Here is a 123911-nt window from a genome sequence, read left to right as displayed (position 1 = left end):
ATGCCATGCTAAAGGAGGTTCAAATGAGGAGGCAGTATACAATGTTTAATTCAGAAAGTTGCTTCTGCACCTTTGTCATCATATGACCTATAAACTTGTAAAATACTGTTAGAATTAAGATTTCTGTTCAACATGGCTTTGCAAATCTTTGCTTACACGTTATCAAACTAGCCTGATTTCTTTAAAAAGAGCACATTCTTGAACTGAAGCCACAGCGAGATAAAATTTCAATATGTTCATCCTCTTGACTGAAGAGGACTCCGCCGAAGGCAGCGGTGCCGGTGGAGGCGGCGGTAACCGGGGCTGCAGCTCCCTCCAGCGCCGGCACGGCGGCGTTTCCAGCCGCGGCGCCGGGAAGGGAAGGGAAGGGAAGGGAAGGGAAGGGAAGGGAAGGGAAGGGAAGGGAAGGGAAGGGAAGGGAAGGGAAGGGAAGGGAAGGGAAGGGAAGGGAAGGGAAGGGAAGGGAAGGGAAGGGAAGGGAAGGGAAGGGAAGGGAAGGGAAGGGAAGGGAAGGGAAGGGAAGGGAAGGGAAGGGAAGGGAAGGGAAGGGAAGGGAAGGGAAGGGAAGGGAAGGGAAGGGAAGGGAAGGGAAGGGAAGGGAAGGGAAGGGAAGGGAAGGGAAGGGAAGGGAAGGGAAGGGAAGGGAAGGGAAGGGAAGGGAAGGGAAGGGAAGGGAAGGGAAGGGAAGGGAAGGGAAGGGAAGGGAAGGGAAGGGAAGGGAAGGGAAGGGAAGGGAAGGGAAGGGAAGGGAAGGGAAGGGAAGGGAAGGGAAGGGAAGGGAAGGGAAGGGAAGGGAAGGGAAGGGAAGGGAAGGGAAGGGAAGGGAAGGGAAGGGAAGGGAAGGGAAGGGAAGGGAAGGGAAGGGAAGGGAAGGGAAGGGAAGGGAAGGGAAGGGAAGGGAAGGGAAGGGAAGGGAAGGGAAGGGAAGGGAAGGGAAGGGAAGGGAAGGGAAGGGAAGGGAAGGGAAGGGAAGGGAAGGGAAGGGAAGGGAAGGGAAGGGAAGGGAAGGGAAGGGAAGGGAAGGGAAGGGAAGGGAAGGGAAGGGAAGGGAAGGGAAGGGAAGGGAAGGGAAGGGAAGGGAAGGGAAGGGAAGGGAAGGGAAGGGAAGGGAAGGGAAGGGAAGGGAAGGGAAGGGAAGGGAAGGGAAGGGAAGGGAAGGGAAGGGAAGGGAAGGGAAGGGAAGGGAAGGGAAGGGAAGGGAAGGGAAGGGAAGGGAAGGGAAGGGAAGGGAAGGGAAGGGAAGGGAAGGGAAGGGAAGGGAAGGGAAGGGAAGGGAAGGGAAGGGAAGGGAAGGGAAGGGAAGGGAAGGGAAGGGAAGGGAAGGGAAGGGAAGGGAAGGGAAGGGAAGGGAAGGGAAGGGAAGGGAAGGGAAGGGAAGGGAAGGGAAGGGAAGGGAAGGGAAGGGAAGGGAAGGGAAGGGAAGGGAAGGGAAGGGAAGGGAAGGGAAGGGAAGGGAGCCGGCCTCGGCTCAAACAGCATGGCACACCGCTGCCCTCCGGGATCCTAGCGGCTGGAAATCTCTTATTAGCTCACAGACATGTTTGACATCCTAGAAATGCCTAGATTTTGAGCTTTAAAGATAGTAAACGTGGGATCAGGTCATGTATACTCATAATTTGCATGAGTATCCTGGAAACTGATAGGGCAAATGGCATAGACAAAATTAATCTCCTGTGTTAGTTTGGGCAGGATTAAGAGCTAGATGCTTGAAGACTATTGAGAGTTTCACATCTTTAATGCAGTATGTGGTATTCCCTTTGTAATGTCTAAATGAGATGGGTACAGTGCCTGCTCCTTCCAGTACCTTGGTTAGCTAAATAAATAGGAGAGATGTCTGAACAATGTACAGAGGTCTTGAATCTTGAAAGGAGGAAAGACCTCTGGCAGATGTACAACGGTAACTAAAATCAGAGGCCTGGGGCAGTTACTGCCCCCACACAATGAATGGTGCGCTGCTTGCCAATGAATCTCCTTTCCTGCCATGCTTTTCAGGCTGGTCTGTAAGATAAACCAGCTCTGCTTTTAATCTGTTGCTACAAGCCTATGGGAACCCAGAGTGGAGGAGGAGCCTCCCCCACAGTACTAGTGGGGGTGTTCCTGCAGCAGAGCAAGCCCTGAAGACAACTCTCCAGAAATTCTGTTCCTCACATGCAGCTGGAGCCAGGTGTGGATCCACCTGTGGATCTGTAGCATGGGCAGTGATGTGCCCCAGCTCAGCACCTGGCCAGGTGGTAGCTGTTGGGTGCTGCATCAAACAGGGGAGTAGCTGACTTTTCCTAGGCCTTCTCTCTTCTAGGGCTGCTTTATTTTCCTTTCTTCCCTGCTCAGGGTAAGTTGTTTGAGAAAGTCAGTTATTTCATAATGTGTCCCAGGTCTTTCTTCCTTACCTCCTATAAACACCATCAGTTCCAAACCCAGCTCTTCCCCTTTCACAAGATTTTCTTAACTTTCTCACACTGCTATCAGTTGTGAATTCCCCCTTGGACACTGCTACAGACCCACTGGCTGCCTTTCAACAGCTTGCCTGGAGTAGCTGTGAGAGGGAGCAGAGATGAGGAACACTGTGCTGTGCTATCCAGACACAGACCAAAACCACAGAAGAGAGAGAAAAACTCCCAACAAGACCCCAAACTATGCTATAGTGTCAGTATAGGCCCATCACACACACATACTGAAATGTTCACCACACCTCTGAGAAGCACACCTGAGGTTTCACAGCAGCTTTGGGGGAAGACAGCAACTTCAGGATATATCCTCGGTCAGCATGGACTCTGACACCAGAAGCTCCCTGCGTGCCAGCAAGAGGCAGCAAGGGACATGACTCATAATGTTCCAGGAGCACCAGAAGCGCTTATGGATCGGATGGGTGCCGAGGGCATCCCTGTACTGTGCAGCGTGGCTGCCATTCGAACACCCTGAATGGCTGGCACGTGGCTGCAGACAGGGCACTCCAGTGCAGGTCACGCTAGCATACTCCCCAAGGGCCTTGTAAAACAAATGCACAAATATAAGTAAATAAGATCTAGATGTGTTTTATGGGTACTGACTAGCTTCTTTTACATAAATACTCATACTCACTCAAAACTTGTTCCTTCCTAAACAGTATCTATTCTAGTAAAAACTCCTTGTCTCCAATATAAAGCATAAAAACCTCCCCTTGGTGTGTGTGGAACAAAAGGAGTGATGCAAACACAACTAATGCAATGGTGACTGAATTTACTTAATAAATGAACAAATAATGCTGTTTTGCTTCTGTTGTCTTCAGAGGAAAGGTTCACCAAGTGATTAATAACCACATATTCTGCCCTTGCCCCACACAGAATCCCTGTATTAAAAAAACCCCACCACAGTGTTTGACTCCAGTGGTAGAAACTTTATAAAAGCAAAGCATTGGTCTAGATAATAGGATTGAGATATCTAACTTCTTCCTGAATAATTCTCCTTTAATAAATGTTTTCCCTTTGTACTTTTCCTGCACTTATTCACCTTAAAAAATAAATATTCTGACATTTTTCACAAAGATCTTCACCTCTATGTAATCTCTAATAGGGCCACATTCACTGGAGTCCCTGAGACACATAGTAAGGCAGTAGAGAATCCTGTAGTTACAAACCACTTTTCATATACAAATAAGAGATATTAAAACAAACAGCTGTACCAGGTCCCTTTATAAATTATTACAATTCTTTAAACTGAAAACTCTGTCTACTGAAAATAAATCTGAAAGTGTTTTTCTTGAGACTGGTTTCAGCTCCTGGCTTTGTTGACCAGTGCTGGTGGCGTGAGCAGGACATCACTTTCCTTTTCATTCTGAGCGATGAAATAGGCTCATCCCAGTCTTCCACCCCACACTGCTCTACCTGACCTCTCTGCAAAAAGAAAAGAGACAGAGCAAAGCTCTTGCTGAGTTTTCTGTGAATGCCCTGTTCAGCAGAAGAGGCAATAAGGAGATATGTGTAGATTCTCCCTATGTTGCAAAGCCTGGATGGGGGCGAGCAGGATGCCCACTCTGGCAGGGTGCAGAGGGGAAGCTGGGCGAGGATGACTCTGCTCCCTCCAAGGGGCTGAGCTGGCAGCACAAGAACAAGAAAACCGGCTGTGCTTATAGCACAGTCTCCCACATTTTCAGCTGATAGTGCAAAATTTACTGTTACTGAGTATAGAGGTGTCTGATTTGCTGGAGAGCATTGCAGGAGTACAGGCTCCTTCCCAAGATAGCGGTGCCAATTTATAATGTCATTTGTATTCAGCCAAGTAGTTCTATTTATAATAACACTTCAGGTGACCCAATCATATACTTGGTAAAGCACTTCTAAAGAAGGAGATTACTTTCTGTCTTTCCAGGGTATGAAGTAGTGTACTATATAAATACTGCAGCTTAACTACTGTCTGTTTTGAGTGTCAGTTAGGATCAGGTAGTGTTTATATGCTCCTGAGTTTTAGCACTTTTTATTCAGGACTTTTCAAATTTGCATCAAGCTGAAACTTGGCATGTAACCTGTCAGCACAGATGCTAGTTTTATTCCAAAAATAGAGTATGTTAAAACAGCTTATTTATGCACTAGTTGCAGATGCTTTAGTTTTCTGGCTCTTTCAACTATACAAAAGCTTACTGTATCACCTCTCTCCCTCCTCCATTCTCCAACATTATAGTTCTGAACAGTGAGGAATAAGAAGACAAGCAATCACACTGCAGTAATAATCTAAGGACGGTGTGCCCTGGAAACAGGCATAAGTAAGAGTCATTTCTGGTGAAACAGAACGATCCTCACGGAGTCACCATAAAGAAAAAAAATTGAGAAGACACCTGAAGTGAAAACGTTACCTAAAATGATAACCTATTGCTTGACAGCACAGTGAAAAGGAAGACAAAATTCTCAGCACTGTGGAGGTTCCCTAACACTCCCATTTAGACAAGGAAGAACTTCCTCCCAGGGATTATTGTGATCTCCTTCTCCTCCTCTGCAGTATTTACTGCAGAGGACAGGTCTACATCCACCATGGTATTTATTGAGTATGTGTGTTAAAGTCTAAGGCATCACAATTCAGAAAACTTATAATAGTGTTGATCACTTATGTTCAGTGATCTACAACACTGTCTGAATCGTAAAAGCTGCCCCTCATAGGATAAACCAACCCAAATATATATCCAAAGGTGAACCCATTTACTCCATTTTGTACAGGTGAAGAAATGTCCTCTTTCATATCCTGAAGTGAATAAACCTGAGTTCTGGTAGAGTAGAAAATAAAACCAGGAGATTATAAAACACAGGATCTTTCTTGCAGAATGTTCTGCCAACAGCTGCAGAAAAGGGCAGATCAATGTAAACATGACATACACCCCGTTCTTTCTTTTGTAAGTGCCCTGAAAGACAGGACGGGAGAGATAACAAAGCTAGGGAGGTCCTGCCTAGTCAGAGATCTGTCTCCAGCACAAGTTTCCATTTGTAACAAATGGAGGCAAAATACACATAATTATTTGCAAGCATGTTTAAATATAAGTAGAAAGTGTCTTGTATTATCATATGTAGGTTTTTGTTAATTTTCTAAGTTTTAAGACTACTTAGAGGATGCAAAGGCTGTGATCAGGTTTCAACTGAACTTGCTCATTTAACATGACCTTCAAATTCATAGATATATTTTTTCAGTGAGCAATTTACTCTTGGTAGAAGCACTTGTGCCAATACAAGTTAATGTGCATGACTACTTCTTTATTCTACCCCTTTTGGGGAGGCATGCTCCATCTGTTAATAAAGCAAAAAGAATTTGCCACAATGGTTACAGACAAATATTTTAAGTTTAGATCCTTTGATTCCACTGAATCCAACTAGACCCAAACATGAATAAAGACCAGTCACAAGATTATAAGCTTGAAGCATTTGCTAGTACATAATACATATCCAGCGCTCAAACTTTTTCTCTGAGGGATGGTAGAATTTCAACACTGGTTGGCTATACTTCTTTTTAGAGGTTTTCATTAGTAATTTTTCCTCTAAAATTTGCTCCATATAATGTTCAGCTGTATCAAAATAATAGATAATGATACCATATCAAGCTCTATTTTAGTAGCCAAGATTTAACAACATACACCTAGAGTACTCATGACATGCAAAGATTTTAGTCCTTCCTGTCAGAATGAAACAATGTGAAGAATCTGAGCTAATTTCCTTGGGTTTCAGACAGCTGTGGATGAGAGCTAATTTATGGTCAGGTTTTGAAATCATGCCAGCAGGAGCTTGCTCTTCAAACAGATGCTCCAGTATGCTATTCGGAAGGTCACATATCTCACGTCATCATTTGATGGGAACCTGGTCCGAAGTCCCTTCCCCTCCTGCTACAGCTGTCCTTGCAAAATAGCAAACATGTTTTCTGGTCATTGTGTGCTCTGTGAATTATTTCTCTGAAAGCTTACTTACAGAAAACTCAGGGATCCATTTTCTTACCTCCACAAACTTGGAGGTTGAACCAAATCATGTTTGTTAAAAAACCAAACCCTCGGTGTGGTACAAATCTGAATCTTTTTTAATAATTTCAAAATGTTAAATTAATTTTACAGATGAAAAAATTAAAAAACCCAAACCCATAAGGGATTCTTCTTAAACAATCCCTTGTTTTTGAAAAGATCTATGAAAATTTAGAGGTTGCATTTTTTCCTAATGTGCAGAAAAATGAGACAGCCCAGAAAGATACAGGCAGAAGAATCCGTGTTTGTGTCAGTATCTGCCTAGACCACCTCTTGGAACTGCATGAATGTGGGGATCTTCACACCATGCATCATCTGCTGCTGCTGTGTGGGCATAAACGGGTGTTTCTTGAGGACTGTGCCCTCCTTTGAAGGAGGTTTCAGGAAGCCTAGGCACAGGTTAGGGAGGAGCACAGAATGGCCATGCTGCCCAGCACTCACACTCTCAGAGGTCGGTGTGACTCTTCGGAACACTCGGTTCAGTCCAGTGCTCTGAGTGTGTCATTGGTGCTTGCTGCAAGTGCTCCAGGTGGTGTGCAGCAGCAGCAGCTCCATGCCTCTCCTGGAGCTGAGCTGTTGGAGGGAATGGGCTGGAGGAGCACACCTTGGCCAGAAGCTTTTTGTGTCTCCTCCACCTCCATGAACCCCAGGTTGCATTGTAACATTTCCCTTCAGGAAACATCATGGTTGATGCCACAGCTTTCCAGCTCCCAAGAGTTTCTTCTTTATCTGTCTCCAAGTGAGACAAATAGAAGCTGGATTGTTTTCATAGGTTACTCATGCTGTTGATAGTCAGCAGTGGCTGTAGTTTCATTAATGCTTTCAGGTAGCATAAACCAGTTCTGGTGTTGAAAGAAGCTGTCCACCCTTCCCCACCCTCTAGCTACTTGCTGTCATCCTACCACGCCCCTGCCCTGGTGTTTTGCAGGAGCATTTTGTGTGGTCACATGGAGAGCTGGTTGTACTTAAACCAGGATAAAACCAAGAAAGGTTGGTATATCAGGCAGGCCCTGGGTTCAGCAGTGGCTCAGTGCAGTGCCTGAAGGTCAGGCACCAGCTCCAAGGCTGGAACAAACTACACTGATGCAGGTGATGGACAGGAAAGGGCAACTAAATCAACCCCTGGGGGAGACTCAAACAGGGCACCCCTGGGATTCAGAGTCCAAATTCACTTCTGGTGCCTGGCTGCCTATGGCACAGAAGGGGAATGTGCATATTTTGCAAGAACTGCCCAAAAAAGGTACAGAGAGTATTTTTTGCTTGTAGTGTGATTTGACACATGACATACCACAGCAACCTTCCACGGCAAAGAATGCGATCCTAGTATGTATCTGATATAATTAAGGATGTATGACTTAAGTACCAGCTCATGGCAGCGGTCTGACGTGATACCATTGGACTGAGATACAACATTGTGGTTTTGCTTCCCATCTAGGGAATTGCAATATGTGCTAAAAATACTGTTGGGCACATGGAAATGCAGAGTGTTATCGCACGCAGAGGGGGAGATGGAATGTCAGTCCCAGTAGAACTCACCACACAAGAGGGAAAATGTAGCATTGAACATTTTAAGGTAAGCCTTTTTGTGTTGCCAGCAAGATAAGCTGTGACTGGGTTGACATTCTTTATCCCTCTCTCCCCTCTGTCCCTTGCAGGATGAGAAATGATCTGTTTAGAAGTGAGTCATATGTAAATAAAACATATATAGGTAAGCATTTGCACCATATTAAGTATCAGTTTTCTGCCACACATCGTATTTGTGTAGCTACGGAAGATGTCGTTTTCCTCCCTGTGTTTTGTCATGGGAAGACGCATTTATTTTTCAGCTGTATTTAAAGTCACTTGTCTCTAGGGAAACATGGGAGGGGATGTTTGACATGCAAGGACTGTGGTGACTCATCCTCCCCTCCAAACCCACTCTGTGTCCTGGCTCTGAGGCTTCTATCCCAACTCTGGGTGGCACACAATGACAGTGATTTAAGAGAGCAGCCGGAAGAGAAGAGTTGTTCTGACAACCTTTTTAGAAAAAGTGCCCATGACCCTGTTTGAAATTGTGGTTACAGACAGTGGCATCTGCTAAATTATTTAAATTGATACATTCAGTTTCTACAATCATATAATCAGAAGAGAGGGACCAGAGAAATTTATACACAGCGTTACTTGTGAAGGACAATAAGGTAATAAACAAAATGCTCTGGATAAATAACAAATTAACCAAAGTGATTAGATTTCAGCCTTAGAGAGCTGTAGAGCCAACTTCTGCCCATTTTACCCATATGAGTAGTTTCATTAACAACAATCTACTTCTTAGTAAATTGCCAGTTATAATAAAAACAATTAAACTTGTTCTTTTGCTTCTCTATTGTTATGCATTTTAATAATTCTAGTCATAACCATTAAAACTTGTGCTTTTATACTCCCATGTTGCAAAATACTCTTCACATTACTGTTCAACCACTCAATCTCCCTTTTCTGTCTGAGTGTCAATATAGCATGCACAGAAGAGGTAGAGGAAAAGTAAATACATGCAGAACAGGTGCACAAGCGGGATGATGCAACCGTCTGCTCCCTCTGCCCACAGGAGCCATGCGGCACCTCGGGGCCACGAGCATGGATCCAGAAAGCAGGACTGAGTGAATTCCATGCCAAAACGTTGACAACATCTGATATGCGCAAGGGGGATGCTGAGCACACAGAACTGCATGTCTTGCTGAACATAATACCGCACAAACACCAGCGGGGTTAGATTTGCACACAGTAATCATTTATTTGCTATAAAACCAGATGTGCCTTATAATTGCATCTAAAAGGTGTGCTCCCAAAATTAACAATCCAAAACCTGTACGAAGATAAAGGTTTTGTAACTTTAATAATTAATTTGGAAAATTTACTCTCCATTTTCTTATGCTGTAACTAGCAATTTTAGTAAAGTATTAAGTGACATCTATGACTTTTTTCAGAATATTTTTTATTTTGTCACATTTTTATGTTTATAATCACTCTATGCTACAAGGATAAAGGGGTGGTTATGCATGTATTGGCTTAGAGCAGCAAGTTTTCTTTAAAAGAGTTGTTTGTGTATTTTCTTTTATACTCTTCATGAAGTATTTCAGGCTATTTAGGAGAACAGCTAGCTAAAAAGTCATGATCTTTAATATGCTTGTGTACAGTACTTAATCTGTGAAAATGAGTTGGCAGAATTTTGTATGAAGTTGTGGGTAACGTCTCTTTCCTGAGCAATGGTACGTTTAGGAAGTGGCTGGTAGTTTTTTATACTGCCCATGAGAAGTGACACTCCAGAAGACTCCCTTTTTGCCCATTCTTCTCAGGAGCATTACTGAGAGGGAGACTGGCACAGTGGTGCAACAGCTCTGGAGGGAGAGATTTCACTTTTCTGCCCTTATGAAGGAGGAAAAGTGAGGTAAAATGATATTAATTTGAATTTGTACCCACACTTCTGAGAATCACACTTGAGAAGCTAGCAGAGTTGTGTACAGGATTATTCATCCCTGTTTCTGGAACCCCTAAATCTGTTGTGCTGAATGTTGTACAGAACTGGAATGAAAAGGCAGGCCTAAAGAAAACTGGCAATCTGTGTGTCATACAACAGATGATAAATGAGTGCTAATGGATGGAAATAAGGAAATAAGTCTTTTATAGACTACTCAGTGATCTGAAGAATTGGTATGCAGGGAAAGTAAGAGGGGGTAAAACTTCCTGTTTTCTAGCAAAAAGTCTGTTTCCAAATAGAAGAACTTTGCTCAGAATCTTTTTACAGTCTAGCTGGAAATTCTGCTTGACACTGATGGGTATTTAGTGAGTTTGAAGTATTTCATCTTATACTTTGTGCATGCCTGATGAACTGTTGTGGAACCCTCTTGGATGGCCACAAAGTTGTGATCTCTAGATTAAGGAGGGACCCCTAAACCTTAGGGGTCTCTCCCAAGGCTGAATCTGGTCCCACCAGAGTTCATCATTGTACACTGTGGTGGTGCTCTGCAGCGAGAAATACAGCACCTCTGGCTCTGGTGTAGATTTATCAAGAGAATAAGCCAGAGATCAGGCTGCTGCCAGTGTCTATGGGTCTTGGCAAATACATCTGTAGGTACACTGGAGCTTCTATAGGTATGTTGGTAATAAAAGGAAGACTAGGGAAAATGTGGGCCCTCTCTGGAAGGAAATGGGAGACCTGATTACCTGGGATGTGGAGAAAGCTGAGGTACTCAATGACGTTTTTCCCTCAGTCTTCACTGGCAAGTGCTCCAGCCACACCACCCAAGTCACAGAAGACAAAGGCAAGGACTGTGAGAATGAAGAACCACCCACTGTAGGAGAAGATCAGGTTTGAGACCTTCTAAGAAACCTGAAGGTGCACAAGTCCATGGGACCACCTGATGAGATGCATCAGCGGGTCCTGAGGGAACTGGCAGATGAAGTGTCTAAGCCACTACCTATCATATTTGAGAAGTCATGGCAGTGTCATGAAGTTCCTGCTGACTGGAAAAGGGGAAATATAACCCCCAATTTTTAAAAAGGGAAAAAAGGAAGACCCAGGGAACTACAGGACAGTCAGTCTCACCTCTGTGCCTGGCAAGATCATGGAGCAGATGCTCCTGGAAACTATGTTAAGGTACATGGAAAATAAGGGGGTGATTGGTGACAGCCAACATAGCTTCACTACGGGCAAATCATGCCTGACAAATTTGGTGGCCTTCTACGACAGGGTTACAGCATTGGTGGAATAAGGGAAGAGCAACTGATGTCACCTACTGGACTTGTGCAAAGCATCTGACACTGTCCCACATGACATCCTTGTCTATAAATTGGAGAGACATGGATTTGATGTATTGACTGCTTGGTGGGTAAGGAATTGGCTGGACAGTCACATTCCAAGTGTTGCGGTCAACAGCTCGATGTCCACGTGGAGAGCAGTGATGAGTGGTGTTCCTCAGAGATCGGTGTTGGGGCCAGTGATGATTAATATCTTTGTTGGAGACATGAACAGTGGGATTGAGTGCACCCTCAGCAAGTTTGCCAATGACACCAAGCTGTGTGGTGCAGTCGACATGCTGGAGGGAAGGGATGTGCCATCTAGAGGGACCTGGATAGGCTTGAGAGGTGGGCTGTGCAAACCTCATGAAGTTCAACAAGGCCAAGTGCAAGGTCCTGCACATGGGTTGGGGCAATCCCAAACACAAATACAGGTGGGCAATGTGTGAATTGAGACCAGCCCTGCAGAGAAGTGCTTGGGGGTATTACTGACTATGAGCCAGCAATGTGCACTCGCAGCCCAGAAAGCCAACCATCTCCTGGGCTGCATCAAGAGAAGTGTGGCCAGCAGGTCAAGGGAGGGGATTCTTGCCCTCTACTCTGCTCTTGTGAGACCCCAGCTGGAGTACTGCGTCCAGCTCTGGGGCCCCCAACATAAGAAGGACATGGACCTGTTGGAGCAAGTCCAGAGGAGACCACAAAGATGATCAGGGGCTGGAGCACCTCCCCTATGAGGACAGGTTGAGAGAATTGGGGTTGTTCAGCCTGCAGAAGAGAAGGCTCCAGGGAGACCTTATAGCAGCCTTCCAGTACTTAAAGGGGGCCTTATGGGAAAGATGGGGAGGTGCTCTTTATCAGGGAGTGCAGGGATAGGATGAGGGGTAGCAGTTTTAAACTGAAAGAGGGTAGATTTAGATTAGACATAAAGCAGAAATTCTTTACTGTGAGGGTGGTGACACTGGAACAGTTTTCCCAGAGAAGTTGTGGATACCTCTTCCCTGGAAGTGTTCAAGGCCAGGTTGGACGGGGCTTTGAGCAACCTGATCTAGTGGAAGGTGCCTCTGCCTATGGCAGGGGGGTTGGAACTAGATGATCTTTAAGGTCCCTTCCAACTCAAACCATTCTATGATGTTGTAATTCCAAACAGAAAAAAAGTCTCTTGGGTCTTTGTATTGCACCAAGGATAACACAGTCCCAATCCAAACTGGAGCTCCATAATACAAATAAGAATTATTAATGGCAACAGACTGCTGTACAACTGAAAACACGGGTCAAGGACACAAGAAGTCCTTGCCTCAGTAGTTTTCCATTTGCTCACAATGCAAATGTCTCCAATGACTATCTGACTGTTTTCTTGGCTTATTCTAGTCTTGCGGGCAAAGCATTAACTGTGATGAACTCGGGGTTCATGTAAGTCAGGCTCCAGACTCCCAGTCTGTGGGAGTAACACCACTCATGGTGTTTCCTTAAGTAGAGTTGTAGCACTGTGTCTTTTATTCTCTGCTGTATAAACTTGGGACCATTTAAACTAAGGAATTCTGCTTAAAATTAGTTGGCATAATGGAGTCTTTGCTGAAAGATGATTGAAAAAGGAGGGAAGAAGTGAGCGATAGGAAGTGAAGCCAAACCATAAGTGGTGTGAACCTTGTTTTCCTTTTCAAAGTAAAACTAAATGTATGTGATCTAATTTAAAATTACAGGATGCTTTTGAAATATATATGAAATATTTCATTTTAGTAAGAAGAAATGCTGAAAATTTTTTTTGCTACCAAGCAGACATGTGGATGACATTGGCTGGCAGCCTGTTACAACATAGTAGTACAAAGGGAATTTTTTCAAACATTGCCATAGTACATGTTTTTTTTTTTTCAGTTGAGATCTTACTACTGTAAAGTCAGTCAACTGAGAAAAATTTCTCATGTTTTGGGTGGTAATAAATCTTCCAGAACCAACACCTCGGGCAGTTTTGCTGGTTCATATTACTCTATATCCCACAGTACAAATTGTTGAAATGGGAGAAGGGGCTTAGGTACACATTTCAAACATTTCCTTCCTAGTTTTGGCCAGCATCATATGACTACATGAGAGAAATAACAAGGGATTCATCAATAATATAAGTGGTAAGCTACACGTCAGGTTTTAAGTTAAAAAAGAAACCAAAACCAAAACAACACTTCCCTGCTCCCCTTCCTTATTCCCATCTTAACTGTTCAACAGGCTTTGTGAGAAGTGTTGGAATAATTTCCCTTTTCAACACTTCTAATTTAAATGACTTACTAGAAATGAATATTTCATGGCATATCAGGACTCTGTTCTTCAAAGCTTCATCTCTTTAGTGCTAATTATTTCAACAAGACCTATACTAAAGGCAAATCCTGTCACTTCTCTATATTGTCTGCATTAACACTATAAAACTAGCTTCATATGACAGTTAAAGTTCTCGTTTCTGGTATTTCCTCATTTTCACTTTTTAGTGTCTCCCATGTAAAGAAGTGACGCAGTTTGAAGAGGTGCAGGGTTTGGAAAACGTGCAGTTAACCAGCTATGGCCTCATTAGTAAAAAAAAAGCAAGACTGCTGAAATTTCATCCTTACTTCCCTTCCTCTTCAAGCCAAAGCCACCTTCAATTTCTATACCGGAACAGCAGTATTCACAAACAAAGTAATGTTTAACCCTCCAGGTCAGTTTGAAGTGGTACATATTGCCTGAGCAAGGAAGCAAGGTCTGCTTAGACACCTACATTTTTGGAGTTAAGAAACTTAGTTTCCACTAGATCTCACTTCTTTTGTCAAGGTAAAAAAAAAGAACAACCCAAAACAATCAACCCTTCACCTGTATTCCTTTCACAATCTGATGGGCCCCCCAAACCCAACACTTATGTCATTTGATCAAGTGGAAAGACATGCAATACCAAGCTGGAAATCTTTTCCATATACCTTGGCCAAGGTCAAGACAAACCTGTGCACAACCTGTCGCCTGGGGTGTCAGTGTTTCAGACACACTTTAAGAGGCTCTTGCCACAGTTCCTTCACGCACTATGCACACCGAGGAAAACACATTGTAAGGCAAAGTCCAGGCTCTTCATCTCCTTTGAAGTTCCCTCTTCTCCCTTTACTCATACTCAACCTTCAGCAGCCCATCTCTCATTAGCTGCAATTAGGAAAGAGAGTCTTCCTTTGTCGTGGCTTCTACCTGACTCTTAAAGTCTCTGAGCATCCAGGTCAACTCTCACACAGAGAACTCGAATAACAAAAGACGCTGAGAATGGCCTACAAGGGAACAGCACAGCATCTCACAGTGGTGTTCTCCCTGCCACTTGCTGGTATAATCCTCCAGGTGAGAGCATTTAGGGCAGATGGCTGCTCTGTGTTGCCAGAGCAGCATAAAGTAAGACCAGTGCAGCCAAAGAGCAGTGAACAGTATGAGCAACAGTGGCAATAATTTCTCTCTTTGTGTCACTGAGCAGCCTGAAGCTGGGGAAACATATCAAGAGAAGAAAGAGCCAGAGTTTCAGACTTCCACTGTTCATCCTCCAACCTCTGAGTTGAATGGCCTAGATCAATTTTGACTTTCTAAAATTGATATTCACAGGAACCACACTTCACTGCTTCAAACACACTAGGCAGCTTCTCCCTCAATACCTACATATGGCCTTTACTCATCCACAATAATTTTTCTGATGGAGAACTAGAAGGCTTTGCATGCCCTTACCCGTTCCCACAGCCAGTCTCCCAGGTGCCTAGCATCCTTCTTCACAGTACTCAGACTTATGAAACTAACAGTTCAATTCCAGTTTTATGAAGTGCAGATTTCTGTAATGATGGAGTTATCATCACAAACCAACCTGCTGTTTATTATCAGATCCTATAGGCTCTGACAAGTTTATTAGTTTTAGATGTGGATCTTAGCTAACTCCCATTCCTTGACTATTACAAGAGTGACTTTGACCTCTTAAACACTTAATAAATATGATGAAACAATGAACTAGCTGAAATGAAATGTGGGATTAGCTCTGCTTTTAACCTGAACTCTTATTGAGTTATTTAGCAAAAACAATAATAAATGCTTGTAAGGTGGTTCTTTTGAAATAGCAAAACAAGTAGGATGATTTAGGGAGACATGGTGTGAGTAGGATTAAATCTTATAAAGAAAAATCCCTCATGACATTGTAGCTAAAAAACCCAAGGCATAATATTTTCCATTTATCCATACAAGCTATTGCAACAATCGCTGCAACAGAGCTGAAATGGTATCTGCAGATAGCCATTGGGGTGCAAACTTGACGTTTGTACGTATGAAGAATCCTGGCATGCACAGATGATCTTCAAATGCAAAAGACTGCTTCTCTATTTTGCATCACAAAACATTTGCAGTAGTCCTACAGCACTCAGCAGCACTGTTTATGATCGATGGCCAGATTGTAATATCTGTTCACAGCTATTTAGCTTTTATCCTAGCCCTTCCAAAATTTTCCTCTGTTTTATCCTGCTTCTGTTGGGCTTGTGACCATATAAACCATCTGAACAATTGTACTTCTGTCAGGCTAGTCACCCTGTTGGAGCTGCCAGAATCTCACTGGACTGATACAACGCAGTTTGATAGCTGCTGCCAGACCTAACAGGGACATCCACTGATGTCAGTAAGGCTATTTGTGAAGCAAGGTGCCACTCAAAGGGAATAAGGGTATCCCACAGTTGATCTGCTTGCTAGGAATGTGGAATTTAGGGGAGCAACAACAGGCAGAAATATTAGAAAATCTTTTTGTATGGTTAAATACTTATTTTGGGATTGCAAAATACAGGAAAATAAGGAACATAAATATATTAATTCAATAAATAAAGACTAGATTAATGAAAATGATTCTTCACATGAAAGCTGAGGCACAACAATGAAAAGGTATATGTTCCAGCAGAAAATCCATTACTATTTACCTCCTTCTGTTAATACAATCATAGTTTAGGCTAAGCCCATCGTAAAACTTAAATGAACTGAAAAAGAGAACATTCTGTTTTGCAACTGTTAAAAACAATTGAATATGATGTTAAGTTTGCTGTTGGTTTTGGCAGCAAGTCCTTGCTCCTTTAAACTCCTATGTACACACTTTCTACTCTTTTGTAATATAGACTTCAAAAAGTCATTAATTTGGCTTAGTTTGCATGGGAATGATGCAATCTGGACAATGTGGAGAGCAGCATTTGAAAGACATTGTTTACAAGGTTGTGCTGGGTGACAGCAGCACTTCAATCTGTCAAATGTCTGAAACATGATCTCACTCTGGGAAAGACTGGAATAAATGAAGAAAATAAGGTGATATTGGTCACTCAGCTGTAGCTACAGTTTTATATGGCAAGTGGCCAAGTTTTTGGTCAGGCAAAGAGTATACCAGTGTGGTACTTCAACAGAAACCCCAGGACAGATCTATTACTGGACAGAAATAATGCTCACCTCATCTGCAGTGCTTAGCAAACAAATTAGTTTCACTATTTTTTCTTTAATCAGATTCTGAACTAAAATAATTCTTGCTTCAGTGAAACTGAAATAAGGAATATTCTAAAAGCATAAACAGCTGATAAGATATGAATAAAATGAATTCCATGTGTGTGTGATTATTATAAATGTGACTTCTCTTTTAAACAAAGAGTACTGTAAACAAATACACAATCCAGTTTATTAACTGAAATTGGCTGGATTACAGTTTGAAAATAAGATACACATGTTGGCAATTACTACACTTCACTATAGTTAGGCCTTTAAAGAGCATACTTCATGTGCTATTTCCAGTATAAATTGTAGCCTTTTTAGCTTGCCTTACTAGAAAATTTTGAGAAGTATCTTTTCAAAATGTATATACAAGCCTGACTTCTGAATCCATATTCAGACATGAGAGGGCAGATCCAGACTCCATCAGTTACATGGGAGGGGGTAGCAGATAGAAAGATCTTCCAGCCAGATGGGGTATATCACAGAGGGCGACTAGGTGTAAAAGTTTCAGTGGTTAGCATGCTTGCCTATAGCCTGTGTTGCTCAGGATGTGAGACCAAGAGGTGCATGACTTGGTTCAGCTAGGAGAAGAGCTGTGTCAGTGTTGTTTTATTTGGGCTATTTTATCCTGCAGCATGGTTGTTCTCATCTCCCGGTCTGTAAAATGGTGGTGAGACAGACTTCCCTACTTCCCACAGATGTTATTAGGAGAACTTAAACGGCCAGGCTCTTAGGCACTAGTCGTCAAAGTAAGGTAGATTTTTTTTATTTTTTTTTTTAGAGTAGCTTTGAGAGAAAAAGCTTCTCTGCTTGGTATAAATGAAGAGAGAAACCTTCGGAACAATAGCAGCCTGGCATTCAAGGCACCTGTGGGATGACCAAGCTAAGTTCTTGTTCCCTGTCAGGCAGAGCCCTTGCTTCACCCTGGGTGTGCTGCCTTGCTGGTGCATAAGCCTTAAACACTAGGCTGCTGGCCATTCTGGAGCAAGTCTCTCTCAGAGTGAGAGCCTTCTCTTTCTGACACACAACAAAAACGTGACTTAAGCACTTCATAGAGAGCGCTCTGTGCTGGGTTGTGCTGGTTAGAGTGGAGGGAGCAAGTTAGATCCCATGGAAAGGAGCGGTGATACAGATCTGAACCAGAGCACCATATTCAGTCTAAACAAATGATGGTTGTTGCATGGTTTGGGCAGATGGCTGGCAAAACCAGCCAGAGGCAATTCAAAGATAATAGTCATGTGATGTCCCACTTACCCATATTAAAGAAATGCATGTTAATCCTGGCACTAATCCAATACAGGGCTATGGCTTTAGAAGGACATAGGCAGCATGTAGCAACATGTCTGCAGATATCATTAGGGATGATTATTCACTCTCACAATAAGAGGACTTTGTATAGCAGATGTAGAAAAAAAGAAGAGGAAACGCAGGCCCTGAATCTCTGCTTCAAGTCCATGATAATTTCCAACATATCCAAGCAATGATGACAAAGTGTTTTGCAGACCTTATTGGAGCAATAATTTTGAGTGCTGTTAGTTCCATCTTGGCATAGTTAACATGCAGGCAGGAGAAAGACAGACCTTACCTCTCCCTTCCTGTCGTGCAGACTAGAAGACCACTGAAGTATCACAACAGATATGAACAAGAGCACAAATTAACCTCCTTACCTAGTTGACTCCCGTACTGGTGGCTCACAGTTAAATAAGTTAGAAAGACGTGAAGTTAAAATGTCAAGTTTAAAAGCTAAAGGAACTAACTCTGGCCTCAGCTAAGACTCTCACGCAGCAGCTCCACAGGTAGAGGAGTGCCACAGTTCAAGTATTATTTACTTCAACCAAAATTTACCACATTTACAGTATGAAGTATTCTCCCAGTGAAGGAGCTATGTCAGTCCTGTCTCTCCTTCCAGCACAGCAGAGACAAAGATAGCCACGTGATGGCTTAGCTTAGTGTACTGCACTTCAGGCTTCACCAGGGGTGTAGCAAGACATCACTTTCCAAGCAAAGCCTGGGATAAAATTACATCAGATGCCATACCAGTCTTCAGCTGCCCTGAGCAGGCTAGTAACATAGGAAAACTGTTCCCTGACTTATGTTACAGCTTTCCCCCAGAAAACCTCAGATTATTTTTGGAATTGGTGCTGATTCTAATGTCACTTTTTAGCAACATGAAATAATTTGTCATTTGCAAAACGAATAAAGTTAAAGTTAAGAACGTCATAAATCTTACTAGAAAAAAATCTGTTCAAATTATGTGAGATGAAAGTATGCTCTGAAAACTTTCTAAAGGGTCTTAAAAATGCCACAGGGGAAGAGAGATGCCATCCCCTTAGTCCTCTAGTCCTACTCACTATCATGACTACACTAAATAGTGAAATAATCAGTTTAGGAGGGGTCAGAAATCATGGAGGGGAAAATTGAGCACAGGACCCAGCAAATCCAGCATTCCCACCTGTCTCTGTGTTTCATTTCATTCTACAAAGCCAAAGATTGCTTTCTTGTCTTTATAAAATGAAAGCAAGCCCTGCCCTGTTTTGTTAGAAAGTGCTCATCTTTTTATACCAGCTATCTGCTCAGACAAGCAGAAAATTTCAGATAAATCCTCATAACATGCTCTTCTTTACTGTAAGGCCAAATAAATGGTTGAGGTATTTATTTCTTGGAATAATAATAGATGAGTTTCTGCTCTGCCTCTGCATTTGTAGCTGTTAATGGGTGACAGCAATTAAAAATTATTGCCTTGTAAATTGTTTCCATTACCAGCCTAGTTCAAGTGTTGGAGGGAGGCAAAGGTGAGCAGGCCATGGCATTCAGTGGATTTCTCAGGTTGGCAGCCAACGCTAGCACTATTGCTGTCATGTCTTTCTTCCTGTGATGGATGTGCACTGGAGCAGAGCTCCATCAGCCTTTGCAGCATAAGCAGTGTCATGCATCTCATATCACAGCAGCTCCAAAAGACTGACATGATTACTCTACTTTCATGTGTTCTCATTTTTGCTGCATGTTAGGCTAAGACACAACCTGCAGAGGATTAGATGGACATCACTTCACTAAGGTTTCAGAGCAAGCCCAGGCAGCTCATGGTGGCAGTGGGTCTGGCATGTGGGGAGCTGAACTGCAGGGTCCCATGGCCCTGGCAAAGATCAGACTGTGTGCACCCAGGCTTTACAAAACAGTCATCGGTCACTGTGCAGACACAGGGGACTTAGATGGGTTCTGGCAGGTGGATCCAGTCCCCATATGCATTACAGTCTGGATGGGACCAGACTGTAACCAAACTGATACAAGTCAGTGATGGAGACCTGGGGAACTGCTTCTGAGAAAGAGATGCTCCATCACAGCAAACCCCATGCCAAGAACTGCAACGATGCAAGGAGAGAAACATTCATCTTACTACCTCGAAGGCTTTAATTCTGTGGTTCATACAGTGGGAAGTGTATTATTAATAGCAAATTTGGACCTTGCTCTCAGACATAAAATTTGCAAAGCTATGAAGTCAGGTGCCTGATACTCTCGAAATTGCATCAGAGATGAACACCACCAAAACTGGTTTTAGCTGGCCATTCTGGAGGTGTTTCCAAATTTAAAAGCTGTTGTTTAGGGAAATTGCTAAGTGGCCAGGTGACAATAAGGTTACCTAAAATAGAATTTACAGAATTTGGATGTTTAGTACAAAATCACAAATCTATCTTATGACTTTATTATTCAGGGAATCCTAGATTTTCGTTTTTATATTTTCTAATGCTTCACTTCCATTATGGTAGGAATGATACTACTGTCATTTGGTCAACTCTAGCAGCCATTACTTTCATTATAACCAATGGAAGCAAGATTAGACGCAAACCTATTTACAGCAAAGCCAACCAACCAAAAAAACCAAACAAATCCCAAACCCTGTAATTTATAAAATACTTTCTCTGATACCGCTCATGCACAGCTCCATGAGAACCATGGGGGAGTATATTAAATCCTTTGCAAGGCTGAAGAAGGCAAGTACCAGATGGAAGACACTTTATAGTGGATCTACTCTGACTTTTTCCAAGTCATTCAAACTTCAGCAACTGTTTGAGATGTCTTCAGATTCTTTGACTATAATCTATTCTTTTCAGACCAAACATGAACGTTCTCAAACTGAAACAGTTTTCCAACAAACATTGCAGAGGATTAAAAAAGAAAAATGTCCTTTCTCCCTTACACAGTTAAGTGAAAACCCACAATGAGGAACTGAAAAGCAATACTCTGCTTTTATACAGAAATTCCAAGAAAAGAGGATCAGGGGAACAAATATAATGAACGGCCAAGGAATGGTCTTTAAGAAGGATGAGTTAGACAGTTTTCAAGCTTATCTTAAGCAGATATCATTGTAAAAACAGCTATAAGGAGTTTTTGTTAGTGTTACAAATTTAACTGGAAGCAGAATTCTGTCACAGTAATGAAGCTGCTACTGCAAGTATTTGACAATGGAGAAATAAGTTTTTAGTAGCTAATAAAAACATACATAATTAAAGAAACGGTGCATTACCCAGATCAGCAATATGTTTCACCTCTGATTTTCTTTTTTTCACACCCTCTGCACATTTCTTTCTTGTTGAAGGCTATAATCCTTGAGAGAGAAGTAGTGAGGCTCTGCACAACTGTAATAGTCTAAACCTTTTTTCTGCAGATCAAGAATTAAGAATTTAATGATTTACAACACTGAAGACAACACCTCTGCTTGAGGCCTTCTTTCAGTTTTTATTAATTAAAAGTACATGCCTTTGATACAAAGTGGAATCTCTGTGAGGTGATAGGCATTGCATTCTCAAGTATATTTAACAGAGAGCAACATAATAGATGTAATTTAGGGCTCTTCTATACTGCTCATCTCTTTGGTGGCATAAATTTAGAAAGCATTAAAAGGTCTAATGCCTAGAGAATTTAAACATGTTACAGCAAGACAAAAAAAAGAAGGGGGGTGGGGGGGGAGAGATTATGCATTCTCTCAGGAATCTGTCTAAGGAAGTTACGGGTGTAACTGCAGCACTCTTTGGCTTTGGTGAAAGTCCAGAGCAGGAAGTATTTGGGATGTCCCTGGGGAAACTTACAGAAACAAAAGCTATAAAGTAAGGGGAAAATCTAGGTAAGAGAACTGATATAAATCCTTAGGAGAAATGAATCTCCTATTGGACTGAGAGTCTAGAAGAGGAATATCTTCCTTCTAGAATTAACTGTTTATTGCAGAAAAAGAAATGAAATGCTACAGCAATGATGGGTTCCCCCAGGGTGGTTACTGGGACCTCTCACTCGGAGAAGAAGCAAGAGAAATTTTCTATTTTTTATTCTGCTATTTTGTTAGTTATAATTGAAAGAGCAATTTAAGCAACAAACCAATTGGGGAAGTTGTCAGCATTTTGTGATTGACTGTTATTTTGTGATTTATACAAAATGAGTGTGACTCCGAATCTTGCCCTCCTCACCACTGAGCCCAGACCTGCTCCTAAGGTGGTGCTGTGAAAGCCTACACTTACTACTGGGAAGAGCCATTACTGACAAACATGGTTTCAGAAAATGTTCATAGTAGTCTTGTGGCCTCATGTCTGACTTCTTTTTCTAAAAGCAGAAGCCACCTGGTTAAGTCTATTCTGGAACAATATTGTCAGTTGTTTTATGAGTATGCAGAAAGCTGTGCTTTGTTTGCAAATTTAGACCAGAGAACAAACAAAAGTAATTTGTCGGCTTCAGCAAACCTATGTATTTGAAGGTGGAGGCAAATATGAGGATACCTTCTTATCTGAACTCTTTGGACCAGACTACATCAAATGGTGGAAATAAGAGTAAAGTTCAACAATGTTATTTTTCCAGTTTCTAGTAACTGATCATCTGACACTGAGCTGAGCTGCCCCGTGGTCAGACTTCACTGCTTGCACACAGGCAAGGTTTCTGGTCCACAGACCTGCAGAAGGGTGTGAGTGAGCAGCTGCCCTACAGATACGTATTTTAAGTGTAACTTCAGCATCTGCAAGTGGAGACCAATGCCTTCACTTGCAGGAAGCACTAGGCTCTGCTCAATTTTGCAAAAAGTGATGTTTATCATGTTGAGCTACTTTTTATGAGCTGACTAGGGAGGAGGGAGACTAGAATTAGTCTCCTTGAAGCTGTTTCTTCTGCTGCTGCAGCTTTTTAAAGTATAGAATTTATTGGTGTAAAAAAGCAGACATGTGCCTAATTCCAAAATTCCAGTGCCCAATGTTTTATACCCGTGTTTACTTCTCAGCGTCATTCAAGTCCCAGAGCTGACTTGTCCAAGTAGCCTTAATAATAATTTCTTAATAATATTACAGCAGCTCCTCAGGAAGTTCCAACATGAAAAATCTACTGCTGGCAGATTGAGGAGGGAAGAGGTTCAAGGCAAAAATTCTCCCTCTTGCATACACATCTTTAGGATTTTCTGTGGACCTAAACTTATGAAGAATATAGCTTTCACCCACAGATGGCGATGAACACAATCTATGCCTTCCCAAAGACAGAAAATTACATATTTAGACTCAAAGAAATGCCAACATATAGCTTAAGGAAAGGGGCTCTAGTTTATGTCGAAACATTACAATCAATTTGGCATGAAAAAAGCGAGAGTCAGTTTGGTATCCACCATCAGGCTCCTGAGCAACCCAGGAAAGCGCAGACTCTGAGAAGAAAACTGCCTCATCCTAATAAGGCAGAGCTGTCTGCTAGCAACATAGTCTGGATGCCTTCTATATGAACTAATGCAAACCGTCGGGAGAGCTGCTTCTGTGTGGCTGAGGAGCCGTATCATCTTTCCATCAATAACAAAGTATGATCATCTTTGCAGGATTATTCATGCTGAGTTGCACACAAATGCTTTGCCTGTATGCGTGCTGCATGAAAATCTCATGTTACAAGAAAAGTCACTTACCGATGTCCTGGGTTACCCTCTGCATCTCCTTCAACATGAAAGTGCAGTGAAAAAAAAAATCAGTCATCATGACTGAATAATAAGCATTTTTTCTGCACAGGGAATATAAAATTATAGCAAATATTTATTTTTTACTCTGTAATAAAACAATATTGGCTCTTAGTTTGACTTGTCAGGACCTTCCTTTGTTTAGATTTAACTTGATATGACTGAATCCTTTAGAAATAATAGATGTGCTTTGGAACAGAAGACAACAGCTCAGAAGAAGGGCATCTATCCAAACAGCCATGCTTCTGCCTGTTGCTGAATGGAGGTGGCAGGGTGTCTGCTGAGGTAGGAGCTGCTGCTCACTTATTTTGAAGAAATGTCTTTATTTCTTGGTATATTTATAACATTCAAATCCACTACTTTAATGTGTTTCAGGGAGAGCCAGATCTCCCTACTGACGTCAAGAGAAGCAGCTGAAAACAGGCCAATAACAAATTTTGGGTTTTAAAGCAGGCTCTGTGGCTGTGCAGGAAGGAGGAGATTGTTACAAGCACAAATAAGAAAAAAGTCATTTACAAAGAAGAAAGTAAGTAAATCATGTCAAAGTTATTCATGTTTTGCTGTAGCTCTTGTATTTTGTTGCTAAAAAATGATCCTTCCTGCAGAAAGATTTCCATCTGAATTATTAGGAGATTTGCTTGATTAAGGACTGCAAGATGTGGCTTTTGCACCAAAACTTCATTTTGGTCTATCAGCATTGTGGGCTTTTCTCGTTCAATCAGAAATACCCAACATATTAAAATGAAAATGAACACTCAGCTACCTCTACTACATCTTACTGTTTTCTCTCAGTAATTATAAACATCTATCCAAATCACAGCGACATTTCATACTTCTGCAAAGGAGCTAAGTTAAAGCAAACGGTGACCTTTTCCTACTGCCTGCAGTAATCAAGTATGGCTCTACTGGCCTCCTAATCCCCCTCATGCCCTCCTTTCAGATTTCTTCCTGGAATGGGGTATTAGTGGTTTGAAAGAGAACAAGGAATTGTGGTGAGGGTAGGATAACATGCTATGGTGCTTGTGGGTTAATAAACTGCAATTGAAAAGACTTTGTTTAAATGGAGATGTTTATCTCTGAGCAGAAGAAATCATGGGCTTATTCAGATTTTTATGAGGTGGTTTGTTTTTGTTTATCATCATTGGGACTCCCTAAAATTTGGTTATGATTAATTTTCAGTTTGGAAGAGATGCTTTCATTTGCTCATCAATTATTCAGGAAATGATGGTAGCCCCGACACTCACATGTAGAAAGGAGCCTCCACCACAAACCTGCCAGTTACTGTGTGCAGCTCCTTTAATAGCAAACTTCTACAAAAACACAAGATACACAAGAGGTGCATCAGACCAAGCATAAATACACCTCTATAGCTAATAAAGCAGAAAAGAAGTTGAAGTTTTGAAATGTATTTTTAAAGTGAATGTATATACAGAGAGCCAAGGAAAATTATGATGGATCTCTTTGATGTGCCATGTCCTACAGATATGCCTTTTCTCTACCAACGAAGTACACATATCAAACTCTACCTGCGACAGGAGAGAAGCTAGGTCTGACTATGGATATATAATTCACTTACAAGGCCTCCTATTTCACTTGTAATTATTTAATAGTTTCAAGTTGCTAGACATACAATTTCAACAGTGGGCAACTTCCCTGCATGACTTATGGTTTCCAGTTCAAATTTCCACATTTGAGCAGACAGACAGATCCACTTATTTGAACTTACAGATCTTGGAACAGTCCATCTCCTTTGGAGCAACAGAGAGGAGGATTGTTGTACACTCAGCAAAGAGACCAAATGGTGAAAAAGCGTAGGCCACTGGTGTGGCAGAGTGCCACTGAAACATCATCAAGGTGCCCTGCCAAGTCCTTGTAGGTGTAGTCAGTATAGAAAACCATCTGAAATTTTCCAGAAAACCGTTTCCACATGACTGACATTTTCCACAGTGTCACATCAAAAAAAAAGTTCATTATTTCACTTCTCTGTCCCAAGCAGACAGGACAAGAACGAATGCTGACACATCAGCATTTCACACAGGACAGAAATTGTCATTTACAGCCACCTCTGCATTTTTCTCCTTTGGATAAAGGATTTCATTCCTCTGAATCAGAATCTGTCAGCACACACCAAACAATAATGACGTATCTAAGTGTAGTTACTCAGCACTTCGTACCTGAGTACCTACAGCTGAGCAAGCTATTCATTTAGTAAGCCAAATTTGGAGCCTTGTTCTGCTTACCCTGAAAAAATGCTCCATCATCATTCTACTGCTTAGGCTCTTGTTCTGCCATCCACAGAAAGCCTGGTGACTCAGAATTGCCCACTCTTGGGCAAAAGAAAATGGAAGACACTGTAAAACAGAAGTAAAAGAAAAGAAACCTCCCTAAAACCAGGAAAAGTCTTTTTTTAAAAAAATTTAGTTTCAAGTGGGCTGGCCATAAGCATGCTCTGAGTCCAGATTGTGCTTGTGAGGAAGCTCACTCAACTTTAACATCAGCTGTAATGCAGGTTTACTAGACTGAACTTCGTTCTGGTTGAGAAATAGTTCTCTCATTTCACTGCTTTCTTTACTCCCCTAAGTTTCTCTCTGCTCTCTCCATGTCACTATGATGAGAGAATGATGAGTCCAGTCCCAAGCAATCATTCTGAGTATGTATTTCATCATTGTTGTGGTTAATTAACTTGTCAGATAGCAATCCAGGAGCAGTTGGATATATAGGTCCCTCAAGGCATGTAGCATATTTTATCTTTGCTGTATCACTAATTATAACCATAGTTGTGATTAGAATGCTGAGATTCACGTTTTTACACCTCACTCTTTCCTTGCCAATCCTAACTTTCATTTCAGCTTCCTCTCTCTGGCTCCAGCAGCAAAGAAAACAGACACCAGTGACTGCCTGCCAATGCAGCAGGAATGAGCCAGTGTTGATCCCTCTTCCAGTAACATGTCCTGGCTGAGCATGTCCAGACTTAAAAGACATTACAGCCAAACTTACACATCCTCAAAAGCAGCTAGTATCACTAAGTACTAAAATGAACAGCACTGTCATCAGAAGCCCTTTGAACAGACAACCTTTAAATTAATGGAGAAATCTGAAGGAGGTTTAAAACTAGCTTTTCCTTATACTGGAGGGCATTTCTGATGCTTAATTGCACTAATAATACCTAATCCCTTGAAATGCTCACCTTTTCAGAGACCTGTTAGGGTCCTTGCAGTGAGGGAATTCAGACCAACAGACTTGAAATAAAAAACAAAAAAAAAAGAAAAAAAAAGAGAGAGAATAAAAAGAATTACAAGGCAACATCAAAAAGGACTTATGCAGGACTCAGGTGCCTGATCCCAGACTCTCTTTGCCTGGTTGCCTCCTAGCACTGGAGGAAAGTCAATTTGACAGATACCCACTTTTTCTACTTCATAATGCCCAGGTGCCCTGAGCTGCACCATTTTATACATCCAGAACTGTCTCAGCTTAGAGCAGAGGAGCTCAGCATCCAGCTCTGCTTCAACCTGCTCTACACCCAGAAGCAGGGCTTTGGCTCAGCCAGGTGGCAGGAATCACTAAGTCATGGTGCAGTCAGTTTCCAGGTCTCAGAGATGCAGACAGATACCACGGTGGCTCCTGTCTTCTTGTAGAACAGAGGATGAGGTGGGGTCCTCTTAATTCATTATCAGTCTGATGCTTAGCAGCTTCTGCCTGTGGGCAAGAAAGCTGTGATTCTGAGCAGGATGTCTTTGTCACTAGGTGATAGCTTCATCCTCCATGAGGCAACACTCCCCATCCCACCAGCTGAAGCTGCCTACACTGTTCCAAGAAGCACTCACCATGCTCAGGGCACTCCAGTGCAAACAGGGAGTTCTGGCTACCCTGTCTGCTGCCAGAAATGCTTGCATATATTACTGTTCAAGTGCCAAACACAACTCATCTTGGGGGCAGGAACCACAGCTCACAACTCCCCTCTTCCTCATGAGTGCCCTAAGCATTAGCCTACAGTCCTGCAGCTTTTTGTTCCTTTGTATTTATGTTTTCTCTCCTTTTAATTAATTTTTGGTTTGTGGCACACATTCAAAAGGAGAGAGGAAGGGTGTTCTTCTAGGATAAGTGGTTGCCATGAAAATAGGACACATGGATTTGAATTCTCTCAGGTTGAGAAGGGAACCAAACGTAAATCCCCTGCTTTCTCTGCAAGGGCTGTAACCACCCATTGCTATGGAACAGGTGCACATCTGACACACCCAGCAAGCCAAACCCCGCTCCTTGAAGGAACAGACCTTGCAAGCATCCCCAGGGCAGAGCCAGGACCAGGCTCCTGCAGAAAGCCTTCTCCCTGAAGTTTGAAGCCTGTAGTAGGACATTTCACTCAGGTAATTATCCAGGCAACTTATTGCTGAGCGTATAGACTTTGCATGATCCTTTCCTCAGACTTTCTGACTGCTAATCTAAAATGTTAGGGCAGGAAAAAAAAAAAAAAATCAGTGATTTTGTCTAAAAATTGGTGTGGTAATAATGACGCTTTCTGGATTAAGCCAATACGTACAAGCACTACACTAACCTTACAGTTTGGGTGAAATGGTCTTATATCCAATTTAGTTACTTTTTTGGCTGAAAAGTGCTTTTCCCCCATAACTTCTTTTCAAGCAATGTTAGTATTAGGTCTGCGTTACTAAGAGCTAGTCAAACTGAAAGAATGTTGTCTCAGGGCATGATCTTTCTGAAAAAATGCCAACAAATATTCACAAGCTGGGCTTAGATCACATGCCGAGTTTTGTAGGCTACTGTGAAGGTGTCAGATGATAACTACTTTGGGCATCCATAGCAAAGGCCTAGAAGCTGCAGAGGCTGTGACTCTGCTAGTCCTTTAAGCCCTACTGTCTTGTATTGAAAAGATCAAAAGCAAATGAAATAACAGTTATCATGTTACATCACATTGATTCAATACACAAATATACATATTTTCACTTTAGCTTTTCCTGTGCTTTGAGAAAAGTGCAATTTAAAAAAAAAAAATCTGTGAAATTGAATTGTGTATGTCCAAACGCCAAGCCTGTTAAGTTTTTCTACTTTTCAGTTAATTTACACTAACAGGATTTTTAGACGTTCAACATACCACTGCTGTCCTGTAATAATACTTCACAGTACGGTAAGATATGCTGCCTTATTTTTCTTCTTGGCCCAGAGTAAATAATTCAGCATTGCATGTTTCATAGTCCGAGTCATAAATATTGAAATTGATTACACAGAGGGATTGGAGTAGTGTCTCATTTTGCTTGTTTAAAGATCCACTGAAATTCATTGAGACATTTATAATTCCCATGAAACTCAGGCTTTTAACTTGAAGCTTTTTATTTTTCCCACTCATTGTCAGGACAGCAACTACAAAGATGCAATAGATGTTCAGAAATCACAAGAATGCTGAAAACCCCAGATATTGTCTGAGAAGGGAGTATGTGATGATCATTTCTTAAGCTGGTTTTCTTCTAGCAGTGAACAGGTATTACCAGTACATAGGCATATGCTAATTCTCAAGTACTGTGTAACCTCAGTGGGAGTCCCTATTCCTCTGCCTACAAAGAATTTTAGTATTTAATGAAGTTTCTGTTTACTGAAATTACCTCCTTTAACACCCCTTCTGGTAGCAGAAGAACGCAGTTAGATCCTCCCAACCCTTTCTGTTCCAGGATAAACAAACCCACCCCCCTTTAGTTCTCTCCTCCTCCATCATATGCTCAGCCTCCTCCTCAAGCCCCCATTTTAATGGCTTACCACTGAATTAATCTCTTTTTTAATAATTGCTCTTGTTTAAAAAAAAATAAATTAAAATTGCTGGTCTTCCTACTGGAAGTAAGTCCAAATACACCAGAGACCAGGCTGAAAGACATTAAAGTGTTTTGGGGTTGTTTTTTTTTTTAAAGGTGGGATTTTGCTTCTTGCCTGTAGAACCAGTTGTGGTCAACTCGACAAGTCATTTGTGCCCCTATTGAAGTCCATACAGAGCTAGAGTAAATCCACTACAGGAAATGCAGTGAGTCCAGCATTTGACATTGTTCTTCATACAGGTGTAACTGGCTTGATCCTCTACACCAAATCCAATACCAAAGCAGATTAATGTTTGCTAATTTGAAACAGAGATTGGAACTGATAGTTGTCTGACTTTCCTAAGACAACCCCAGTGCAGGAGCTAGCTAATATATAGAAGGGTGCAGCTCAAGGTAATGTGGCTAGCATAAAAAAAAAAGGCATTAGCAACACCTACTTCAAATTCTGAATATGCTGCCTGGGGAAAAAAGTCAGTGGAAGACTTTAGGAATTTCTAAACATGCTGGACATTTAAATTATTGTGTTACATTACATAAAATAGTGCAGATCTTCACCCATCTGTAAGTACTGTGCAAACTTTTTATGCAATGCTTAGTCATTTTCTCTTCTGCAAGCTGATGGGTACTGAAATGGGGGCTCCAGGGCAGATCAAGGGCACTGATGGAACAACCTCAGCAGCCTGCTCGTTAGACCTCCTACACGACCAGGACTGGGCAGGATTTTCTGCACAGCATGTTCCTCTTCCCCAACCTCACAAGGCAAATTAGAATACATCCAATTAAGACATAGAGAAAGCTTCAGCTAGAAGGAAATAACCTAATTCATATTTCACTGGGACATGAGGGTGATACATCCATCTTTATTAAAGCAAACAGAACAGGATAACAATGCTCTGCAGTCGAGGGTCAGAACACAACCCTTACTGTAAATAAAGGGTTTGAACGTTATTCTTAGAAGGATCCTCTTTTAAAGAGTTGCCAAAACCCTCACTAGCCAGAGCTAATGCCCTCTGACATATAAGGAGTAATATTTTTTAAAATATTTTGTCTTTATGACAACCCCATCCCCTAATGAAGGGCCATCCCACACACACTCCATTATAGTTTGCTGTGTCGCAGCTTGCTTTGTCTATGTATCACACATTGCAGTCCTCCCTTTGTTGCTTGTATTTGCAGCACTGTATTTCAATACCACTCTGATCAACTGGTTTATATAACCTTTGGAACTTACATCTTTGAAAAATTATACAGCAAAACCACTCCAGAGATGGGCGTTTTCAGGTGGGCTGGAAAACACTCCTTGTCACAGATGAGACTCAGGAGTTTTTAATTTGCTTTAATGCAGTATGTGTTTTCTCTGACATCAGTGGGGAAAGAAAATAATGTTGATATCAGACAAATCAAAGTATTTTTAAGAGACTGTTCCACTGTCTCCTGATTGCACAATAGTTTCATGGAGAGGAGCACAGACATAAGGCAAAGCAGTGCCCACCAAGAGGGAAGTGGAGGACGTGTGTTGATGCCAGGGCACAGCCAGATCACCTGGTCCCTCCTAGTGCTGTGTATTTGCTCTGTAAAGCCCCAGATATGCAGAGGGCTTGCTTGGCTTGCTGCATGCTTTTTAAAAAGAGGAGTATTACTAATGTTAGAGATGTCTATACTGCACAGTAAGGTGGGGAGGAATTTGCAGTGAAAATGAGTAATACTGTTGTAAGCCTTCTATACCTTCCAGCCCAAGGCCTCAAAGCAATTCCCAACTGCTAGTGTAGCCTCAGGGGCTGTCCAGGATGCAGCAGTCCTGAGCACAGTGGTCCCCACAGCACTCCTAGAGTGGCTGCTTGACGCCACTACATCTTAGTGCAAACCCCTCTCTGGTGCTGTGCTGTTTTGGTTTTATCTCTGGCAGGGAATGTTTCTGTTGCATCAGTGCAGAGCTATTCTGTTCCACAGGCAGCCTCCCAGACTAATGCATGAGTTTTAAAAGCTTACTTAGTAAATATCAGATTTCATATTGTTTCGCCTACCATTTCCCACCCCAGTCCCAAGGCTAAGGACAAAAGCAATGATGTAACTTTGCATTTCTGATCAGATTACTGCTGGTTTCCTGTCCATTTTCATCTGTCCCCTCTCCCAATTTTTCCAAATAATAAGAATTACCACTTCCCTAGCAGTCACTCCAAGCCCACATCAACATAAAGCCAAGCGAGGTCATGGCATCTCTTCAGGAACACATGGCAAAATAAGACCCAAGACACCCACGAACTAGTAGAAGTTAGAAACTATTTCAGTCTGCTCTTGGGTTTAAAGAGCCACCTGCCAGGACAAAAGACTATGGAAAAATGTCCTCTACAAAGACTCACAGCAAATGAGGAAGGTCAGCAGTGACAAAGCTGCTAAAGAGACAGTAACTGTAGATAATTAGATGGGCTGTTGCTTAGCTGTCTGAAATGCAAGGGGGTTTTTTTTGTCTGTGAGATATTTTAATTTTTTGGGGCCTCCACCAGTCTTACATATTATGCCAATGTAGGTCATACAACACAAAGATATTTCTTTTCCCTTTCTTTTATTATTCATACCTTAAATGCATCATTGTGTTCTCCTTTAGGTCTTTTTTCTAGACAAAGTAGATGAAGGTAGGTATAGAGCTGCAGAATCTTACATATCCAGCATTAATGGACATTTGTGAACTTAAACATATTTTGCAGGTGGAAAATTATGTCAGTGCAAATTTTTTCATTAGGAAAAAGTTTTAGCATTTGAAATGGCCAGTTACAACATTTTCCTAATTGATTTTTCAGTTCAAAATTAAACAAAATTCCTGTTAGGGTCATTTTAGCTTAGCATCTCTCCCCTTTCTTAGCACATCTCTGTTCTTTCCCTGCTGGAGATAAGCTGGGGGATTTGCATGCTATTTTCTCACTGACTCATTTTCCAAATATGGCCACTTAACAAATATTATTTCTGCAGGCAGCCATCCCCTTCAGATCCTTCATAAAGGAAATTACTCAATCAATAAAAGTTAATTTTCACTCCCCCCTGAAGCAGCCACCCACCCCAGCAGATGTTCAGAAACAGTCTAAAACAAAGCCGGAAACCTACTCAGATCCAAACATCTCTTGCCAAAGTCCTCCTGCAGCTAAGGTTGAAATTAATACTTTATCTATACTAGGAAGCAATGCAGAGAGCAAGACCATGTTCTGCTGCTTTAATTAGCTAACTGAAAGAATAATAAACAGCAGTTATGAGCTCTGGTCCATTCTCACTATGTTTACAGTCAACCCACTTCTACTATAAATATTGTTTTCGTGTTGAAACAAATTCAAAGGTGACATTACCCCTAACTAGGCCTCCCCTGTGTACAGCACAAATGACTGCATTTCTGAAATTGGCCCAGTGGGACAGATGAACTAGTCTCACTGCCTTGTTTCATCCCAGGAGGGGGTCCACACTGAAAAGGGAGCAAAGACTTACCTGGAGGTCCTGAGGAAATCCTGCAGCTGCATTACTTCAGTTTGTGTATGGATGCCACTGAGCAGACCCTCAAACTTCTTCAGGGCTTGGTTTTGCACACCTGCAACCTGTGGCAATTCATGCACAATAGTGTTAATCACAGGAGAAAAATATGCAACACTCTTTTTACATCTCTTTTGTTTGTAATAAGAAAAATTAGATTCAATATTGCATATATAATAAAAAAAAGGATCTTGGGATCTAATCTAATCTGCTTTACATAAACACATGTTCATGGAGCAAGTCAGATTTAAGCTGAGAAAGGTTAGAATTCAGTTTTCCTCTAGAAGGGTCCTACCCTGTTCAAATTCTTGCCACATGCAGTCTCCCTGATCCTAATGTGTTGGCAAAGGCAGCACAGAAGTCAGCCCTAGTTTGAATTTCCTTGGGAGTCACACTTGGGTAGAAGGAGCACTGGCACCTTTAAGTAGTACTGAGTGAGTGTGTTAGCTGGTCTTAGATAAAGTTTGGAAAAAGACAGAAAAACAAAAGCTTAAATATAATGCTTAAGAAAAAAAAGAAAAAAATACAGTTGTTCTCAGGCAAAATATCAAGAAAGGTTGTTAACAACTGAAGCAGGTCTCCACAGAGGCAAGAGGCGCAGGGAAAAGAAAAAAAAAAAGAAAAAGTAATCAGTTATGGGGAAGGGGATTTCACAGGCAAAACAAACATCATGAAATGACTCAGAAATGCAGTACCAATGTAAAGCATCCATCCTTGCAGTATGTAGAGCATAACGTAAGAGCAGTGTGAAGGAACTGAGACCATCAATTGTAAGCCTATGATAGGAAGCTAAAACCAAGGGAAAAACACTGTGAATAATGATACAGGAAAGAGAATGAAAGGAAGAACCAATCTATCTACCTACTATCAATTTACTAGGAGAAAAAGAAAATATGTGCTCTTAACTGAGTGTGGCCAGCCAGGAGACTTGTAGAAGAGATCTACTCACATGCCTAAAATAACTCTCCTATCTCTACAACATCAGGGGTCTCACTACCCCAGAGCACTATTTATGCTACAGGTGTCACCATTTAAGAAACAAAATTAGCCCATCTCCCAGGGCTTTATCTCCCGGGAGCCTTCCAAGTTGAAAGGTGGTGGTGGGACATATCAACTAACTTGCCCCCTGAGTCAGGGCACAGGCCAGGTAGGGGATGCTCTGGCTGCCCTGGGAACTCCCTGCAGGTTTGTGCCACCTCATATGGATGGGATGGGAATCTTCCAGAGGAGGGGCCATCTGAGGAGGATGCCCCATACTTTGGTGTTGCGCTAATAAGGAATGAGTGTCTGAGGATTAAAACAGCTCTGCATTCAGACCTTAGCAACTGCACATACCTGTGACTGCTGGTTTAGCAGCAATTTCCATCCCGCTGACACAACCGGCACTAGGAGAGCCAGCTGCAAAGAAATTAACTGTTGTAATTTCAAGCAGAGCTGTTGCTATTAAAAGGACAAAGAGTTTTTAATGACAAACAGAGGAAAATCTTCTGTAAGATTTGATTAGTCAGCACCTGATTTGATAGGAGATCCAACCTGAAAGAATGGAAAATGGTAGCACAATGCAGCTAGCTTCTCAGATGGGACTTCTGATGCTGAGAGCAAACAGAACAGTCATGTTGCTGTTAAAATCAATGGCAAGAGCTCATGGCTTCACAAGCCCATTGGCTGCTTGAACTGAATTGATAACAAAAGATGGTGAGAAAAATCCTTCCATGATTTAAACAAGTATCTGTGATAGGTATCATAAATAATGAGCTTAAAACTTGAAGGTCCAGCACATTCCTACCAACAGCTCCTGAATACAAGTAACTTTGTTCTGCTTATTGTGGGGCAACAGAGTATCAGGTTAATTTACCCTAGTTTTTCTACATAACTACCTAGCATGGATGCTATTAGAAGAGTCCAGCTGCATTACCTGTTGAAAATAACAGATCCTGGAGATTAAAGATGGTTTTAGAAATCTTTACCACATAAGAGAGCTAGAGCTGCAAAGTGGTATTTGGTGTGTCATCCTACCTGGGTATGGAGTCACTCTTATTTAACTAACCCCAGGCTCCTAAAGGTCGGGGCTGATGACAGCCTGCACACAGATGGAATTTCCCAACCTTAAGATAACTCTCTACACCCCCCTCCCCAGCTATCACAGCTGATCTACAGCAGCTGTCTCCTGCATTTAAACTCAGTTTTTGACTAACCACTGTAAAGGTATTATTTACAGTTCAAAATCCTGACTTGGTCACATCTGAACTCAGGGAGCAGCTGCTCTAGACTGATCATTAACAGCAGTAAATTCTGTGCTAACAACACAACTTAGGGCTTGACTATTGTCTTTATGCAGGAAAAAGGCCAGATATTAATGAACATGGAAAGCATCTATAAAACTGTTAACAAACTTTTTTAAATTCTGCTTTCCATCTACTTTGATGTACAATTCAATGAGTTATTTTTAAAATCTTCTGTAGTTTTTTTCTATTTAATAAGACATTTTCCAATCACAGAACCCTCCTTCTTTTGCTGCTGTCATGTTTGCAGTCTCTCCATGCTGCTGAAGGTGTCTCAGTGCTAGGGGAGGATCTCTGCTGTCTAGCCTTCCAGTATTGGGTTTTACCATTAAATTTAGGAAAAAAAAAATGCTTGGGACTTTTGAGAAATTGTCAAAAAGTAACTTTTCTTTGAATGCAAAGCACAAACTCTCTATATGCGTTTCAAAAGCACTGGGTGCAGGTGAAAGCTAAATAAGCCTTGATCCATCTGATTCTGGAGAGCCATGGAGGAACTTCTCCTCCCATTCCTTTGGATGCACCCCTCTACTCTGTGTCCCATTCTTGAACCTGGGCCTTGCATACATCCACAATGATCTGCTAATAGCAATCAGCTGTGTGCTGTGTTGCTGCACCCCATTTCTACTCAGAATCACTTCAGCATCTGGGCATTGCTGGCTTGCTCACTTATTTATGGAAGTCAGGGAAAATCTTGCCACCTCCCTTTGTGAATTTTGTAGAAGCAGAACTGGAGCACCTAAAGTGCTGCTTGGAAGGAATCTATGACACTGTGAGCATTCTTAATGCAACCTTCATGGGTCATCACTCACCAAAGCTGGATTTTTTTCTCCTTTTCTAAATATTACTGATGCATGAAGAGATACAGATTCAGTTCAGCTTCAGCTCCTCAAATTAGAAATGTATATGTGCTTTGTGGTCTGTTGCATTAGAGGTGCTTGTACCTGTAGGCTTTTAGAGATGTGTATAATTGATCCTGTACTGAAGTGGAAAAAAACACATTTGACTTACAGAGTAAATGGAAACAATCGTCAGCCTCTGTGGGGACTACATTTAGATAAGTTCTCTTAGCAGCAGGCTACAACCCACTACGTTTTTTCTCTTGGGACACGGTATCTTTTCTTAGAAGCTATTAATAGTATGAAGCACTATCTAGTGCTTACTTTCTCAAAGAAATGTTTTATTTATATTCACAACTGTGCACTCCTTACCACATTATTTTCTACCACTACCGCTCTCAAATATTCTTATTCCAGTGATTGCTTGTGGACAAATAAAAGCAGACCAGACAACATAGCTGCTTCACAACAGGTGGCTTTCCTTCCCCATGACCTGTGCTCCCAAAGTATTTAGCAACAAGAAACCTGTGAATCCACAGACTGCATCTTGCACTGTGTTTCACAGTCTCAGGCTTATAGCCACATGAGAAGCCTCCTATCTTCTGCCATAGCTGAGACACCTTTTGTTTCTGTCTGTAATTCTATGGTAAGGCTCTAGGATGCCCTTCTACCCTTTTCCAAGGTCAAGTTTTTTAGTAACTCTTAATGTTTGTCTGCAAACAGTAGCTGGAACTAAGTTTAAGCTTCCCAGTAGTAAAATGTGAGGATATTTAGGAAATATAGTCATATCTGCTGGTCACTTATTTTAACTTGAGGCATGGCTTAGCAGCAGTTAAGAAGATGGGTGATACTAAAAATGTGTTTATTACTGAAAGGTAATATACTTTGAAATACAAGGGGTTTTTATGTATACCCTGTGGACAAACATCTTGTATACCAGGAAGCATGGTATAAAGGTACCCTGGCTAGCAATGACCTAAGCTTGTACTTGGGCTCAAAACCCACAGCCACTGCCTATCTGCTGCAGTTTCCACACTCATTGCACAGAGCTGCTAACAGCTTAAACAATGCTGCACCAATGCAGCTATGGTACTTGTACTCAACTGATTGCCTCATTGCTGCTCTGTGGGGTGGCTGCCTGGTGTTCCCTTGTGTTGGCATGCTGAGCAATTTCCTTCACATGGTGCTATCTGCAATGCTACATCTTTGGAAATTCTTGGCCCCACCTGCTGTTGTGCAACTGAGAGAGTGGAGAACTACAAAAGCTGAAGACTGAATTTCTTATAGGCTGTTCAATTTTGGTTTTAGACAGTCTGCTCCTGTGACTAGCAGTAGATGACATTAGAATAAAGAAAATTGGTACACAGACCTCTCCCTTGGGAAGACAAGTAGTGTCTCCTACCACATCCATCCCCTTCACAAATCCAGCAGACATTATGAGGACCTTAAAAGAATTTAGCTTCTTTTCAGCTTCTTTAAGCAGTGATAATTTTAGTTTCCCCATGTTGGGAAATAAGCCTAAATTAAGGCTCATACTGATAAAGCATTTTACTCTGTGTTTCCCGATGAAAGAATTTTTTTACTCCTGAAAATTTGTTTGCTGTAGAATAGGTGTTGGCCAGGAGCTGCAGGCAGAAATAAGAGTGTTTTGAGGCTGAATGCAGATGCTAAGCAGCTCTCCATGTGCAGTCACTGAAAGGGTTTTTCTGGGCACTTTTCTCCAAAGTCAGGGCACAGACCTGAACACATTTAGGTGTGAATTCTGATTTCACATTACTGTTACCTTGAAAACTTACCTTGCAGTTGTGGCTGAATTACTTTCTTGTGCTAAGTTGCTCTATTCTCCTTTCACCTATGGCCACGTTGCCATGGCAAAGTCACTCCTGCATGTGTATGTTTTAAATACATAACCTACAAAACACTTTGGATTCCTTTGACATGGTAGGCATCTATTTTCCAGTTGATTTTCTTGGTTTAGATATAATCTGTAAAACAAATGGAGAACATGCTGTCAGTAGGCCAATTCATATTTCCACAACAGCATCACTAAAAGCCTATGTACATGCGTTGCATGTTACACATGTGAGTATTCTTTAAGCACATACCTTTTTATAGAATCAAGCATTTACATAACATGTCTTTGGTTTCATGCTGTTATCATGCTGCAACATAATTCCTTGTGGTTTTCATAGCAAGTATCGAAAATTAAATTATAGCAGCCTTTGGTTGAAAACAAGAACAGTGCAGATTTTATCCTTCATAGTATAACTTCTCTAAACAAGCTATAGCATTATTTATTGATTGATTGATTCTTGTATTAACACAAATTTTCACTAGCCTATCACAATGACCAAACATTTTTGATTTTATGTTGTCCGTGAATAAATAAAAAATATGTCAAATTAGATGGGGAACGCTCTGAAGATGCACAATCATCCTCTCAAAGTATTAGCCGGAGAGCTCTTCAAAATAGCAATTATTCAAAAACTGAAAAACAAGTTACATATTGCTTACCTCAAGCAGATCAGCAATGTTCTTTCATTTATTTATAAGGTACTCTGGAAGCACATTTTCACTGTAAGAAGAAAGATTCTGGCAATCAGCAGAACACAAAAAGAGGGGTAGGTTAACTGCTACAAGTTACAGAACTATTTACCAGTACAGATCCATGCCTTTTTCTTCTCGTTTCAGGGATTTTCATTACCAGAGAGCAACCATCTGAGCTGAACATTTGCAGAAAGGGTCTAGAAGAAGTCTATGAAATTGCTGTTTAACATTATAATGCAATCAACACTGAAGATGAAGAAAGAATACATATAGAAGTACAGGTGCTATTCTGGAGGCTGTTTGCTTCCAGGGGTACCCATTGGGAGTATATCCCTTTCCCTTTCCTTTTTAATGGATTCACATACATTCCAGAACTTAGAGAAAGTGACTGCTGTCCAGATAGCCAATCCTGGATGCTGTACCATAGAAAATCTATGGAAATATTTAATATATGCAGTATAAAACCAAAGACATAGTCTATACACAATGCTATATAGTAGGTTTTACAATAAATAGTAGGAAATCCATTATTTTCAGCTACACTCGCACTTAGATGTACACTAGAACAAGTGCCATTTTTTGTAATGATAAAATTCTTCTACATCAAGGCTGGTAACAGTCAAATTGTTCATGTGAACCAGATTCAAGTTACTGTGTTGAATTTTGTGAGTCCTGTGAAATTAGGCAAGTAGCCCCTTATATCACAACTAAGTAATTTATTTCTTAACATGAGTCATGCATTATTTGTCTCAGAAGAGACCATTAGATCTGCTGTTCAAAACCATTTTTCTGCTGGGAGTTCTTCATGAGTAATAAGCTGGTTTACAAATTCAACATCATAAACTAGCAAAGCACAGGAGCAGCAGCAAACTTCCTGTGCTCACTTTTTAAAATCTTCAGAAATCTCGATGTTGAGTGCAGTATAAGGACAAGATGAGCATAGAGAGTAGTCTCTTTATGTCTGCATCACTTTTAGTAGTTTAGAGGGAGGAGCATGGGAATAAAACACCTTTTAGAAAGTAGTCAAGACAAAATCATACCACTCTGAGGAAGACACAGACAGAAAAATTAAAGGAAGAACACTGGCTAGTAAGAAGCTCTGCCAGTTCTACAGATGTACTAGAACATTAAAATCTGTAGAGGCTACCGGCAGCAGGACTGAAAGTCTGCAGGGGCACTGACACATACATGTTGTGCATCTTCAGTCACCAAAGGATGAAATGAAATCCAAGAAGTTTAAAGTGTCTCCAAAACTGGTATTAAGTACAGCTTTTCTTAAGAATATGTTCGTTATTGTAATTATTTTCTATATCTATAAATGCACTTACTGTAGTTACTTGCGTGCTGCAGGAAAGGACAGAACTTTACCTATAAATAGTTTAGGAAAGATGGACAGACTGTTTTTGAATATAAGAATGTTTTCTCTTCCTGTGTTAGTTTAATGGGATAGATGCCAATGCTTTTATGAATTATGAATGCAGCAGTCTTCTTTCCAAATGAAGATGTTGGAAGTCTGCCACTGGAATGAGGCTCTCATATTACATAGTGCCAGCAAATTTCTGTTTCTTTAATGAAAACTAGATTACTAAATCACTTTCCTTTTGAAAAACATTATTCTTGCCTATAATGATGTTGCATAGCATGTTCTCATCTAAAATAAGAGAAAAAAATAATCAGGCTAGCAAGCAATTTGAATGGCATTTCTAACAGGGAAATTCATATGCTGCACCCCGATGTAAGCAGCTGTTTGTATACCACCTACTTTCCTCCTTCAATAAAACATAATCCAGGTTTATGACTGATCAGACATATGTTACTAGTTCTATGTACGTTTTTTTTCCCGATAGTGATTCTCTTTTTAGCTACCTGAAACAAAGTAATTCTTTAAAATAATTTAATCACCAACATTTTTAATGGAAATCTAGCTTGAGGAAACATTGCTCCCTACTTAAGAGTAGACTTTGCACTTAAATATGATTCAATTTCTGTTTCATAAAGAGTGTAGTAGCATTACGTAGAAGCATTATGTAAAGTTTGGGTTTTTTTCCACTGAGTGACCCTAAGTCTCAAGAACACTTTTAGAAGAAGGGGAAGTATTAGTCTATGACCTTTGACAAATCTGAAGGTCAAATATTCAACATGAAAAAGAAAGCCAGTGAGGCTGCACTGCTTCTGCTGTACAGGTTACATAGCAGCCAGTGGTGCCACGACTGCTCTTTGCCTGTGTATCAGTAAACTGAAACATTACTAACAAATCCCATCAAAACGTGTTTCATTTAATCATATGTACATATTACAATATACTACATATACCTTCACATTTTGTGTTCATAAGCAATTGTTATCATCTTCTGCGAACATCTAGAAGGATTTTACAAGAGGATGCAAAATGCTGTTTGTCTTGGGTCATAGTTTAATCAGCAATCCTTTCTATCATTTCCAAATCTGAACCATATCTCTGATCTCATGCAGTGGTATTGCAGGTTTCACAGTGGCATCTCAAATAAAAGGTGTAAGTTTTCTTGAATAATAGCTCTCCCTCCATTGTTTTTCTTTGCAATAATTCAGTATATAGTATGAAGACTGTTAGTTCACACCAAGGTCTCATTTATAACGGTATCTTCTAGCTTTCAATTTGCATGCACATTTATTTTACGTTATCTTAAGAGTTAAGAAACCTCAACAACATAATAAAGGGTTACCAGAAGGTAAGTGCAGAGAACAATAAATACTACTGAAACCATATTAACACAGAAAAATATCAAAAAGGGAGAGAACAAAAAGGAAAAAATAAAGCTGATGTGATAACCAGCAGTGAAATTATGTTTAAAAAAAACTGTGGCAGAAGCTCTATGGGATTGTTAAGCACTGAAATGTACTTTTTAAAAAAAGCCTCAAACACAGTAACATTGTGTAACCCACCTGGTTATATTTTACAAATGGGGTGTCAAATCCAGTCAACTTTAGTGTTAGGCAGGCTTTGCACCCATGAAAATTAATGGTAACACTCTCTACGACATTAATGAGAACAAAATTAAGCCATGTAAGTACTTCTGAATTTTCTATATGGCAAAATATCACTGTATTCCATTTTCTCCTCTGCACTTCTGTGAGTGATAGTATGCTTGCATGATTAAGATATAAAGTTAATAAATGGTTTAATTCAAACATTATTACAAACTAGAGAAGTCAGATAAAACCAGAGATTTTTTATTGCACAAAATAAATTATATAGAAACAATGCAACAAAACAACTCGTATTGTAGGCCGCACAACAGATGTTACAACATGAATATATTTATTGCTTTGAGAAAGGAGCAATTCAGTGCTAGTAAGCAGATTAGTTATACTTCTTGCTCATCTAGATTTTTCATAAAATTAATCCAACTGGGCTAGAGGCATCTTGCAGCATACAGGTCAGACCAAATTGTCATTTGTTATCAGCTGGTACAAAGGTGCTGTGAACATTCTTGACATTAGCATGAAGCACGCTATTTAACATCACTGGTACTGAGCCACACAGGTAGTTACATAATCAGAAGTATAATTACGTATCAGATAATTTATACACAAGATTCTAAAAGATCCATTTACAGTGTTTGCATGAGCTGTTGTTCTAAACTAAACCTCGCTTACAAATGTAGATGCGACTTTGAACAGGCCCACTTCACTCTACACCAAGTGGCAGGACCATAGGGTTTTGCCAAAAAACCCCCTAGTGCCAACAGTTCTCTTACCTAATTGCTCACTGGTGCTAACTCGGTTAGAGGTGTCTCATTTTTTCCAGGGCCACACTCGACTTCTAAGGATTTTAGCACAGATTAAAAAAAACATTCCTTTGGTAGAACTGGGTGAAATTTACAGTGCTTTTTTAAATACTTCAAAACACAATGTATTTGGTTCTTTAAAAGATAAAAGACTGCAATACTGGTATTGCACTCATAGCTCAAATGGAGTTAAGTTTTTAAAATGCTACTTTGTGGACCCTGAGATGTTAACCCCCAATGAATTCATACAGAAATTAGCTCTTGACAAAAACTATAAAAATGGACAATATTCAAATAATAAAACACATCAAAACCTGATCACTTGCAGATCTTTGTGAAGCATGTGTATTAATGAGATAGTGCCATTACAAGTGTTCATCGTCTGAGTGAAATTCTCCCCCAGTTTGACAATTATGCAAGTATTTACTCAGCTGAGTTTATAACACTGAATTCTACTGCTAGTGTACACACTCATTGTTGCAAAACTTATTTACTTAAGGGAAGGTTAATATAGTAAGATTAAATTTAAACAATATTAGCCAGCCATGAAAGGAAATTCAGTGAGGAAGTGTGAACTCTGGGTCATTTCAAGCTGTAGCTACAAGCATAATTAAAGAAAGTAGCTCTACTGAAGTCAAGCTGAAGAGCTTAACTCAGCATCAGGCCCATAGAGTAGACCCCTGTACAATCCCACAGAAATAACTAAATAGATTTTGGAATGTACACTAATAACTACAAATAAATGTGGTCACCACTCTTTACTGTACATTAATAAAATTCTTTGCTTTACTGTTCTTTTTTCCTGAAACTGTGTTAATCCACTATGCTGAATCAAAATACAGTTAAGAGTGAGGTTTAAAATAGCCACATATTATAAGAAATGAGTTATTCTGAATTTGAAAAATACTATTTGTACAAATGCTTAGAAACTTTAGTGATGCAATCATGTTCCTTGCATGTACCCAGCAGTAGTTTCCTTTGGAGGAAAGTAAGTACTAAACTTGACTCATCTGGCATACTTTTTCATCTGGGAAACTGGTTTTTAAATACTGTATGTAAAATTTTGTCACCATTTTGTAAAAACATTTATAGGTATAAAAAGATACAACTGAACCAAATATACCATAAAACATCCATTAAAACACAAACATCACAAAAAATTATTAGTATTTTTAATAATTATTATGAAGTAGAAATGTTATAAGGCAGGATGAAGCTAATATCAAAGATGGAAAACAGCACCACCAGTCTATGTTTTTCAATCAGCTTTCTGATTAGATAGAAAATGTATTTTCATAGTCAGATACAATTAATATATGCATTTAGCCCAGCTGTACTAACTATACAGCTTCACACAGAATAAACATTCCATAAATCAACAGAAAATGCATTTGAGCAAAAAAAAAAAAAAAAAAAAAAGTGATTCTCTAAGCAGCATTTTGTTTTCTTTTTTTCCAAAACATTAACATAGATAGATATTGGACTGATTAAATATCTACAAGTGCTTTTCCTTTACAAAAATACATATATTCTTAATAGTAGGATAGACTGTCATTAACAATGACCTGTGTTTTTTTCACTTCAATTTGAATGATTTATAAGCTAAATTTTACAACCACAAAAAGGTTTATTTGTAATATGATGTTATCACTTTTGACAAAAAGCTTAAAACATTTTTATATTTTAAAACAAATTAGCAACATAACATCACAATATGTTCTATGAGCTCCTAAGTACTGTGAGGGCTGTTATATTAAAAACTGGTAACTACTGATCAAATGCAAGGAAGCATTAGAACATTATCACTGCTCACCATAGGCTCCTTTCTTACCGTAACTTGGATCACAGCTTATATAAGGACACTTAGGCCCCCACCCCCAAAAAAATCCATTGAGAGTAACTCTATATCATCTATTCAGTAGCCTGGAACACCCAACAATTCAGGCTTAGCATTAATTTTAAAAAATGCAAAATATTTTTCTTTCAACAGTTAAGTCTGCAATAAGGGAAAAAATGATGCATTGCTTCATGTTTATTCTAAGAAGCTTGTACTTGAGAAAAAAAATAAGATCAGTAAGTTTTTAGAATGAAATATTTCAGTCAGCTAAATAATTAAATTGTCCTATTACTTTCCAGTTTAGTTAATCACCATCCTGGAAAAGGAAATCAAGGTATTTGGATTTCTTTATCCTTTCTATTTTATACCGCACAAGTAAAATAATCAACTTCTTGCTAATCAATGGTCTCATGTCAAGGACAGCAATGCCATTTGCTAAAAAAATATCTATAAAAATCTGTAAAACATACCTAATATCTTCTCATTATCCTCCAAGTCTGTCCTTTCCACCCTCCAAAATATCACTGAACTACAACTAGAAAACCCAAAAGTAGCTTGGTGAATATTTTGTGCTTTGGAAGGTTTACAGGATTGACAGCACACTGAAGTTTTTATTAGTTCACAGGCCAGGTATAGCGGACACATCAGTAATGCAAGCCTTTGTGCTTTTCTTCAGGAACATGAGCTATGACTCAAAGAGCTACTCTAGGTCTGTTAACTCAACCTTTATGCTACTCCTGTTCTTTTCCTTTTCTATTCTGTTTTGGAAACTGCTAGGTGTGCCTAACCCTTTAGCTTGATGACATAGACAGCTACCACCAGTTAAGTTTTGCTTGACTGATTCCAGGTGTAACTCTTGACCACTGCACTCCAGAAAAGTGTCAATGCCTTATTCCAAGTCAGTTTCTGGGTGGCTTTACCTTTGGTATTAAATAGGTCCCTTAAAACTATTAGGCAATCAGATTATCCATAAAAATAGTTTATTTTAAAAGAACTTTTTTATGAACAAACTAAATATCTAACAACAAAGAGTAATTTTAAATCAATTAGTATGTGATATTTTTCAGTAAAAACGGAGCATGTTTCATTTTACTGCATCAAAATTCATGAGACAACAGCAACAATGTCTACTATACTCAATATAATACAAAACAGAATTTTAGGAGTAGAATAGCATCATAAAATGTGCCTCACACTTCAATAATAAACATCTTTATTACAACTTCATTTGAATACAAACCTCAGTATGTTAACTAGCAGCACAAACGTTTTACTGTTGCAGCAATTTTGTGTATTGTATAGCAACCTACTCTCAACTTGTACTTTGTTTTCCACTCACTATCACGAGGAAAAAGGAAAATGCACACCTCATTCTGTTCACCTCATCCTGCCAACTGCCATGTTATTAACCTCGTTAGAAGCATTTGCTGAAAATACACATAAAAGTTACTTCAAAGAAATGTATGCCTAATGATTCAGATAAGCATGCAAAGTCAAACTAATGCCTCTCTTTGGTTAAAATTAATGTAATGGCAGAAACTTCCACTTGTAGACATCTTTCTTTCCAGAATGTCTCCTCCATCTTGAGCCTACAGAACTGGGTCTCTTTCTGCAAGTAAAAAAAGGTAGCCTGCATGTTCCCACCCATCTATGGAGCTCCTCTGTTTCACTGCCACATCCCAGAACTGTATGGATCTAAATTGCTTACTAGAGAATGACACAACGTCCTTACTCAACTGTAGTAGCAAGCTACCTGAATTCAGAAGAAGATTTACAGCACATACATCGGATGGAAGAATCCATCAGGAACTAATTAATTAATCAATTCCCTATTCTGGAATCTGATCTTTTAATCTGATCTACAGTGTATACAGTAGTTTAAAAAAAAATAATTCAACAGGTAGATCTGCTTATGAAGAAAAATATATTACCATTATAAGATCATTTTTTGGAGGACATTCCTACAGAAGGATGTTTCAGCTGAGGTCTGAAGGCCAGAATACCCATATGTGATAAAACTAGTGGTAAATGAGCAGTTGGAAGCTTTTCACATTTCATTTAGGATGAATCAATTCCCCTGTGTCTTGGAATTCATCCTGGAACATGCTCCAGTAGACTGCAATCCTTCCTCAAACAAGTATCTTTAGCTGAACACCCTGTCAAAGCATTACCTTGTTCAAAATGGCTATAAAGGATTCAAAATGCAGAACTATGAAAACTTTGCTGAAATCCATGAGAGCTGCCTGACAAATGAAACCTATGAGCTGATTCCTCATGTGCAATTTCTCCTTTATAACTCTTCAATGTTTCTACTTGTTGGGCATGAAATGGAGTGGGGTATGGGAATGGGCAAGAGATGTGTAAGAACCTAGAATTAATTACAGGACAGAGAGTGCCTGAATAGACATTTTCACTGAGATAAATAATAAAATAACATAACATGAATTAAAATGAGAGGGGAATATCCTACATTATGTATGCATTTTCGATGCAAGCAAACACATGCCTTCAATCTGTCTAGGTTAAGTGAAGAAACTGGACCAAGCTCTTGATTTAAGCACCTCTGTTTATATATTTGCTGTGGATATGATGTCTTAACTGCCTTTGGTCTTTTCCAGGATAAAAATGAGTTTGATCAGTCCATGTAATTGACCTGTATTTTATGTAGCCCCTCAATAAACAGGGCTCCATCTGTTTCTTTTGAGACTTAAGACTGGCTTTGAACAACTATCTGTTCTCTAGTATTTCTATCAGACATAGCATCTGGCTGAGCTTGATGCTATTCCTTTTGTTGCAAGTACTCCCAAGAATATTTTTTCTGGGGAGCGAATGCCTCTTGGTGTCTTCAGTGATATGAAAATGTGAAAAAAACACAAATGGAACAATGCAACTCAGTGATTGGTTCAACTAAACCCTGGTCTATTTTGTTATTTTAGAAAACAGCAGAGAAGGAAAAATTCTTTACTTCTCTCGCAAAGTCATGTCTAACAATTACACGTGGGAGAGATGAGATGGAACTCTGGACCATTACTTTGTCTGCAGTGGAGAACAAGAGCCTAGCTTATATCTAAAGGGAATGCGATCAATCTCTTCTCCTGCAGATTTACTGGCACTGTTTTTGATAACTGCAGAAGAGAAAAGTCAAGTCAAATTGTTGGAACCTATGCAGAAAAAAAGACCAAAATCCAGAATTCAAGGGTTCCTCATGCAGAAAATGAAATAATTTCCATATGAAAGTAATTATTTTCATATAGTTACCACTGAGATAGGTTTTTTCAATTTTAAATTATCTAACAAAATTTATTTTTCTGCTTGTTTCCCATGAAAGAAAGCTCTTCAATACAGCATGTTTATGAAATATTTTTGTTGAAAATATTAAAACCACAGATAAAATACACAAGCAAATATTACCCTGCCAAATGCCAATAATGGGCTTAAAAGGTATTCTGTATTAATAAACAGGCACTTTGCTTTACATAACATTTTCAGTGAAGTCAAAATAATACTTTTTATAATTATATTTTTTTTTGCATAATAACTGCAAGCTAGCTGAGTATGCACAATATACTTAGAGTGTTGCATACTCCTAGGACCCAAATCCCAGCTTTTGTGTGAACAGTACCTACTATAGTGATGAGTCACTTAGATTGTTGTAGTAATCTTATTTGGTATTTCATCCAAATAAAAGTATGTTTATAGGACTAGGCCTTAGCTACAAGCAGTGTAGTAATGCATGATGGAAGATACATTTCTTGATTAATCATCTAATTCCATATTGTTTGAGCTATTACAGGGTCTTGTTTGTAAATTCTAGCTTAGTTTCTTCCTAGACAAATGCAGCATATAGCTATGCTCAACAAAAAGTCGCTTATGACTTTCATTAATGAGTTACCCCAGAGTTAAAAGCAGATACAAGTTTTTCATTTTTAGGGGAAAAAAAAAAGCAAAGCAAAAGCACCAATATGCTAAATAAGAGACAGTATGGTTAGGTAGTAGTACAGAATTTTTTAGGTCTTATTCCTCTGCAGCTAGGTACTGCCAATATGGGAAAGTCATAGAAACACAGTGGCAGCAACACTTACTTTATATTCGTATTCTTTACAAACATGCAGTGGTGACACTTTGTCATGGAAATGCTCAGAAAGTGTGACTGTATACAGTCATCTGCTCTAGGATGGCATATGGTGCAGTTTTAATGGAATGCTTAGGTACTCATTTCACTTTACCCCATCTTTGGCACACAGGAATCTGTACACACATTCTCATATTCCTATGCTGTTCAGATATTCTTAATTGGCACAAATGAATTAAATATGCATATCTGTAGACACATGGCACATATGTACTATACAACAGAGAAATTTCCTGTAAAGAAGGCAATGCCTGTGTTATACAAGCTGCCCAGTTAAGATATGTATTTCACTGGCACTTCACTGTTACAAAAACTATTAAACGATAACAGCACTCAGGCACCGTGCCATCAAATCAGAAATGCATAAAGTGTAGGTGGCTAAATCATATGCATTTAATGTCATGACTCTCAGCTGGGAACATTAAATCATATCTGTCAGTATTTTCCATGCTTAAAATGAAGATTTGCCTTCTGTAATCTATCTTTATGTTGCATCAAGAAAATACCGTGAAGTAAACCAATGTCCAATTCTGGTCAAGAGAATTCATGGCGCTCTGAATTGTGAATACAGAAAGTCATTAACAGTCAAATCTTCTATTAGTTGCCATTCAGAAACCAATACAAAGTAGTCCTTTTCAGGGGTCCTGTTAGGTGGACGCAAACTGCTGTATAAGATAACTTAAAATGGATTAAAAATAATGTGTTCTTCTCTTTTTAAAACAAGTCTGTTCAAATTTGTCAAAACAGTAAGTGCAACTGTTGAGAAAAAAACTGTCCCCTGAACCAAGCAGAAATTAAGCTTAAGCGTACTACCATTAGTTTTGTGATAAATTGAAAGGTGTTTTGTCAAGTGAATCTACAGTGAAAATTCTGGTATAAAACCACGTGAAATATATAAAAACTGTAAGGTGTCATTTGTATGTGCATGTAAATATTTACAAATAATATCCTATTTCTACCGTACAAAACAACTGTATATACTAAAGAGAAGACTGATTTGCAATTAGAATGCATGCTCTGCTCTTCCAAGCTGCTCCATGAGGAGGACCTCTATATACACAAAGAATCTGTTTTCCCCTAGAGACTCTGCAGAGGAGAAGGGCCCTCCCTACATGGAGTATCTTCTTGTTTCTGTCAAGTAGCACATAGACTGGGTGGGCAAAAAGATGACTGCTTCCTGCAGCCAGCATGTGCACCCTTCCCATCTACAGCGTGGGCAAATCAGTGCTTGTATCAGCACACTATGCCTGCAGAAAGGAGCAGCAGCTTCCTTAACATTTTGCTTCCCCAGGTTTACTGTCATCTGCACAATATGTGCAACCTTGACCTGCAATGGCAGGTTTCCTAAACAGACTGCTACTGACAGCATCTTTATTTCTGCATGTCATATGGGCTTTGGAGTGCAATGGTAGAATTCAACCCGACTCTATATGGATTCCTCAAGTCATCAAAGTTAAAACTCCTACTAACATTAAAGGGGCCAGATTTAATCCACAACTTGCTTATTTCTCCTACAGAAACATACTAATCTACATGAACATAAATTTACAAAGGAGTTACACCCTTGCATCTATCTTTTATATTTGATCCCAAGATAGAATTTTCACTTTGTCTTATCTAAGAATGATAACTTCACTCTATAGTAGCTTCTGAAAAATTGATTTAGTTCCTTTTTGCTGTACGCAAAAGGCATAAGAAAGGAAATAGTTACCTACGATACTAGCAGGTGTGTATTAAGTAGAAATTACGTAAAGGTACTGAACTATAAGTATCTCCATAGAATTTGAAGTGAAAAACTCAACTGACTTTTAAGCAGAGCAAAGACAACAGAAGACTACAGAAAACATATGCATTACTATGCTCCCTGCAACATTACCAGAAACCCCAATAAACATTCTATACTAGAACCATTACGCTTGCAATACCTAAGGCAACAATCACTTTTTATCCAGCACTACCAGGTCTTAAAAAAAAATGACCTGAACAATTATTTTGGTCAGACTGCTTATCTTCAGTATTGCATTACCTCTAATTTTATGGAAATAGTTTTATGATGTGACTTTAACTAATGAAAATTTCTATAATGAATTCTAAACTCCAGATAGTCACAAGAGATATATAATGTAATTAAAGCTATATGTTATTTTTGTCTTAGCATATTATATACCTGCAACCAATCTCAGAAGGAAATGTTTACTATGAAAGGCAATAATTATGTAAAATTTTGCCTTGGTTGTAATCTTATAGTGAAATTTATTTGTTCCATAGACATTTACATTATTTTTAACTTCATTTTTATGGAGGCTTTATTAGAAGAAATGTAATCTGACCAGAAGCCATTTTCCAAAAATAGCTAGTATCCCAAATTCCAATCTTTAGGGAAACCATAGAAAAGTGCAATCACAAAGGCTGCAACGCTTTTAAGCAATATTAGCAGAATCTATTTAGAAGTTTTAAAATTACTGTTTTGAATTACCATGTTCTACATCTCTTGTTAAGGGTAATTAATCTTCATTCACTGCAAAAGGACTGTTGCACACTCATGAGTGAGCTATACCTGGACCCATGAGAAGCTTATCAAGAAAAAGGTAGTGGTCCAATCACCACTTTTCTAAATATATTTTCTATACAAAATATTTTCAAGGTATAATTCTTAGTTATTTGTACAGTACTCTATGATTTAAACAACAATATTCAGTAAAATAGTAAGTGTGTGAAACTGCAACACCACATGGAATGAGCACTCTGCCATTTTGCTAGTGTAATCAATATTAGGACCAGAAAAATTTTCTAACACGCAAGCAAAAATATTCCATAGTTTCTGAATCTTGACTGTACACTTCATGATTTTGGCTATGATTTGCAGCACACTTGTAAGATACACAAATATCTTATGCACATTTCAGTAGCAGAATGGCACTTGGCTTGCTCTAATAGAAACAACGGAGATGCAACTGACAGTTTTAAGAAAGACAATGTCCTTATTTGCATGCTGAAAATCTGGTTGTGTCCCCCTAATCCAGGCACATCCATTCATTGTGCAATCTGTCGATGGGTAAACAAATAGTGCAGGATTCATCTCAGTGGGATCTGGCCCTTTGGTCTAACCGAAGTCAATTCTAGGTCGATACTGAAGTACCATAGGGTAAGACTAAAAACAAAAGCAAGAGGAAAACAACAACAAAAACAGACGAGAAAACATGAAGAAATAATTCATAAAAAATACAAAGAAAATGCAATTAGAGAGTGTCTTAAGAATAGCCAGAGCTTATTCCTAAGACACATTTATATGACAATCAGTTTTATTTATATAATTCTATACATTTCAACAGTTAAATCCATGCCTGTACTTCAAATCTGTATTTAATCTCTAAGTCAGTTAGTTGTAGTTATTTGTCATTAATATAAAATTCCTGTATCTGCTTTTGTATGTTTCATGATTCTATGTTTTACAACATATATACTTGGAGTGCTCAAACAACACCACTTATTTCTGTGTTGCTGTGTTTGAGAAAAAGCAATCTTGAAATTTTATATTTTCTAAACCAAAGTCTGTTTACAGATGATGTACTTTGTTTGGTTTTTAAATAAATGGAGGTTCCATAGCTATACCAGTAGTCACCACTAGATTAATGGGAGCCAGGTTACTCTGGTATTAAAAAGAAAAAAAAAAAAAAAAGAAAAAAGAAAAAAAATCAGGTCAAATTGCTGTCAGCTGATTTTCTGAGATGATGGCTAACTTCTCCCCCAAATCCAAACTCCTCAACTGCAGATCTAGTGATACATTTTTATTGGTTCCTACTGGAAAAAAAAAAAAAGACAAATCAACTGTTTGGATCCCTGAATTGGACAAAACCTGTGGAATGGGAGGGAAGAGTGGGTGGGCTTCCAGAAAGTACTGTGGAATACCTGGGCACTTGTTGCTGGAAGTGCTGTTTTACTAAATGTCTTATTTTTTCAGTCTGTCAGCATTTCATTTAAGTCTGATGTTTTCCTGTTAACTTCATTAGGATACTGGACAGTTTCTACAACATAAAAACCAGGAAAATCTTATTGTCTCAGGAGTTGTATGGGTTTAACTACCTCCCTGCCACAGGGCACAGGAACATAGCTAATTAAGTATTTTTTATTGCAAATTTGGAAATATAAAGAATTATTACAGAAGCTATCATTAAAACTAGAAATATTTTACTGCATCCTTCAGATGCAATAGAGATGAACTTCAGTGACCAAAAAAGAAAGGTAACACTGCAGAGACCTATACAGGTTAATAAACTTTTCATGCCATGGTAGTGAAATGATCACCAGAACTAAATGTGATCATACTTGCTGGGGATTTACAAACTGGAGTGCAGAGAAATCACAACATAAACATTCAACAGTATTCAACAGTAGCAGGAGCATTCAGGAGAGAAGACAGGGAGCACCACCTGTAGTCTGCATGTGCAATTAACAAACACGTATTTGTAGAATCTTAAATTACTTGGTCTCTGATTTTCTTCATAGGATACAACTACCATATTATTTAAATGCTATCTCACATGTTTTTCATCTGTCTTTAAAAGTACTCAACTCTAACTGGAAGTGCACACAAGCAGAGACAGAGCAGTCACCGAGCATTGAAATTGCCATGTAAACCAGCAAGGCTCAGTGTTTTTGCAAACAAAATTACAAAGAAACCGTACAAATAAAATGTACTATGCTGGAACAATTCTAATTATTGAAGTAGGTGTAACTGCAGTAGGTCACTCCCATCCATAGTGTGAAGTCATTAACTTTTAATTTTTTGCTTAAGCAAAAATATTACTTCAAACTTCCAAAGTAACTTTTAGAAATTAGTTCAAATCAAAATTCTTTATGAGGAAACTGAAATATTGTTTCATATAGGTATGAACCAGATTGATCATCGAAATTTAGAAATCAACTTCAGTTTGCAGGTTCTGGAAGTTTTGGTTTGTTATATTCTAGAGACAAGGCATTATTCCATTTCTGATTTTAAAAGATGTGAAAGGAATACAGTATTAGAAAAATCTAACATTTCTTTATTCCATTAAAAAGAAGATACAAATTGCCATCAAGAGAAGAAACCAACATAGTCTCTTTGATTCACACACTTCAGTTTTGGATTTCTTGTCAGTGACTGCCCAATGCTACTGGTTAGAAGGATGAGACAGGCAGAGGTAGATAATCCTTCCAGACCGAAGCAGGTATCAGCCTACAGAGTGATATCTCTCTAACAAAAAGATAAATGGCCTAATGTAAAGTAAAAGAAACCCCTAAGCCTTTTGAATGGATTCTATTTATTCATTCAATAAAGCTTTCTCTGAAAGAACAAAAATGCTCAGGCCTTTGCTCATAGAGCTTTAGCACTTCGCAGTGAGGAATTATAAAAACTCCACAACTTGGCTTACAATTGAAGTGCTGACAGGACCTTAATTACTGTAGTATGTACAGTTGTGAGTGCCTCTTACCTGATAAAAAGTGCCATCCTGTGAGCAGACTTGCGAAGATGAGCAGTTCAGACACCGAAACTGCGAAGGAGATGATTTTCTGATCAGATAAGAGGCATCCGCAGCTGGACATATACATTTACCATTTAATGTTTTTCTTAAATGTAAAGCTTAAATTTAATTTACTTATTTAAAACAGGAAAGACTTCTCTAATGAATAAATTGATATCTTCCCTTTACTACTCCACCTCTTGTAAGGTCCACAGGTGTGCCAGTAAAAGCTCATGGTGAATAGTACCAAAGACGGAGATAATGGATTTATTTGATCTTCATCCAAAAAAAAGAGATTGTTAATTAATTACCATCACAACTTCTGTTTTGTAACAAGACTCAACACAGTTAAGGAAAACAAAATCATAGAAGCCTAGATGTTACTGAATTTATTACCAGCACAACGCAATTTTTACAGGTTTTAGTTTGTCATCTCTGACTTCAGGGGAGTAATTTAAAACTACATAAAGGAAAAGATTAATACATACCTGACTATACTATGTGTATATAAAAACAACTTACATATTTAATCAAGAGTTGTCAACTCTTATATTCACTTAATGTTAAAAACTATAGTTCTGAGATTTTTGAAAAAATTTCATCAGTACAAATAATGTCCTCTTTGTCAAGATATTAGTTATTGTTGCTTCCAAACCAATGCAACTGCCAAAAGTCCATTTGTAGGCAGGGGCTGCGGGATTAAATGTCATGAAAGAATTCCATTATCATTAAAGCTGTTGCCTCAATACTTCCTAATAGTACAGCCAATGCTAACAAAAATATAAGATGGCAAGCCAAACAAACACCCACTGATTTCAAGGCTGTATTGAAAAAAATACTACTTAAAGCTCCCTAATTCGTGCAATATTGGGATTTCAGCAATCATCAAATTTCAGTGCAATATTACTTTCAAATTTAATGAATACTTGCCTATATACATTAACTCCTCTAATTCCTATCAAAATCTATCCTTCCCTCTCCCCATTCAGATTAAGGTAAAACTTTAAGAAACTTATGAATCGTTAACTCCACAGTGTGCTTAATCCTGTCTTCTCTGTTCATGCCCCAATGCTTTTTATTCTGAGTACTAGGAAGCTAAAAAAAAAAAAAAAGGAAAAAAAAAAAAGAGTACAGAATTTTCTACAGATCAGTACATTAACTTATGTTAAATGCTTAACCTTAGCTGCACTTCAATATAGCCTCCACTGTAGTGATAGACAACAAATCTGCATATACTACAAAGCAACAGAGTGAAGAACAATCAACAGCCACACACAAATGAATGTATAAAAGAAAGAGAAGAAATATGATATGATTTCTAACAAAAAAAAAAAATATACAAAGCAATACAAGGGCTACTGAATCAAACTGAGTATCAGACCTGAAAGAAATGTCTTTTAATAAGTTAAATATTGAAATTCTAAAATGTACACATGCGGCAAGGAAAACCCATTTAGCTATGTTATCTGGATGTTAGTGTTATACAGCATATCTTAAAAAATGGCTGTAGTATTAACAGAAACAGTGATAAAACAATTAGATTTTGTCAATAAGTTTTCAGTGTCACTTTCAGTTTACTGACTGAATAAAACAGATTCTTAATAAAGAACTGCTGGATACAGATGCCCCAACTATTCTAACTCAAAAGGTCACTAAAAGCAAATTTGCAGAAAAAGAATAAGTGCTTGGGTTTTCAGATATTTGACTTAAAACTCAGAGCAGAACTTGCATGTAAACTTTGGATACCTGCTATTTTTAAGTTTCAGAATCTACACAATATATGTGCTGCAGGGTTTCACTCATAGGGTTAAACATAAGAAATCCAGAAAACATGCAAAATGCATTTTTAAATAAGAGTTTTTTCAAAGGGTCACAGAATATATTTTGGACCAAGCTGTGAAAGCTTGTATACTCTCTATAATAAATATACCAAAACATCATTTGTTAATAATGTAACAGCATTTACGTTTTCGCCTCTTAGTCTCCATCTTGTCATATAGATGAATTCCATAGTATGATCCTTCCCCATGATTTCTCCATTGCATAGTACATCCAGCTTAAAATACAACAGAACAAACCGTAAGACAAAGAGATGCAAAATTTTAATGTCTAAATGAACTCCTATGTGAATCTCTGAGACTTAATCCCTCAACTCCTATCATTATACAATAATTCCATCAGACGTATATCAAACCTGGACAAATACAACATGCTGACAATACGATGTATTCTACAATAGTATTCCACTTTATTTTTTCCGTTTTGTGTTTTCAATTAAGAAGTAGACAGAAGAAAGTCTGCTAAACTAGGTAGGAAATCACTAGTAGACAAATACTCCCTACATTTACCAATACTACACAGTATCTGTTTGACAAGAAAGTCTTGCGCTGTATTTTGAAGGCCTTCTTGCTAATGTCAATGTTCTTTCAAACCCAAAGATACAAAACAGAAGTACTGTAATTTTATTTTTTTTAAAAATAAATGATAATTTTTAAAAGAATACTTTAAAAATAGCTATAAGTTACAATGAAAATGCACTTCTGAGTATTCAAACATGATTCTTCATTAATTGAAGGCAAAATAAAAGTAATGACCTTACCGCGAAAAATGACTGGTTTAAACTGTATTATAGCATCTTACTTCTACCCTCCACTGAAAATGTTTGACAATCCTTTCATTACTATAGCCAAAAAAAGGTCAAAATTTTGAAATAAGCAGATACTATGTAACAGAAGCCATTAATGTGCCAGAGACAGATTAAATTAACATAATTAACAAAACCAGATGACATCAAAATGGCTGGTCAGCATGTCATGATACTGTGACAAACTCCTGCATATAGCTCTGCAGTAACCTGTGCACCTACTCTAACTCAGCCCTACTTCTGACCAAAGTCGGGATGCTGCCATTTGTGCTAAAGGCAGCCTGCAGTTCATGGAGTCCTGTAAGAGAACTGGCTGAAGAAATAGTCTGTGCTGAGGTCAAAATTCCCGTATTCCTGGGAAGAGGGGAAGCAGAGGCAGGAGTCTCACACTTCCCAGCTCCACCCTGCATCACAACTTCTACCATGTTAGGAAATCCCCACATGGAACAGCCTTGGCCAAGATCAAATCACTCATGCAGCAAAGACCCTCTCTCCATCAAACTCCACCTAATTCCAGAGAAGGTGCAAAAAAAGTATCTGCATTTTGAAAGATTCAAATGGTATTGCTCCTCATTTTTTCATAATTACTGTATAGTTTCTTGTATCTAAAGAAAATGAAACTGCAGAGTAATTTGGTGTATGCCTAGTCAAGCTCTCCTTTTCTCCAGTAGGTACTAGGCCCAAACTGTATTAAATGACTTTTTTATTAGCCACATGGAAAGAGAAAGCATTTATTTTTTACATAAAAATATCAAAACCTAATGTGTCTGTTCCTTCACAGGTGAGCAACAAACTGAAGTTACTGGAATTGTATGAGTTCCTTGTCACTGCAATAAAATGATTAGTTCTCATTTAAGGGCAGAAAATATAACTTGGAATATTGAAGGCTACTTAGTGATTGGACTAAAAAAATATTCCTCAAGTTCAAATATGATTAAATTTCATAAAAACTGAATACTTTGCAGGGAAATAAAAATACAAGCATCATGCTTTCAAATGTACCTCATAAGAACTTGGAAGTTTTAATTTTAAGCTGAGAAACTTTTTGATAGTTCCCACAGTCACTCGAGTAGAACAGCGGATAAATTTCTTCATTAAACCCTAAAGCAAAAGCAACAAAACAGAAAAAACACATTAGAAGTTTTGGAGCATGTAAGCAATCTTTAGTTCAAGAACAGCTGCAATTGATATTTTTTTCAACCAATAACCAATATTACTGAACTCTCTTGTAGTTCATAATGGCACCATAGGTTCATTTTTGTTCACTTTTTTTTTTAAATTTACAAGATGACAAACAAGTTCATTTGACCCATCTCTGGTTCTAAAGAAATTTTCAAAAGATATGGAAGGGAGGAAATAAAAAAACCCCCAAACCTCCAAAAGCCCCAGAACAACTTAAATAATCTAAGTGTCTGACACTGGGGGTCAAACAGATGTTACATTTCTTCGAATGTCTTCAGTCCTTGAGAGAAAAAGGAAGTAAAAACATCCTCAGATAATCTAGGTAAAATACAGGGAAGCTACAAACCTGAGATGTGATCTATTACCACAGATTCTGTGATCCAGAATCTAAGTTTTGATTGAACTGGAAAGCTGGAAACCTGAGACTGCTACATGGTGATGGAGATAGATATTTCTTATTCTGTATGGCATAAACAGTGGTAAGACATACATATGTTTTCTTGCTGAGTCAAAACTTTCTTACTGTGTAAGAACTTCCAAAATTATACATGTAACATAGCACACAGAAAATATAAGTAGTGATTTACTAGACAAATTTTATTTTTTTTTTTTTTAATTTTTGTCTTTGTAATTTAATAAAACATTATTAAAATCTAACAGGATTTCTAAACACTTTCTTCTAGACTTGATACCATTAGGTAATCTTCCCTTCTGGAATAGAAACCAAATATCCCTAATTCTTAAAACAGCAGTTAGCAGGTATTACTCAACACATTTTACAGATGGAAGTGACCTGCCCAAGGCCACAGATGAGAGAAACATCAGTGTCAGTATCAGGTTTACAGCTCAGATGATCTGGATCCCAGTCATTCAGTGCACAACATATCTGAAAAGCAGCTTCATGATGGTGTGGTAAGATATCAGTCCTGAAAGTGTGAGGCAGCTCACTTACAGCTAGCTTTTTAAGGACCTCTGTGGTATGCTGTAATCTGTTGTGTAATGCAGTTATATACCATCAAGGCTGTAGACTACAAAACAATAATCCACTAAAAAAAATAAAAATCCACTGTCACGGATGGATTTCTGTATGGAGTTGTATTTTTTACAAAATTTCAAGATGCACTGAAATGCCTCAAGCAAAAGGACTAAATAAGCATGGAAGCGGAGACAGGTCGCTACATTAAAGTTTATCGTTAATGGTTATAAAATGATTTGGATACTGTAAGATGCTATTCTGCCAACAATAACAGCAGCACAGATTATCTTTTCTACTCACTTTGACTACATTATCTCCTGACTGCCCATTGTTGCGTAAACAGTCAAGGCAGATAGCAATTTGTGGGTCACTCCTGTGATAATCTTTATCTTCCTCATTTTCATCACACTCCTCATCTACTTTGGGTTTATCAGCTTTTGGGATTTCATCTGTAAAATATGAAGATCATATTATTTACGTATAAAATAATTAAAAGTCACAGTAGCAACAAACACATACTTAAAGTAATACTTCATTTTCAAGAACACATTTTTTCCTAAATTAACTTTATACAATGTCAATTCAGTGCATTCTTAAATTGATCAATTTACAAATATCTGAAAACAAAGTTTTACTATTGAAATTTTAATGTAATATGCAAAGAACAGTTTTCTATGTGACAGAAAAGAATTAGGCTGATGGACCACTAATGGTTATGGCTGTCTACTTCTGTTTGTGTCCAGTGATTAAAACCCTACAACTGTGCATGCATCAAGATCACTCAGCCACCTAAACTTACTCTATGGTGTGGCAGTTCACTGCCAAAAAATATTGCTTTTAAATAAACAGTAGAATAACTAATCCCAACACTTGTATAACAAAGTTAACATGGGTAATCAATTCATATTCACTGTCTGCTGCAAGAACCCAGTGAAGACAAGTTCCTGAAATATTATCATGAAGTAAACTAAGGGAAGATAAAACTTAACTTTCATCCTGTTTTGATCTGGTCTAAGAAATGTAATTGTAAAAACTCCAGGCGTCTCTCTCCAGAAGAGTTTTATAACTAAACAGCCATATACTTACTTATTCCCCTTTAAAAACAAAAAAATATCAGAAAAGAGGAATGGTCTCCATAACTTTTTGGCAGAGCACATATATCTTATATATAGCATGTTATCTCTCTTCACTGATGCTGTTGCATGTTATATTGATTCCTGGTTTAAAAATCTGACTCTTCGGAAAAGGTACCATCTCCTAGCTTTCAAAGGTTTGGCATAGTTGAACACGCAAATGCTAAGACTAGCAAGTACATCTAGATAAGGCTTCAATGTATGTAAATAATAACCATAAAATTGAGTCATTTTTACAGATTTGGAATACAGTATACAACAACCCTATTATATACATTTGGGTTTTTCTGTAGCTCTCATTTATTTTTATTTAAAATAAAGGCTGCTCTCGGTTGGAATAAAACATTATCACAAGTAACTTGAATAAGCTACTTTTGCATTTCCTGAAAAAGTTTCAGTACAAATTCTGTTGTTTTCCTACATTTACCACAAACTTTTAAAGTCATTTAGAAGAGTTAAGATGAGAAGACAGAATGAAAACTTTAACAAATACCAAGCTATGCCTAAGTTTCTAGATACTGTAATTAATTTTGTTCAGTTTACATATTCAGCATGAGTTTTAATCTACATTTGTTACTTTTCTTTCTTAGAATACTGAAGTATTTTATAATTATAAAAGATTTGTCCGCAAGTCCCTACTAGCTACTGACACATCCAGTTGAATGTGTACCATTCACACACTTTGTTCCTATCATCTTGCTATGAAGAGAATTTACAGTATCAAACTACAGATTATTTTTTTTCTTTTTGTGAAAGCCCAGGAAGCAAACTCTTTCAATCAAGCATTCACCTGCTTGATGTCTACCTGCTTCTTTGGCAATGCAAAAACATCCGCAACTTTCAACAGTTATCACTGCTGAGTAATGGATGAAGATTTAGTTATACAGTTTGAAAAGTCTTGAAAGGCAAATCAACTACAGAACTAGGGAATTCAGCAAATTTCCAATCATTCCAGAAACAGGTACACACACAAAAAAGTTCTCATCTTTCAAGGTATTCTGATAGAAATACAAATGTAAATGGCACCAGACTATTTAATGAAAAATCCTTGTAGATACTAGAATTAATGGTGTTTGTACAGGCAGCCTCCAGAAATCAATGTGATGGTCCATTAGAGGCATGTTATTAATATGACAGAAGTTAAAAAAAGAAACATTGAAATTTTAATCTCATCAAAATGGACTCAGTGTTCTCCAAGTCAAAAGCATCAAGCCAAGAACAGAAGACAGAAAACAAACCAAAACCCCATCCACCTCCACCCCTCTTTCCTTAAAGGATAAATTGGTATCTCTTTTTTTTTTCTCATCTTTCTTGCAAACCTTGGAAATTGTCTACTTCTTGTGCTTTTCTCAGATATTGAACATAAAACTGATCACCAGAGAGTGAACCAGTGTAAAGCTGTTTGCCCTCTTCCTTCTCCAGTTCAGACTGGAGAGGACCAATAAAGATACCATACCACAGTATGTTTCCTATCATCATCCATCAATTGTCTCTAGTAACCACTCTCCTAGTGGAGTCAGCAGTGCCTGAGATATGCTTTGCTGTTTGGGCTTTTTTTCTTCTGATATGTAAAACTTGTAAACCCTGAGGTTTTTTTACAGATCTTAGATGCTAAGGTTGGGAACTGTGTTGTGACCTGTGGTACAGGACATACCTGATGTACTCTTTTACACTAGACTGACTATGTGATTGCAGGGCATGGTATTGACAACGGAAACAGTCCCTTCATACTGAAATCATTCTCACCAAATAATTCATTCTTAGGCAAGATTCTAATTGTTTGTTTATGGCTGAAAATAGTTTAAATGCTCATAACTCTTCTCAATGAGTTGTCACAACTTTCAAATGGTTTGTAGAGCCAAATTTCCATAGCCCAAGGATACAGTCACCAACAGAGCTGGATACATCTGTAGCTACTTAGAAGTGTATTTTGAGAGTTAGAGCTTCCCTCTGATTCACAAAACAATCTAACCACTCATTACACTTAGTAACTGATCTCCACTAGGTTTACCATTAAATTATGGGAAGAAGGTAAGAACCAGAAGAAGAAATTGGTTAAAAGTAAGTGACATTCTACAAATTTGCAAATTATGTTATTTTTTACTATGTATATAGCAGAAAATAATTTTCTGAAGTCAACACATGTCTATATTTCATAAAAATATTATCTAAGTATTTTTAAAACTGAATAGGTATACACTGCACAGTATGTTGTAGTAAACTAATATAATTTCATCTAAACTGTCCTGCAGTTTTTCATTTAATTATGTAACAGAGAAAAGAATCTTGTCCCTTATAATGGATGTCAAATGCAAATCAACAAGACTAGTGAGAAAGAAAATTAAATGTTATGAAATTCAAAATAAGATATTCTAAACAATTGAGTGCAGAAGAGTAGTGCAAGACATTTACTTGACAGTGATCCTTTACTAAAAATAGCTATTTCTTCAGCTTAGCAGAGCCTTTCAAAAATCCTTAAAAATGCCCAAATCGAATAGGCTATGGTATCAAAACCTTGATGTCAAATTAAAGGGGCATAAAAACAGTTGGATGTAGTCCTCACTTAGCATCTCAATACTGAGCTCTCAAAGTTCATAGGTCAACTACAAAAAAAACAAAAGAGAAAAAAAGAAAAACCATTTCTGAATCTATATAAATCAATTGTTTAGCATGTGTAGAAAACTGTTTTACTACTTGTCATAACTAATTCTTGACAACCTCCTACTTAACAGCTGGTCAAATTCTGTGACAGAAAATAATCTGTAAAAAACTCAAGTAGTTCTGCATCTTGCTGTATTAAGAAAATTAAGAATTCAAGTGGAAAATTGCATGAGTGTTGAAAGTGAGAGCTTAGGGAATGGAAATAAAAATAATGGTAAAACAGCTAGTGTTTATAAAACAACTGGTTAATAGATAAGCAGCAGTACATGAAGTCCCAGACTACATTTATATAGATTTGTTATGAGTTTCTGTAGTATCTTTTAATTCAGTAAAAACAATGTACATGCATAAGTGTTTGAAGAAATAGGGCTTAATGAGCAATGTTACTTAACATACAGATGAGAGAAAAAAAAAAAATCACCTTGTCCATTTTCTTGAGGCTTGTTTTTCTTCCAAAATTCGATCTCTCGCTGTAGTTCCTCTAGTTAACATCAAAGAACAGTAATGTGAATTTTTAAATCAATACTATAGGTATATCATTAGAAACAGCCATATTTCCTCCATCAACCCAAACAGGTACCCAAAACCAAATGAGAAACTTACGTTCTCGAAGTCCAGGCACCAGCTTAAATATAATTTCCTCTAAGGTGTTATCCAGCCTTTCAAAGGGAAAAAGTACATTTCACGTTAAGTAGAAACTAGCATTTTAAGTATTTTTAGCCTTTAAATGACAAAACTTTTTGAATAATAAATTGAATTGAGTATGTCTGGTAAATAATACACCTTGCAAAAACCAACTGATTTTAGCTTGAGAGACAACATGCATTAAAACATCTCAACCACCTCTTGAATGGATTTCTTTTAGAAATAACCAAGGAATTTATTTTTGAATGTATAAAGACAAAAATGAAGCAAAAGAGAAAAAAATGTTATACTCTATAATTTTCATTGTTTTAATTTCTGTTGCATTCAAACAATTGTGTCACTAAAAGGAATAAACTGTAAAAGTAGTATCCAATTTTAAGGTCCAGTAGTAATCATGAAAATTATAAACTCCATTATCATATTAAGTGTTCAAGTGCTTTGGTAATAAGGCTGTTATGAAAAACTGAACAGACTATTCCCTGCTCATTACAACACAGACAAACCAGTCTTGGCAGGATACAAAAGACCACAGAGCATCCATGCTGCTCTGGATAGACAGTTCTCAGTACCCAACACAGTTCATTTAAACTATTTAAATCTGCCATGAGTTCGTCTACCAGATGACAGTACATGGCACAGGCATGTCCTCTGATACTCTGATATTAGTGCCAGGAATAGCTATTACTGTCCCTTCCAGAGGATACAATGATTTACCTTTGTTGCTGAAGCTAAAATATTTTTCTTCCCTTTTCTCTGAATTTTACCTACCCTCCTATCCATTTAATTTAGTATCCACTTTCTAGTTCCGTTTCCTCTCCCTGTCTCACTTATCTTGCAGTTTCCTCTGTCTCTCATTCTGTTTCCTTTTCCTTTCTCTCCTCTGCTCTCTAAATCTTCTGTTGTGAAGAGTAACTGTCACTGTCCACAGCCTAATAAAAACCCATGACAAAATAAAGTACTAAGTAATAGAGCCAGAGAAATTAAGTACCTTGAGATGCAGGACAATAATTGCCTTTGGTATATTTTTAATTGCCTTATTTTTTCATCTCGATATACATCTCTATACTTACATATATATACACATGTATGTGTATATGTTATTAAAAATACACTATAGGCTGTTATAAAACATATGACTGTTCTCTTTTGTTCACTAGCAGCAGCAAAGTAGGAAGACGACAATGATTTTATTGACGAATGCCTAAAAGCCATTTTAATAGATAACAATTACCTTCTTATAATAAATTCATGAGCATTCCAGGTTCTTTTCTTTACAGAATTTGTATTTGTAATTGAAAGTTTACAGTTAGACCTATTACCCAATCATCTTGTTCTGAGACTAGTTCCCTGTGTTATCTGTCAGTTCATGGAGATGGTCATACCATAAGAAGACTCATGTTTAAGCTACAACCACGATCCAATGATCCATTTTTTTAATTGCTTCTTCTTATAAGGACAAAAAAAAAAAAAATCTTCAGCAAGTGAAACAGACCTCCCCTAAAACACTGAAGCGTAGAGAGTACCTTCTCACAGATAAGAAGGAAACCAAAATCACGGCATGTCTGAGCACTTAGCTTCTGATAGAGGACAATCTAGGTCTACCTTTCCAAATAGTATGTTATCTCTTCTAGCCTCTCCTATCAATATCTAACGTAATCAGATGGTACTGCTTTCTATGAAGTTCCCACAGCAGAGCACTGCGAACCTAGGAACCTGTCTTGGAAATGGAATTCACTTCACATTGTAAGAAAGCTCCAATCTTCATAACTTATTAAGAGAAAAGAAATAAGGACTTCAAAAGAGAATATCACTACCTTAATTCAAAATCCCACTAACCATTCCTCAGGATGGTATAATACATGCTGGGTTTTCTATATTTATTTTTGAAAATTCCCATTTAGCACTTTCTAATTCATCTTCAACAGCCCAAAACAAAAGTCACTGGTAATGCTAACATAGCAAGAAAACCAGTATACTTAGCAAATTTACAATGTTAGCAGCAAGAACTGGCTTCATACTTTAGTAAATGAATTTATTTTCTTAAAAAAACTAAACAAAAAGAGCTATTTCATCCTTATGAAATGTAAATACTAATCAGTACTTTAAAAAATGCAGAAAAAAGTAACACTTATCTGATCTTTAAGAACAGGGAAACTAAACCTAAACTATAGGGGAAAAAAAGGAAATTATAAAAATATTCTCTATTTCGGATGCATCTCATAGTGTTCCTATCATCCATGCCTATGAGCCCTCTAACAAAGATCTGTATTTCTGTGATTCGCATCAAACCCATTCCAAAATGAAACTACTTGACGTAACTCCAAAGTTGGTCTCAGTCATTTAATATGATACTTCCTGTTAATGCTGAAACAAGAACGTTAATATTTTAGACATGCCTCTTTCTACCCCATCTTCCAACCTCCAAACCAGAATGTACAAAGAAAGAAGAACCAAGCATTTATGTCAGCTTTGTATAGCCTCTTCTTTTGCCTCTTCTATAATATTGAGTTACAAGATCAAAGCCACTCTCTGATAATTGCTAATTATCTGAAGTGAAGCAAATGAAGACTATCACTTAGGAAAACTTGCATCCAAAGCAGCATGCTACTAAGAAAAAAAGAAGGCTGCCTTCATGGTATAACTAATGCAGACCCTACCCAATACTGATAATGCAGAATTCTGCTAAATCAGGGAAGGGAATTCTAGAATTTAACACTCTTCCTAGATTTTCATTCTAGAGCTCAATTTTGAATTTCAGACTTAGGCTTATAGTTTCAACAGACCCTAAATGCTGCCTACTAAAAGACAGCTCTAAAACACACACATAGTTATGAAGTTGTTCAGAATTGAGTTTATAAAGTAGTTTATAAAGTTTATCTCAAAGATCTCAGTTAAAATTACTATCTAGAGCGTTCAATGCCATTTCTCAGAAAATGACTGCATTCTTGAGCAATGATGGGACTGGTCTCTACAGTCCGAGTATAAGACATGTATTAAGTTATGCAGGCAACATCCAAAAAAGATAATTCCATTAAACTGCTCGTGTGCTCTTCTGATTATTAGTTTAGCAAATGTTTAAAACTGTTTCATAAAACTCAACCAGCAAACTACTAGCTATATGCAGCATATTGGCAAATAAACCCTATGACTCTAAAAGGAGTTTCAGGGAATAATTGCAGAGAAAATAGCTCTTCCCACATTTCTGGCTTGTGGTCTCAACTTTTCTCACCCTTCTATAATTTCCTGCTTAATAAAAGAAACATTTCTAAAATGCTTTTGTTTTCAGCTTATTAGTAGCCTTACGCACTCTGTATAGCATCTTCTGTTATGGCTGACAGCACCTCAGACACTGACAGGAGATGAGAAAAATACTTATGGTAAACATCCACATGAACCCTTTCAGACCTACCCTTCCAAAAAACATTCAGATGATAAAGACTTAAGCTAATAACACCCTAATACCATCTCTCGGTATATAAGTGAAGCATGGGAATTGCTATGCACACACATATCAGTCAAAAATCAAAGCAAAATATGACAAGTTGTAGCAAACAGAATGATATTAGGAAATAATATCAACTCCAGTAAAATCGAGATGTAAATATTTATTTTAACGTTGATGTAACAATATTTCTTCCTAAGTTCACAACAGTATTACAAACTAACAATATTGGGGGGAATTGGGGGTGGAGGGAGTGTTGGGAGTGAGAGCAAGGAGTGGCTTCATCATTTTAGGAAAACATGAAGTTCTTCCACTTATGATGACATTTCTTGATTTCTCTGTACTACACTTATAGGACGGCTACCACCTTTGTTTCAACATGACATCACTAAAAGAGAATCCAGAATTTCAAGAAAATTAATTGTTTAAAAAAGATGTTATTGTGATATAAAAAATGCAAACTCTCAAGAAAGGGTATTTTTAGTGTCAAAACTTTCTTTCATGACTGTCTTTGAATTGAAATCTGCTGTCAGATTAATGAAGATTGGTAGATCTACACCCTGGAAAACATTCAGTTATTTGCATGATTCATTTTCTACATTGCTCCAAGAAGAAAAAAAGTTGCATGCAGTTTGGAACACCCTAAATCATTTGAAAAGAGAAAGTCTAGAATTTAATTTCATGTAAAGAATAAAAGGTATCTGATCCATTTATTTGTTTAATAGAGGTATTAAAATATTCAATTTGTACAATATACCCAGTCTTTCTGTGTCTTTCCCTTATCTCTCCTCCTTTTAATATATCTGAAAAAACTCAATTTGCAATTTACTGGGAGATGAGAAATTGACAGAATCTGTCCCCAAAGCCAGTTGATATATGTATTATACAAATAAGCAAAAAAAAGAATTCCCTTTCAGGATAAAGATTTTAAGATTAATTTTGTTTTAATTTTTTGTTCTTTCACTTCAGCAAATGTTGTACAATGTCATCTTACCTTAACATTTCTAGTGGATTGGTCTCATGCACTTGGTTGCCACACCTGGGACAGTCATTGCTGTCTTCAAAGTGTTGAACAATACAAGTCTTACAAACTGAGGGACAAAAAAAAAAAAAAAAAAGAAAAAAGGAAAAAAACAACTTAGACTAAGATCTAAATAATACTGCTTGAACATGACCTAATGATACCAGCTAACTACTTCATGCATCAAAGATAAAACAGTATTATTTTAAAGCAAATAATTACAATGTATCTTATCCACTTCTTGTTCCTCAAAGCCATAGCTAGAATGGTAGCTTGGCAGAAGCTCTGCCAAGACACTGAGTTCAGCAGCCCAGGTTAGAAAAGTGCTGCTTTGAAGCATGCAATATTTTTACTACTTAGAATTCTCCCAGCATCATAAAAAGCAAAACCCATACCATGTAGCACATGTAAAGAGCAGGTTCTGAGAAAGCGCATGCTGGGGAGCTCTAGCCCAGCGGAGCCAATCATCACTTCAGACAATTTGAAAATGACTTATACACATTATTTTCTGTCCAACAGTGTTGCTGGCAACTGAAAATACTGTTGTAAATACTTATTGTAAGAGAAAAGTTCGCATAAATTGTACACAAGTTCAAAGTGGCTATGTTTCCCTTTTGACATAGCGCCTTCAAAAGCAGTGACAGAACTTACAGCAAACATTTAATGCTTGAATCTTATAATGAAAAATCAGGACCATGGCAAGTATAAACAAACTCAAACAACCAACAATGTAAATTTAAAATCCAATAAACTGAAAGTAAACCAAACAAGGTGCTACATTACTGTTGCTTCCAAATGATTAATGGCAGACTGTAGATTTTACTGCCATTAATAAGAAAATGGAAGCCAAGCTGATGAGAACAAATATGCCTGCTATTATTACTGTGTTACAACATTCTGGATGGAGATAAACTCTACCCTCTGTTTATTATTACTTCACCTATACTGAAATGAGAACTGCAAATTCATCAGTAAATGGACCAAAAAAATAAAGGGACTGCTGCAATTGCAATATGCTTTCTGCTGAAACACCTAAAGAACTAAGAGTACCTCTAAACAAGCTGGTAAATCCTAATTATGTGACAATCTTTAAGGAATCTTGAAATTCCTTTAACAAATGTCACCTAACAAGCAAAACCTGCATTTATATTTGCCTTAGTATGCTCAGAAGAGTTACTACAAATCAGCTGACGCTGATAATGCACATGCATTAAACCTCCTTGTAGCTATTTTTACAACTGCTCTAGAACACTAACTTAAGGACACTAACTTCATAGCTACGGCTGAAATCACAGTAAACCTTCCCCTTTGAGTCTGATGGACAGACTTCAGAGCTCTCCAGCTGGCTCTTGATGCTCTCCCCAAGCTAAATGGCTCTAGCAGTGCTGGGCGCAGGGCAGATTTCCAATGACCTGGTAAAATGAGCTCAGGAAGCCGTCAAGTCCTGCCAAACAAGCCCAGTCAGTGGGGTGCAGTGCTGTCCTCTGCGCACAGGGACTCCAAAACAGCTGAGAACACTGATGCTATGAGAACACTGTTCGGCCTTCAGGACACAAGTTAATTTTTTCTTAACCTCAAGTTGTGACCTCTTAACCTCAAGTGTATTTAGCACTGGCATACAGATGCAAGAACCTGTAATCACAAAACTATTCTTATATCACAGATCTTTTATAATTTGTTAAATTACTAGAATTAACTGATTTTTGCACATGCATTCCCTAGCACTTCCACAGGGTAAGAAGTCTAGTACAGAGCAGCAAATGTGATATTCTGTACCTAAAATATTTCTTCATTTTTCTATATACTTTTTATAACTAATAATAACTAAACCCAGACATTTTGCTACTATATATACAGAATACAAAGAATTTCATCACCCACATAGAAGCCCTCATGCCAGTCCAACAGAGCATTTAAGAACATGCTTAAATTACATGTCCAAATAACTTTTAACATTAAAATTTCTATGATCTCTCCTCATTAATATGACTGAGGATCTCCTCTAGAATGGAAAATAACAGAAGTTATGCTTGAAATTGAAAACATGTGAAGATTCTCAGCTCAAAGTTTTTCTTAAGATGTAGTGTCTCACATTCAACCCAGGGGCAAACATCACAAGGTGGAATTCTTTAGCTGATCAGTAACTCCTCGGCCATCCCAGCTCCCGTAACTATCTGAACTATCTTTCCGTCACCCACCTGAAATGCAAAGAAGCTAAAGGAGGAACTGAAGGCATAGTTCAGTTCCTTCACTAATCAAAACGCAGCCACATATACACAACGATATAAGATGGAAAAGGCAAAGACAGTAAAATATATTTTAAAATCACCTCTCCAAGACTATCAATCACCATTCTCTTTTCGTAAATTAATGCACTAGCTGGATAAGGGTTAGAGCTTTTGGATTTCAACTTGCTATGCCAAGATTAAATAGATGTGGGATTTTTAAAGTTCTTCACCTACATTTATTATTCTAGACATTTTTAACTGTGCTGTTTGCTTTGGATAACACAATTAGTATTTTTTTTTCATTTTACCTTAAAATGGTGTAATTTTTGTAAGATTTTAAACAGATAAGAACATGACATTGCTCACCAAAAGGTGTCATGAATCTGCTCTGCAGTGTTCCCTTTAAACGAATATCCTGATTCTAAGCACACCTTCCAGCACCTTCAAAGGTAACAGCATACCCTCATTTCAGGCACACAGCCCTGGCGAGGAAGGGGTGTTGTAGAATAACATGTAATAAACAAAAAGCCCTCTCACCTGTAGCTAGATCCCCTGAGGTCAGGAAGTGTCACAGATGAAGAAACAGCATCACTTTCCCAAAGTTATACTTTTTAATCAGGCATTGCCATAAGACATAATGCTCTGTAAAAACATGTACTAAGGAACAAATACAAACCCTACAGGTGACCAGACCTGAATTACTTGCACGCAGCCACCAACACCATTCAAGTGCACAGACAGAATTTGATTAGCTGGCCAAACAACATAATGTAATATTCTCCAGAAATGTTCTTGCTTATCTTACTATACTTTTCCTTTTTTGATACTACCATTAGTCCTGAATATTGCCCAAAACAATGGCTCCAGCTAAATCATGAGCATGCCATGTCATTTGAATTGAAAGAAAACAACAGACAGTAACAGTAATTAACAGAAATTTTGATAGTGTTCATGAGAAAGCTAGGATGAAATGAGCTTTTCTTTCTGAAACAGACCATCCTGGTATCATGCCATTCATTTATCTTGCTCTTCTTGAGAAATGAAAAATGAGCCAATCATAAAAAGGTCCTACTCTAAACACATGACAGGAAAACCAAAACAGAAGACAATGTGGCAGAAGAACATGATGGTGAAGGCTCTTTAATTGATAGTAATACATATTATAATCACTTGTGTTGGGTTTGTGTGTGTGGCAGGGGTTTTAGTAGCGGAGGAAGCAGCTACAGTGGTGGCCCCTGTGAGAAGCTTCTCGAAGCTTCCCCGGCTCCAAGTCAGACCCACCTCTGCACCAAGACCAGGCCAATTAGCGACGATGGCTGCACCTATGTGATAATGTATTTAAGGGCAACCTGGGAGGAGGAGTTGCAAGGACACCTACACAATTACTGAGGTCAGTGGAAGAAAGGAGGAGGAGGTGGGGAGGGTGCACTAGAGCAGAGACTCCCCTGCAGCCTGTGGTAAGAGGGCAGGCTGTCCCCCTGCAGCCCATGGAGGTCACCAGTGGAGCAGATCCCCCCCTGCAGCCCATGGAGGATCCCACACCAGAGCAGGTGGTTGCACCCAAAGACAGCTGGGATCTGTGGGAAGAAGCCCCCACTGTTGTAGTTCAGCGCTGGGAGAACTGTAGCCTGCAGCAGAGACCCACACTGGTGCAGCTCAAGAAGGGCTGTGGCCCATGGGAAGGACTCATGTTGGAGAAAATTCATGGAGGACTGTCTCCTGTGAGAAGGACCCTACACTGGAGCAGGGGAAGAGTGCGAGGAGTCCTCTCCCTGAGGACTGCATACCCCCTCATTCCCTGACCCCTGCACTGCTGTGGGGGAGGAGGTAGAGAAATTGGAAGCAAAGCTGAGCCCAGGAAGAAGGGAGGGGTGGGGGGAAGGTGTTTTTAAGATGTGGTAATGCTTCTCACTGTCCTACTCTGTTAAGTGTTGTTGCTGTTAGTGTTTGAATTAAGTTCATGTTCTTTTTCTTCCCCTAATGAGTCTGTCTTTAGCCCATGACTGTAATGGGTGAATCATCCCTCTCTGTCCTTATCTCGATGCCTGATACTTTTGCTTTATTTTCTCATCCCGTTCCTGCGGGGAAAGGGGTGAGTGAGAGGCTGCGTGGCGCTCAGTTTCCCTCTGGGCTTAAACTATGACATCACTGTAAAAAATTAAAAATACTTCAAACAGAAGATCGTATGCAGACATAGCAGCTAAACAGCATTTAAATTTATTTAAGCAACACAGAGATTTTCAGAAAGAAGATAGTCTAGAAAAGGAGATATTGCCATGAATGGAAGTAGTTAAGATTGTTGAAAATTGTATCTTCCCTGTTCATCCGGACATTTTTGGGGCATGATTTTTCTATATTACTGAAGTAGAGAGCATCAAAGCAAATAAATGTAGAGATACTAAGTCTGTGTGATGGAAACCAAAAGACTAAATAGGATTAACCTATTAAATCTGATATCAGATATAGTAAAAGTATGAAACAAGAGTCCTAAAATAAGCACTTCTTTGACTTCAATGTGAATGAAAATAACCATATTCTGCTGAAGGTTCTTAAGGAATATGTGAAATATCCTACTGTCAATTGAGCTCTTCAGCTGCAGCACCTGGTATCTCATAATACTGGTGTCTACATTGTACTGAAGGTGGAGATGATACACTACTTCTGACAGGAGAAAGTCTACAGATTAGTGGCGAGTGATGACAATACTTATGAGAACCACAATGTTAAGAATCATCTACTATCTTAGAAATTCCATTAGCTGGAGAACCTCAATTTAAAGAGCATGGGGAAAAAAAGGCTGAGAAGCTAGTACAGTGATGAAAGTGTGAAGTCTAACACTGAAAGTTGCTGAAGTAAGTAACATAAGGGTTTGGTTTACTCTAGACCTTTTCTGACTTAACTTTACAGAAACTGAGCTTAGAGATAACTCTTTTTCAATGTAGAACTGCAAGTGGCATGGAGTTCCTCTTCTGCTAACTCCTATAATAAAGGAAGGGATTGGTCTTTAATTGTTTTTTTGTAAGCCTCCTGTCCAGAAACAGCAGCATCTCTTTGGAGTCAGTCTTTCTAACCTGACACCAATTTTAAATGATTGATAAAGAATTAAAAAATTGAGGAAAAAAAATATAAATGTAATTGGTATTGGTCAATATTAATTTTGGAACTGATAAGTCTAACCCCTATCCCTCTCCTATTTGGGAAATTTTTAGCAATGGAGACTTTAAAAGGATTAACACAAAAATTCTTAAAAAGGATTACCAGTGACTTCGTATCAATATCAGAGTAGTTACTTTTTTCAGTAAGCAATTGGTACTAGCCTCCTTCAAAAAGTATTTCCCTGTGTTTTAAGAAAGCTCTGTCTGAAATTCTTTGAAGAGAATTTAATTCCCTTCACTTGCTCTTAGGATTTCTGCTCCATTCATGTCAGAGAAGTTCTCGAAGTCTGTGATGAGATGACACTGAAAGGATTCATTCATTTGTCTTGTAAAGGATATTTTAAACTTGGCTTTGCTAGGCTTTTTGTTTGTTTTCCAAACTAAAGACAAATAGGATGTAAACGAAAGCCATAGGTCAGATACATCTAGAAGAAATTTGAAATTATTACTGTTCTTAAGAACTCTATGCCACAGGATAGATATTTAAAGTCAGATGATTGACCCCCCAAAACCTCCCAAATACTAACCACTGCTAAACATAAAGCCTGCTAAAATCCACAATAATGTAACTTGAAGAAATATTTATAATAAAAACCCATCCATGGAAAGGAACTGAATTCCTTGGTCTGAATATATTTATGTGCTCTCTCTATACCTTTTTTTGAGAGAAGATGGCACCCTTGGAAGCCATGTGTGGTCCAAGAAAAGGACTAATGATTAATGAAGAGGTTAATCTCCAGTGTAAGAGAGGTCTTCAAGTAGAATATATACAGATAAAACATCATAAGTAACCAAGAACCTTGCCAGTCCTAAATGGATGTATTCCCTACCCCAACAAACATACAGGTCTGGATCAAGTCTTTGTGCAGCCAGCTCAAATCATGAGGTCATCTTATACCATGAAAAACCCCTTGAAATTGTAAATCAATACTGTAGTAATCTAAAACAATTTTTGCTTTTTCTCCTTTAAAGCTATGTTGCTATGAGGATTTGCCTGTCAAAACTAAACATGATTTACCGATAGCAATGTAAAAGTAAAAAATACACACAGATTCTAGCACTCAAGAATAATGAACTGATACGTGATACTCCTAGTAGGAGTAGGATCATCAACCAGTATTTTCAGATATGATAGGTATAATCATCCTGTTATTCTCAATATAAAATGCTGAACATTTTTCAAAGCTTATCACTTTGAAGTTTCAGGGAACAGGATGAAGTCTAAGTATTGGGTGAAAAGGTTAGAGAAAAAGGGAATCGTTACATACAATTAAATTACAGATGTATTTAATTCACCACCTTAGGGGGAAAACAAACCAACCAACCAAAAACCTTTAACGCTTCTGCTACAGCTTAACAAAATGACATGGTTTCTCTTGCTTTACTGTAGGTCATGGTGTGGCAGCAAACAGGCAAAAGGAAACAGCTTAACCAAAACGTACAGTTTGCAGAGTTTAGATATATGTGCTACACAGGCCAGTGAAATGAGGACCTGAATTTCATGGTTGTATTATGACACTTCAGATGAGCCACAATAAAAGTTAAACTCACATAAGATGATTTACTACAGATGATAAAAGTACTCATGTGACATATGCTAATTGGCTGGCAACCATAACATACTACACAACGCTATGTTTTCCAATACAGAGATATCTGGTTCATGCATTCTTTCAGATCTTTGTAATCAGCTGAAAAATACAGATACAAGTGTCAGGACTGTGCTGTATGTCACATGCAAACAAAAAAAGTACATATATCTTATGCATATCTACACACATATTGTTCAATGAAGACTCTTCCTACGTTGTTTTTTAAATGCTGATTAACAAGGTGCCTAAATAAAACTTCATACTGAATTTTTTTAAACAAAATATTCTACAAGAGAAAGTTTAATTAGTTAATTGTGGGACGAATTCCTTGTCAGAACTCATCCTTTGAATTCTTCCAAGGATCTCCTCTCTCAAACACTCTCATTCAGTGAGCAAAGGAGGGGCACAGGATAAGCATAGCTAGTGGAACAGCCGACCCATCTCAGTGATGGAACAGAGATGTAACAAGTTGTTTGGTATATTTAATAAACTATCTAATTAGCTACCTTAAATCTGCTTTAAAAGCACTTCTTTTAGGGAAAGTGTCTGCATAAAAACAGGACAGAAAACTTTAATATATTTAACCACCTTTCTCAGAAACTATACACGTGAGACTATTCCACTGTTCATTACAATTACCAGACACAGTCGGACTGGATCCCCTTCTGTTAAAAAACAGAGATAATTTCAGTATGTGGTGATCAAGAAAGACTTTTTGGGTTGAAATCTTCTGTTTCAAAATAAGACAGATCTGCTAACCTTTAAGACACACTACATGCCATTGTATGAAGCTTCTGTAGGAGAAGTATGAAAGCAGCTCAGCTTGCTTGTCTGAGTGTGCGAAATTTTGCTGCAGTAAAGTTCTTTTGGGATCTCCTGGTGACAGTGTAAGTTTTTAGCAAAATCTGAAACACACTCTGGTCGCAAGATTATTGGTTTGATATTGAAAATTACATCTCAGGTCATTTTGCTGCATGGAAGGACATTTCTCAAAGTTCCTAGACTGCATTGGTTGACAATTTCTTAAAGCAAATACTAGAGAGACCAACAAGGAGTAATGCACCACTTGGTCTGCTGTTCATAAACAGGGAAAAACTGGTGATTAACACAGTCACAGATGGCAGCTTGCCTTGCAGTGACCACAGGATGGACTGAGTTCAGGATCTTGAGGAAAGATACAAAGTTAAACAGTGGAGTTAGGATCCTGAACTTCAGGAGATGGGACTTCAGCTTGTTCAAGCAACTGCCAGTCAGATTTCCCAAGGAGGCTAACATTAGGAAGAAAGGTACTTAGGAGAACTGACTGGGTTTTTTTTAAGAAAATGTATAGAACATATTGGAAGAGGAAACAAGAATGGGAAACAAAAGGATACCAAATCATTGCTCTGGCACTTAGGGACAAAATTAGGAAGACCAAAGCCCAGCCATAGTTAAAACTGATGAGGGACATGAGGGGATTCTGCAAGTAGGTCAGTAGCTGAAGCAAGTTTAGACAAACTGTGGGTCTGTTAATGCATGAGGGAAACAACTTAGGACTAGATTATATAGAAAGGTTTGAAGTCCTCAATATCTTTTTTGCCTTGGTCTTCACAGACAGACCCTGATCCCAGACCTCCATGCATACTAGCATGATTTGGGAAGGAGAGGGATGACCCGCAGCCAGGGAGCAGCAGGTTAGGGTCTACTGAGAAAAGCTGGATGTATTCAAATCTATAGGTGAGGTAGGATTCACTAAGCTGAAAGCTTATTACCATAATCATGGTGATTATGGGACATGCCTGATGACTGGAAAAGGGTAGTGTGTTATGCCCACCTTTAAGAAGGATAGGAAGGATGACCCAGGTAACTATAGATAAACAGTCTCCCCTAGCTCCCGGGAAAGATGGCCGATCATGTCATGTCCCTTGGAATCAATTTCCAACTACCTGAGGGACAAAAACGTAATCAGGAATAGGCAATATTGATTTACCAAAAGCAAATCATGGTTGAGGCTAGTAGGTGATCTAGTAACAGCCTACATCATTTGAATAGCAGTTACAGGATTGACAGAGCCCATCTCTTCTCAGTAGTGGCAAATAGTATCACAAGGAGCAATGGTCACAAGCTGTTGTTTGGTAGGACATTCAGAAAAACTTTCTTCACTAGGTAAATGGCATAGCACTGGCCATCGTTATTGAGAAAGGCTGTGGAGACTCCATGTTTGGAAATTCACAATTCAACTACACAGAACCATGGCTTGACGTGGTATAGCACTGGCGACTAACCTGCCTCATGCATGAAGTTGGCCTAGACAACCTCCAGGTGTCCCTTCCAAGCAACATTTCTATGATTGTGTAAACAGTCTGATATTTTTTTAGGACACTAAAGGATGCTTCTGAGGAAAGTTTATTTTCCCAGTTTCGTAAGTGCACACTCTACTAAACAATGGAGTGTCTCAGGAAACAGATGATGGGACATACCCTTTAGCTCACATCTAGCCTGCTTCAACCAGTAGTTCTTAAACATCCTTGACAACTGTGTAACAGACTAGAAAAAAAAAGGTCTCAGTGCATAAGACAAAACCATTCTGTTGCAAGTAGTAAAAAAAGACACAAAGTACTGAATTTGCAGAATAATTAGATATTTTGCAGTAACATAAGCATTTCCTTCCCAACAGACAGCAAAGTTTGTACTGCTGATGCTCAAGTCGCATTTATTCTTCCCAGTTTATCCAACATCTCTAAAAACTCCATCAAAAACATCTCTTATTAAAAAGGCACACATTTCTAAGAGCAGAACTTTACAACTTAACATTTTTCAGCAACACAGAAGATGTGAATTAACCGCTGATTTGGTTACAACTGATCACATTAGTTCCTCCATGACCACTGGAGAACATCTATGTCAATACATGCTTTTCATCCTGTCCAGAGTAATACATTGTACCCCCAGTATCTAATGAATTTCTGCTGCTTCTTAAACCACTAATATCTGCACATTTTGATCATTTGTGCAACACTGTTTTGAATTACGGCAATTAGTAGTACAAGACAAATACCAAAGGACAGTTAAAATCTTTATTTTGTGGTAACTATTTAACCACCTTTATGACGAAGAACCATACCTGTACTTCAAAAAAAAAAAAGTTTAAACATTTTCTAAAAGCCAAAGTGTAAAATAATTTATCGGAGTATCTTCCTGAATTTTGCCACATACAGATCACCTTTTCCTCTACAGCCATAAGACTTCTATAACACTACTTGAAGTTTTTTATTTTCCTTTCCATCACTGTAAGCTTCACATTTTGCGAATTAAACTTTGCTTTAAAGAAACACCACTGTCTTTCCTGCAGTTCTACTTAATGACCCAAACACGTGGCAGCTTTTCTGTGAGGAGACCTGTGCAACTATATGGCAGCTCAGTAAAATTCACATACACTAGAGTCCGGGGACTAGGCAGTAACAGAGCTGTCTCAGTGAAGAGCTCACAATCTACAAGTGAACAAAAGAAACAGATGCTGCTGAGAAAAAACATGCTCCTTCTGCCATTATTGTTTTGTAATGGGAGCAAAAGTAAATAAACAAATAAATTGTCTAAACAGAAAAATACCATAATAAACACTTTTTCTTTTCCTAACTCTGAGCTGATTTCTGATGCAACTTTTCCCCCCCCTCACCCCAACCTTTTAAAAGCTACTACTGTTCATTAAACTTCAGCCATAAAAAAATTAACTGATGTTGGAATTTTTCCATTTTCTTCAAAGGGAAAGATAATTTAATAGTAGCTAATATGCCTCTCTCCCTCCTGTTTTATTTCAAGTTCTTATAAGGACACTGCTTAACTTCTCTTCTCCTGAACTTAAATTCCTTTACCAAGTAACCCAAACCAGCAGAATAATACCACAAAGCACATTGTAATCCTTAGCTGATATTAGACTTGGAAAAAGTCAGTTCAACATTATTTTTTTCTCAAAAACTAAACTAAAAATAATACTACTATAATGGTAAACAATATTATCTTTGTACTATGAATAACATGTAGGAATTACATGTTTTAATTCTCTATGTGCTTGATATACTACAGACATAACACCATAATGTAAAAATTAACAGTGAAGACAATAACAACTGCAAGAACAACACTGCACAGAAATGACAGGAAATGCTAAGACAAGGCTTTTAACTGGTATTTATTAAAGGTTTCAAAATGGGAAATCTACCAGAAAACATACAGTTCCCCTTACTCTTCTTTTAGAGAATTTAAATTTTATTTGGAAAGATACCAAATTCTCAAGAAGGTCCACGCAAACTATCTTATATTCAGGAATAAATGTAAGAAAGCCAAGCATGTAAGTAATTTAGCTTCTGAAAGTAAGATGACAGAGCTGGATAAGACCATTCATATGTTTAATCTAATTCACACCTATGTTTTAGAAGTATTAGGAGCATAAGACAACCTGAATAATTTTTCCTGAGTCAGTTTCATTCAAAGAGATATACTCCCTAAAAAATATTTTGTCATCTTTCAAGTATTTCTATGCATTGTGCCATGGAACACATTAGAGAGAGATATGAGCCAGTACTGACCAAACTAGTGTGTCCATCATACACATTGCCAGGAGATACTTCGGCTTAAGTTTCAAAAGCATAGTTATATTATCAAAATACCACACCTGACCTAATGATCTTACTTCTGATCAACCAGGACACAGTGATACATGTTTGGTGCTAGAGCCAGCACAATCACCACTAGCTTGGGGGAAAGAAGAGGAGTATCTTAACTATGTAAGGTGTTAAGCAGAGCTGACATGCCCTCAAGATGCCGCAGGCTGCAGAGCAGTGTCTAGGAAACCCCACCTGAAACTGCGTAGCATTTCATGTAACACTTCAGAAGTAAACAGAGATGTTATTAAAACACGTAAAAACTTCAAGGAAGTATCACTTATGAAGGAGGGAATATTTTGCAAAGTACTACTTACAGGTATGGAGGCACTCAGTTACTGTAGTTGGCTTGATGAGATAGCCTTTACAGATGTAGCAGGTGATATGAGGATTGAAATCTTTCACCAAGTGCTTCCTCTGAGTAGCCATTCGTGGGGTAGGAAACGCTGGCAGAGTGCTCGGGGCCAGAGGAGCAAGTCTGAGAGGCGTCGATGCCGGCGGTTCACGACAGCTGCGGCGCTGCTCTGTGCAGCTGGACTTCTCCAGGCATTTGCTCTTAACTCCGAAGGTCTCACAGGGACGTGGCTCGTAACTCCCGCTCCTGTGCCAGGCGAGTCATTTTCCTACCTGTAACACACGTGGAAAGAGAGAGGTGTGTACACCTGGAGCACGGTGACGATGCCCCAGAGGACAAGTGTCGCCATGAACTTGGCAGGGGCACCCGGGTTATTATTTACATAACCGCAGCTCAGCGCCCGGCAGCCGCGGTCCGAGGCAGCGCCCCTGCCCCTGCCCCCGCCAGGCTCCGGCCGCCAGCGGCGCAGGTCGCCCCGCTGCCCGCCCCCACCGGGGCCCGCAGGCCTCGGAGGGCCCCCGCGGGGAAGAGCCCTCCCCACCGCCCCAGCCCCGCGGGGGCCCGCCGGCAGGAGAGACTGGCAGGAGAGACTGGCAGGAGAGGCGAGCAGGCTCTCCCCGCTGCTCGCCCGACTCCGGTCCCGTCCCTCCCCCCCTCCCCCCCACCTGCGGCGCCTCCCGCCCCGGCCCCCGCCGTACCTGGCGCAGCCCAGCGGCCTCGGGCGGGCGGGCGGCCGCCCAGCGAAAGAGAAAGGGAAACGGCGTGCGCCTCCCACCCCCGCCGAGCCCGCCCTCCCTCCCCGCCAGGCTGCCGCGGCCGGTCCCCGGGCGGGCGGGACGGGCGCGCAGGCGCTGCTCCCCGGCCGAGCCCTGCTGCGCCACGGCCCGCAGCGCCGCTCCGGGGCGGGAGCCGGCGGGAGCCGCCCGGGCTGGGCGGAGGGGCTTGGGGGCGGGCGGCCGGGAGGGTGAGGTGGCGGCCAGGCGGGAGCGGAGCAGAGCGGAGCCGGGGCGCTGCCCGCCACAGGTACGCGCAGGAGCGGCCGCAGCGCAGCCCACGGCCCTAGCCCGCTCCCAGCCGCACCCCCCTCGCCCCGCTTCGGCCCTTCCGCCGTTTCTTAAAAAGAGCTTCGGCTTCTGCCCGTGGAAGGGTGAAACTTAAACCCACTCTTCCACCCCTCAGGAGGAAATACTAAACCACGGGACTAAGTTAGGCCCAAATCCTGTAAGCAGTTATAGATGTTATCCATGTGCTTCCCTCTAACCGGGACCAACTAGTCACGATCAAGCACGCGTGAAAACTGTCCGTGGGTCAATGCATCTGCTTTATGCTCCCCTGTTCACGGAAATCTTACCAGGAAATTATCCATAAAACTAAAGCTGCCTTGATGGTATTTTTCAATGGCACTATTTCTAGAAAATTTCTTCTACACTCCTTTTAACAATAGTAACAAAAATATAAGGAGGCGTTTCCTATATTAGCTGCAATACCATCACATTACCTGTGACTGTGCCAGGTCTTTACTTTTACATTCTGCATGTGAAATAAATACTCATTTTGCACTGGCCCTCCAGTGCAGTCTCCCTTTCATCCTTGGGTATGTGCTGCAACAGCAGAAGGCTTTAATAACTTAGGCCTGCTCCTGCCATCCATTCCCACTCCTGGAATATTTACCCTCCAGTAGATCTCCATTTACATCATTTCAGTTGCCAGGCTGAGTCAGGTGCATTAAAAACTCTTACAATTAAAGTTACAGCACAGTGGTGAAGGCATGATAACCCTGACACAGTCAACAGAATGTGCATGATTTTTCCTGATAAAATGTTCATCTTGTATGATTATTTCTCCACAGTATGAATAAAAGTTTATAAAGCTAAAAACCTTTCAAAGCAGCATGTGGTATAGTTTAACAAAAAGTTGTGTTTTGATGGTTTTGGCCTTCTATTGTTAACCATTGTTTGTATTATTATACCATAAAGCACACATTGCCAAGTCAAAGGTTACAGAACACTAAACTCTTAACAGAGAAAGTAGACAACCATAGACTATATATATCTCATGGGAATATTTTAATTAGTAGTCAGGTTCTGTTAGTTTAGCAGAAGTTGGTATTTTTCAGAATGAGCGTGAGAATGGCCCTGCTTGAATGTAGACTTAAGCATGATACGTTATTAAACTTATATATTATGCATTTAAAACAAGCCATTGCTGATACTCTCCTGGCTGTTTCAAAATGACTGCATCTGGTAAGATTAATTTTAAAAATAAACTGGATTCTAAGTCAGATTTCAAAGTACAGTTTAACCAGTGCCCTATCGGAAAAAAAATTTTTTTCTAAACAATTTTATCAGCTAGTCTTATGTTTACACAATAATGGATTCTATTCAAGCACATTAAAAACAGAGTTATTTTTCTTAATAGATATTGTGGAGCAATCTGAATGATATTTAGAAGGAAGCCACAGCATTCACCTTCACTGAACACTGAGTCTCTAGACATTTGATGGAAATGGCATTTTATGGCTTTCAAAATCTTGAAAGCTTCATAGAATTGCTTAGGTCGGAAGAGACTTCCTGAGATCATCTAGTCCAACCCCTGTGCTCAAGCAGGGTCAGCTAGAGTAGGCTGTCTAGGACTGTGTGCAGTTGGGTTTTGAGTATCTCCACAGATGGGGACTGCACCATCTCTCTGGGCAATCTGTTCCAGTTTTGACTACCCTCATAGTAAAAAAATGTTTTCTTGTGATCAGATGGGATTTCATGTGTTTCAATTTGTGCCCATTGCCTCTTGTCCTGTCAGTGGGCACTACTGAGAACAGTGTGATGTCCTCATCTTCATTCCCTCACATCAAGTATTTATACATGCTGATAAGATCTCCCTGAGCCGCCTTTTCTCCCAGCTGAGCAGTCCCCGCACTCTCAGCCTCTCCTATGAATGATGCTCCAGTCCCTTAATCATCTTTGTGGCCCTGTGCTGGACTCGCTTCATATCCTTCTTGTACTGAGAAGCCAGAACTGAACACAGCACTCCAGATGTCACCTCATCAGTGCTGAATAGAGAGGAAGATCACCCTCCCTCAAACTGCTGACAACTTACTTGAAATTACTGCATATTTACTCAGGTATGAAAAACAGACCAAATATAACTACTTTTGGATCTTTTATTTCCAGTGTTAAATTCCCTATCCACTAAAACAGTATCTAGACTAGAACCATACACTAATTAAGTTGGAGAGACCTTTGGACACCATCTGGTCCAATGCCCCTGTTCAAAGCAGGTCTAATGTTAAAGTTAAATCAGATTGCTCAGGGCTTTATCCAAATAAAGTTTGAATATATTCAAGGATGGCAATTCTACAGCCTCTCTGGGCAACCTGCCTCAACCCTTGGCAATCCTCATTGTGGATTTTTTTCCTTAGGTCCAGTTGGAATTCTCCTTGCTGCATCTTGTGTACTTTCCCATATATATGAACAATTTACTAGCAGCAAGCAAACTTAACTCTTACTGTCATCATCACTGTCTTTGCCATTATCTTGGGATTGTATGTCATATTTCTTTGCATTTTAGGCAAAGAGTAGTAACATTGTTTATTGTATAAGCAATAGTGCTATGCTCGGTGTGAAGACTGTCTTTGATTTGACAGAAAATGATAGGAATTAGGCTATTCTTATCCCCATCTCTTATTCGTGAAAATGATCGGCAATGAGGTTTTGAGTTTCTACTCTGAGGGCTTTTCTTCACCCCTACTGAGCTCTGTAGAAGATGCTGTATATTGGCATGTAATAGCACTTCCGGGATATATATAGCATTTCTTTCTTTATGCTTACTCTTCTTTTATAGTCTAAAGTAAAGTAGCAAAGCAGGTTGCAAAATGCTAGCATCTGTATTATTACACCATTGACAAGTAAACAAGACAAATGCACTCAAGATACATTTCAAGAGTAAGGTAAAATTGTGTCACAAAGTGTTCCAACTTTGTTGAACTAATTTCAAGCAAATTTTAAAAAGAGAAATTGTAAAGTAAGTTCCTACAGGTTTTATAATATTTGGCTGCTAGTAAAGGAGAGGGAATCAAATTAGTTACTCTACCAAGGGAAAGATGAGCAGATCTGTATTGTTAAACATTTCACTGGCACACTACAATACTGATCAGCCATAGTACACACTATCTCTTCCCATCTAGAGAAACACAGAAAATAAGGAACAAGGCCATAGCAGTGGGAAAGGGAGATTGCCACTGCAAAGGAAAAAAAAAAAAAATCACAGCTGTGAAATAAAATTGACTAGAAATTGTCACTAGCATGAAGGAGACAATTTAGCCACTTGTATGCAGAAGTTGAAGTGAAAAAATACCTCATTTTGAGCATATTATTAGTTGACCATTAAACATACTGAGGGAAGATCTTGTGACCAGCTTGACATACCTCCCCTGTGAATAACAGATTTAAGAACTGTGGTTACAGTCTTCTAGGGATATTGCAAATTTAAAAATACCAATCTATCACAGCAGAATTCAAACTATTCAGCTGAAAGCAGCTATAGATCTATGTTCAACGGGCATATTTTTAAAAAGTATTTTCCTTGTGTTGCCTTGATTATTTTGTCACTATTTCGTATTTTTCTTTTGAAGTATAGTTTTAATAGGCATGATTGTATGCATCAGACACAAACATCTCCAGAGGGACAAAATTCTAAAATATTAGTGACCAAATTCTCTATTCAGTTACTCTAATGTCCAACTGTGCAAACTGTGATCAGCTGTTGCTTTCTGGTTTTATTTTTTTTTAAGAACAGTAAAGGTACAGTATAAGCTGACACGTAGCCAAGCTGATTCTTCATGTGAAAATGATCTCATTGACATTATTTTGGCTTCAAAGGCAAAAATTCTTCATTATGGTATACAGCCTTGCATTGCGCCACAACAATTTTTTTTGCCTTTTCTTCATATGTAATTGATTTTTGGTGACATGGTGAAGAGGGGTTTGCCTTTGAACCATCAGAGATTGCTCACAGGGAGCAACACAACAGCAGGAATTATACAAGATGTGCAATCAAGAGGCTTATGTGCCTCCATTTGCCCGTGTGCTTGGTTTCAAAACAATGATTTGCGGTGGAGTTAGGATCTGCAGGCAGCTGAAGTACTGGTGGTATCCTCAACCTCTCCTGGTTTTGTCTTATGGCACACTGTAGTTTTCATGCACTTTGGTCTCCTGTACTACATAGCCTCTATTTTTTTTATAGGGTATTGAAAAAATTTTTTTGTGGTTCGTGGTATATTCTGTAGGCTGAAATGGAGTAGGTGTTATTTCACAGTTGCCTGCAATTGTGGGGAGCCACAGAGAATGACCAAAGTAGTCTTTTACAGTCATATATTTTATATAAATTTATAGCAATTCTGTATAAGTACTTAGAGCAAGTAATGGTCACACATTTTGGTAACAGCTTAAAGAAGACACATAATTTGAAACAACCCTCCTTGGTTCTAAATCAGCTGCTCTCCAGGCACCACAAAGATCTTGCATCTTCAGAATTACTTTTTTAGTCTCTGGCCAGTTATTTCACTTCCACTGCATAGTTTATTAGACTTAGTTTGAACTCATGGAAATCACACCTGTGTTGTCATTTCTATTATTGTATAATCTCAATACTTTTTAACTACTTTACCTGTATTGCTGTCTGATTATATGCTTCTCACAGTTCAGTTTCCTTTTACTCTGCTCTCTACAATAGTATCACCTGCTTATTGTGTGGCTTTTCCAGAGAAAATCTACTCAGGAATTAATGCTATTTCAAGTCTCCCCACTACTGCACAATGAAAAAAAATAAATCAATCAGTGACAATCAGAGCCACATTATCAGAAAAACTCCAGTGGTGTAACATGCACAGGCCAGCCTGAAAATAGCTGTAGTCTGCATAGGCAAGACTATGTCTCCTCCACAGATTTCCAGGATCTGTTGGTCACGGGACAAACACTTTGCCAACTCTATGTATGTATCCTTCCAGGAGAAGAGCACCTCTGTACCAGTATGTCAGGTTTGAAGCTTTCTAACCGGGTCTCAATGAAGTCTATGCTTTTCCACAAGACATCCTAATGGCTATTTGCTATAATTCAATTACTTTTTTTTTTTAAATGCTTGTTTCTGTCAGCATCATATTGTTTCTTCCATTCTATACTGCATTTTAGATAAATAAAATATAAATATATATAATATATATTTTTTCACTCTTCACAAAGCCACTTACATCAACATACACAGCTCAGCTAAAGAATAATGTGAAGTGTTCAAATAGTTTTATAAGAGTGTCATCTTTCAATCTCTGGGAAACGGAAAACAAACTGTAAGAACCCTCCAGTGACTCCCGCTAAAATTGTTAGTAACAGATTTTGTTTCTTACAGTTGAAAACTGGCAGGAATGCAAATCAAATTGTATCACACATGTCAAACAGCTTCACAATTATGCAATCAACTTGCACTGCAAATTAAAAACAAGACTTGCTACTAGATCTTAAGTCAAAACAAATTTAAAACTCCAAAAAGCTCAGCAAAAGCAATCCTCAAGAAATCTACTCATACCCATTATGATGGCAGAACCAGCAAACAAAGAGGCTTGAAGGGAAATAGAAAAGTAGCAAACAAATTGCCTCATCTTCTACAAGACAAATTAATGACATTCACAATGTCTTAGGGAGTTAACTACCCTACTTCAATCGATTTTCAACAGGAGTTCTGTTTCCAGCTCTCTCAAGAATAAAACCTTCAACTTAATAACGCAATATTGGATGAACTCCATTTCATTTGAACTGCATGGAAGACTCTCATTCACGGGAACCATCGCTTTGGCTGCCAACTGAAACAGTAAGCTTCATTGGAAACCTAATATAGATACTTGTGGATGAAAAGCTGGACATGAGTCGACAATGTGCACTCGCAGCCCAGAAAGCCAATCATATCCTGGACTGCATAAAAAGAAGTGTGGCCAGCAGGTCGAGGGAGGTGATTCTCCCCCTCTACTCCTCTCCCGTGAGACCCCACTTGGAGTTCTGTGTCCAGCTCTGGGGCCCCCAACATAAGAAGGACATGGACCTGTTGGAACTGGAGCACCTCTCCTATGAGGACAGGCTGAGAGAATTGGGGTTGTTCAGCCTGGAGAAGAGAAGGCTCTGGGGAGACCTTACAGCAGCCTTCCAGTACTTAAAGGGGATACAGGAGAGATGGGGAGGGACTCTTTATCAGGGAGTCTAGTGATAGGATGAGGGGTAATGGTTTTAAACTGAAAGAGGGTAGACTTAGGTTAGATATAAGGAAGAAATTCTTCACTGTGAGGGTGGTGAGACACTGGGACAGGTTGCCCAGAGAGGTTGTGGCTGCCCCTCCCTGGCAGCGTTCAAGGCCAGGTTGGGCGGGGCTTTGAGCAACCTGGTCTAGTGGAAGGTGTCCCTGCCCAGGGCAGGGGGGTTGGACCTAGATGGTCTTTAAGGTCCCTTCCAACCCAAACCATTCTGTGATTCTATGAATTTCATTTTTAATTTGTAAAATAAATAATGCTTTTTCTGGATAAATTAAGAGAAAATAGAAGACAGACCAAGATACTCCAACCTTAGTTTCACATCCTGGTATGATCTTTTTTGACAGCATTTAGCATATATAGAGTCAAACTCTGCAGCAACTTGTTTCATGTGATCCAGTCCAGCCAATCATATGACCATAGTCACAGCTGAATTTGGCCTACTGAGTTAGATAAAAGATATTATTGCCGCCTTCCCCTAAGAAGTTCTTTACATATTTTGGACATTTGTAACAGTTCACATTAACAAATGGGAGTCACTCAACATTTTACTGAAAGGATTATCTTGAAATATTAATAATTTTTATCCAAAATACTAATGGAAAAAGATTAAACAAAACCAATACTTTTATTTGATTCTTCATTTGAATAATAGACCAGTTTTAGGGAGAGACAAGCTCAGGATTCTAGCCAGAAGCTATTCTCAAGTGAACAATCAGTCCTCAGCCCATAACTTGGCATCATATACCAGTTCTACAGTCATATTAGCTTAGGAAGTTGACAGTGCTGTTTCCCAACTTTAGTCCTATGACTGCAGTAAATCAGAAGAGTTTGCGTAAGTGGTGCCTGTGTCTGACATTATCATCACTGAGTTTTCTAAAGACAAGATGTATAAAACAATTCTCAAGTATGCAAAAAATATTTGAATTTTGTTTTGCAATTATAAAATCGTGTCCTTCAGACTCTGCCTGCATGTAAACAGCATATTCTGGGTTGATGTGCATTTAATCAGATTGAGTATAAAATCAACCAAAAGCTGTGAGACTATGTTTACCATCCCTGTATCTTGAGCTTCCTTTTTGTAATGCTTGGAAGTCTGGGTTCAGGTGCTAATAAGATCACGTGGCTTTTAGCTGAATAGGCTATGGCAGTTTGGACTCTCTCTTTTTAGGCTCTGGACAGAGCAGGGCTGAGTCCCTCCCAGAACAAAGAATATACACAGTCCTGCTTTTAAAAAGCTGTATTGTCTGCAGAAGTTCATTCTCACAATACTAATTTTTCCAGTCGCATCAACTAGAGAAGATCATGAACTACTTTGCTAGAAAATTCTGTAGGAAGAAAATGGCGATAAGAAATGTAGGTAATACGCGGGGAGATTACATGCTTTTGAGTCTAAGAAATCAGTTCTTAAGCACACCAGTACAGGCAAAGCCCTTCTAGAGATGCAGTTGTTTGAATAAAACAAAATAATGTCTGTTTGGGTCCTTAAATATCTAATGGCACTTACTGGAAAGGTCTGACAAATGCTCAAATTGGATCATTCTATTAAGATTCTTGCTTTATATTTAGAAAAACAGATCCTTATTTCCTCTTCAAAAAGCTGTGATTTAGTAATCACATTCTTGCTAAATTCACTACATTCTCCTGCAGGGGTATCTATACTTAAATGGCAAGTGGACTATGTTTAAATTTCATATTTAGGCCATGATTCTATAAACTGATTCAAGCTTCACTATGCAAGTCTACAGTCCAGCTGATTAAAGTTGGTGACTATTCACTTGTATCGAGCTTACTAAGTCCATGCAGCAGTGTATGTATATATGTAACAGTCACCTCCTTATATTTTATAAAGGTGTATAAAATCAGCAGAGAGCAATCATCATTCTTTACTATTGTTTCATACCTTGCTGCTATTTCTAATCTGGATTGCAAGAGTTCCAAATCCTATAGTCACCACCAAACACTAAGAGATTCTAAGAGATGAGATTTATCTCAGATATAATAACTCAGCTTGAGATTGCCAGCTGTCTTTTTTTTTTTTTACAGTAACAACACATATATATATTAAAAAAAAAAAAACAAACCAAAAAAACCCCCAAACCTTTCACTTTCAAAATTTTTCACAATTGGTAATGAATTGAGCTGTCTGTTAAATACATTTCAAGAACATTTGTCTAAAGTAAATGATAAACCATGATAAAGATATCATACAATATCTGAACTTTCTACATTACTACAACCTGTATACACTTTGCTGAGTTTTTTTAGTTGAGACTGTTTTCTTCAACACTGTGATAAGTTTAGGTTCTAGAGGCTTAAAGCTAGAAGGTTTCACCTATCAATTTACTTGGCAAATCTCACTACATTCCCTAATCTAATATCCTTAGTAGGCTTTTAAGAATAAAAGGCGTAATACTCTTAAAATAATTTCCCTTTATCACAAATGCATAGATGGGAATATGAATTTTTGACAAGGTATTTGGCTTACGGGAACTTGTTGATACATATAACACATAGCCTGCTCCTATCATCATCATGCTGTCTATTTAATAATTCACATTTAAATACAAGACCTCAGTTGCCACAGCTCAGTAGGAATAAAATTAAGGAGATTTACATTTTCCTGCTGAGAAATCTGGAATGCTGTCTACTGTTTTATCCTTGTGTCTTTTAAACTTGTCAGAAACACTGGTGCCATCATAACCTTCCATGTCAGGAACTAAAATATGTATTTTGGGGCTATATCTTCCACTAAGCAGCAACTTACCAAAATCATGAGAGAAACCATTTGTAACAAAATACAACAAAAAGAGATACCTTCAAACACAGACTGCAAATGTACACTTTTATCTCATATATTTTAAATCTGTTGTACAAATTTCTTCACTGTATCTGTTGTTCTCCACATTTGTACCAGTGAAGCAAATTCCCTCCCTCCCCTTTTTTTAAAAAAATACCAGTGAATAGTGTAAAAAATGCAAGAACAGTTGAAAACCCTCAAGGTGAGGTATTGAAACTGCTTCTTTGTAATCCTAATGAATTAATGAATCCTAATGAACTAATGAATTTTAGTACAGAGAGAACCAATAATATTCCTGAAAATTACAATTTTTGGTACAATTAACGTGGTGCTGGCAAAATCACATAACAAAGATTGTCATAAAGAAGAGAAATGGAAAGTATACTGTTTTCCTGTATATAGATTACATACAGTCACTTTTTTGATGAAGGAAAAAGTAGTTCCATAGTTTGTCTGGAGTCTAGAAACACCTGTGCAAATCTTTAGAAACATAATTTTTACTTAGTAACAAGGTCAATACTATTAATTTTAGAGCAAACATTCTCACTATGAACATGACCTCTCAGTGATGTCATTGTCCAAACCACTGTCACTGATGTAAACAGGAGCCAATTTAAATGGTACTTAGTGCCCAAAGAATAATAGACTTGTAACCACTTACAAGAATACTGTAATTTATTTAGCATTAAGATCCCTACTTCTTTGATAAGTGTCTCTTCTTGAAAGCTACAGAATACAGTAACATTAATCAGACAAGATGCAAATATTGACAATAAAGAGTGAAAGGCAACTGCTACTCTACCACATAATTTTCTCCCTCCGTTTATGATTTTATCATACAAAGTGCTGAAGAGCCACTAAGATGATTAAGGGATTGGAGCATCTGTCATATGAGAAAAGGCTGAGAGAACTGAGGTTGTTCAGCCTCGCTCAGGGGGGTTCTTATCAATGTGTATAAATACCTGATGGGGGAAGTAAATAAGAAAGAGAAAGGGACTTCTATTGTCCAGTGATGGGACAAGAGGCAGTGGACACAAATTGAAACATGGGAAATCTCATTTAAACATAAGGGAATAAAATCCACTGTGAGGGTTGACAAAAGCTGAAATTGTGCTTGGTGAGGCTGTGGAATCTCCATCCTTGGCAATTTCTCTGGTTGACCCTGCTTTGAATAGAGGGACTGGACTAGACAAATGGACAATGAGGTGGATGGAAAACTGGCTGAACTGCCAGTCTCAAAGGTTATTATCAGCAACGTAAAGTCCAGCTGAAGGTAAGTCACTACTGGAGTACCCCAAGGGTTGATAGTGGGGCCAGTGCTGCTTAACATCATCACTAATTACCTGGTGATGGAACAGAGTACATACTCAACAATTTTTCAGATGATGCAAAACTGAGAGTAGTTCATACACCAGTGTGCCACCACTCACAGGGACCACAAAAGGCTTGAGAAATGGGCCTACTGGAGTCTCACAAAGTTCAACAAAGGGAAATGCAAAGACTTATACTTGCAAGGAATAGCCCCCATATGAGTCCATGCTGGGGACTGATGGGCTTGAAAGCAGGTTTGCAGAAGAGGACCTGGGTGTCCTGGTGGACATGAGCCAGCAATGCAACCTTGCAGTAAAGAAGTCCAACAACCACCTGAGCTGCATTATGAAGAGTATTACCAGCAGGTCAAGAGAGGTGGTGAGACACATCCAGAATTCTGCGTCCAGGTGTGGATTCCCCAGTAAGAGAGACATGGACATACTGGAGCAAATTTAGTGAAGCGCCACAAAGATGACTGGGGGATTGACATCTATCACACGAGGACAGACTGAGGGAGATGGAAGAGTTTAGCCTGCAGGAAAGAAGGCTCAGGGGAGATCTTATCATTGTCTATAAATTCTTGATGGAGGATGGAAGGAGGAATAAAGAACACTGAGCAGGAGTCCCAGTGAAGGACAAGAGGCAATGGACACACATTAAAACACAGGAAGTTCTATCTAAACATCAGAAAAAAAAGGTTTTATTGTGAGGTTGGTTGAACACTGGAATTATTTGCCCAGACAGGCTGCGGAGTCTCCATCCTCAAAGATTTTCAAAACCCAGCTGGATAAGGTCCTGAGCAACCTGCTCTAGTTGACCCTGCTTTAAGCAGGGGTGCTAGAATAGATGACCTTCAGGTATTCTTTCCAACCTCAGTGATTCTGGGATCCTGTGAAATACTAACCAGAATTACTCAATAGGTTTGGAATATGCTCACTACATCCAGTTCTAGCTACCTGTGAACAGAAAGTGTTAGCAATTCCTGTTGAATCTGAACTGTATTAGAGGTGTATGTCATGGTGAATGCTGGGGTGTTGTCTCACAGCCATGACATTGATCCCTTGTGAGTGTGCAGCATGGGCACTAGGGATACACCCAAGCATGCACTGACTCTTATCACCTCCTTGTCTTCATTATCCTATGGAATCCACTGTGGTGAGCACCATAATGTAAACTAAACAAAAGCTGCTTCATTTTCCTAAAAATCATTGCAGATCAGTATATTACACAGCAGCTTTGTGTCCATTCCCATTTGCTCCATGACATGTCTAAAAACTTTAAATAATGGAGAGGCTACTGTACATGCTAAATAATTTAAGGACATATTTACCATTACAGTAAGCTTTCTGGAATAGTGCATAACAGCAAAATACACAGTCCTTCTTCCCCTTCATTCAAGTTTTTCCCTTTCTCTTGTCCCTTCTGCATTCCTCCGCTTCTATGGGTTGCTGCATTTCTTAAGAGGCACAAAATTTTAACTCAAAATCTGATGAATAAATTTACCTGTTCGCTTCCAGAAAAATAATTGTTTTTTCAATATATTACAGCTTTGGGGTAGATGTGTTACTCCATGTCGCTTACATAACTGGAGTCTAAATCCTTCTTGAAGAGGAAAACTCATCAATCTCAAACTGCAGAGTATGTCCTTCCATAGCATAGAAGTCTACTCAATCAATTAAGTTTTATATTCAGTGCACTACTCATCTTTTGAACACCCGTAGCCCAATTGTCACAGAGAACAGAATTTCAGAAGTGGGTAATTCATGCAGGACATGGGCTCTCTGTTAGAGGTTGCTCAGGACCAGAATGAGGGTAACTACATTTAGGGTCTGGGCTATGTATTACCACTATCCAGCCCTAAGGAAATCTGTGCAAATCTCTACTGACTCAAGCTTTAATTATGTCTATTTCTTGCTTTTCGTAAAGCACCAAGGAAATCATATTTCTTCGGAATTCTGGGGCAACTGTCAACTAGTATTGCCCAACAAAACACCTTTGTTGAGTGAAGCAGCCACAGAGGCATGCCTTCTGGTCTTCTGTGGGTAAAGGAAGAACCTGTGTATCATGGGGCAGGGAGGGCCCAAGGGAAGATGGAAAAAGCTTGCTTCTACAGGGGAATAAATCAGAAGAAAATCTAAAGGTTGACTGCAAAATTTAGTAAAGGAGTAAAACAAAAGCTGATCAAAATAAAACAAATTTTTTGAAAGGGAAAAGCATATCTACTCTTTCATCGAGCTAACTTCAGTAATTATGGAAGTGAACATACAGAATGTACATCAGCCACAAGGGTCCAGGGCAAGCTGGGTCCCATTTACTGAAACACCTAACACTATTTTCATTGCTATTTAACAAAGCTGGCTAGATTACACTTAGTGCAAATATATCCATTCAGCTAATACACCTTCAGCTGCAGTGGAAACACACCCTTTGAGAGTCCATCTGGTCTAAAGAGTCTCCAATCTAAACAGTGTGAAGAAAATGATGTACTACTGAGCCTGTTTTACACAGAGTAACATATTTCTAGCTGATTTCCTAATAAATTTCTGATGTCAGCCACACACAGAGACATGACTGCCTAGGAATTAAACTTCCAACTCTCAAATTCCAATACAATGTGTTAATCACATTATTCTTCATCTGAATGTTCATTTGACATACATTTAAACCAAAAACCTAGTGTCTAAGGTGAGAGACTTTATTTTGAAAAAAATAGCCATATTGAACACTTAACATACATACTGCCTTCATATTGCTATTGATACTAGCTCCTGAAAATAATCAAGATATCTGCAGTTAATTATAGAACAGGATTGGTAAGGAATTAAAAGGTAAGTCGAAATTTTTCAGCATATGGAGCCAAGCGTAAGATTTTGCAAGCTAAAATATTTGAAGATAAAAAGATGGATTCTTTAGAATTTAATACCTTATATAGTATGTGTCTGTGTATTTATAGATACATAATTTTATACACTTGCAAAATGGGAGTGAAACAGAACATTGTGTTTTAATTGCATTTTTGCATTCAGTTTTAAGCAACAGTAAATGACCACTTGAGATGACAAAGAATCAGACCCATCAACTGATCTTTCTTTTTCATATTAACAAACATCTCATGAATGTGAATATCACTGTTTACACAGTCTAATCCCACGCAATACCACCATGATTTCCTGAAACAAGTTATTTTTATGTCTCTGTGATGTAATTAAATGTACTTTTACTTCTGCTGTGATGAAGAGGTTGTTAGTTAATACACATCTAGTACCGATAGACTGCTTTACAGCTACACATTCATTATTAAAAAGGAAATAAAAATGCAGTTATGCTCATTTCTAAAGCAACAGTTAATATTAACAATCACTGAAACAGAAATACTGTCTCACTTTATATTTCTAATTAACTGAAAGTATTTTTGCTTGCAAATAGAAGAATGTTATTACAGATTCAAGCACACTCACGTATTATACTCTGCATCGAGGTTTAAAGATAACATCTCCATCACTGCACTCTTTGCAGCATGGTTAGAAGTATACTTGTAAACTACTCTTATTCCACACATGCACAAGTACCACAATCTCCCAGTAACTAGGAGGGAAGATGTCAAATAAAGGATACCACCAGTGTCCACAGTGCATTCTAACTCTTGTAAGCATTCCTATGTGAGAAAATTTCACCACTACATTATCTAACAAAAAATGTGCTGGAAGCACGTGGACACTGTTAAGAACTGAAGTGGTCGTCTGGTCTACGGCTCTATTACACCTCTTAGTCTTGAAGCCACAAAGATTGCATTATAATCCCATGGATGTTTCATTATTTTTGGTTAAGTTGTGATGGCCACTGCACAGGCAGAAATTGTTCATATGAAAATGCCAAATTTCCATTATTTTTTCTAGTCCCTTCCTCACACCTTCCAAACCCAGGATGGTTAGATACTATAAGTACCTTCTACTCTGTCTAAAGTACTTCCATACTTTATAAGCATTCAAGCAAACTCTTTACTTCACAGTGGAGTCAGTGACTCATTTCACTAATGATATGTGAGCAGAGATGAGGAAAGAATAAGGTTTTCATGCAATATTTAAACATTTTTATGGAAAGAAAACTGTTCACATGAGGAATGCTAGACTGCTTACATCCCTACAGACTCCATGTCAACAAAAATAACAGCAACCTTTTTGCTCTGTTCCCAAAACAGCACTGCTAGTAAACCTGCAAAACTCTCAGTAGATTCCAGCAAAAATTTCAGTTTCACTAGAGACTAATGCCAAATATGATCTTTCAGATCTCATTTCTCTACAAAAGGAATGCATTATGTTAGACAGGAGTAGGTGGAAACATCAGACATTTAGGCAAAACATTGAAAAGACTCTTGCACAAGAAAATAAACACTCCAGTTTGAGAAAGTTGAGCATTATGCAATGCATGCAACTATATAAATAGTCTGTTTTCTGCAGTAAAAGGAATGAAACAGAATACTTACTGACCTAAGTACAAATTTGTGTCCAAAACAAACCTGAATTCTTATTTTTCAAGTCATTCAAGTCTTGAGAAACTTCAGTGGGACACACTGCTTAAATATGTACCTTGAATATCTTTGATGTGTGGATTCCCTTCTCAGTCTGAGATAGAAATATTTATTATCTCCCACACCATGAGGAGTATGAAATGTGTTCAAGAGCAGTAAGGATATCCATAAAAGACTGTCTTCTTCCTTCCTCACAAATACTTTGTTACTCAGATGCTATCTATAGCTTTTCGTAGTTTAAGTCTCAAATGCTTCCTAGGTCATTCTGCTAAGTAACTGCACTGGGCCTGGCTACCATAGAGTTAACTTTCTTCATAGCAGCTCATATGGTGCTGTGTTTTAGATCTGTGACCAAAACAATGCTGATAACACACTACTGTTCTAGCTATTGCTGAATAGTATTTGCAGAGCATCAAGGCTTTCTCTCTTTCTCACTACCCACCACAACGAAGACCGGGGTGTGCACAATAGGTTGTGAGAGGACACAACCAGGCAGATGACCTGAACTAACCAAAGGAATATTCCATGCCATATAATGGGCCATATAAAGAGGGAGGTTTGGGGAGGTTAGCTGTCTTTTGCTTGGGGACTGTCTGGGCATCAGTCTGTCTGTGGGAGGTGGAAAGTGATTGCCTTTGCCTCACTTGTTTTGATTTTTTTCCTTTCTCTCATCTTCCATTTGTAAACTTTTTTATCTTGACTCCCAAGTTTTCTTGTTTTCACTCCTCCTCTGTCCCACAGGAGGCTGGAGGGGTCAGTGAACAAGCAGCCTGTGGTGCTTAGCTGCCTACTGGGGTTAACCCACAAAAAAAAAATAAACGACATTATTAGTAATGTCCAGCCTTTCTGTTGTGTTGTCCAGTGATGTGTGAGTAGGTATCGAGGGTTTATGCACACTTGTGACATGACTAAGCCTGTATTTGTGTTACAACCAGATGTATGCTGTCCCATTTCTCCATGGCCAGATACAGATGTGCATTGTATGACATGACCAACACCTCTGCGCAGTGGAAAGAATGTGGGAATGGGCTGGGTGCCAGATGAACTACTTACCCAGAGAGTATCCAGCTCAGTCTGTGGTTTGCCTATAGGTCAATCAGCTATAAGAGAATAATTTTGTGTAATACTATACATTGATTAGGTGTTGTCAACATAAACACTTTCAACATACTTGCCCCAAAATAAATAAAAAAAAATCTACCAAAGCATGGCCATCTACTGCACATGCTTCTCTCCTTGGGGACATAATATGTTAAAAGCATGTGACAGATGTTAGGCACATTGTTTAATACACTGCTGGAAGATGTTTCATTTATATGGCAATAAACACAGTGTAAGAAGCCATACAGAATAATGACATGATCTCATAACAGATAAACATTTATATCAAGATACTGACTTTTTTTTTTAGAATGGGAATATACTAGATACAAATGATAGTATTTTTGGGTGCCATCTCACTGTTACTTGTTACTTTTACTGCATTCATAGTAAAGCACCATTTCTATTACCTAATATTCTTAATGTCCTCTCACTGAGCAAGAAAATGCTGTATTACATCAAAAATAAAAAACCTCTTGGCTGTAAATTTTCATACAGAAATTTTATGGATAAAACAGAAATCAAAATGCATGGGCTGCAAGTTAGAAGTTGTTGCAAGCAATTTTCCCTATTGACTTTAGGGGGATTTGAACCTGTGGCTTTAGGCTCTTAAAATAAACACCGCATCACTGTCACATGTATGAAAAATGCTATGAACACTGAAGTGTACTGCAGAACTAGTGTAATCTACTTGTTATAGCAAACTGAGTATCTCTTACAGGGGCTTAAAGATTACTGTACATCTGAGGCAAAGCTCTTTCTTGCACACCACTGGAATATAGTACGAAGATGACTTAAAGAATGTGGTAATTAACACAGATATTTATCAGCTATAACAAAATACTTATTTTCTAGCAGCAGTATGAAAAAATCTGCCAAAATGAAGAGAAGCAGCCTGAAACATAAGAATCCTAACTTTTTAGGATTCCTAAGTATCTATTAGTTCTGCTTACACAACATACACCCTTGTGTTACCTTAGGGAAGCTAGGGCATACGCTTCCACACAATATTTATTTTCTCCAACTTTATTATTTGCAAAATAAATATGAGACATTCGCTCAAATCTGGCTTTCTTCTTTCAGACAGAACTCTTCTGGAACGCTGATCTTGGACCATTCTGCACCTTAGCTAGTTCGCTTTTATCAGTTGTTAAAACAACACATCTTTTCTACGTTTATTTTTAAAGAACATAAAAATATAAATGGAGAAGGGTTTAATACAGAACAAATAGGGAACAGTATTTTTACAGAAAACCAAATGGCCAAGCAAGTATCTAACCTACTTTGAGACCAACATGTTATACAAATACAGTACATAGCTCCCTTGTATCCAAGGGCTATCTTTTGCAGAGCTACAGGGCTAGATGTTGCTTTACTTTCCGTATACTTTTTGAATATTACCCACCACAAAGAAAGACAAAAGGTCACTTAAAATTTAAATAGCCAGGTATTTTACAAGGGACCCTGTCATGTCTTTATAAAATGCTGACAAACCACACTAGATATGCTGTTCTTAAAAACGTCTCATCTGTCTAATAGCATCCTACCGCCTTCTTGATATATATGTCCTGTTCTGCTTTTACTGAATTAGTAATCTGAATTCTGGTGGATTTCAGGTAATCGCATGCAGAACATTCTCTGCCAGGGCTGTGTATAATTAAACATCCAAATGTTACAGTAATGACTGACTGACAACCTTTACTGTAATACATATTAAGTGAAAAAAGACCACTGTGATCATCTAGTCTGAGCTGCATTAAAAAAACCACAAACCATAGGGCTTGTATTAATTCCCACCTGAAGTTCAACAGATTACTCTGACTAAATCATCCTTCTTAATTTTCAAGATTACCAGCACTGAAGAACCAACCACAATCATTAGTAAAAAAAAAAAAAAATGTTAATAATAAAAAACCCTTAATTGCAGTGTGAATTAGTCTGGTTTTTATTACCTCATTTGCTAAACTGCAATAATTTGATTTTCTTTTAATCTGCAAGACTAAACTATCTGGTTTTGAGTATCAGTTACTTTATCTCAAATGTTTCCATTTACTTTACCAAACATAATAGTAAGGTATGGCTTGATTATGGGCTGGAAGTGCCACCTTAGCTTTACTTTTACTAAGATGTGCCTCCAGTCTTTCATGATAAAGCATGTGTCCCAAGTCCTGTTGTCATTCCTTTATGTCTGCAATTGCCAGATCCAAGTTCAGTATTTGAGTAGTGATCACAGCATTAATAACCACAGAAGAACTGCTTGATATTCCCCTTGCCCATTCATCCAAGACTACCTTCATTCTTTTGTCTCCTCTTGACACTGGCAGCTGATTATACCATGACCCTTCAAAATTCTTTTAGAAGTCTGTGCTTTGTGAGGGAAGAATAAGGCACTCTGTATATAGAACCTACAAATAGTTTCTACATAGTGATTTCTCTTTTGCTATTTATCCTATTCTTCTATTTTATTATCTCAGATCTTCAAGAGATCTGGAATATGCTCATGGAAGTGTATGAAACTATTTGAATTCATCTAATGCCAGGGAGCTTAATTACATTTATATGGAATATAGCAATTTTAGAATTACCCCCACGGGTTTTTTCCTGCTGTTCCCCTCATGAACACCTAAACACCACGTACTTATTTTTGCAGTTTCAAGCGAAGAAAGAGTTGGTACGATATGAATGCCTAGCCCCCCCTATATGCATTCTTTGGCTTCCATCTCCTTTGTGATGTTTTTTTGATTCACAGTTAAGCTACTCTAGTCTAACATTTGAATCAAATGTCTACTGTAGGGAAATCACAATTATATTAAGAATACTGCCAAATTATATCTCCATTTAATTTCTGCTGATGCACTCATCCTTATTCAAGATTTTGTGTCATCTAGTTAAACTTTTGTAATGAGTTTCTCCTCTCTCTGCTCCCTGTCCTTTCTTCTGGTCGCCCTGAACACAGAACTAACAAACTTCTAGCTGCAGCATTTTATACCAGCTGAAGCCAGTACTTAGCAACAGTGAGACCATAACTTGAAATTCAGTTCAGTGGGTGCTAAATGGGTGTTTTTATATAAGAGCACCTAGGATATGGGCCTAGAAAACATACATGGCGACCTTCCAGTCTTCTGTCTTGCACTTACAAAGAGAAAGCTTTTGAAATTTTATCAGTAATCCTATCTACATAAGACTAAAAATAATCAAGCCATTTCTCTAGGATTAGGTGACTGATTCTAGCCAGTCAACCTGTAATGCAAGTATACCTGGTTTTAGCCTGACGAGCTTTCACACAGCCAAATTCTAGAAATAATTACTCATCAAAAAAATGCAAATTTAATGCTACAGAAATGAAAAAAGAGCAATTAAGGTTTTCTAAATTTAAATAAGCTTTCTTGGGTTTTAAACATAAACTGACTTCAAGGAAAAGACTTTTTTTTTTGCTGCATGCAAATTCACAGGTCTAAATTCAGAATTTCTACAAGTATAAAGGATTCAAATTGTGGCCCCTTAAATTATCAGAAATGCTTGCCAGTGCCTTTTCAGTGGAAATATGGAGTCAGAAATAGACCAAGGTATTCTCAGTGTGAATACTGATACAGCATTATTTAAATGCGTGGAAGATTTCAACATCTTCAGTATTAAGAAAACGAATTGCCTTTTGACTTCATATTGTGGAGATGGAAGTATGCATCTCAATAGTATTTACATATGTTTTTTTCCTTCTGATATCTTAAGGAGGGAAAAAATTATACTCAAAATATTTTTAACAGTGGCAAAAAAATCTAGTACTAGAAAGTTGTCCAGACTTTTTGGCTAGTTTTCATACAAACAAGTTTTCTTGCATGTAAGACACTTCAACATTTGGATAAAGCATGAAAAGTATCTTTGTCGATACAATGTACAACAGAGTAGGAACTAGGCTAGTCTAAACCCATTTAAATATAGTTTTTCTGGTAAGAAGTGATCCTTGCCTGGCCAACACAGATTCAGTGGAACTATTTTACATGCTATACTCTATACTAAGTGAGGTTTGTCCTCCAGAACAGACAGTGACCTAAATTCCAAGGAAAATATTTAGAATTTCATACCAGGACTTGTACTCTAGATTCTTCTCCTCAATCCTTCTGTGATTTCTTTTCAGTGTATGCAAGTTTCTTCTTATTCTGAAATTTATCTTCTACCTGGAGTTTCAACCAGTTCCTTGTGCTTGTGAGATAAGCGGGAACATGCAAAGAAAGAAAAAAAAAAAGGAGACAATTAAAAAATAAAGCTTGCTAATTCAGAAACAGAAGTGTTGCAGAGAAAAGCACAAGCATGAGACCTAAAAACCAAAAGATTGCAAACATATGTTTTACATAGACAGCAACTCCAGCCCCCCAACTGAAAATATTTAGCACCTACTTGCTCACAGGAAAACAACCTTGAAAAAGACTCGTAGTGGTTAAGTCCGGTAGTCTCCTGTGCAGGTAATTGCAATGCAGCTCACTCCTTCAGGGACCTCCTAACTATGATGGTATTTCAAACTGGTATCCCACAAAGATCTGATCCACTGCCTTTCCTCTAGAGAAAGTACAGCCTGAACATCTCCTCCTGCATCTATGCATGGTCCATAAAAAAAAAAAAAAAAAAGTACAAGCTGCTAAAGCAACTATTCTATCACAGTTCTCCTTCTATATTAGTAGCACTCAAAAAAGTTTTGGAGCTCCTGCTCTACGCTCTGTTTCCAGGTATACTACACTGATTCATTTTGGAACATGGTGAGACAAAAGCAGCAACTGCACAGTCAGCAGCTGGATTTCCCTGCTCTGTTTAGCTATATAGCTTATATGGAATCACTGCTTTCCTGTATTTGGTCTAGGTCCAGGGACTGCTGCAATACAGGGCTGGTGACTTCCAAGTGTTGCTCATGATAACATGGTAAAATGAGCAGTGATGGAGTATCAGGTTTTTTAGCCACTATTTAAAACCTGTGCAGCCCCCAAGATACATAGAAATGAGTGACTAAAAGGAAAAGTTACTATAGTTTAGCAGTTAAATTAACATATGGGACGTAATGTAACACTTCATGTAACACATGTAACAAGTCAGACATCTGACTGAATAATCACAATCATTACCGCCAACATTTTACCACTCACTTTTAGAGCAATACCACACTAAGTTGTCTGATCTACTCTGACCTACAAAGAGCTCCTGCAGCAAAAGCTCCTGAGACATCTATCAATACAGGATGCTCAGCAACGTTTAGCTTTTCTTACTGGTAGGAAAGCACAGGAATCAACATTTAACTGTCAATTGCCACTTTCAAGGAATATGTAGGTTTATTGCTGTGAACAAGGTAAATCTCACCCACTCCAATAAGCAGGATCAATAACATCTCACTCACTGAGGTGTAAAAGAAAAGAAGGTTCTGCATTGTCCAGGTTTAAGTATTGTGGGCTTCTCTCTATTATTCTACAGTTATACTAGTTCTTTCCTAAACTCTGCCTGTCTCTTCCCACAAATACTGTATTCAGAACTCATCCATAAGATCACTGTCACAGCTTCCTAAAAACCAGTTTGTTTGTTTTAATAAAGTATTTTTAATGAATCTTGTTTGTTTTAATGACAAGAAAAGTTGCAAGCTGAGTCTACTAGAAGTGAGATATGTCTGTGTTGGAAACTGACTATAAACCATATTCTGGTGTTACCATGGCACTGAGCCACAGCTAATATACTCTGTCTTCATATTACACTAACCATAGGCAGATATCTTCTCAGTTTCTTCAAGCTCAGGCAGCAGGAGCTTACATCTGCTTAAAATCACATAGATGTGCCCCAATGCATATTTAGATTAAGTAATAAAATAGTGCCTTTGTACCTCCAAGCAGCACACCCAAGTACGTTATGGAAAAATATACCTGTATGACTAGTGCCTCTCCCCAAACCCAATTTGTCTATTACATTCCTTTGTCTAAATACACAACCTTTAGGCAAAACCAATCTCATAAATCTCCATGAAACCAAACACAACAGAACTCCATATCTAGATGGGCCTTCTGAGATCACTATAACTTCAGTAAAATTACAGACTCCAAAAGAGTTGAAGAAAAAAATCTGTGCCTTCACGTATGTGAACTGTAACACTGGTTTTAATACTATGAATGCATATTTCCTACCAAACAACCTAGTATAAAAGGCAGTTATGCTTTTTTTTTATTTTATTTTACTGCCAGGTGGTTGATACCACACACACACACATACCCACTCATTCCTCTAGTATTTCAGTGCTCCCCAAATAGTAAAAAAAGCATCTTCTCCACAACCTATTCAACAAGACAACACTGCCAGCCATAAATTACAGGTACAGAAACAGGAGACATAGAAGTCGACGTCCAAACTGTCCCAAGTACTCTTTAGTTCCATACACCTGATGTAAGTTTTAAGGTTCAATTTTTTAGGACACTCACGACTCTTAACAGTAAACAGCTCAGTTTCGCATGATTTTAGTTGTATTGGTGATGTCAGAACACTGGCAAATTTGGCTAAGTGTGTCTTGCAACTGTTACAAATTGAATGGCCATCTGTGAACCGCTGACCTATATTACCTACCCAGCATAGAATAGTCATTTAGCATCCAAGATAGGCAGAAACTTGTCCTCCAAGGCAGCATTCAACTCCCCTAAACTGAGACCATTCTTTGTCTTCCTGAATTCCTCTGCGTCCATTCTACACGCTGCTGCAGACAACTCCTACTGTTAAATACCCAAACTCTTTACAACTGTGCAGTGAATAAGGGGATGCTGGGGAGAAAGCCATTTAAGAACAGAATTGAAGAGCACTACAATGGATAAATTATGGTCACACCAACAGCCTAAAATAAGAAATGTCTTAATATTTTAGCCCTTTAGCCTTAAACCAGCTAGATTAGAATAGTCTAATTTTTACACTTAACCATGCCCAAAATACAGGAATTTTACTGCAGTCAGTATGACTCCGTGCAGTGTGAGTTGTCAGGAGCTTGACTTCTGCACCCGCCAAACAAACCTCATGTGTATGAATAAACAGAAGCAATACCCAACGAGCAACCACCGAAGGGAAGAGACATTCTCTTCCTGTTGTTCTCTCTGCTATTTGCTGATAGCAGAGGAAATAAAAGGCTTAGGAAGTATGCTCTCTACTGCTTTTGCATGCCCTACCCCTCCCCTGAGAAGGAGACCCTTCCAGACAGATCGTTCAACATCCACCTCCACATTTCCCTGTGTCTAGACCCTCCTAATGGTTTTCTAACTTCCTTTACCCTCTGATACCTGGAAACAGAAGCCACTTGCAATTCTCACTCCTCTGCAGAGCAGTCACCTCTTCTTTGTCCTTTATGGTATCCATGCCCCTAACAGAAAAAGCAGAGCTAATCTCCTCCTTTTTAATACTTGTATTGGAGTCCACATTGGGATTCAAGAAGGAACAATGACAGGGAAAATTATAGTCAACTCCTTGGCTGCAGATGCTGTCTTTGGAAAATGTCACTACCAAAATCTCACCAGCCTCTTCTATGAACTTATACAAACTTAGGGGTTTTTTTTCAAAGGCTTATACTTAGATCAAACACTGTTCTATTTTCACAAGAACAGGAAAAAATACATTCATAATACAAGGGCAATAATTCAGCCAAATCTGAATTCCTGGCTCAATGAAAAGGTTACAAAAATTTGATTAACTGGGCAAGATGACAACTTTCCCCTAATGTTGTTCTTGGAATTATTTAGTAACTGACAATTTTATAAGCAGGTCTATGGTAACTTAACTACAGTAAGTACAAGCAGTACCTGTGGTTAGGCTTTCCTCTATCTACAGGCATATTCAATATTGGCATAAAGTCAAATGGATCAACTGAAGTTTAAATTACAGCAGTTTTCATCAGCTAAGGCTAAAGTTCTAAATTATTTCTATTTTTACGGATTCTACCTTGAATTCATGAGACCCAAGACACTTCCTTTGAAAACATACAGTAAAAATGACATGGTAAGCAGCTATCATCACTGGCAGGAAATTTCTTTTCAGTCAGCACATTACCTGTCGATGTTATCACATATTACCCCCCCAAAAAGATGGAAACAGTAAACCCAAAGGCCCAGTGTTGAGCAGATCTTTGCAAATATTCTTTATGTATCAGAGGTGCTTGAGAAATCTAGGTATAGGACAGCTAGACGGGGGAAGCCAGAAGCGTTCTGCACTGCCAAGAAAAGAGTCAGATGCAGAGTTTGCACCTAGTAGTCCAGGACCAGAGAACATCAAACTTGCTCCAGCAGCTCATGTCCATGTGACCCAAACCCATTTGTAGTGCAGCAGCCTAATAAGTATCTAAGAAAGGAAGACCAGAGATTACCTTAAATAAATATTAAAGGACTGCTTTCTTAATGTACACTGTTCTATTCATGCTGTTCTTTTGTCAGTGTAATTACATGCGTATTAGCAAGACCTCTAAGTGCCAGAATGAATTCCATGAGAATGTTTTTCATCAGAAGATTCCACCTCTCACTTCTCAGTCCTGATCACCAAGTCAAACCTAGAAACAAGAATTCATAGATCTTCTAGATATCAAAAATGATAGACTTACTCAAGATACTGCCTCTACTGCATGATGACACTGCAGCTAAAGCTTTCAGTGTTCTGGTGGTAATGACCTGTGTTCTTTTTGATCATGACGGAGCACTCCTTACAATTTCTCCCTATACTAATATCCCCTTTGTTTTACAGGTGATAACCACACTTTTCCCTCAAATTAGCTATTTGATTGACATAATTACAATAAACTCAAAACAACTATTCCCAACTTGTCCTAAATCTACAGTTAACTGAACAGCAGAGCTGATCTAATGGACTGGTTGTATCAAAAAAAGGGAAATACCATTCTCAGCTTGTTGATCTATCTGTAAGTCCATTTAACACACTAGCCCAGCAGAAAATTTGTTTTTATTAGTTTCTTGTTGGGCTAGTTAAACTTAATTTATTTGGGGATTTAACAACTGCCAGGGCTCAGACAGCATAAAGGATAGTAGCAGCACTTCCCTTGTTAAATAGCAGTGCCTACAGATGTCTTCTGAAACTACACCCTTAGTTCAAGGTTTGCTGCTACTATTTGAGACCTGAAGAAGGGCTTGTATGCCCAAGAGTTTGTGTGGTTTTCCCTATTGTATTAGTTAATGTAATAAGAGCTATTATACCTTAAGAATCCAGATGTTATAGAAAAGCTCCCCTCTTACAAGTTTGTCACTGGTTTCATCCAGCTTCACACTGAATTCACTGGAAAAGCTCCTCTGCAATTATTGGAAATTTTGAATTGTAGACTAATCCCATGTAAATTTATGTTCTAAATTTTCAGCAATGAACACGCAAAAGTTAGACATCAATAGTAGATTTTAAACACTTGCCTGTGTGAGGCACCATCACTGAGTACATTATTTCAAGTAAATCCATTTGCATTCTGTGATCACTGTCCACACAAAACACTTGCAAATTTTGGTAAATGTGTATTTGGGATGAAAGCATGAAAATTTACTGTATCTATGATATATCAAAAGAGTTAAGATGGAAAGCCGAAAAATATTGGTTTGATTAAGCAGCTCTTCAAAATCACTTTGTATGCAGGGAAATTCTACAAGCCAGATTCAACCAAGAGTACTTAGTCAAAATATCATTTATATCATATAAAGGGTCTTTTGTCTCTGCAGCTAGTACTGATGATTCTTCAAAAAAGTAAATAACAATTTTATAAAACCATGAAAGAAAGAAACATCTTTAACTTCATTCAATCCACACATTGGCTATTTAAGATCTGGTCTTCCAGCTGAAAAAAAGAACTGTGTTTTCATTACGAAATTAATCAAGAGCCTGGTTTCTTACATGTTCCATTCTTCTTCTTGAGGGAGGAAATAATATAATTGCACTTGCTTTAATTAGTGGTGATGCATCTCTAAGAATCACTCAAGACTTGTATCTCAAGATCAACTACTTTTTTGTGGCAGAGAGAATTCATCTGTCGTCAGATCTGATCAGTAGTAACTAGCACTGAAATGTATCTTCAGAATATTTAATTTTTGGATTCTATTACTTTAATATGCTTTGTTAGTACACAAGGATTTTAATAGATGTAACACAATGCAAAAGTCATCAAGAAACTTAGGTAAACAGATAATCCCGGCACATTTTACATCCCAAAGAAAAGTGATAATTTCTCTTTCAGGGACTTTGAACACGTAATGGAATAATCTCATAAACAGACTTTCCAATCCAAATTAAATTAATAAGGCAATAATGTTTTACCAGTATTGTTTAAAACAGAACTAGGAAGCAAAATGCAAAGTCTTCTGCTATGGAAAGGAACTCCAATGCTTTTTCTTTCTTCTACGTAGAGCTTCAGATTCAGGAAATTAATATCTTGTTACAGGTCATGCCATCAGTTTTACATTGTATTATTACGTCAGCAACTTCTAAGAAGACTCACTGTTAAGTCTTGGATAGCTGCTTTTATGAATCAAGCCCTGCTATTGATCAAGGCCAGTAAGTGCTATCACTGTACTGACAAAGCTAAAATAGGAATTATGACCATACAAGTAATTTCAATCTGCAGGTAATTCCCTTCTGCGTCATGAATTCACAAATTACGAAAAATGCAGCGATTAGGAGAATGCCAAGACTGGAAATTAAGATTGTTCTCTAATAGGAACTTTTTCATCGGTTAGTGAAAGCTACAAAACAACTGGGGCAGAATACACAATACAGCCTATATTCTTGTCTTATTAGGGTTTTTGTTTAAAAAGCTCTTATTTACATAAATTATCCCAGTTTTAAAATGACTGAAAACAAAAATGAAATGTCTACAGGCAGATGAAAACACAAGAATTAATCCAAGTGTGTTCTCATACATTCACACTATCTGTATGAATACCTATTAAAATACTTTGATTTCTTATACGATGGTAGAAACCCTTTTAAAAAATGTAAATGTTAATGCATATTAAAATGTTCCATTTTATAGTTCTAAGAGAAATCTTGGATATTCTACTTCTGCAAATTAGTTTGTCAGCTGCAGCAACTGGGAAATATGTTACTGTCTCATAAAAAGTCATAAAATCATCTATATGATCATACAACTTCTAGTTCACAGTTGTTGCAAATTACTGGGTATTGTCTTGCTTTGTTTGGTAAAATGGAGTCCATTAGCACTGACTGAAACTGTTACAGAACAATTATATTAGTCCTGAAAAAGTAATCCATGAACATGAATACTTTTAAAGACCACTGCAAAGAGAAATTAATATAAATGTACCAGGTAACACTACACTGAAAATCCATATATTTCCTATACTCTGATACAGTGTCAATGTGAAATCACCCTTGTAATTACAAGGTGAAGATAAATTGCCCCTCTGTCATCAAGTTATAACCACAGCATTTGGTTCTTCATGGAAGAAGTCAACTGTAGCATTTTCATCTGTCTATAATCAGTGTAAGCAGTCCCTAACTCCACATCTCTGTGAAGGGAACCAGGATACTCAGGTACAAAAACTGTGTGATTCCAAGTCCACAGCTGAGCAAACCTCTACTCAGGGTACCACAGGGTATTTTGGCTACACAAGAAATTCACAAATAATTTTTGGCTTTCATTTTTATGAAGGACCAGAAGATACTATGAAAATTACAACCGATCTATCCCTTACAGAAGTTCACCACATTTGAAAATTCCTGTGAGATTTTTCCCGCTGAACTATGTTAAAACAAAACGGAAGCCTAACTTTTCTTAGGGCTTAATCTTGCTCTTGGTGGTATTCATGGTCTCCCTCACTGGAACTTCACATGACTCACAAAAACATGAATTTAGATTTGTTATTCTCCTTCATTTGTACTGTTGTCCATTTGGAGTCATATTTTACTTATAGTGTTGGTCTTTGGACAAACGTTCTAGTAAAACTGCAGAACACTTGTTTTGTTTTTTCTTTTCACTGGAATAAAAACACAGTAAAGATTCAAGCAAAACCATCTAAAATGAAAGTTATGATTTATTACTTATTTCCATAGAGACTGGAAGCCAAATCAGTGCCGCAAATTTTACAAATATGGAATGAATGTCAAAGTGTTCCCCAACAGCTCATAATACAAAAGTTAAGCTGTAACAGGTGAACTAAACAAGTGTGCAGGGTGGAGTTTGGAAGATGGGAATAATAAACTGGATGCAAGCAATTCTACTGCAATTACAAACTACTACCCTCCCTGCTGGTATCAGATTGTATGCACTGATTCAGCTGTCTGCTATCCATAAGCACAGAGCCATAGATTTTTCTGAGGAAGCAAATAACTGCCAGAAAGTTGCCAGAAACAATGTATCTTTGTCAGAAAATAATCTTGTAACGCTGCCATCAATAATATGCATAGAATGAATCATACCCATGAATCAGGAGAAAAACACAGCTTCACCATTTCGATCCCAACACTATTTCTTGGTACATCTCCATTAGTGATTTAGTGTGTAGGAAGGGTTCTTTTTGATAAGAATTTGCTTTGAGTAGAAGTGGTATGACTACAAAGTGGTTTTTCCCCTTGTGGAAGCACCAATACTGAAGCTGTGCACAAGGGGTCACCAAAGGCACCCCATCTGCAGTGTGGATACCTGGTTCTTCAGCAGTCCTTGTTCAATGCCCATGTGGTACACTCTTCAAAACAACTGGTGCAAACTCAATTGCCAGTGAAGATTCAACATGGGAAAGCAGTTTTTGAACCGTAACAGACTGCAACAACTTGAAGCCTGGCGCCTCCCTCTTTGCGATGCATCAGTCACTAATATAACAGTATCTTAAGGAAGTGAAGATCCTCTCAATAACTTTTACTCTCATCTTTAACCTCTTTTGAGAAAGTAAGCCTTCTCATCTTTTCCTACTTAGGTCCTTTAGAAAAATAGATTATGGCAAATTAGCAGGCTATTTTTTTAATTTCAGCCAAACTTGAACACATATAAACACATATAATGCATGTGTCATAACATGTATAAAACAATGACAAACAAAGGAAGAAAATTATTCCATAACAGGAAAGAAACAACCAATGCACAGTAGCAAATGAACAGTTTGGCCAGATGTTAGGAAAACTGCTGAAACACGTATGTATTCAACAATTAATAATGGGATAAATGGTTTCAGTTTTAGGCAATCAGTCAAAATGACTGGAAAAGGGGAAACATAACCCATTTTTAAAAAGGGAAATAAAGAAGACCTGGGGAACTACAGGCCAGATGAGTCAGTCTCATCTCTGTGCCTGGCAAGATCATAGAGTGGATCCTCCTGGAAACTATGCTAGGGCACATGGAAAATAAGGAGGTGATTGGTAACAGCCAACACAGCTTCACTGAGGGCAAATCGGTGGAATATGGGAAGAGCGGCTGACGTCATCTACCCAGACTTGTGCAAAGTATCTGACACTGTCCCACATGACATCCTCGCCTATAAATTGGAGAGACATGAATTTGACAGATGGATCCCTTGGTGGATAAGGAATTGGCTGGACAGTCACACTCAAAGACTTGTGGTCAATGGCTCAATGTCCAAGTGGAGAGCAGTGATGAGTGGTGTTCCTTGGGGTCAGTATTGGGGCCAGTGCTGTTTAACATCTTTGTTGGCAACATGGACAGTGGGATCAAGTGCACCCTCAGCAAGTTTGCCAGTGACACCGAGCTGTGGGGTGCGGTCGACACGCTGGAGGGAAGGGATGCCATACAGAGGGACCTGGACAGGCTTGAGAGGTGGGCCCATGCAAACCTCATGAAGTTCAACAAGGCCAAGTGCAAGGTCCTGCACATGGGTCAAGGCAATCCCATGCACAAATATAGGCTGGGTGAAGAGATGGAAAGCAGCCCTGCAGAGAAGGACTTGGGGGTATTAGTGGATGGAAAACTGACTATGAGCCAGCAATGTGCACTCCCAGAAAGCCAACCGTATCCTGTGCTGCATCAAAAGAAGTGTGGCCAGTAGGTCAAGGGAGGTGATTCTCGCCCTCTACTCCTCTCTCATGAGACCCCACCTGTACTGTGTTCAGCTCCGGGGCCTCCAGCATAAGGACATGGACCTGCTCAAGCAGGTCCAGAGAAGGGCCATGAAGATGATCAGGGGGCTGGAGTACCTCCCTTACGAGGACAGGCTGAGAGAGTTGGGGGTGTTCAGCCTGGAGAAGAGAAGGCTCTGGGGAGACCTTACAGCAGCCTTTCAGTACTTAAAGGGGGCCTGCAGGAAAGATGGGGAGGAACTCTTTATCAGGGAGTCTAGTGATAGGATGAGGGGTAACAGTTTTAAACTGAAAGAGGGTAGACTTAGGTTAGATATAAGGAAGAAATTCTTCACTGTGAGGGTGGTGAGACACTGGGACAGGTTGCCCAGAGAGGTTATGGCTGCCCCTCCCTGGCAGTGTTCAAGGCCAGGTTGGATGGGGCTTGGAGAAACCTGGTCTAGTGGAAGGTGTCCCTGCCCAGGGCAGGGGAGTTGGACCTAGATGGTCTTTAAGGTCCCTTCCAACACAAATTTTTCTACAGTTCTATGAAAATTATTTGTTTCATATGTAAGAGCTAATACTGACAGCTGTTGGGACCACAGTGCTCAAGTAACACTATATACCTTTCACTCCAGAAGTGTCCTACACATGGTAGTGAAAAATTTTTATTTTATAAGCAATAATTAAGATAGAGACAGTAACACTGATATTTCCTACATGCACCTAGATATACACAGTCTTGTCATAGCATGGTAGAACTTGCTGCCAGTGCTACACCTGCTCTGCTCATCATGGGCTTCAGTCTCAAAGTCTGTCAAGCTGTCACTTTTCATGCCACTACATTTACTGGAAAAACACAATAATCAGGGAAATAAGCTTCATTGTAAAAAATGTCTAAGGCACTATCTGCCAACATTCAGATCAGTTACAACTCTAATATACAAAGCAATACAAAGTGATACACCTTGGTATAGTATCAACTTTTTCTAACCATTAATATTTTAAATACTGAGACTAGTAATAGAAATTAAACTTCATCCCAGACAATTTTAACAAATGTTTTTAACTGAGGATTTGGGGAGCAAATCCCCACACCAATGTGCACTTGGTGCAAAGTTTTCAACTGATGGAGAAAAGATTCTCTTTTTCAACACCAGCAGTATGCCTTTCTACAGAATAGTTCAAAACTTTGCTTGGGACTGCTGCATCTGTCTAGAAAGGGTCTGTAATGCAAAAACTGCAAAAAGGAAAGAATTTTATTTTATTTTTGCTATTGTTAGCCATTCAGTTCTAGTTGAGATACCTGGAAGGACATATAAAGGTGATGTTGGCACCAGTCTTTCAGAGCACAAAATCTGAAAAGCAGGTGATAACTTGAACTATTTTTTGAGCAAAGTAATATTAATTTCAAATAAACATTATAACTTTGTATCTTTTTTTGATAAAAGGCAGTGTAAGATTTGATATATATTCATAAATTTATCATGCTAAGAACAAAGCCTATGTATCCCAACATAGCAAAAACTAAGATACAAAGTTCAGACACTCCACTTCTATCTGCATTGCCCTCTGCTGTTCTCAAAGTTCTGCTGTGCATCCTACGGTAATCTGCTTATCAATCCTAAAAATGGAGCTGCTCAGAAGCAACCTTAAACCAATCCATTTTATCTCACTTTATTTTGCACATTCTGCAGGCTTAAAAGTGAAACCTAGAATTTTTCACTTCTACTTTGAAGCCTAGAGCACATATAGTGCAGGCGAAAACAGCTGGAGCAGTCATGAGTCCACTTTCAGTATTATTTGCTTTACTGCTTTCAGCTGAGGTCTGGGCACATAGAATGCCATACATACTGTATGTTTCTATCTTCTTAGTAAGAAAATTAAATAGAAAAGGATTAATGCTATTTGACTGTTGATCTAAATGCACACATAAAACAATATTTTCCCTGTTTGTTTTGACTGCCCAATATACCTAACTTAAGAGAATCTCTACTACAAACAGTGTTCACAGTTGCATGCAGTCTTAACTTGGTTAGCTTCTGACAGTGAGGTGTTAAAAGCTGCACAATGAACCCTGAAGTAATACAGTTTTCCCACACTCAGCTGTTCCAATCCTGTAATTAATGCTATAAAACTGTTTTTGAAGTGCAAGTGCTCTCAGTTCTAGACAAACAAAAATGGTAATACGCCCTTTCTCCCCAACAGTAACAAATACCCAAATCAATCCTTTCCATGACTGATTCCACTGCTGTTTGGAGAATGGCTAGAGGTACAAACCAGGGGCAGTGAGATAAAGTATACCTGATGCCAAAGGAGACAGAATGGTTTGCTAGTAAGACATACAAAGATCTTTACCTAACATTCATACTGTAAAACCAAATGCTTGTATGTGTAAAGCACTACCACTGTTGTAAACAGTGACTTCATTTCTTGACAGTGGCAGATATGCTGAGGAAAAAAGAGGAATTAATCTTACAAAATTCATAGTTCTGCCTCTGTACAGGGAGAGTTAGACTTGTCAAGAAAACATGGAGGATGGAAATTCCACTTTGGAACCAAGTCAGAGTTCAAAGAAAAACTATATATAGGACCCAGCCTCAATTCCATTTCAAACAGCAGCAAGCAAGAGGATCAGGAACAGAAGTCTATCTAGGTACAACTTTAACATGTTTATTAAATAAACTGGCTTAATTTGCTTTCCAAATATGTATTTATATATTTTTTACTCTAACAGAGACTATTTTTGCTTAACAAAACTAAGCAAAACAAATCCCAGATTAAAAGCATCTGGGATCTGTCTCTGGCTTCAGGGTATGGACATAGTGTGATACTGGGGGGGTGGGGTGGGGGGATGTTTAAATTTTATTTTAAATGAATACACTTTAAATAACACAGTTACTTAAACCTTCCCATTAACATCCCCCTTTTGAGAATTTGGCTAGAATAAAGGGTAGCAAGTTGCTACAGAAGGAGGTTACCATTCAACCACTGAGCCAGAAAAACTGCAACTGAGTGTTGCCAAACTTTCACAGTTCACAAACTAGCCCCAAGAAACCTGGTGGGTTTCTGAGCACTGTCTATACTTGTTACATCCCATCGGGTATCAGAAACTGACACTAACCTTTCACTATCTACAGTACAACTCTGCTCCCTCACAGTTGTGTGTGTGTGTGTATGACAGATGATTCACTTGCTTTTATTCCATGGAACTGATGATTCATTCAATCGTCTCCAGATCATGCTAACATACTAAACATGCACATAAAGGGAGCAAAACCAAGTTCTCAAACTTTGTTATGCTCAAATGGGGGGGGGGGGGAAGAGAGAGAAAGAAATGAAGAACTCAAGCATGAGGAGAGGAACCAGAACAGGTTATGTTTCTGCTCAAAGGCAAGGTTTGTGAAACACACCCAACCCACGTGGAAAACGAGCTGCCGTATTTCACCGGCGGGCTGCGAGGTGAGCTCCCCGCCCTGCCCGGGCCGCCCGCTCCGCTCCGGGCCGGGCCGGGGCTGCTCCCTCGGCTCCGGTGCCTGGCGCGGGGAAGGCACGGCGGACCGGTGTGCCCCCCGTCCCCCCCCCGCCGCCACGCAGAGGACTTGTGCCTCTCCTCCTCCGGTGACATCTTATATAATAAACCAAGCTAATCACGACGGAAGCGAGCCAAACTGCCACGGAGCATTAGCCAGGGATAACTGCCCGCAGGAACAGATGCTTTGGACCAGAACCTACTCCTCGCTAACTAGCCGCCCAGGCGCCTTGCTAGAAAAATCCTCGCCGGGGTGGAAACGGCTCCCGCGGCAGCCAGACGCGAAGCGCTCGTCACCCAGCCGCGCTGCGCGCCGGCCCCCTCAGGAAGCGACAAGCATCGCGAACGGCAGCAGCCTCTTCCGAGCGCATTCCGCCGTCGCCGCCAGCAGCCAGCACCGCCGCCCTGCCCTGCCCTGCCCGGCCCGGCGCGGCCCGGCGCCGGCTCCCTCCTTCGCGGCGAATTGGAGGAGAAAGTTACTCGGCTGCCCCTGCCCCTCGCGGCCCCGCTCCCCGCCGCCGCACAGTTCAAGAGCAATGTCACGTTCAACAACTTGTTATGACACATGATTCCCCCCCCCCCCGCCTCCCGCACGCATCCACACCCCGCCGCCGCCCGGCGGCCCCCGCCCGCCCCTGCCGCCGGCCTGCGCGGCGGGCCCCTTACCTTCCCCCTCGAGAGGCCACGGGCACCCGCGGGCGTGTGCGGGAGTGGGGTGCGTGTGGCGGCGCGGGCGGCGCCGGCTGGGCGGGCGGGCGGGCGGGGGGAGGGGAGGGCGGTTGAGGCGGTTGGGCGGCGGGAGCGCGCGCCTCGCCGGAGTTGTTGGCGGGCGGCGGGGGAGGCTGCGGGGCGGCGCGGGGAACGGGCGGGAGCGGCGCGGAGGGGAGAGCGGGGGGCGGAGGAGTTTCCCGGGGCTTGTTTACGCATTGCCGCCCCGCTCGGTGCACGCACTTCACTCTCTGATTGGACACAAACTGGGGCACAGCCTGACTCGGGCGCTGCCGGCCCGGCGACCCCCAGCGCCTCTCGGCCGCCGCTGGAGACCCCCGCTGGGCTGCGCCGCGGCGGGACACGGGGCGCGGCGCCGCCGCCCGCCCGCTCCCCGCCCCGCGGGCTCCGCCAGCGCCCGCCGCCGCCAACCGCCCGCCTTCAGACGCTGCCCGGCCGCCCCTTCTACGCATGCTCGGCGCTCTGGCGGGGGCCCGCGAGGCGCCTGCGCCCCGCGGCGGCGCATGCGCACTGAGGCGGCGAGGCCGGCGCCAAGCCGCTGCCTGTTCTCTGCCCTCCCTTCCCGCCGGGGGCGGAGGGGGCGAGCGGCCGGTTAGTTTCGGGAAGGCCGGCTGGGTGGCCGGAGGGGCCGCGAGAGCGTCCTCCGCCCGACACCCCTCCCCCCCCTGGCGTGGGGGGGAGACGTGACCGAGTGGGGACCGGCGGAGTTGTCCGCGGCCCCGCGCTTCCCCGCGGGGCGTTACGTAACCGGTGGTTTCTCCGCGGCCCCGCGCTGAGGGCTCGGGGGCGCCGCGTCTGTGCGCGTCCTTAGGAGGGTGAAGGCGGACGCCCTTGTCAGCGCCAGCGCTTCTGTCAGTGGTACCGCCCGGGGAGGAGGGGCGTCCCCGCGGGGCTGCGCCCCTCGCTGGTGGTGTGGGTGCGTTTCCCTACGGGGGAGCTGGATTTGCTCCCTCCGGCTCTTGCCATGGAACGGGAGCGGCCGGGGAGCGCCGCCGCCGCTTTCCCGCCCCGGGCAGGTGCGTCCGCGTCCTGGGGGTTCGGTTCGTGACAAGAGCACCCACATCACCCCTCGATGAGGAACAGGACCCTTTCTTCTCATGCTCTTAGCGCATGGGATCAGAAAAACTTCAAAGTTTGGGTGGTACGCGGGCACGGCCTATCAGGTGCGCAGCGTGTATCTTCAAGCAGCAAGGTTTACTGTTCTCTGAACAACTGCTGCACAGAAATACCGTGTTATTCCTGTTTGTGTAGGCAAAAGGCCATAGCAGAAACGGGTATTTTCTTCTTAGTTTATTTCAGCTGTATTGATTGTGACTCATCCTTGGTAATTTCCAGGGGAGGAAATAATTTTAACCAAGGAATTAATGAGAACACGATTGTATTACATTACTCATGAATTTATTAATTCTAATTAAGCACCTCCTCACCCTTCCTTTTACTCCCATCCTACAGTCAACAACGGGAATAAATGTAATATCAACATATGTGCCATGAGAGCTCTTTGCAATAGGAATCCCCATTTTGCGCTCTCAGTAGGCACCACAGGAATTGCCCTGACTCATTTTCAGATGAGCAAACTTCTTAATCAAGTTTTCATGAGATTCAATAGTAAACCACTCTACTTCCTCACACTGGTAACGAGATCAATATTCCCTGTAACCTGTTTCATGTTGCCTCTTGCATGAAGTTTGAAAGGGATAAACCCCCTTGCTAGAACCATTTTCCTGCAGGCCATAGCAGTTGGCCATCTGTCAGGACTACTGATGCCAACTTGGAGCTGAGCATTCACCTGCAAGTTAACACTTCTTACAAGTTCACCTTTTATTCTTAGATTGAAAGTGGTTTTGAAGGGTTCACTTTAATCTATCCATGATGCTTTCAAAGTAGCATTGCATTAAAAAAAATATTATCTAGGGAAGAGTTCTCTTGTGCCTACTTACACCTTTTCCCCTTTTAGCCACTTCAAGCCATCCTAGGAGCACCTACTAGGATATCTGAGTTTAAGATGCTTTAGTGTCATCTGACCAGGTTGCAGCATCACGTTTATTTAAACATCAACATGCACTGTCAGTAAGTGGATATTCTGAGGCTTTGGTCAGACTAGTGTTGATCTTGACTGTCAGGTCAGCTGTTGGTTATAATTGGGTTTGGATAATCAGCCAGAATTGTGATATCAGAGCACTGCATTCAACTCCTTTGAGTTTATACTCAGTGGGGGTCACACAATGCACAAAGTGTTTTTAGAGATTAAAAGAAACTTCACTGAAAATAAACTGGGATGTCTGCTTTAAGCTATTGCATCAGGCTCACTGAAAACTTGAACATATCTGAATTGTTCTGCCTGGTCCTACCCTTAAAATTTGGGCTGGGGCGGGGGGGGGGGGGGTGGCAGCAGCGGCATCCGGGGGGTTTGTAGGGCATTGGTAAGGAAAACTTCTGACTATGAGCTTTCGTTTGCAGAAAATAAATAGACAAATTCTGGATCATGAAAGAGCAGTTCCAGAGAGAGACAGTAGTTCTCAGTGTTCATCTGAAAAAAGGACAAAAAGAGAACAAATTTCTTCCAAGTCCTTCCTGTACATGAAGGTACTTGAGCACTCAGTGATTTTACTGGAAAACTAATCATGCATTAAAACTTCTGAGGGCTCCCCTGTTTCTGAGAGGCATGACAGTACCAAATTGTAACACCTACAGAGGGCTGTCAGTGAGGAACTGAGGCCTACGCTGGAGTCACAAAAGAAACCATACCAGAAGATAAAGACATTCAAGGTATTGTTACAAGTAGTAAATATAGCTACCAGTGATGGTCTAGACATGCTTAGAGCAGATTAGTATTCTTTACTAAGACAGCAAGAAAGGCATACAATAAAACCAGCACAACACATGATTCAGTACTAAGTTACCTCACCTCCGTCTACCTAATGATGGATGTGGGTTTCCCCTTTCAAGGTTTTCTTCACAGCTGAGAGGGCCACAGATTTAAATACAAGTAAATACATATATAACTGTGAATTTAGATGAAAGCTTATCTTCTCAAGTGTTTTCTTGGCTCCTAGGACACACCAAATATCAAGAGACTAATAATCAAAGCACAAGAATTGGTACCACCCACTCTATTTGTTGCAATGTAACACATAAAGGTCTAAATCCATTAAGTGGCTGTGAAAACCTCAACTACAGGTTCCAGTTTTATTATATATCTTCGATGATACTGAATTTTTAGTGTAAACAGCTTTTACAGCTTCACAGTAGACTTTGCATACAGGAGAAAAGGGTTTGTCTAGTTCAAGACTCAGTTTTCTAATTATATTTCTTTCACTTCCTCTGCTGTTTTTATTTGTAGTAGAGTGAGGAGCCTTAAACTAATTCCTGGGGCTCTCTTCTTGGTCCCAAGCTTTTTAACATGTAGGTGTTTCCTTAAGATGATAGCTTTTATAAGCTGTCAGTTAATAATGATTAGAGCAACAGCCACATCTGGATCTCCTATTCTGGTAATGCATCTTTGGAGGAACTGGCATGAATGTGGTTGGGAAATATTTTTTAAAAATATGCAAAATTGAAGTGTTTAACTTGATTCTCAGCAGTTGCTACATTAACTTGTAAGTTAACTTAGAAGTCATTAGCAGATTCTGCCTGTCAAATGAGCCCACATAATTTCCACCAAAGGGCAAGCCATAACCTTTTGGTATATGTTTATCTTTCAGATTCCTGGCTCTCAATTTCTGTCTTAATATACATGAGTCTCAGCAGGTGCCCTCCCTACCTCCTCAGGAATATTTCCAGGGTACATTTTTCCATTTCCAAAGCTTACAGAGGAATTGCAATTCACAGCTTTAAAATATCTAGCATTAATTATGCAGCTTTCTTATATGTGAGGACTTTTTGCTAGAGTGAGCAATGAATCCCTCTCATCTGAAATTTGACTACTAAGCTATCTTGTTTAGCAGAGTACTAGGGCACTCCGTGACTACTTCCATATGAAAAGAGAGCATCACCACTCCTAACTCCCTATTTAGAACCATTATGCTATTTTCAATACTGTTTTACACTATGATTTTGCATTTCAGGCATTTCAGTTTCATTTGTTGTATACATTACTGTGTCAGTGTACTGTGCAATAGGCTCTCCAAGCAAGGTTATCAATTGTTTACTGGTCAGCTACAGGCACCCTTGGGTTTTAGTTTTACTGAACACAGCTCAGTAAAATAGTGATAGTCTGATTCCAGAGGATCTCATACCAACAGTGAGACTAAACTGAATTCTGCTTTTTTGGTGGATACTTCCAGCTTGAGCATTGTTTTATTTCTGTTGTTTAAATACTGAAACACACTGAGATATGAATTACATGGCAGAAAACAAGTGCTCTCTTGCCTTTGGACTAGACAGAGAGTTTTTACTCAGTTGCAGAGGGGAAGGAAGATGTGTAAAACACCTGCTCAGCCTGGCTTCAGCTCCAGCAGGAGGAGGAGTTGCCGAATGATCTCTCTATTTTCTGTCAGCTGGAATAGCTGCCTAGTTACAAAGTTGGTACAGAGCCTACCACAAGAAAATGTAAGACTACTTTCTCCTCAGGACAAAGCTGTTGAGATCAGTGGGTAAATGGCATGTTTAATATCATTTGTCAGTGCATTGTAAATATGTAAAGAAATGACACATCCTCTAGCTACCAGCCAGCATTTGGTACTAAAGACAAACATCTCCAGTTGGAGCATATCATAAGTACAGCTACAGCAACATCAGGGCTAGACCCTCAACAGGGCATTCTGCACTCCTGCAAAGGCAGTAGGAGTCTCCAGAGACCTGCTCTAGTGCTTTGAGGGAGCTTGTATCTCATTTCCACACTGTTCCAGGAACTTTCTCTACTTCCTTCCATTTCTCTACTTTTTTTTTAAAACTCAACCATGGTCTATAGCTTTGTATTATTGTGAAGCATTTTAGCTTTAATGTCAGAGAAAAGTGTTTCCTAGCAGTAGTTTGAATTTCATAGTTTTATGCAATATGAACTAAGGTATAATTACATTATATAAGAGACTATTACAACATATCATTTTGTAGGAGGGCTAAAATACCTGTGAATGACTATGGGCAATCTCCCTCCAAAATGGAGAAGGGTATAGACAGGTTGTCTCCTATTAATGAGCTGTATTGTTTCACACTGGGGAGTTCTGCTCAGAGAATTGTGAGAGCAGATTTTAATAGACTAAACCATTAATGTTCTGTTTGAGTGGGTTGGCAGGACAAGACTGATACCTGTGCTCAATAATCACAGCAGCTGTTTCTGAGAAAGTCTTCCTCCTGTCAGTGGGGACACAATCCCTTATCGAGAGATTCAGAGCATAATTACTGAATGGAGTCAATCCTTTAGCAGCCCAGAGACCACACTAGACAGTCACTTTTTCACTGCTAAATGGAATGAAGGAAAGGAGGATGGCAGAGCAAAGCCACCAGGAACACTTTTCCTCTTCATGGAAGAGGGGACATAACTGGTCTCCTGCACTTCCCTTCTGTAGCCTGTGGTGTGCAAAACATTTCACAAGTCAATTGAGAGAAGTAGCTGCTCAGGAGAAGCTAGATACCTAAATTCAGATCATGCACATACCCTACCATATAAATATTTTTGGATTATCCTAAAGAAAAATATTTCCTGCATTGAGTCTTTACTTTCTTTTGATAATGTTGATTTGAGACAATGTTGAAGTGAAATAAAGTAGGACTTTTTTTTTTTTTTAAGATCCCTAGAAATCAGTTTTTTAAATTTCTAGCGTTTCTACTAAAACACCTGCAATGGGTCTTGCAGGAAACATGAACAGCAAGGTAAATTACAGCCAGTCAAGTTCAGGTATTTCTAAATTAGAAATCAAAATCCTTAAGGTCACAAGTGTTTCATCTGGTATGCTTTGTCACAGTCCTCGCTGGGGCACCTGAACATGTTAGTACTAAAAGGGCAGATATATTTTTAAGTTTTATTTGTATGTCAGCTAGGATGTAGGAATAGAGAGTTTTTAAAAGGTAGAGAAAAAAGTTCTGCTTATGCAGGCTAGTCTGTGGACCTTGTTGAAAACAAACAAGTTGTAAGGGGTTTATATATTTAGGGTGGAGCAGTTGAGGTATCCATGTAGATAACTAGAGCAGTGGATACTGGAGATTTCTTTTACAGTGGGATGCAACAGTACAAGGAGAAAAGGAAAAAAAGATTTGTGTGTCAAATCCATCCCACAGATCAGAGATCTTCCTTGAATTTCTTTAAAAAGAAGCAGCCGCTAAGAGCTCTTCCCACAGGATAGAGCACAGATGGATTGAAAAGTTCCTGTATGAGAAGGAGCTTTTCTAATTATTAAGGCTCAACCTGTTCCCTAGCAAATACTTAGTATGACGCAGCACACAATATTGTATTAAAAAAATCTATTTTTTAGCACATACTGAAATGCAGAGTATAAAACTGCATTTCTTCTGCCCTTTAGCATGAACATATTTTATACATTTTTTTATCCCCTCTGCATGTCCCTGATGGCACCATCACTTGGAACACAGTAACATTCCTTATAAACTTGCTCCCAGACAGCAGGGATCCAGCAGTTTTTAATCCCGAATTATTTTTAAAACCATTATGAAAACATGTGAGCAGTCCAAACAGTTACTATTGAGAGCTCAAATTATTATTAGGCAATATATATGTTTTGAAAGCAAGTCAGTGAAAGATTTGCTTGTCAAGTGGTAGTATACTAGTATATTTTCTTGGCAAACATAGAAAAGATTTTCAACCGAGAGATAAGGAAGGAAAATTTGACAGACTGCTCTTTATACTTGTAATCAGAATGGTTACCAGGATATTTTGGTTTATCAAATGCACAAAAATTCTCGCACTACTTGAAAATTTCTGCTCATTAAAACATGAAGAGTCTATAGCTGCAAATCCATGCAGAAAAACCAGTGCTTTCATAATTTGTCATATTCAAAACCAGGTACTGCATAGTTCCATAATAGTATACTGAGCATTATTTATTTTATCTCATTTTATTTAATGAGGTGCATGATCTCTAAGTTCTACTACTTACAGATGAGTTTATAGCAAACTGAAAACGTTTTAGTCACGTCTAATTTTTATTTCTCCTAACTTCACTCTGCTTAGGGCTACAGCTTCATGGAAGGCAATGAAAGTTATCACAGGTGGCTTTTATTTGTTCAAAGCAGACATGTCAACACCTTGGACTGCTATATTGAATACTTTATAGAAAGCCTTAGATGTTCTGTCCTTTCAATTAATTTTAAATTTTGCATATGAAAAGCTGGCATACGTACGGCTGCTGGGAAACATGGGGACACCCTGACATCCCTTAAAAAACTGCAGTTGCCTCTAAGGTAGTCAGAAAGAGGCCACAGAATTGCAGAAACACTCTGTCCATCAGATTAATGAAAGTAAGTTTCTCTGCAGAGGAGTGTGTCTGAGATAACCTCTGGATAATTAGTCTGTAAAGACTAGGGGAGAAAGGCCATGTAAAAGTACTTGTCTTATCACATACCCCCCCCTTCCTACTGTTTTTAAATATTAATTACTTTCTTTGTAATCCAAGAAGTTGTTTTCTGAGCAGCAGGACTGTGGCCCTGTTCCCTAACCATTTTTGTCCTATAGACTAACTCTGCCCTTTTTCCCAGTGCTCCCAGATACCTGTTTCTCTTCCCAACCACTGCACACAAAGCACCATTCACTGCCCTTCTGCATCCCTTACAGCTCTCCACCTTTGAGCTAAGCACGTGTCAGGGACTAGCTGCCATTAATTGGGGTGGCATTCATCTGCATTGTCTTCCTCTGACCAGTTTCTGGTTTTCATGGAGCTTCATGTTCTCAAAGTCTCTCTATCTGTCAAATGTAGCTGGAACTTGTCAGTAAATTCAAACATCATTAGGGAAGGGAAGCCAGCGGATAGACAAACTGCAGGACTGTAGGTCTTACTTCAAACACCCATCTGAACTCCAGTTAGATCTAGCCTTTGGAAGTTCTCTTAATACTAACCAAACAGTTTCCTATAGTGCTGGTTAAAAGCCCAAACTATGTTTTCAGTAGCCTTATGATAAACATATTGGTGTTTTTAATTGAAATTCAGAGTTTTGAGAAAGAGCTTTAAGCAACCAAATTTACAGACATCCTTAGTGATAAATCAGTGGAAGCAGGTGGACATCTAAACTTAACACTGAATCTATTTTCACACAGCCAAAACTGTAAATAGGAAGGATCTACAAGATGAATTGGTGAAACTGAAAAACTTTACACCCCCAAATTTTATGTAATGCAACTTTCAAGATCTCATCTAAATTCCTGCCAAATTCAGGATCCATATGCACTGCTGTGGAGTTAATTTGAATTTTGAATTTAAGGTGTTACTTCTTCACTGGTATATAGCATGTTCAATAAAGACAGATTCATAGTTGGAGAGATGGAATGAGAAAGAGCAGCAGTGTGTGAGGAAACAAAGACTAGAAAAAGAAGAGCAATATAAAGAGGATACATGTCAGGTGCCTATATAATTTAAGTTCTCAGCTGCATTGGCAGCCCATCTGCCCACTGGAGAGCTAGCTGCAGGTACAGTGGCAGCAGCAGGCTTTTTTATGCCGTTAGGGGATTTCATTCACAAACTCTGGAGGGGGAAGTCAAGATAATCAGTGCCACTTTTTCCATCTGGTTGCCCACAGGATCATGTGAATTAAATCTGCCAATGATGCTAAACAGCTCACCAGGCTAGATGACTGTAATTACTGCAATTTCCTCCTCCTTTCCTCTGTGTTTAACTTATATTTTCTCTGCTACATTCTGTCCAGCCCCACATATCCTTAGTTACTGATAGAAGTTACTAATTTTAAATGTACTAATTAAGTGCATTATAGAGAATCATGTAGACCAACCAGAGGGAAAGAGAAGCCTTCATAATTGCTTATAGACATTGGTGGAAGAGTAAATAAAAACATGGATGCGCAAACCAGCTGGTAAACTACAGTGAGAAGTGGGTAGGTTCTGTCTAGCTAGGATGATATCCTTATTTACAGCC

General features: G+C 39.2%; 1 protein-coding gene across 6 annotated transcripts; it reads right to left on the bottom strand.

Moving 5' to 3' along the window:
• Positions 1–41858: 41858 nt before the first annotated feature.
• Positions 41859–115230, bottom strand: PCGF5 (polycomb group ring finger 5). 6 transcript variants are annotated; one of them, XR_012629688.1, is made up of 11 exons: positions 80279–80432; positions 79543–79852; positions 67584–67680; positions 63106–63161; positions 62924–62983; positions 59009–59157; positions 57553–57651; positions 55873–55962; positions 53877–53936; positions 52315–52430; positions 41859–51556 (listed from the first exon to the last, which is right to left on the bottom strand). XR_012629688.1 is itself a non-coding variant. In XM_074874913.1 (11 exons), the coding sequence occupies exons 3-11, from the start codon at positions 79652–79654 to the stop codon at positions 51509–51511; spliced, it is 771 nt and encodes a 256-aa protein (XP_074731014.1). In that variant the 5' UTR covers positions 79655–79852; positions 100688–100805; positions 114808–115230; the 3' UTR covers positions 41859–51508. The 6 variants fall into 6 exon arrangements, 4 of the variants coding, with proteins under 4 accessions (XP_074731014.1, XP_074731013.1, XP_074731017.1 ...); XM_074874913.1 differs by lacking the exons at positions 52315–52430; positions 80279–80432 and adding exons at positions 100688–100805; positions 114808–115230; XR_012629689.1 differs by lacking the exon at positions 53877–53936.
• Positions 115231–123911: the final 8681 nt, after the last annotated feature.

The sequence above is a fragment of the Strix uralensis genome, chromosome 7 (genome assembly GCF_047716275.1).
Source record: "Strix uralensis isolate ZFMK-TIS-50842 chromosome 7, bStrUra1, whole genome shotgun sequence".
Lineage (NCBI taxonomy): Eukaryota > Metazoa > Chordata > Aves > Strigiformes > Strigidae > Strix > Strix uralensis.
This window is presented reverse-complemented; position numbering and strand designations above follow the sequence as displayed.

What these genes read in the sequence shown, in the direction of transcription:
- PCGF5 (XM_074874913.1), bottom strand. Translation starts at nt 79,654, where the DNA reads ATGGCTACTCAGAGGAAGCACTTGGTGAAAGATTTCAATCCTCATATC. An exon ending in AACTGAGTGCCTCCATACCT is followed by an intron (nt 67,681 to 79,542) that starts GTAAGTAGTACT and finishes TTTGTCCCTCAG; the next exon opens with TTTGTAAGACTTGTATTGTT. An exon ending in AATCCACTAGAAATGTTAAG is followed by an intron (nt 63,162 to 67,583) that starts GTAAGATGACAT and finishes TCCCTTTGAAAG; the next exon opens with GCTGGATAACACCTTAGAGG.